The following is a 144,179-nucleotide window of genomic DNA, read 5'->3' on the forward strand; positions in this document are numbered from 1 at the left end:
AATTATGAATGGCTTAATCCCTGTTTAGGGTACGTAGGCAGTTTAACGATCTTGAATTATACTTTGTACCTATCCTGAAGGCGGAGGTCTGTTGGATATACGGATGCTTGGTGATGCCACGTGTCGATTCTAGGCGGGATCGGGGAGTGACATATATAGTTGGAATTTTTCATTTTGTCAAGATTGGTAGATGACTACTATTGCATAATTGTAATATGATTGAAAAATGGGACACTTTATTGGTTTGGTTTGGAGTGAGGTGAGAGAGGGGTCCTTAAAGTTTTAGTCAAGTGCCATATCAATTACGGTGTTGAAGCAATTTCAATGGTGTGGGTCCCAAATCAAGCATATATGATATATCAAGGAGGGAGAAAGGAGTGCATATTTGCTCACCACTCTCAAGGCGTAGTAATTCTTACCACTCAACTTATTATCATTAAATGAGTTTAAATTTTGAAATTTATGTCTATCTATTGTACAGATTTTCAAATTTAAATTCATGCAATAATGATAGAGAGAGTAGTGAACATCACCATCACTTAGAGCAAGTACTGCGGGGCCTTTAGCCTGATGGACCGTGGACAGAACATGACCAAATCGCTAGGGTGATCAAGTACATCCCATGTGGGCTTTAGCGCCGGAGGGGGCCCGAGCGACAGACCCGGCACGAATCGCTGGCTCAAGAGCCCGAGGTGGAGATGATGCAAGGTTGACGTTAGGGTGACGTCAGCCACGATTTAAAACATGGGTCATCAGACCCCTCGAGGGAGAACACCGAAATATTTGGCAGGGATTCATCCCGATTCCGATCTCGACTTAAAACTCCATTAAAAATTGTAATTTAAGCACAAAAATGATGCTAAAATGAAAAGGAACAAGATTCTACCACTATGAGTAACAACCGTGGTCAAGATTGGCTGGGTTTGGTCACGGAGCTCGCCTGATTTTCTCGCCAGATTCTGGAAAAACAAAACAAAAAGCATGCACAGCGAAAAGAACAAAATTTAACCATTAAGTCTTCACTCGAAATCACAACACCAACAAGAAAATCCCAAATTTTCAAGGACAAGGAAATCTCATCTGAAACTACAAGCTAGAGCTTGAAGCTCTTGGGTCTAGGATCACTGCACTTCCCAGTGCACGATGGTGCATGCAAGGACCCAGTTATGTTCCTAAAGTTGCTAGGAGTCCAAATATACAAGTTCCAAGTTCACAATGTGAAGAAATGGTAGGGAATTATTGTGATGCTTTCGGTGCTTTATTCGAAATTACAAAAAAAATTATTTTGTATTATTTTATTATCTATTGCCAGGGCTATTCAGTTTTAGGAATGGAGATACAAAATGAAGTTAATGTTCATTAAGTGGTGAACAAAATATTCCCTGTATCCAAGTGGGAGCATGCATCTTTACTCCAAGTAGAAAGGTGAAGATTCAACTTACATGAGTTTGATATACAATATGGCAGGTTTACATTAGTATAAAACATCGTTTATATCAACAATAAAAAATGTTTTGGTCAGAGAATCACAATTTTTTTTTTTGTCTCGGAAAGCATGTCATTACTGTAAGTACAGGTTACTTACCATCAGTAATCTTGCGGCCTTTGAACAATTAAGACCCATCCCTAATTTTATTTAATTTAATTCTCCACATGAAATGACCAAATTATCCTTTATAGGGGGAAGTGTTGACCTGAACAATTACTGCAGAACTTGAATATACAAATGGATGACGAATTTGATACAAAATTATTTTACATGTCTTGGTCCATTATTTTAATATGACACAAAACTGAAGGTAATGACATTTTAAGATTCATATAGCTGACCTCACTTTGCTGGTGAAGCTTGTTGCACATTTTATCAACTGCATGTATATACCAAAATCACCAATGCATTCCCTATGCAATTGTACCTGGATTATTACAAGTTTCACTTTTAGGGCACATTTTATGTAAGATTGGCTTGACTTGGACTATTTATTGGGACAGATTTGGATTGGAATTTGACTTGGGTCGAGTAATGGCCTAAAATAAGCCTACACAGTGAAGGTATAGTCTCAATTTATTAAGTTGTTAATTAAACCCATGTTTTGGGCTTAAGTAGAAATTTTATAGGAAATTGTTTAGAATGATGAGAATCAATGCTCAACTGCGAGCTGATCAAAATTAAATATCGATTAAATATTGACAATATAACAATTACAACACTATAAAAACTTATAATTTTGGTAATTAGTCTTAAAAATGATTATTTTGGCTAATTTTCTAACTTTTAAGTCACTTTAACTTTGTGCTCAATAATGAGAGCTTGAAATCCAAAGTCGAGTCTGCTGCCTTTGGGATTTGAGCAATGACAGTTCAATCGTACTTGCGTCATTCGTTAATGAGTATATGAACTTTATTTGTTTCTTCTGACCAGAAGAAGTGCACATTTCAAACTGCTCGAAACTCTCACCAAATTGAATATCTCGAGCTGAAGAAAACTAGCACAAACATTGGCAGATTATGAATGGAAAGGATGTGCGGGTTTGGATTGATAGATGGATTCCTCCCGTTCCGTTGGGTTGACCATCGCCGATGGGGGAGGTACGAGTTAGCCGAAATACAAGGGTCAATTCTTTATTAAGTTCAAAGACAGATGGATGGAACATCGAATTTTTACAACCGGTTGTGTTGGCTGAGGATTATGATGCCATGTTAGAAACTCCGATCGGCGATCCGGAGCTCAGTGACAGATTGGTGTGGCCTTTTGAAAAGAGGGGAATTTTTTCTGTCAAGTCAGGATACCATTGGGCGGCCTCGAGGAGACCATCTCGTAGAAGCCCAGGTCCATCATCCTCTACATCTATTCCCAACTCTCTCTGGAAGGCTATATGGACTATACATACAACACCAAAGGTTCGATGCTTCATGTGGAAAACCCTTCACTTTGCCATTGCAACCATGGCGAACTTATTCAAGAGGAGATCGGCACAATCCCCTGTTTGCCCATTGTGTTATTTACATGAGGAATCGGTGGAGCACTTATTCCTTCTATGCCCATGGGTTGAATTAGTTTGGTTTGGGGGTGCTCTTAATTTAAAAATTAACCGTGCTCTGATCACCAACTGGGCAGAATGGCTAATTGACATTGCGAGGATAAATGGGGGTTCTAAGTCGGAGGTTACAACGAGGCTTTCCTATATTGGCTTCACATGTTGGCAAATCTGGAAGACCTGTTGCAATGCATTGTTTAATCATGTTCTGGTTAACCCAAGACAGGTACTCATCTCAATCACCAATATGGTTGGCACTTTCAATGAAGCTCCTTGCCCGGTGCGCTGCACCTCTCGGCTCAGTTCCCCTGGTGCTGTTGAGGTCCATTGATCTTCGCCTTGTCTTGAGTTTATCAAAATCAACGTTGATGCCAGTTGGAGGCCAAGTTTGCAGGCTGGCTTTGCAGGTGTGGTTGTGCAGGATATGGAAGGAAACTTTATGGTAGCTTGTCGATACTCCATCAAAGCTTCTAATGTAGCGGTGGCGAAAGCAAATGCGCTTCTCCATGGATGCGAATTGGGTATCTCTCGGGGATGGAACTTGGTAATCATCGAATTTGATTCGATGGAATCCATTGCCAGCCTCAGGAATACTTTAACTCTTGGCAGTTGGGAAGCCTTCCCCATTCTTATGAAATGTAAAAGATTGGGGGATATTTTCCAAACTTGTCGCTAGTCTTGGGTTCCAAGATCGGCTAATCGTGCGGCGGACTTCATTGTGTCGAGACAGTGTAGGGAGATGTGTGATGTTATGTGGGTCGATCGACCTCCATTTTCCTTTGTTCATGTTCTTTGTAACGATGGTCTCCCATGCCCTCCCTTAACACCCCGGTAGTGTGAGTGGTGACGTTTTTAGCATTGAATGCGGCGTCATTGCTCCTTGGACCACTCACACTGCTTTCTGCTTTTGCTGGTTCTCAGCTATTTGCCTTGTTGTAGGCTCTCTGTATTTCTCTTTGGCTTCTTTGCTGTGGTTCTATGGATTCCAGTTTCCAAAAAAAAAAAAAAAAAAAACATCGTCCAAAAAATGCTCCACCGCCATCCTTATCATGGAGGAGGAAAATAAAAGAGAGACTAGACCTAGTGACTTCTTCTGCAAATACTGGTTCATTGGTAAACAGGTACGTATATACTCGCCTCCTTAATTTGTTATCTGCAACTTCGCATTTCATCTTTTATTATCTTCTTGCAGCCTACAGGAAAATAGGGCTTTTGTGGCAACATACATTCGTCACATAATTATAAAAATTCAGCACATTTGACGATATGTGACGAAATCCCAATGTCACAATTATTGTCACCTACCCAACGTCACTGATAATTTACATGACAAATATTAGATTCGCCACATATTTTCCTATTATGTGATGTTATTTTCGTTACATATTAGATTTATAAGTGACGAAATAAGTATTACAAAATAAAAAAGTCAGTGACCTATGCTTTTCGTCACATATCAAACTTATAACTGATGATTTTATCGCCACCCAATATGATCCCAGAATGATATAATTTACACTAAGTGATGTTGAAATCGTCACATATTCTATTGATACGTGGCGCAGCTTATGTCTCGCATATGTTGAAATCAAATACCTATTTAAGAATAATACGTGACAAATTAATTACTTGTTCCTACTTCGTAATCTAGAATTGTAATTCATAACATAAGGTAATACTCCACACTTTCATTAATCAACAATTAAAACACATACTTAAATCGAATACATTAACCAAGCGTACACCCCCAAAATAACATAAACATCCCAAAATCAATCTAATTCATGGCGACCTATCTCAATAATAGCAAATTGTCATGAAGGGCACCAACGTCTATGCATAAACATATGCATAAACAGCTTGAGGTATTAACAAGAAAAAAAAAAAAAAAAAAAAAAAAAAAAGCTAAGACACATTGAGATGCTAACCAAAGAGGTCTACCATGTGCATGCTTCAAGCTCAGCCATGATTCCAAACTCATCATCCAATGACACTTGCATGAAATCTGATGGAGTTGCTTCTTGGAAGCTCCTCCTTAACTTCCTCTTTCTTTTTCTTCATGTTATCCTTAATAAAATAGAAACATATCAGTTTTATATGTTCAAACAGATCAGCTACAATATGATTAAGGAAACACAACTTAACCATTTGTATGTGATCCTTAACGGATGTAAAAAGCAAACCACCAGGTATGTATAACCTGTCTTCACATCTTATTTTGTAGTTTGTGTTTGAACGTGGGTTAAATTGAACTAGGCACTAAAAGTTTTTCTCAAAAAAGTAACAAGAAGCGTCAATAGCATAAGCATTTACTGGTGGGACAAACAAAATGAAGAGAAACATAAACTAATTAAGAACACAATTGTAATTTGTTTCGTAAAGGCCGACTCCAAACCTTTCAGCTTCTAGCTAGTTATATCAAGTTTTTTTTTCTTCCAAAAGTTCTAGCTAGTCATTTCAAGGGAGTTGCAAGTTAATATCCAACTACAAAAATGATAAGCCGGTGAAGTGAATAACTTAAATATTGTCTCGAGCAACATCATTGATCCACTGGCCGTTCTTGTCTTTGTGGAGAGCCTCCAATTGTCAATCACAGGTAATGGAGCTCCTACTCAATAATGCAGAAACATACATTAGAATACATAAACTGCATAATGAGTATTATAAGAAATTTAATTTCATTACCTCAGGAGTCTTCCTAGCATGTTGGATGAATAGCCTTGCCCTTCCCTTGTGGTGATACTTTTGTTTCTTCCAATTATCAACATTTTGCTTTGAAAGCTCCTACATTAACTGTGGTACATGACATACAAAAGAAGATTTAGTTAACTAAAAATGTGTACAATTTGGAAAGTTCCAAAATCCCATACTAGTAATATATAAACACTATATAAAATGCTTTCAGCTCTAGTACTGTTGTAGCCATTCTCAAATTTTACCAATTGGAAAAGCATAATTAAAAGCGATGAGAAGCATAACGAATGCAAACAATATATGCATATGGTTATGCCTAATGTTAACAAAATACTTGTAAAGCACCTTTATATTACTGTACGGTAACATTATATAGATTATTAGAGCTTTATCACAAAATTCTCTCTTAATAAAAATTTGTTGTTCAACTATATAAGAGAATGTTGGTATCTAACTTGGACTTATACTAGGAATTATTATATAGAATACATACCAAAAAGAGTGTAGTAGTGTAAACATCATCGCATAACTAGTCCCAATGACTCTTTGGTCTCCCATTCCACATTAGATCATTTGGAAGTTTAGCTCGTCCTCTTGCATGCGTTTCACATGACCAGTAGTGCCGATGTAACCGGTGCCTAAACTGAAAGTACAACTTCACCATCTTCTTTTCAATGTATTCAATAATCTTTCGGATGGGATAGGTCCACCACAAATAATACCTATTATTGAACTTAAATATATGCAAGTGAGTGTTTAAAATTACTATAAATAAATTGAATTAAATTCAGACTCACAAGCAACTTGAAAGGTAAATCTGCATCAGAGCTTGAGCACCTTCAATCCTGAAAATCATGAAAGTATAAGAATTTCATATATGTATATACAAAAGTAAATCTGCATCAAAGCATAATTAGATGGGAGCATAATATAGAAATTTTAAAAGCTGACTTGTCAAATTATAGACGTAAAATCAATTTACTAGTTTCAGCTTCCTATCCCCCCAACAAAAGATTTTCCATGTATCAAACCACAGCTTCCTTATTCCCTAATTATTAACCTACTTATTAAAGTACTGGCATAACACATTTCTGCAACAACATTCATCATAACAAGAGCACCACCAAACTGGGAAGCCAAAAATGTTTACTTGTTATAATTCCAAGCCAAAAATATTTTAGTGTTCAACGAAAACCATTATGTGACGATTTCTTAAAAAAGCCTCACTTATTTTACCTAAATGTGATGGGTAAACTTTTATTCGAGTGATACTGAGGGGATGGAATCCGAACACAAGACTCGAATACAAGGGTAAGGGCTCTTAACCAATATATGAACCCCTTGCGTCGTTGGTTAACTTTATAATCAACGCATTTGAATTTATGTGGTTAATTTGAACTTTGGCCAATACATAAATTGCATTTGTTTCCACCATCACTCTCCTTTTGAACTTTTGGTTTATGATGAAAACAAGTGATTTTGTTTCGTTTTACGATGAGTTCAGTGTGTTTGTATAGTCTCAACCATCAGGAGGGGAGTGGAAGAAAGGAGCATTCATCAACCTCCATATAACAGAGAAAATCCGTAGATCCCATTAGTAACTTCGATGAGAAAGCAATTGGATAGCCTGTCTCCCTTATCTTCGTATTGTTGTATGACTTATTATATTAACACCCCACAGATTATTGAATAAACCTCATATACTTAAAACACCCCACATTTACTTTTTCAATTAAAAGTTATATTAATTCACCCCACATTTTCAATATACACCTTACATTTTCTACATGCACCCTATATTTTCTATACATCTCACATTTCTCAAATCTTATAAAGCTTTTAATTTGGACAAAAAATACCGACTGGAATTTTGACAAAAGATGCCACTTGGGATTTAAAGTATATGTGGGTTGTTTTCAATTTCACCATTAAAACCCATGTCGTATTTTTTTAATATTTGGTGGTAATTTTAGGTGTTTAATTCTTCATGTAATTGCTGTGATCCCTAAAAGATGAATATGAACATAGAAGCTTGAATAACGTAGCAAAAGTAAGATTAAATAATCATCGATGTTGTCAAAATCACTAAAACAATAAAAAAAAAATATGAAGTCTTACTTCATGTGAAGCTTCCCAAACATCGATTTCATGTTTCATTCGTCAAAAATAATTTTTCTCAATCAACATGTTTGTAGTTTCATTGGTTAGGGTTTTGTTCAACAATGGATGGTCGGAGGGGTTTTGATAGTTGAAGAAAATAAATAATACGTTAAAAGTGATTGAGGTGTATTTATAATTTTTTTTTAACCTAATAAGGTCAAAATTGCCATTGCATATTAGGGTAACTAAGTCATTTAATATTAAATTTTAATGTGGGGTGCATTCAACATTTTGTGGGGTGTTAATATAAAAAGTTTTGTTGTATTTATAGAGTTCTCGAGTGACTGGGGCATGTAACTGAAAGGGCTTACACACCATAGGCAGTCTCCATAGGCCCATTTCACCACGGCAAGTGTTAGGACCCGTCCTTAATTTATAGTATTTTGATACTAAAAGTGTGAAATAACCAAAATGCCCTTAGAAGCGAGAATGTTGACTTTTGTTGACCTTTGTGTTGTGAGACGTATGAACCATTATTTTAGTGTCCTTATAGTACTCGACGTCACAAACGCATGGGTGCAAACAGAATTGAATTTGGAGTTACGATGGAGATTTTACGAAGCTACTAAGTTGAAGGGCAATTAAGTAAATTCACTATTCTAGATATTTTTGTGTATAGATTTCGAAGCCCTTTGTTCACCTTGTGAATAATTTAGTTTCTTTCTTTGAGGTTTATGTGTAACAAAATTTTTACTTTTTGTATATTGTGGAGGTTGAATTTTGTATGTTGTGAAAGTTGAATCTGTGCAAATCCATTTGTTCTTAATTTTTTGTGCATTTGGAGAATTTTGTTTCCTATTTTTTGTGTTTTTAGGTGGTGGTGCATAAGTTAATCTCTTTTGTTCTAAGTTGTAAATGATTTTCATTTCATGTTATATTGAGTAATGTTATTGCAGCTTTGAAAAGAGATAAGGGTTTTTGTTTAGTCTGACATAGGGGAAGATAAAGAGAGAAGTGGATTATGTGCATGAATATGGGGAATGTATTTATTTGTTTCTGAGTATTTGAATTTGAAATTTTATTTTTGTGGTTCACATGTATTCATGTTGGATTGGTTTTTTGTGGTTTACCTCCACACCCAAAAGTAAGTTAGCAACTATTCGATGCTCCCGGCCCCCCTACGAATTGAAATATGGTTTAAGATAATTAACCTTCTCGTCATTATATAAGAGTGCCTGACACTATATGATAATATCATACATATATTTCCTTTTACCATAATATAACTGGCAAGCCTCAAATTCTGCCGACATAGGAAGTCTTGCATTTCTGGTAAGCTTTTCTTGCACATATTGGTTTATTATTAAGAGAAATGTTGATCAGGGAGTAGCCAACTCTCTACATGAAAAGTCCTTTAACTTTCCGAAGATGTGCTATTATTTAGAGAAAGTTGATCTACTTTTCATTACACTTAAATTTGAATAGAAGCTCAATACTTTACATATCTGTTATGAAGTGATTTCTACGTAAGCTTTTTCTTTCCTTACACACTCGTGTAATGTGTTTATTATTTGTAGTCTTTGAATGAATCAAAGGAGAAGAAACAAAACTAAACAGAGGTATGTATTTTTTGTTTATGGAAGATTTTAGTTTTATGTTTGAACGGTATACACATGCCTCTATTCTACAATTATTGGCCTTATGCCCCAAATTATATTGGCCATTAAATGAAAGTTCGTCTATCTTCACGTGCCTAATGACATAACCTTGTTGATGTCACTCTGCTATTGTTGTTGTCATCAGTCAAAGTTAAGAAGGATTCATGTTTGAGAAAAGAACAAAATGGTTTCTTGTATGAAATTATGAATATCACATTTCATTAATTTGTGCACAACTTGAGCTAGTGATTTATGCAAACTATTTGACTATTATAGCATGATTAAACTATTCTTCTACATCTTCCGATAATTTATGTTATTTGGTCTTTTCAATTTATTTGATCATCTTCAATGACGCAACTTTCATTTGAATATCTTTGAGTTGAATAGTTTGGTTGTGTATATATGTTTCAGTTTTATAAGTGTCCACTATATATTAAGTACAACCTGCACTAATATTGTCTTCAATTAACCACTTAGGCCTAATATATAGATGGTATCCAGCCCAATGAACCTCAACTACGAAGTTTTATCATCAAAAGACTTTGTGTAATTAGGAATTAACTACTTATATTTAATTTTTAAATTATTAGTGTACATCCCCAATGTGAAATGCCTCTCCACATCTGCTTATCTTGTATGGAGCCAACTTTGCACACCACAGTCTATACGGCTCCACTTGAGCAGTCGGTAATGAATTAAAGGGTTAAGTCACAATTCCAAGGGGACGGCGCGTCAGCTTGGTTTGTTAAATCAGTTAGTTTTGTTTTTCAGACACTTGCCTGTAGAGACATAAAATAAAAAAAATTTGTCTATAGAGACATGTTTCCGAATAATTGTATAGATGGACAATCCATGATTTGTTAGTTTTTTTTATTGTCGAATATTTGTTAGTTTTATTGGGTTGTCTTATTATTATTATTTTTTTTTGTTATTGCCAAAATATCAAAATACCCCAAAAAAAAAAAAAATCCCTCTTTCAGTTGCGTAATGGGAAATGACAACTCTATAAAAATACTACAAGAATACAAGTTTATGACTTATTATTTGCAGATACTATTATTTTGCTCTATATTTTTCTCTCATCCCACGTTGATTAAAACAAAATATAAGAGGGTAGATAGAAGAAATTAATTCAATTTGACTAAACACACTCTTCATAAATATATAAAACAAAATTTAATTTTTTCGGGTGTGTATATATATATTTGCAATTCTTGGATTAATAATTTTCTCTATCATCTAGAATTCATGTTTTCTCAATGCTTGGATTAATTTTCTCTACCATCGAAGAATTTTTTTATTGATGTGTCACTGATCATCATTTCGTTGTTAGCAATTACGATTTGGAGTAACAAACACATCAGCATTAAATGGAAAGAAGCAACGAAGCTCCACAAAACCCTGGCATTCAGTGAGTGAAGAGTTGGGTGATTTGACTCCCTTGTCCGCTTCGTGTTGCATCTACAAAGTTCCTGAACGACTACGGTGTGTAAATGAAAAGGCCTACACACCTCAAGTAGTCTCTATAGGTCCGATTCACCATGGCAAGAAAGGCTTAGAAGACATGGAAGAACACAAGAAGAGGTACCTGCAGTATTTTTTAAATCGGACTAAGGTCAGCTTGGAAGTTTATGTAACGAAAATACAGGTCAAGGAACCGGAACTGCGCAGTTGCTATGCGCACAACATTGGGTTGTGCAGTGATGAATTTGTAAGAATCATTCTTGTGGATGCCGCGTTCATCATTGAGCTCTTATTGAGGTACGAGGGGGATAACGAGCCCGATAGCGATGACCGCATCTTTGGCAAACCACGGTTGATAAATATTATAAGACCTGACATGCTTTTGCTTGAAAATCAACTGCCATTTTTCATTCTTGAGGATCTCTTTGCCACTGCGGAGGTGCCCGCTACGATGCCTTCAGTATTTGACCTCTCTTACAAGTTCTGCATGGCATCAAAAAGAGACGATTCGGGATCTTTTTCTAGTTTTAAAGTAGAGCATTTTGTTGATTTGATTAGAACTTTACATCTACCAACGGAGGAAGAGAACTCAAAAAATCAAAGGGCACTCAAAACTCTACCTGTACCCAGCATGACGAAACTACACCAGGCTGGAGTCAAGTTTAAGGCAAGATCAAGCAATAATCTATTTGATATATGTTTCAAAGGCAGAAGTTTGGAAATTCCAAATCTAATAATACAGGATAACACGGAGCTTGTACTCATGGAAATTCCAAATCTAATAATTTCAAAGGCAGAGTGTGTACTCCGAAACCTTGTTGCCTTTGAGCAATGCCATTGCGATTGCAACTACTTCAGTGATTATATCATCCTCATGGATTATTTGGTGAACACCCCAAATGACGTGGACTCTTAACATAGAGTATGGCTCTAAGTTCTTAAGAAGCACATCCTAAAAAAATATTGAAAACAAGTCTGGACTCCATTGGAGCCGACCTCTGAGTTTCAATTGCCGATTTATGGATCTTCATGTGTGAACCACTAAATAGGGTTCCATGTGCGGGAGCATGTTCGCTATCCCACATCAGTGGGGGAAAGAAAAATAATAAGTTTAATTATGATTACCCCACTCTAACTAATACGGAGGCCTTATGTGATAAAACCTCACACCTGACCGATTGGACATGTGGTAATTATCAAGTTGGGAACATTATCAGTGTCGTTACAGTGAGGTCCCGGACTTGTTGATCTAAAATTTCAATAGTCTCGTTTGTTTAGTGAGGGGGCGCATTTACATGCTTTCTTTCCATACTCCTAACATTTACCTGTCCGAATATGAATCTGCGTTATGGTTTGTTTGCCTAATGAAATCTACATGCTTAAATCTATGTGTCATATGCCATATGAACTTATATCCATTTGTCTGAATTCGAAATTTGCATGCCTACCTGTCCGCTTGTCGGAGCCTACCTAATATTCGTAGTTTTATACCTTTTTTTGTTAGTTAGTTTGGTACCTTGATTTTCAATTGACTTCAAGCAAAAAGAAAAAGAAAAAAAAAGAAGATTTCTATGTACACTTTTTCATTCCTTGCATACTCATATTTATTATTTATAGTCTTTGGACGAATAAAAGGAGAAGAAACATCATTAAATAGGAGTGTGCATAAGCCAAAAAGAGGTGTTCGAAATTCATTTCTTAGAAAAGAAAAAAAAAAGTATTTGCGTATTGGAGTTATGCGCAAAAATTGTTTTCCACGTTCAGATACTGCATTCAACTCATGCATTACTTTTCTGCACCAAATGGTTTATAGCCATGGAAAAATATATAAGGGTAGATAGAACAAATTAATTCAATCCGACTAATATCTGGTTTGGTACTGAGATAATTTTGAAAAAACCTGGTATAAAAAAAAGCTGGGAGCTGTTTTTGTGTTTGGTAAACATTCAGCTTCAGTTTTTTTTCATAGTTTTGGGTGAAAAAAAGCCAAAAACAAGAAGCTACAAAACCCAGCTTTGAAAAACTGGTTTTTTTTTTCACATCTGTTTTACATAAAGTTTACCAAACACTATAATACTGTTTTTTTTTTTTTTTTCAAAAGCACTTTTCCAAAAAAGTTTACCAAACACTATGCTGCTTTATTTCACAGCTGCTTATTCTCACAGCACAGCAGAAACAGCTTTTTTTTCAAAGCACAGCAATACCAAACCACCCCTCATAAATATATAAAACAAAATCTACTTGTTAATATTTTTGTTCTTATCTACAAAACCTAAATTTTCTTCCTTGTTTTTGTCTTTGGAAACACTTCTTATTTTAACCTTGGGTAGAATTTTGTTCTGTCCTGCATGTTTTGACTGGAAGCTTGAGATCTAAGAAGGAACACACTTTCTAGAAAAACATTGTTGAACAACGAATTAAATTTGAATTTCATTGTATGTAAAAAACTTATTTACATATCCCTATTGCGTACTAAATGTGGAGACAAATGAAGTCTAAAAGAAAAGGTTTCGACGCACGGTGAAGCATTCTTTCTTCCTCTTAAAACATTTCAAACTTTCGTACCAGAGCCTTGACCCACAGCTTGAATATGAATCAACTTGATACTGGTGCAATATGCCTCTTTTCTACAATTATGGGCCTCATGGCCCCCAATTATTTATGTCTGTGAAATGAAAGGTCGTCTATTTCCACATGTAGAGATCATTATTGCCAGATGACGTAATATTGGTGATGTCACTCTGTTATTGATCGTTGTCAGCAGCTAAGGGTTAAGGAGGATTCATGCAAACTGGTTGATTGTCATAGTTTGATTAAAATAATCTAACAGTACTACGTTAAAAATTATTGGAAAATTTGCTATAATAAAATTAATTTCTATAGTTTTAATTCATTCAATTCGACGATTAAAAATTGATAAGAGTGTGTAACAGATAAAAAATTGTGTGTAAATAACACCACTCTTTCATTATTTGGTTGTTGAAATAGAAATAAGGATATGAACGATTGAATGATAGAGGCAGATGATTGAAATGCCTAAAGTACCCTAGTTGAATTATATAGCCCATCTCGCAGCAATTATTATTGCGCTATTGAGAGAATATTCCAAAACATTTCTCTCATTAACATCATAAGTTACGAAGGCTAGCACAATATCAAGACTTTTCCAAAATTGCGTTGTCAGACTGTCACTTCATTAATTGGAGAACTAGTCTCAACCACATGTTTAGACCATCTTCAATGGTTGGACTAAAAGTCAAATTTTTTAGCCCGAAAAATTTAGCTTTTAGTCCAAAAACAGTTTTTCTATTCCAACCATTCTACCCTAAAATTTAGCCTGGGATTATTAAAGAATGAATTTAGGCTATTTTTTTTGTTAAATTAATTTTTTTTAAATAAATATGTAGACTATCGTAAATTATTTTTATGAACATTTTAATCTAAAAAAATTTAAATTCCGATAAATATTGGATAGAGTCCACCCCGATTTTTGGGCTAAATTTCAAGGGGAATTTGGCATTGGTTTAGCATTTAACATTTAGCTCAAAATTTCCCCTTGGATTAGAGTGCGTTTGGAGGGAAATTTTGGGGGGTAATTTGGCTTTTAGCCCACCATTGGAGTTGGTCTTACAGGTAAGGAAAGATAAGGGTAGGTAGCTAACATAACTCACGTCATTAATTTAATTGGTGATTTAAACACGTTCAACAGAAACATATTGAAGAAGAAATGGTTATATATAGCCAGCCTATCATTGTGCTATTGTTAAACGAAAATTTATATATCATCTACCAGAGGAGCTATGTATTGAGTTTTCTTAGTCATCTACAAGAGGCAAATTCAACGTACAAACTTGCTTGTTTTCTTGTATACAAAGCAGGTGAGAATTCACTTCATTTTTTTTTTTTCATTTTCAATGTAAAGTACTGTTATTGACACTTCGAAACATTATCACGCACTCATTCTGAAAATAATAAATTTCACTTCTAGATGTGTTAGATGACTTATTTTTAGTACCAATAGAAACTCACTTCTCAATTTATAATCTTTCATCTGGCTTGTTTCTTCTCCCTGCTATGTTTGCACATATCGATTTTTTTGAAGCTTTTAGTTTCATATTTACCTGTTAAGGGAATGCTGCAGCTTTCTTGTTAATATCTTTTAATTGAATAGTTTGGTTGTGTACATATGTTTCAATTTTGTTTTAGCTGTGGATATATGTTTCACTTTTATAAGTATCCATTATTAAGTACAATTATACACTGATGTTATATTTAATTAACCACTTAGGCCTAATATATGAATAGTATTCGAGCTTAATGAATTTTAACTGTTGGGTTTTATTACAAAATATTCCTAATATTTAAGACCAAACTTCTTATATTTAGATCTTCTTGTCGATGTACTTCCCCGACGTGGAATTCCTCTTCACATCCTCTTGGCTTGTTTCGATCCAAATTTACACCACCACATGGCTCCACTTGAGCAGTCGAAGATGAATTAAAAGGTTATATCACAATCCCAAGGGACGTCACGTTGTTAAATCAATTAATTTTATTTTTTTACTTTTTTTTTTTTGTGTTTTTGTGTTTTTGGGGGTGGGGGGGATGGGTTTACAAAAATCTACTTATATGTAAAACCTACATTTTGTTTTTTGTGTTAAATCAATTAATTTTATATTTTTACTTTCTTTTTTTTTGGGGGGGGGAGGGGGTGGCGGGGGAACAAAAATCTACTTATGTGTAAAACCTACATTTTGTTTTTTGTTTTTGCCTTTTCAATTTATGTATTTTTTGTTTCTTGAAGATTTAGCTTTTTATGTTTTAATGGTAGTTGGAAATTGAAATTATATTGTCCGTTAAATGAAAGTTCGTCTATCTTCACGCCTTGTTGATGTCACTCTGCTATTGTTGTTGTCATCAGCCAAAGTTAAGAAGGATTCATGTTTGAGATAAGAACGAATTGGTTTCTTGTATGAATATCACATTTCATCAATTTGTGCACAACTTGAGCTAGTGATTTATGCAAACTAGTTAACTATTATAGCATGATTAAATTATTCTTCTACATCCTTCGTTAATGTATGTTACTTGATCATTTCAATTTATTTGATCATCTTCAATGATGCAGCTTTCATTTTAATATCTTTGAGTTGAATAGTTTAGCTGTGTATATATGTTTTAGTTTTATAAGTAACCACTATTAAGTACAACCTGCACTAATATTGTCTTCAATTAACCATTTAAGTCTAATATATAGATGGTATCTGACTCAAAGAACCTCAAATACGGAATTTTATCATCAAAAGACTCTGTATATTTAGGAGTGAACTACTTATATTTAATTTTTAAATTATTAGTGTACTTCCCCAATGTGAAATGCCTCTCCACATCCTCTGATCTTGTATGGAGCCAACTTTACATACCAACATCTATTTGGCTCCACTTGAGCAGCCGGTGATGAATTAAAGGGTTATGTCACAATCCCACGGGAATGTCACGTCAGCTTGGTTTGTTAAATCAATCGGTTTTGTTTTTTAAACACTTGCCTGGATAGACATAAAATATATATTTTTTTGCGTATAGAGACATGCTTATTGTATAGATAGACAATTCAATGATTTGTTAATTTTAGTTTATTTTTACTGTCGAATATTTGTTCGTTTTATTGGGTAGTCTTTTTTTCTTTGTTGCCTAAATATCAAAATACCAAAAATAAAAAAGAAACTCTTTCAGGTGCAGGTGAGACATGACAACTCTATGAAAATACTACAAGAATACAAGTTTATGACTTATTATTTGCAGATACTACTATTTTGCTCTATATTTTTCTCTCATCTCACATTGATTAAAACCAAATATAACAGGATAGATAGAAGAAATTAATCCAATTTGACTAAACGCGCTCCTTACAAATATATAAAACAAAATTTAATTTTTTGGGGGGTATATATTTGCAATTCTTGGATTAATAATTTTCTCTATTATTTAGATTGGTTTTGATTGTGGTCATGTTTTCTCAATGCTTGAATTAATTTTCTCTGTTAGTGAATAATTTGTTTATTGATGTGTCAGTGATCATTATCTCATTGTCAGCAATTACGATTTGGAACAACAAACACATCAACATTAAATGGAAGGAAGCAACGAAGCTCCACATGACATCGAAAACCCTTACATTGGGATTCTATCTTCAATGAGTAGTGAGTTGGATGGCTTGCTTCCCTTGTCCAATTCGTGTTGTATCTACAGAGTTCCTGAAGAACTACGGCGTGTAAATGAAAAGGCCTACACACCTCAAGTAGTCTCTATAGGTCCGCTTCACCATGGCAGCAAAGGCTTAGAAGACATGGAAGAACACAAGAAGAGGTACCTGCAGTATTTTTTAAATCGGACTAAGGTCAGCTTGGAAGTTTATGTAAAGAAAATAAAGGACAGGGAAGCAGAACTGTGCAGTTGCTATGCGCAGACCATTGAGTTGAGCAGTGATGAATTTGTAAGAATCATTCTTGTGGATGCCGCGTTCATCATTGAGCTCTTATTGAGGTATTGTTCCCCTATCCAGCTGGAGAGCAATGACCGCATCTTTAACAAACCATGGTTGATAAAGTTTATAATACCTGACATGCTTTTGCTCGAAAATCAGCTGCCATTTTTCATTCTTGAGGATCTCTTTGCCACTGGGGAGGTGCTGGCGACGATGCCTTCAGTATTTGTCCTCTCTTCCATTTTCTGCATGGTATCAACGAGTTTATATGTAAAAAGAGACGATTCGGGATCTTTTTCTAGTTTTAAAGTAGAGCATTTTGTTGATTTGATTAGAACTTTACATCTACCAACGGAGGAAGAGAACTCAAAAAATCAAAGGCCATTCGAAACCCTACCTGTACCCAGCATGACGAAACTACACCAGGCTGGAGTCAAGTTTAAGGCAAGATCAAGCAATAATCTATTTGATATATGTTTCAAGGGCAGAAGTTTGGAAATTCCAAATCTAATAATACAGGATGACACGGTTATTGCCTTTGAGCAATGCCATTGCGATTGCAACTACTTCAGTGATTATATCGTGCTCATGGATAATTTTGTGAACACCCCAAATGACGTGGAATTGCTTGTCAAGAATGGAATAGTTGAAAATATGCTTGGTGACAACAATGAGGTGTCTACTCTGATTAACAGCCTTCGCAAAGGTGTTGGGGTGTACAGACAAAGATTCTATTATGCCACTCTTACAAAGGGCCTCAACTGCTACTGCGAAAAGAACCCATTGACACTCTGGAAAAAATGGAAGGCGAATTGGAGGAGCACATGGAAGGCAAAACTGAAACAAATTTGTTTCGACACACCTTGGAGAACTATTTCTGTAATTGCTGCTACTCTGATCATCATACTCACTGTCATACAAACGGTGTGTTGTTTTTCCCAATGCGCTCGTTAAGCATCAACGCTAAGTTAGGCACTCCTTAATTAGTTTCCCATTTAATTTCTCCCTCTTCTTTCCCATTTATTTTCTAGTGTGCATTATATGTACTTGTTAATTTGCAGTTGCTTGTCTATGCGTGAAATTTAAATAATATGTCTTCTTTGTACTTAAAATAAAATAAATAATATGTTGAGAAAAAGTCTCATTGTAGCTTTTCACCATGGGAAAGAAGGCCATAGTGAGATTCATGAGTTTCATTTGACTGCTCACCAATTTTTAATGTGGCATAGTTTCAAATTCCGGCATCCCGAGTGTTGAGCCAGAAAGCAACAAATCTTTAAGGAACACTCAAAAGCTAGACACTTATTTGCTTCATGTTGAAAAACCCAACCTAAATTATATATTAATACAAAAAGTAGTAAAGGTCACAAAATTTTGTTCTTTCCTTTAATATCCCCATTCTTTCCTTTATCTCATTCTCCCTTGAAATATCTCCCAACCTTTATTTTGGTTCTCAAAAGTTTGTACTTTTTTCCCCTTTATATAGACTTTTTATTTTTTATTCTTTTGTCAACCCCCTTTATATAAACTTAACTAGCAATTTAGCCCGTGCGATGTTTTAAAACTGATTAAATGTCTGAAATATAGTAAATATATCAAAACCTATTACATATGTTCAATAAGGGGGAAAAAAAAAGAAAAAAAAAAGATGTTTGTAGAATATATTACATAGTAAAAGTAGGGAATTAAGTTGTTCATATAGATAATAATACACATAAAAAGTATCTTGGTTACTTTTGACGTTGTTCTCTGTTGCCACTAAGTACTTCACTCTTGTTTCTTCTTAGTTTTCCTGTAGACGGGGTGTACATTTTTTTAATATTACACCTTTCAAGACCATATTATAAACCAAACAATGAATCAAGCAAAAATCACAACTTGGTGCCATCAACAAACAAACAAAAGGAAACCCAATTAAACCTATATTGCAATCCAACTAAGCTCCCACATCCTAGGTCAGGATTGTCAAATAATTTATTCAAATCGTCCTTTTCATCACCAACATTACTTGTTTGAAATTTCATTTATTGCATTTACATGTAAGACTATATGCAATCCAAATAAGATTATGATTTAGAAAATATCTGGATTCTTAAAAAGTTAAAGCAAAATATTTGAATTTAATACCAACTAATCAACTATATGACAACAAATCAAAACAATTAACAATTTTAATCAACTCAAATTTTGAATTCCATAAAAAAGATAATCAAAAGTAAATTCAGCAAAAGAAGCTTACTAAAATTGTAAGGGAAACAGTTAGAGCAGTAAGCATAACACACCGGTTTGAGTTCTACCTGTATCTTTTGAACCTCGACTGCTCTACCTGCAACAAACCAATTACCCAATAAAAATCACCAAAAAAAAAAAAAAGAACCCAAATTCCACAATAAGCAAACAGAGTCAGAAAAACAGTGGATTCATTGAAGCCGTGGACTACGAAGTGAGTAGTAAGAATAACTTGTGTCCTAGGAAGCTGCAAACTTAAGCACCAGACCAACTAAATGAAAAGACCACAGACACCTCCAACATTTCTACTATTTTGCTGCTTGAAAAGGGAAGGGAAGGATGGTATGCACCAAGTTATATAGATTATGATTAGGGTTGAAGGTGACTGTTTGGCTGTACAAATGTTTCTCCCCCTCCAGATATATAATTCTGGCAAATGTTCAACAAAAATATATGAATGTATGATGTAGCCATAACCCAAACATATCTAATATTATCATGTGATGAAGGAAAAGAAAAAAAATGCATATTTCATAAGAATTCGGTGGCTTCCATTCTACATTACTGGATAATGGTGAAGAATTTCAAAGGTTTGTAACATTCCATAGCCGTGAGGGATTTGTATATGGACAGAAGATGAAAAATAAAAAGAAAAATCTTTTATTTTTTTATATATGCTTGTGAATTGAATTGTACAGCAAGTTAATAAGATGTAAAGTTAGTGGTTCTTGATATCATAAATTCACCATATATGCACGGTTGTATTACATACATAGTCAATTTTCTATCAGTGTCATGGTACAATATTGTACAACTAATTAATACAATTTTTTGCCTCTTAGTTGATCAATATTTGAATTTTTAGGTATTGAATTATGTTTGAAAGATATGAAAGAGACAAACTAAAACATGAGCTCACCCATGTTCCCGCCCGGAGGTTAATTATGCAGGATGGGTGTAACAAATCCCATTTAATTTCATTTCAACTAAAAACAAGGAATTAAAGCACCCATATAAAAAAGTAAACAAACAAATTAAAGTAAAAGATAATGATGGACCCTTTTTCTATTAATTTAGCATAAAATTCTACTTCATATTCAAAATATTACTACCAAACAGTATGCCAAGCTAAGAGAATATTAATTGTTGGATTAATATGATTACTCGTACCGGCCTTCCTTCACGCTTGTGTCCACAACCGGCACACTGCTTGGATCCTCACATCTAATGCTCTTCGAGCTTTTGCATCAATGAGATCGAACTTTTGATGGACCCAAAATTACTCTTACTCATTGCTCCTTTCAAATGAGATGCTATCTTCTTCTTTTTCTCGAACTCATCAACATATACCGTCTTCAGAGAAATTTTCATCATCCTTGTCAAAACGCCTACTGCTCATATCCCAGCCGCTTTCTCTCTATACAAAATCATATACAACTTTGATTGAGATCTGCTAATGAATTATATGCCAAAAAGGGTGCTCTTAATAAAGAGTAATGAAAAACATATATATGTTGGATTGATTCTGGGAATTTGGTCGAAGATCAAAATACGAACTAAATATCAAGCAAGAAGAACAACTTTATCAACTGCTTTAATATGAGCCTTTTAGCACTTTCTGCTTTCAGCATGATCTGGAAGTTGCAATGCTATCTATGAAGCGTTTGATACTCGTATTCCAGGGTCCAAAATGAATTAACTATTAAAATACAGATCTTTTGGGGATAGTTTTCCGCCATGCTTCCATAGAAATGAAAACTCAGAGCTTATATTTGAAGCTAGTTAAAGTTAAAGAGATTATCATAATTCATTCAAATCTTTTAGTCCACGATCAAAAGAGCAAACCCTTCATAGATTTTTAGGCAACAATCAATAATAAATAAAATTAAGAGGAAACCAAATAAAAAAAAATGGAGATTTTTAAGAACCAAAAACTCTGCAATCAAACAAAATATAATCTACACAAAGTGTAGAGAGAGAGAAAGAGGAGAGTGAGGGGGCTTACCATCCTTTAAGGCAACCATAACCTTCAGATAAAATCACACCAAAAAAAGCCACAAATTTAACGAAAATTTATGCACAACCCATAAATTTAAAGGAAAAAAATCCACGAAAAATTAACTAAAACCCAATTATATTAACAAAAAATTTGAAGCAGATCTTTGAGTGCAATAGATGCAGAAGGTACCTGAGGTTCTGAGGAATAGTTTGAGACCAACCTCGACGCCGATCTTCGCCGGAATCGTCACAAAAACGTCGGAAAACTCTGAGAAGTTTTCGAAAATCCTCGTCGAAACCCTAACGAATCGAGGCATGCGACTGGTGTTTCTTGTTCCTAAGATGAAAGGGAGACGATTGGTGAAACGGTGAGGTCCGATTCGCTGGCAGTCGAAAGAAGAAAAAGGAAGGGAGAAGGGAGAAGGGAGAAGGGAGAACGAAGAAAAAAGGATTAAAACAAAAAATAAAAAAATAAAAAAAATCAGTATATATACTTTGTAAAAATGATGGCATACCTGTAATAACACAAACTTAACATGGGAAAAAGAAAATGATGGCATCACAGAGTTACACCAGGCAGTGGTCAAGTTTAAAGTGAGATCGGCCAAAAACTAGCTTGTCATCATCATACGGATCATTTCGTGAACACTGAAAAGGATGAACAGTTTCTTGTTGAGCATGGAATAAGGAATTGCTGCAAAATACGTCTATTTTGCTACTCTTTGTGAAGACATCGGAATAGAAGAAAGTTGCATGAACTTGTTGAATACAACAACAAGAACAAATCCATTTTCGAGTGTATTCCTTAAATTACTTATCACGAAAATAACATTATTCTAGTTCTGTAGTCGATTACAAATCAAGGCAAGTATTTAGGTTATATAAACTTGCGAATGGAATAAACGAATAAAGCTGCATGAACTTGTTGAATACAACAAGAAGAATAAATCCATTTTTGAGTGTACTCTTTAAATTACTTATCCCAAAAAGGACATTATTATAGTTCTGCAATCAACTACATAGTATTTAGGTCATGTAAACTTGAGAAGCTTACTAACCCATAGCTAGTTGGTACTCACATCCGTTACTTTCCATTGCCAATATTTAGTGTAAAGAATTTGATGAAAACTAACATTACTTTTTAAGATTCTGAAATTAAGTACTACAAAAAGAAAAACCTTTATTTACATCAACACCTTCTGAAATTCAACATTCCTCTCACCTTATCCCATGAAATACAGGAATTCAATGAATCAATAACAATACAAATAGTTTCTATAATTTCTCATTAGTAAATCCAATAAGGTCGGCCTCATTCACATGGTCGTTACATAGACCTTATTAACAATTGATTAGAATCCAAACTATTTCACAAAAAAGACACAAACACTATAATTCAGACGATCTAATTCAACCACAAATTCAGATGCCATAATTATTCAAATTTCAGTTTTGAATCACATACATATACACTTGAAATGTTTTACATTTTGTTTCTATTAGTCTATCTTGTGATTTTATATTATCATTACATCAATAATCTATTTGTAGATGCAACCTTGTTGATCTGTTTCCAACAACCTCCTTCAACGATCCAACTAATGGAGACTGGATTCAATAGACAAACTGATGTTGAGCATCTCGTCGCTTCCATAATTTATTCACTCTGTATATACTTATGGAATCCCTCGTGTGCATTGTGAAATCATTGAAAATATGCACTTACGGGTTTATTCTACTATGGTCAAACTGTGAATGTGAAGGTAAAAGAGATTTACATTGGTGAAAGAAGAAACACTGCAAGAGCTTATAAGAAGTTGAGCTAGTTTTCATATTGTCAATTGATTTTATCGTGGAACCTCAACTTTTTTTCTTTATGGTATTAGAGCAGGTTGGTCCACATTTGTGTCCCAACGGCCACATGTCACCAAATTCGTGTTGTCCACGTGTTTGGCTTAAAAAATCGTCACATGTGAGCAGACATGTGAGAATGTGAATGTAAAAGAGTCTTACATTGATGAAGGGAGAAAGAAGTTGAGATACTTCCCATATTGTCATTGTTTTGTGGTGGAACTTCAACTTTCTTTACAAACAACCTTATTGGAAGGCAAATCTTTCTTCTTCTTTGTTCGTTTTTATGTTTGGAAAAATAGATGCATCCACTTTTCTGCTTCAATGATACTCATTCAAATTTAAATTCTTTAAAAATGGTTTAAGAATATGCGGAGATTGCTTGCTCATATTGCAGAGCACCTCCGCACCCAAAGGTAAGTAACTATTCGATGCCATTATGTACTTTCTTGCCATTATATAAGAGTGACTGTGTCACCATATGATAATATCTAAAATATGGTTTAAGTATATAATTATTAACCTTCTCGCCATTACATATAAGAGTGCCCGTGTCATGATATGATAATACCATATAATATTTATTTTTACAATAATTTATAACCTGCAAGCCTCAAATTCTGCCGACAGAGGAAGTCTTCAAATTCTGATAAGCTTTTCTTGCACATATGGGTTTATTACGAAGAGAAATGTTACAGAGACTCTCTTAAAAACGAAAGAAATTTTTTTCTATACCCGTAACACAAGTAGTACATCACGTGTAATTATATAAGTGGTGGGAAATTTTATTTTTATGTTATTAATTTTTTAACACAAGAATCTAACCATTTGCATAAAGACACGTGACATACCACTCCGTATACCAGACACATTGAAAAATCTTTTCAAAAGTGGACTCTCCATGAACTCTCTGTCACCTTAATTTTGGTACAATATTTTATAACGATGACACAAAAATTACGCCAAAAATACGAAGTGACAGAGAATCCACTAAAAATTCCATTTTGATAGAATCTCTTTATCATTTTTCTATTATTAAAGTAGATTTTGTAGGATTTTAGACGATGTTATAAGGTACAATTATTTGTTTAGACTATTAAATTCAAAACAAGGAAAGGAATACAATAATTGGATTTCAAATTATTAGTCATTTCAACTACATCTGGTTATCTCAATTCTCAAATACACGTGTCATAATTTGACAAGAAAATATACATGCACTATAACATTTTCTATTTATTGTACAGAATTTGGTTTGGTTGCCAAAGCCACATATTTTCTTTTAGAGCAACTCCACCCCTATCCACTTTGCGCCAGCACCCAACCCATTTATCCACTTAATTGAACAGTAATAGACCCAATGAACAGTAATAGGCCAAAGCATCTCCACCCCAAAAAAATTGTGCTGGCACCTAGTCTAAAAATGCGCTGGCACAAACGATCTCCACCCCTACAAAATGCGCTAGCACCCAGTCCATTTAAAATATTAAATAATTTTTTTATAAAATAATAAAAAAAAAAAAGTTTTAATTTCGGATAGGATTTTTAACCAATCTCGTCACGCCACGTGTCATTATCCGAACGTACTATTTTTTTGAATAGATTTCTGCTAAGATTTTCAACCAATCCCGACAACCCACGTGTCACTTCCTGTTTACAATAATTTAGGCAAGATTTCGATAAGATTTTTAACCAATCTCGTCACGCCACGTGTCATTATCCAAACGTACTATTTTTTGAATAGATTTCCGCTAAGATTTTCAACCAATCACGTAGTGCCACATGGCATTGTCCAGAACCTCATCTTCTTTTTTTTTTGTCCATATAAACCCTACATCCCTACATCCATCCTCACACTAAACTCAATCCTTTTTTTTAGCTCAGAATTATTCTTTATCGTTTTCAAATCTTGAGTTCTTACAATGTCTTCTTCAAGGAGAGCGTATAAACAGTTGCAAGAGCAGCAGAAAAGGTTGTTGGCACAACAGGAAGAATTGGTCAATCTTGACCAAGGTGGAGGTGGAGATGAGGCTTTCGCAATGGAGGAGGATGAGGATGATCACCATAGAAGGCGGAGGGCCTCACATCTTTTCCATGTACATCTTTTCCATGTACATCGTTGAACGATTTCGTAATTTTACTCCACATTTCTCGCTTATCCATCTCATTACCCGTAATCGGGTCATGAGTAGTGCGAACCCAACATTCACACAACGTAACATCTTCACTGAGCTTCCACGAAGTCATTTTTTTCTCTCAAAGTGTACAAAATATTCAAATGTAGAAAGTGTAGAAAGTGTAGAAAATATTGAAATGTGGTGTAAGGTGGAAGATGAGAGTTAGGTATTTATAGAAAAAAAAAATTAATTTTTTAAAATTTTTCTGTATTTTTTAAAAAATTTTTGACATTTTTTAATTAATTTTAATGTTGTAATTAATCTGGACCGTTGGATTTGAAAAATAATCAAATCCAACAGCCAACACGCTGCCACGTGGCCAACGGTCAAATTTCTGACCGTTGGGCCTTTTTTTTATTTTTAAAATTTTTGGTCAAATAAACGTGGACCATTGATCTGTGATCGGACGGTCCAATTTAAAATTTAAAATTAAATTTTTTTTACCGTTGGAAATCCAACGGCACTGAGGAGGGCCACGTAGCCCTTTGACAGACTTAGCCACTTGCCCTGCACCGCGGGCCCCACTGCCTGCAGAAGCTGTCGGCTACTTGCCATCTCCCCCGCGTGTTGTGCATGCGCCAACAAACGGACCGCCCTCTGGGTCTGTCCATTTTGGGCTGACCTGCTGCCTGGCGTGGGCTGAGTGCCAGGCTGTTTCACGGGCTAGAGGGTGTGGACTGGGTGCTGGGCTGCTAATTTGACAGGGTGCTGGGCAATTTATTGTGGGGTGGATCTGCTCTTAAGTTTCTCCCTCCATATTTTCTTTTAAGTTTCTTCAAGGGATCCATGAATAGTAGGAATTTTTCTTAATCAAAATAAACTTTAATCATCCATGATTAATGATTGTAATTAAATAGCAGATAATGCTTGTGTTCCTCCGGAGAACCTATTTGTCTTCCACTTATAATTAATGTATCTTCAACTTATGAACGTCACAATTAAAACCGTTCACTATCTTTGTCATTATTTAAAAACCATACCTGCAACAAAAAAAAAAAAAACATTCAATTTAGATATCGTTTTTCTGTCTATACGTGTCAAATCAATTAACGATTTTGAACATTGAATTATATCAACCATATATCTTTGTCATTATTTTTATAGATATCGTCTTTCAATTTTATAAGTGTCTACTATTGAGTACAACCTGCATTAATATTATCTTCAATTAACCACTTAAGCCTAATATATAGATAGTATCCAGCTTTATGAACCTCAACTACAAAGTTTTTTATCAGAAGACTCGTGTAATTAAGAGTGAACTACTTACATAAATTATTAGCGTACTTCTGCAATGTGCAATGGCTGTCCACATCGTCTTATCTTGTATAGAGCCAACTTTACAAGTCCAAATCTTTTGCACTCAAGAATCCATGTGACCTCTCTGTGCCTTTTCTAATTTAGTTACACCTGGTTTTAACTTATCTTCAAGTAACACCGTTAAAAAATATAAACTAAATAATAAATAAAAAAACCTAGCATTGCCTTAATCCCCATCCACCCCGACCCTACCTCGCCGGCGGACTTCCTCTCCTCCTCTCCTATCAGTGCCGGCGAGCACATCCAAAACCTTTGAAGTGAATCTTGGAACAGCAAGATGGGTATTCTCAATCATACCTTATCCCACCTTCGCTTACCACCACCTTTGCCCCACTCCGACATGCGACTCCAGGGCCGTGAACAGCCAACCCCTCCCAGACTGGAACTCACCAAATCCTGATTCCCTTATCTTCATCTCTCTCATTTGATTTGGAATTTTGAGTTTGTTTCGCGGTTTATTGACTTTAATTTCTGTGTTTATATTGGGATTTTGAAATTCTGAAGCTTTTGATTTCTGGAATTCATCCCGTCTTTGGAATTAGATGGAAGGAGAGAGGGGAACACGGGAAGGGGGAGGTGTCATGTGCAAAATGTGAACGCATAAGCTCAAAAGGGTGCACCGGTTCGTTGTCTTCTCTTTTTTTTTTTTTTTTTTTTTTTTTTTTTTTTTTTTTTTTTAATTTAAGTATTAATGTAAAAGGGCAGCTGTCAACAAAAAAAAATGGCACAGAGAGGCCGAGGGGTTTTGGGGGCAGAAAATTTGGCGAAGAGATCCTCCCCATCAAAGCCCAATTGAATCAAGTGATCCGGACATTTGAAATTTGATCAAACGGTTAAAAATAGATTTTTTTAAAAAAGTTATAATAATTTTAACCGTTTGATCAAATTTTAAATATTTAAATCACTTGATCCCTAAGTTTTGGTGGAAGAAATCCGGAAATTATCTCTTTCCGAAAATTTGGACTCCAACTTTACACACTAACATCTATTTGCCACGGAAAAAGATCATTTTCGGATCCTTTCAACTTAATCATTCTTATCAAACAATCTGGACATTAAAATTTGATCTAACAACTAAAATTATTAAAACTTTTAAAGTGAACCCTTATTTGTATCCGTTAGATCAAATTTCAAGGGTTCAAATTATTTGATGAGTAAGATTATGTGAAAGGGATTCAGAAATGATCCCTTTCCATTTTGGCTCCACTTGAGCAGTGGGTGATGAATTCAAGGTTTATGTCACAATCCCAAGGGGACGTCACGTCAGCTTGGTTTATTAAATCAATTAGTTTTGCTTTTGTAGACACGTAGGGACATAAAATAAAATAAAAAATTGCCTGTACGTTTCCGAATAATTGTATGGAAAATTCAATGATTTGTTAGTGTTTTCATTGTCGAATATTTGTTAGTTTTGGGTTGTCTTTTGTTTTTTTTTTTTGGCCAAAATATCAAAATACCAAAAAAAAAAAAAAAAAAAAAAAAAAAAATCTCTTTCAATTGCGTAGTGGGACATGATAGCTCTAGGAAAATACTACAAGAATACAAGTTTATTACTTTTATTTGCGGATACTAGTATTTTTCTTTATATTTTCTCTCATTCCAAGTGGATTAAAACAAAATATAAAAGGGTAGATAGAAGAAATTAATTCAATCTGACTAAACGCTCTCCTAATAAATATATAAAAAAAAATTTAATTTTTTTATATTTGCAATTCCTTGATTAATAATTTCCTCTATTATCTAGATTAATTTTTGTTGTTGTCATGTTTCTCAATGCTTGGATTAATTTTCTCTATTATTGAAGAATTTGTTTATTGATGTGTCAATAATCATCATCTCGTTGTCAGCAATTACGATTTGGAACAACAAACACATCGGCATTAAATGGAAGGAAACAACCAAGCTCATGACATCGAAAACCCTTACATTCCGTTTGCAACTTCAATGAGTCAGGAGTTAGATGGCTTGCCTACCTTGTCCAATTCGTGTTGTATCTACAGAGTTCCTGAAAAACTACGGTGTGTAAATGAAAAGGCCTACACACCTCAAGTAGTCTCTATAGGTCCGCTTCACCATGGCAAGGAAGGCTTAAAAGATATGGAAGAACAGAAGAAGAGGTATCTGCGGTATTTTTTACGTCGGACTAAGGTCAGCTTGGAAGATTATGTTAAGAAAATAAAGGACAAGGAAGCGGAATTGCGCAGTTGCTATGCGCACAACATTGAGTTGTGCAGTGACAAATTTGTTGAAATCATTCTTGTGGATGCCGCGTTCATCATTGAGCTCTTATTGAGGGAGGACGGGAAGCATATCAAGCCCGATAGCAATGACCGCATCTTTCACAAACCATGGTTGTTAAATTATGTAGTACCTGACATGCTTTTGCTCGAAAATCAGCTGCCGTTTTTCATTCTTGAGGATCTCTTTGCCACTCCGGAGGTGCCGGTGCCGATGCCGATGCCTTCAGTATTTAACCTCTCTTACGAGTTCTGCAAGAAATCATTGCTTTTACAAGTGAAAAGAGAAGATGTGGGATATTCTTCTAGTTTTATTAAAGTTAAGCATTTCGTTGATTTGATTAGAACTTTAAATCTACCGACGGAGGAAGAGAACTCAAAAAATCGAGGGTCAGTCAAAACTCTAGCTGTACCCAGCATGACAAAACTACACCAAGCTGGAGTCAAGTTTAAGGTGAGATCAAACAAGAAACTATTTGGTATATGTTTCACTGACAAAGGCGGAAAATTGGAAATTCCAAATCTAATGATAGGGGATAACACAGAGCTTATACTCCGAAACCTTATTGCCTTTGAGCAATGCCATTGCACTCCGAATACCCGCTACTTTAATGATTATATCACCCTCATGGATAATTTTGTGAACACCCAAAATGATGTGGAATTGCTTGTCAAGAATGGAATTGTTGAAAATATGCTTGGTGACAACAATGAGGTGTCTACTCTGTTTAACAGCCTTGGCAAAGGTGTTGCGGTGGACAGACAAGGATTCTATTTTGCTCATCTTACAGAGGACCTCAACGACTACTACAAAAAGCCGTGGAACAAATGGAAGGCAGATCTGAAACAAAAATATTTCAACACACCTTGGAAAATTATTTCCGTCATTGCTGCTACTTTGATCATCATACTCACTTCCATACAAACGGCATGTTCCTTTTCCCAATGCGCTCAACTCTAAGTTTCCCATTTAATTTCTCCCTCTTCTTTCCCATTTAATTCCTAGTGTGCACTATATGTACTTGTTAATTTTGCAATTGCTTGTCTGTGTGTGAAATTTAAATAATATGTCTCCATTGTACTTAAAATAAAATAAAATAAATAAATAATATGTTGAGGAAAAGTCTCATTGTAGCTTTTCACCATGGGAAAGGTCACAAGTGAGATTCATGAGTTTCATTTGACTGCTCATCAATTTTTGTAGTGCTCACCAATTTCAAATTCAGGCATCCCAAGTGTTGTTGAGCCAGAAAGCACCAAATCTTAAAGGAACACTCAGAAGCTAGACACTCTTTTGCTTCATGTTGGAAAACCCAACCTAAATCATGTACTAACACAAAAAGTAGGAAAGGTCACAAAATTTTGTTCCTTCCTTTATCGCATTCTCCCTTCAAATATCTCCCAACCTTAATTTTGGTTCTCAAAAGTCTGTACATTTTTCCCCTTCATATAGACTTAACTAGCAATTTAGCCGGCGGTTTTAAAACTGATTAAATGTGTGAAATATGGTAAATATATCAAAATCTATTACATATGTTCAATAAGGAATAAAAAAAAAGATGTTTGCAGAGTATATTACATAGAAAAGGTATCTTGGTTACTTTTGACGTTGTTCTCTATTGCCACTAAGTACTTCACTCTTCTTTCTTCTTCGTTTTTCTGTAGATGGGGTGTACATTTTTTAATATTACACCTTTCAAGTTGATATTGTAAACCAAACAATGAATCAAGCAAAAACCACAACTTGGTGCCATCAACTAACAAACAAAAGGAAACCCAATCAAACCCATATTGCAATCCAACTAAGCTCCACATCTTAGGTCAGGATTGTCAAATAATTTATAAATCGTCAATTTCATCACCAACATGACTTGATTGAAATTTCATTTATTACATGTAAGACCATACGCAATCCAAATCAGATTGTGATTTGGAAAGTATCTGTATTCTTAAAAAGTTAAAGCAAAATATTTGCATTTAATTACCAACTAATCAACTATATGACAACAAATCAAAACAAATTACCAATTTTAATCAACTCAAATTTTGAATTCCATAAAAAAGATGATCAAAAGTAAATTCAGCAAAAGAGGCTTATTAAAATTGTAAATGAAACAGATAGAGCAGTAAGCATAACACACCGGTCTGAGTTCTACCAGTATCTTTTGAACCTCGACCGCTCTAACCTGCAACAAAACCAATTAACCAATAAAAATCACCGAAAAAAAAAGAACCCAAATTCCACAACAAGCAAGAACAGTGAGAAAAGGAGTGGATTCATAGAAGCCGTGGATTACGAAGTGAGTGGTAAGGATAACTTCAGTCCTAGGAAGCTAAAAACATGGAATTAAAGCACCAAAATAAAAAAGTAAACAAACAAATTAAAGTAAAAGATAAAGATGGACCCTTTTTATATTAGCATAAAATTTTACTTCGTATTCAAAATATTACTACCAAACAGTATGCCAAGCTAAGAATATTAATTGTTGGATTAATATGATTACTCGTACCGGCTTTCCTTCGAGCTTGTGTCCACAACCAGGACACTGCTTGGATCCTCACATCTAATGCTCTTCAAGCCTTGCATCAATGAGATCGAACTTTTGATGGACCCAAAATTACTCTTACTCGTTGCTTTTTTTCAAATGAGATGCTATCTTCTTCTTTTTCTCGAAGTCATCAACATATACCGTCTTCTGTGAAATTTTCATCATCCTTGTAAAAACGCCTACTGCTCATATACCGTCTCCCAGATGCAAGATTCGAATAACTCACCGAAAAAATATACAGTCTGAGAGCGAGCGAGACCGAGAGAGAAGATAGCGAGAGAGAGCCACGGACAGGAAAACCACAAAACCGAAAACAATGAAAGAGCAATTCGAGACAAAATAGTGAAAAGCAATAGAAGCATGCAGAGGATGCAAAATATACAGAACAAAGCAAAAAAAAAAAGGAATTGAAGCCAGTAAAAAAATCACAAAACTCAACAAAAAGGTTACAGACCCAGCTACTTAAAACTCGATTCTAATAAAATCGAAAACCCAGTAATTCCGGCGATCGCCGTACCCCGCGTCAGCAAACCAAATTATTTTTTATAGCAACCAGTGACAACGACGGCACATAGATGGAATTTTTACAGTTCGACTGATCGGCGCGAGCTGACAGAGATGAGATCAGAAAGGGAGAAAGATTAGGGTTTGAGAGATAAAGAAAGCTAATCCCAAAATGGGTGAGAACGGCAACAACAATAAAGAAAGGAGGAAAGAGCACCGAAGCATCCAAAGAAATCGAAACAGGAGAGAAACAATGCGTGGCCTTCGAGGGCAGGGCCGTCCTTTTCCTGTGGAAAAGATGGCAAAATTTTGGCTTAACAAATAAATTGAGGGGCACTTTTGTCCGCACATTGCCCATAAACAGTGCACTTGAGTTTGGGTTTTAGTATATGTATAATGTGACGAATAGCATAGCACGTGGAATTTTCTTTTGTTACGTGATGAATCTTAAAGTTTCATCACATATTAACATTTTATTCGGCGGTAAAACTTCCCATCCAATAGTTTATGGCAAACTCAAAAGTTTATGTGAAGCAAAATATTTTGGTTTTCAACAAAAACCATGTGACGATTTCTTAAAAAAACCTCACTTATTTTACTCAAATGTGATGATTTTTACGCGCCACAACAAATTCCGTCACCTAATTTATGTTTTCTTGTATTTTCTAGTATATATGTGATGGGTAAACTTTTATTCAAGTGATACTGAGGGGATGTAATCCGAACACAAGACTCGAATACAGGGGTAACCAAGATATGAACCCCTTGGTGGTTGGTTAACTTTATAAACAACGCATTTGAATTTATGTGGTTAATTTGAACTTTGGCCAATGCATAAATTGCATTTGTTTCCACCATAACTTTCCTTTTGAACTTTTGGTTTATGATGAAAACAAGTGAGTTTGTTAGGCTCGTGTCACAGGCCAACAGCAGCCCGACATCCCCGCGTGGGTGGGCCAGCGAAGTTAAGGCTGTGGGTGCGTCTGGGCTGGGCGAGTCCAGTCCACTCCTCTTGTTCTACTCTCACACGTGGGCTCCACACTAAATCTTGGGGGGAATTGAGGTTTTTTTTTTTAGTTCTAACACTTAATTCTATTTTAGCACAAGGGTTGGAATGAAATGGGGGGAATAGAAGGGAAAATTTGAGACTTACTCCAAGTGTTGGTGCTGGTCTTAAAGTTTAAAATGACCCCACTTTGTTGGCATTTATTACCCCATCATCTTCGTTTCTGTTCACTTTTTGTCTTTTGTATTATTTCTTTTTCTTATATACAAGATAGATAAGCATTTTTAGTTTTGTTTTTATAGTAAACTTGATATAAGTTCAATTTTGTGAGCCATAATTAGAAATATTCTGCTTTAAGTTTTTGTTGCAATAGGTCCGATGTATTACATGTTAGTTTATTTTTATTTTCATACCAAATACACCCTAATATTTATAAATTCTAGTAAATATGTAAATACACATAATACCTTAATTATAGGATTAATTGTTTTATAAAATTTACTGTCATTGATTATTAATTTGTAGCTGAACTTTTCTCCTTCTTTTTTGTTAAACTCTTTTTAGCGTTTTTCTTATCAATATCATTGTTTTCTTATGAAAATCATATTGATTCTATGAAATTCGTTGATGTTTATTTACCTATATCACATATATTTTTAATGTATCTCTCTATTATTTTTTATAGGAAGTTTTAACGAAAAACTCACGGTACTGTTCACTTTAACGAAAAATTGCATTTTTACACTAAAAAGTCAATCATGGTACTATTCACTTTACCCTTTATTTTGTCCTTATCATTAAAACTCAAAGTTTTCAAGTTATTTTCATTAGTTTTTTTTTTTTTTTTTTTTATATTCTACCTATATCACAAATTAATTGTATTAATTTACCTATATCATAAGTTTATCTGCCTATTCCATAGGTTTTTGTTCATAAGTTACCTATAATATAGATTGATTTAATATTTTTCTTAATCTATCTCTATCACATATTAAATGTATTATCTACCTGAATCACAAGTGCCTATATCACAATATTTCTTTGTTGTTGATAAAAATGTATTATATCTGTTTGCTTATGAGTTTAAATATTTTTTTTTTAATTTAAACTTAACTCTTTCCAATTGCATAGTTGTCACAACCCAACTCGGGGCGGATCACTTCCCGGGTCCGCTTCACCACCGTAACACGATATTGTCCGCTTTGGGATTACCATTCCCTCACGATTTTGTTTTTGGGAACTCACGAGCAACTTCCCAGTGGACCCATCATGGGATTGCTCTAGCCTCCTTCTCGCTTAACTTCGGAGTTCCGATGGAACCTGAAGCCAGTGAGCTCCCAAAATGCCTCGTGCTAGGTAGGGATGAAAATATACATTTAAGGATCACTTCCCTGAGCGATGTTGGATGTTACAATAGTGACGTCACAACTCTATAAAAATACTACACGGCTACAAGTTTGACTTATTATTTGTAGACATATTTGTGTCTTACAATTTTTAAATCCCGCAGCATCGACAACAATATCTAGTTTTGCCTATAGAGACATGATTTCGAATAATTGTATAGATGATGGACGACAAATGATTTGTTAGGTTTTTTTATATTTTTTTATTGTCGAATATTTGTTAGTTTTTTTGGGTTGTCTTTTTTTTTTTTTTTTAATGCCAAAATATCAAAATACCGAGAAAAAAAAAAAAAAAAAAAAAACTCTGTCCAGTTGCATAATGGGACATGACAACTTTATAAAAATACTACAAGAATACAAGTTTATGACTTATTATTTGCAGATACTACTATTGTGCTCTATATTTTTCTCTTATCCCACATTGATTAAAACAAAATATAAGAGGGTAGATAGAAGAAATTAATTCAATATGACTAAACACACTCTTGATAAATATATAAAACAAAATTTAATTTTTTTCGAGTTGTGTGTGTGTGTGTGTATATATATATTTGCAATTCTTGGAATAATTTTCTTTATTATTTAGATTAGTTTTTATTGTTGTCATGTTTAATTAATTTTCTCTATTACCGAAGAATTTGTTTATTGATGTGTCAGCGATCATCATCTCATTGTCAGCAATTACGATTTGGAACAACAAATTAACCCATTAGCATTAAATGGAAGGAAGCAAAGAAGCTCCACATGACGTCGAAAACCCTCATATTCAGTTAGTAACTTCAATGCGTGAGGAGTTGAATGGTTTGACTCCCTTGTCTGATTCGTGTTGTATCTACAAAGTTCCTGAAGTACTACGGTGTGTAAATGAAAAGGCCTACACACCTAGAGCAGTCTCTATAGGTCCGATTCACCATGGCAAGGAAGGCTTAGAAGACATGGAAGAACACAGGATGAGGTACCTGCAGTATTTTTTAGATCGGACTGGGGTCGGCTTGGAAGATTATGTAAAGAAACTAAAGGGCAAGGAAGCGGAACTGCGCAGTTGCCATGCGCACCCCATTGAGTTGTGCAGTGACAAATTTGTAAGAATCATTCTTGTGGATGCCGCGTTCGTCATTGAGCTCTTATTGAGGTTCCTGAACCATATCGTGCCGGATAGCAATGACCGCATCTTTAACAAACCATGGTTGATACATTATGTAGTACCTGACATGCTTTTGCTCGAAAATCAGCTGCCGTTTTTCATTCTTGAGGATCTCTTTGCCACTCCGGAGGTGCCAGCGACGATGCCTTCAGTATTTGACCTCTCCTACAAGTTCTGCAAGAATACAACGAATTTATACGTGCATAGAGACGATTCGGAATCTTCTTCTAGATTTGAAGTAGAGCATTTTGTTGATTTGATTAGAACTTTAAATTTACCAACGGAGGAAGAGAATTCAAAAAATTGAGGGTCAGTCGAAACTCTAGCTGTACCTAGCATGACGAAACTACACCAGGCTGGCGTGAAGTTTAAGAAGAGATCAAGCAAGAATCTATTTGATATGTGTTTTCAAGATGGGATTTTGGAAATTCCAATTCTAAATATATCCGATACCACGGAGTTTGTACTCCGAAACCTTATTGCCTTTGAGCAATGCAATGGCGATTGCAACTACTTCGGTGATTATATCGTGCTCATGGATAATTTTGTGAACACCCCAAATGATGTGGAATTGCTTGTCAAGAATGGAATTGTTGAAAATATGCTTGGTGACAACAATGAGGTGTCTACTCGGATTAACAGCCTTGGCAAAGGTGCTGTGGTGGACACAGGCGAATTCTCTTATGCTACTCTTACAAAGGACCTCAACAAGTACTACAAAAAGCCGTGGAACAAATGGAAGGCGGATCTGAAACAAAAATATTTCAACACACCTTGGACAATTATTTCAGTCATTGCTGCTACTTTTCTCATCATACTCACTCTCATACAAACGGTGTGGTCTATTGCTCGCTAAGCATCAACACTAAGTTAGGCACTCCATAGTTTTCCATTTAATTTCTCCCTGTTATTTCCCATTTAATTTCTAGTGTGCTCTATATATGTGTACTTGTTAATTTGCGATAGCTCGTCTCTGAAACGGAAGAGACCCCGATGATTGAGATCCCGGACGTCCTGCAAGTAACCGAGAAGCCCCGGTAATCCTCTCTATTTAGGATGCATATTGAATTAGGGATTTTCGATTTAGAGTTTTGATTGTTTCTGGATTTGGATTTCTGGATTAATTTTCTGTGGATTTGCATGTTCGATTTCTGCTATTGGATTTGGATTTGGGTTTGATATGTTTTCAACTGGAAGCATCAAATCTAAAGGACGATAGCATCTACTAGAAAATGTGCCCACACGTTGTTGTGGGACTTGAATGCATCACATTGAACTCCATAAATAAGATACATTTTACCTGAATAATTCAATAGAATCATGAATGAAGTGAGGGATAGATGAACAAATGGGTTGGTAAGATATGTAGCTTTGTTTTTATATACATTCAATTGAGCTAGTTTTGAAAGACATTGTACGATGAACAGGATGAAACATAACGTTTTGGTTTCCTAATAAACAAAGGTAACATGTAGTTAACACAAATCTTGCCCCTGTAGTCAAGGTGGGAAAATATATATCTTGTAGGTTAGGCACATGTTTGAACAGTTGACAAAAAACATAAAAACTGTTTTGTTCTTAGTTTAGCATCCCAGTTTTCAACAACAAATGTGCAAAGCAAAAAACATGCAGGACGTTTGTTTTCGTAAGAAACATATGTAACATGCAGCTGATACATATATTGGTCTTGCAGTTAAGACAGCAAAATATATGGCTTGCAGGTGAGTTATCTGTTTCAGTAGTGAACAAAAAAAGAAAAAAAGTGTTTTGTTCTTGTCCAAACAGCCAAGTCTTGAAGCAAAAATGTTCAAGGGTAAAAACATGTAGAACGCCCTGCAATAATCGGAGATTGCAGCATTCACGTTTTGTGAGAGAGGACATCTTCCGCACTATAGCAAAGAATATAAATAATAGTTTAATAATTGCTAGTATGATGTTTGTTATGTAGGTGTATGTGTGAAAAACAAATAGTAATTTACCTTTCTTTGGTTTTTTTGATTTGAGATTTTGTTCTGAGTGTGGCTATCGGCACTTTGTCTGCTAGTTCAATTTTGGGGACAACCTGATTGTGAAATTCTCCAGCAATTTTGGTAGAATTGGTTGTCTTTGTTTGGTCGTTGCGAGGTTTTTGACTGTGAATCAAGGCATAAATTTAAAAGGTTAGAGAGAAATGTAAGAGTGACGAAAGAGTGGTGTGAAGGTTTTTAATGAGTAGCAATACATTTTTGTATACCCAAGAAACGCATAGTTTGTAAGATTTACAGATGAGATCATTAAGAGGAAAACTTTACCTGGCAAATTTGTTTGCTTGATCAGGAAACAACGCTCTCTTTGAAGTATTTGTGGGTGTAGCTGATTAGGGTTGATATAGTCGCTGGGAAGGTGTCAATAGGCTGGGGGTTGCTTCAGTCATAATTTGTTTTCCTGTGGTGGTAGCAGGTGTATGTGGTGTGACTAAGGCAATTGTTGGGCTTGAGAGAGGTTGGTTTAGTAGTCCATGAACGATGAAGTCAGTCTTCCGAAAATCAATGTTTTGATTTCCAAAAGAGAGCTAGATATGTTTTGTCTCACCGATCAAATTATTCAAAGCTGGCGGAACTACGAAAGGATCGTGAAAGAAAGAACTATCGGACCTCTGGAGAATTAGAGGTTACAAAGATAATGAAGAATGAGAATCAAAGCTTAGAACAAACGTATAATATAAGCCGAAATAACCAAACAGTCATGTTAAAAATTATAAAATCGCACTGTTTGAAATGGAAAGCATGGGGAAACAATGTATTGAAGTTTAGGACATACCAAAGGCTTGATTGAAACGTAATGGCTCAGAACCCCTTGATTAAAGGCAGCAGCAAGAGCAGATTATGATTCTACGATGTGAGCGCGATCTAAACTGCAAAAAAGCAGTGAGACTGAGATTAAGAATTTGAAGTGCAAACAAACAGTTAGAATAAAAGTAACTTAAATTGTGATTGTATAACGGACTCAATCTGTGAAAGTTCACCAAATAAAGGGCAAGTCTCAGAACATTAAACATAAAAACTGAAACACCCCCATCTCTCTGCAAATCTTACAAACAAAATCCCAAACGTAATCCTTGAAATCCAAACAGACCTAATTCAAAAACCGTTTCTCTCGGACACCCCATACCATAGAAAATGCACCCTACACTCCAAACATAATGCTCAGTGGCCAAATAACAATCAGTGCAGGTTGATCAAGATGTCATTAATTAGTTTTTGTGAACAGATGGTTAAACCATTTTGCCAAATTTTTTTTTTGCAGAAAGTGGACCATGTTTAACTTTAAAAGACGATCTCTATTTTACCTAGACAGATTGCATCACCAATGACTTGCCACATATTCACAAAAATGATCAGCGCCGATTGACAGATGGACAGACCTGAATGGTACCAACCGAAGCACAACAATCCTCCAAAGGAAAACAAACAACGAAATGACTTCAAGAAAAATCTGTATCATTTATTCAGTGAAGCACCCAGAGTTGGAAAAGAGTAAAATTTAAATTGAAAAACAATAATCTAATAGAGACAAATTTATAACAGAAAACCATTAGAATCTTTGCAGAAACCAACAAAAATGGCTGCAAGTTAAAATTCTTAAAATTTGATATTTGGCTTTAAATTTCCCTAATGTTTATAATAATTAGTGAAAACAAAATTGGACACATCAGTTAAGAATACACCAAAGTTAATACACCGTTGTAACACGTTGCAATCATTAGTGCATGTATATAGAGACACACATCTGAGATGGGAAAAAAGTCCAAAAAAAAAAACAATTGAAAACACAGCAAAATTAATATATAAAAGCAAGTGAGTGTTGCTCCACCTATCTGAAATGAAATGAAAGGCTTTACTGAAATGAAAGCCTACCAGGTGGAAATAGAAATAAACTATATAGTTGGGTCTTGTACATGGTTAGATCTTTGGTCTCCGGGAATTATGCTAAAAGGCAGACTAATCAAATGATTACGCTTAGAACTATAATGTTTGAATTTTTAAAAACTGTTAACTGATTGAAAAACCACACCATTTAAAGAACCGGTGGAGATCAGAATAAGTATGAAATACTACAGAGATAAATGAACAGCCATTAATATAATTTTTTTTCTCAGCATGGCAGCAACAATAAGAAAAAGAAAAGGAGAAAATCTATGGGATAAATTTAAAGTCTATTTGAAAGGTTCAATATATTTGTTTGTCAAACTCAGTGATCAAACTTCATACTCATGCTTTCCAAAAAGAAAAGAAAACGAAAAACTCAAATCATTGACAATTCCAAGCAATATAGCAGCTACTATTAAGATCCAAAACGAATTGTGGAAAGTATGGGGACCAAACACTATTAGAAGTTGGAAAGATATGATGATGCAGCAGTTTGACAACACAGTTTGGGAACTTTGGGTAGGAAATATGCTCGCAAGGAAAACCGACAATGGGTGAGTTGACTCTCAAAGCTGGTTATGTTTAAATTACTAAATTACCATAATCGTTGTTGGTTCGTTTTCACCGATGGTCTACTTTGTATTCAAGTTCTTGTAAAGAAAATTGGTCTTTTAACATGCTCTTTTCTAAATTTTAAAAAGGATCGTAATTTATTAATAAATTCAATTCCCAAATTGAAATTGCAAAGAAAGTAGATCCGTTAGATGCTCATGTCTTTCTTGGTACAGATACTTATATTGTGCTTAATTAGCATCACACATCATGATATTAAAGTTCTAATCATGTTAAACCTATGCCATGTAGCATATGCATTCAACTCAATACCCTTAAATTACAGACAAAATTAATTGATATTATCAAGAAGTTGAGACTTTACCAAAGCAGCAAGGTAGCAGTTGCAAAATTCACAGTCAAAAGCTTTCACTTTGTTTCGATTTGCAAAATACCAAAAAGACATTTACGATTGAGGAAAGAAAACACATTTGATTAAAGAATGCACTTCAGCCATTATCAAATTGTCAACCAAGTGAAATGTATAAAGCTATACAAATTTACACAACCAAACTCTATACTTTTTATCAGCGAAAAAACAGCAATTTACCTAACATATTCAAATTGATTCGACAGTTTTTAAAGATTCAAAAACTGAACCAACAGACATTGTTTTTGAATATCAAACTCATTGTGTCATCTGAATTCACTTGTATACATAAGCTACCAACGCAATCACTCTGCTACCACATTTGGTAAGCTATTAATAGCGGAGGAAAAAAAAAATTTACAGAACAAACTCGCAATCAAAATGAGTTACGATCTGAAATAAGAGCGTAGCGATCAAACTATTCGATAAGAAACGATGAATCAAAGCAATTTTCTATCAAACAACTAAGGACCTAAATTGTAACGTCTATAGGGTAACCTGCACTTAAAAGAATTAACCATGCCAAAAGCACGGTATAAATGAACTAAATTACGAACTCGACAAATAAAAAGCGTAAACGTTAAACAATTTAAAAGAAAAGAAAACAGTCTTTACTTCGGCTCTTGTTTCCTTCCCCTTTTCTTTTCCTAGATACTTCCTAGTGGGAAATATAAACCTTTAATTAAGTGAACACGTCAGCCAAAAAATTGACAGGATTAGAGCGAAAGAAAGCAACTAAGAGGTCTAACTTATGTGGTTGAGCACTCTGGGCTAACAAATACCCATCTAACCCAAACCACTATGGGTTTTAAATTATTCTATCCAGGTACAGTGATGGGGTTTCACTGGCAGTTGACGACCAGTCATTTATACTTGATGATGTTCTCAACGACCATTCGGATAAAGCTGTTAAAATGTGTTCTGGAATCGCACACCCTGTGAAGGGATCAACACCAGACCACGTCCCTAGAAATTGGCCCCAAAAAACCATACTCATACCTCCCTTACCCGTTCCCTTTCTTCCAAGTTAGGTTGCCTTGCTGGATTATGGCCAAGTGATAGATCTACCGGATGAGTTGAGAGTTGGTTATGCTAACCTTGTTCTTGCCAGTGCTGACGGTGACCCTATTAGAGTATCAGAGAGCCACATGTAATGACTTCACTGATACTGCCTTAGTTTAAACTAAGCTATAAAGGCAAGAGAAACTAAAGTTGAGACATGACCTGCAAACTGTGTGCAAGTGCATGTGAGTGCAAGGCTCATGGAGACAAAATCACAATAGAGAAAATAGGTGAATTAGATCATCAAATGCTATATCAATAAGTGAGATTGAATAGAATGGGATGTTATTGTTGTGCTCAACTTGGATACCGGTATATACATGCTTTGACGGTTGGTACGTACATATTTCCAAAGATATAATATACATACACATACATACATATATATATATATGTATGTATATATACATATATATATATACATGTGTATATATACGTACGTAGATATACATTATGTGTATATATATACACATATACATGTATATATGTGTGTATATATACATATGTACATATATATACATATATATATATGTATACATACATACATACATATATGTATACATACATACATACATATATGTATATATGTATATATACATACATATATATGTATATATAAGCATTCGTTAAACTTCAGACGTATGCAAAAGTTTTGATAATGTTAAACCAATGAGACCTTAAATAGATATTCCATACATAGAAAAATTACCATATTTGCTTACAACATTAATATCCATAAGCCAAATTATTCATATGTGAACATAGGCATCTGTAAAGTCTGAAAAACATTGGCTTGTTCATGACTTATAATCAAATATTGCATGAAAGTAATAAGAAATGTAAATCTATACTAACAACATGCCTGAGTCCTCTTCTACACGAACCTCAATTAAATGACAGAAGTAATAATTAGCAAATAGTAATTGTATAGCTTCAGTCTTATCACAATGCAATCATGCTGAACTCTAATTGAAGGTCTAATAGCCATGCATCTTTGCAAATATACAATTATAAACCATCAGAAAAGAACATGACAGATTCAAACCATTATGCCATTATGCAAAAACAGCAACCAATGCAAACCATTAAGCACAGATTCCAACCTGAGCTTCAAACAAAATTATATAGTGTTAATCTACATTTGATTAGCTTTACAAATTTGTGAGATTTCTACTTGGTAGTTCCATGAAGACTTTCTGGTTTTAATTTTTTCAAAACTGAAGTGTGACTTGGGTAAGAATTCATTTGACTTGGGTCATAACATAACATAAAATAAACCAAAGTTTCTTGTAACATGACTGTTAAAAACTTGAAACATAGTACAGATAGGTAAGGTCTGAAGGCTCATTGGACCTACTTGGGCTTACAAATCTTCTCAAAGTTTTCGCTTCCCTAGAAGTTGGGTGGCTGAACCTAAATTTCAACCACATATGCAATTCGAACAACATGCCTAATATTGAAGAACATTTCCAATCCTTAAGCACATTTACAAAACAGATTTAGAACACTATAAAATCCTCTTAGAAGCAGAATATAAACAAAAAAAATCCAATAGAAAGACAAAGCAGCATACCAGAAGCAACCAAGAAATGGGAAAATGGCGATCTTATTCTTACCCATGAAAGTACTCCCACTACTTTTCTTACTTTTCAATTCAGTTTTGTTCACAACTCTAAGTTCATTTGCTACAGTATCCCTACTCCCCCAGTCATAAAAATAACCATACAAACAATATTAAGCAGCACTATTTAAGAATCTAAAAACAGGCCAAACTAACTACACAGAGAGGACAGAGACTGAAACATGGAGACATGCAACACAAAACCTGTAATTAGATCCCAATCACAAAATGTGAAAACAAAGTTCCTAATCTAACTATCCCTATACTAATAGCCCATCCAAGCAAATACAATTCTAATGGGGTTTAGAACAAATAAACCAATCATCCAATTCGAATGGCGTTTGGAACAAATACACCAACCATTCAATTCGAACAGGCTTTGGTACAAATTCATGCTCAGTTATCTCAAGGTTTATATAAATAGAAAGATACAGATACGTGCACAAAATAGAAAGAAGGCCAGTTCCATTCTAAGCTCAAATAACCAAAGGGATGCTTAGTTATCTCAGCCTTCACATTAATGAACAGATACAGATACGCACCCTAAATAGAAAGAAACTCGGTTCCAATATAAGCTCAAATGACAAAAATTGAATTATATATTTAAAATCTAAGCATCAAGGCTTCACAAAAATAAATTAAAAAAGGTAGATACCTAAATAGGCTTTGAACAAAAATGATGGCGTATAATTATATACCTCAAAACAGCATGGAACCAATTGCTTCCTCGAATGATCCAAATTTATAAAATCTGCAAACAATGTAGATCCGGTAGCAACTTAGAGACTTTCAAATTTAAAGAGCAAATCTAAAGAAATTTTAGCTAAATGACCAAAGACAGACCCAAAAAAAAAAAAAAAAATTTACAAATATGATGAATCCAGCACAAACTAATTTGATTCAACAAAGAATATGAAATCTTAAGGCCTATATGAAATGCTGAGTAAACTGCAAGGGGCCTCAGCCAAGGGCAAAATTGAACAGTAATGGCATACAACTCGGAATGACTTCAATACATTCGGATATAAAGGCAAATTAAATTTGTTTGAGCTTGTCATAAAGAACTAAGTGAATAGAACATCAAAATGAGATTTTGTTCACTGATCCAATTTGGTGCCTAAGGAAGAATTTAAGCATTCAGTTGATTAAATGTGTTAAATGCTATTTGTTCGTGGTGGAAATTCCATATAACAATGCAAAAACCACATTCTGCAATTTAAGCTAAGGAAAGTACAACCCTCAATTAAACCCCAACTACAAACCTGAATTAAACCTTCAATAAACTCCAAATTAAACTCTTAATAAAACCCAAGTTAAGTCAACAATCAGGAAAGATAAAAATTCACCCATTCAAAGTATTTTATAATTGAGAAAGCTATATTTCTAAGAAAGATTAAAACCGTTTACAAAACACACCTGAAAAATCTCACATTTGAAAGATTGGAAGTTTTTGCATGCTAACCCGTCTTAACCACTAACATTACCTCTTGTAATTACTCAAGCTATTATTCATCTATTTCATTGCTAACCCAAGCCCTAAAGGTGAAACCACCTGAAGTCAATACTTCAAGAGCTAAAAAGCAAGCATCAGTCTTCCTAAATTTTGATGCTTAAGATATATATTTGGTTATGGACTGATCCTTTTATGAGCATGTTTAATTACTAACTTCTATGGTAATAAATTTGGCTTTAAGTTTACTCGTGTCACAACCCTGGTAACTACTGCATTCTATTTTGTCGACCCTTTTCAACTTGATATACACCCTCTCATTTCCCCACTCTCCCTTGTTTATGATTTTCAATCTTGAGCTATGCACCCATCATACCTTGGATGTCTTTCGTTAAGATATTTAAATTTTAATCTTTATGGTACTTTAGGTATGCACTGGTGCAAAAAGTGAACACCAATAAAATGAAGTAACTTTAAACATAGGCAACTTATGAGTTCTTATCAGATAAAATAATCGAAACAGAGAAACATGCAACTATATTACTCAGCAAAGAAATATTGCTCAACCTGTGGACCTATCCCCATATCTGATGCTGGAACATCGGTGTGGATTTTGATAAGATCGTGTATCTTTTGTGTGAAAACTCTGGTGAGTTGCTCTAGTTTGGAAAGACTCAACTCCCCTGGATTATATCTTATACCCCATTTGGCACCCCCATATGGGATGTTGGCTACTGCCGTCTTCCATGTCATCAGCTGTGCCAAAGCATTCACCTTATCTGGATCAACCTACATTTTCCATAAAAGGATCCATAATAATTAAAGACAATTTCATGGCAGCGAGTCTTGGTATATGACAACCATTCACAAAGTATGCATATGCCTCTGGGTGATATCTGATTCCTCCCTTCATGGGGCCTCTAGCATTGTCATGTTGAACCCTGAAGCCAACAAATGAAGCCAAAATGCCATCGTTTTTTGGTATAGTACACTCAACCTGCACCAAAGTATATAGTTCAAAGGCAACGAAAGGAGAAAACTCAATAACCACATTAGTTTTAGGGTCGCAATCTACCTATAATTAAGAGTAAGGGATATACATAAGGGAGATTATATGCAAAATTACCTTGATTTCCCTAAATGGTATAAGTAAACTTTTCTCTAGCTTGGAGTCTAATCCCAAAAGCCGAGCAGCAAACTTAAAGTTTTTGTTCGTTGCCACTAATGCATTCATCTTTGCTCATTCTTCAAGTGTCTGCCTCAGAAGCTAAAACCAGCTACTTATCACCTCCAATCTCGGATTCTGCAAAAGAACAAACCACATGCATGAGGATTTATACAGTTCTTCGCTTTACCTAAGGTTACTGGACCAGAAATAAAAAAAGGAAATCAGAGTGCTTTACTTTGTGAGGTTTGATTTGTAAAGGACTGGAGCTGGGTTTGGTTTTGGCTTGAGGCAGTGGGAGAGGAGTCGAAGGGGCAATAATCTGAAATTACAGTTCTAGAAATCAAAATATATTACAGAAGATAACAAATAATTTGTGAAGCAGAGCAGAAGTGGGATTTACCTCAATGTTATGTAGAGGGTTTGGAGGATGTCTTCCTCGCAGTGGTCCGTGCGACCAATTTGATAAGAAGTACTTTGAATCTCATCAAACCCAGACAGACTTATATCAAACGTGTGCAGCAAAGCGAGAATAGTTTGAATTGATAAAAGATCTGTCTGTGTGAAAAAAATGAAATAACACATGGGAAGCATTAGCTTGAAAACGAATAAAAGGGACACATATGTATATGCTTGTTCCTCAACTTCATCTGATAGGCAAAGTTCATTAGGCAAACCTTCTAAAGCCTGACCGAGTCTTTCATGAACCACATGAAATCTAACGCTTTCAAGTGCCTAAATTACCACAACAACAAATAAATTAATAATTCACGGTTCCGAATTTGAACATCTATTAATTTTCAAAGGGAAAAAGCCTAACCAGATAAATTTTGCTCCCTGGACAAAACACCCACAACCCCACGTTTAAAAGGATAAAAAACCCTCCACAAATCAGATACCAGAAATAAGATCCCTTAAAATACGAAAAAATTTGGGATCGAAACACAACAATATCGAAGAAAAACAAACAATTCGAGAAAAACAGTGAGAATAAGGCACGAATCAGAGAAAGAAGTGGGATTTAATTACCTCTTGAAGGGATCGAAGGGATCACGAAGCAGAGATGGAAGAGATCGATGCGGACGCATGATCGAAGTCGCCAACCCGTTGCAGAGCAGCTGAGAATGTTTTAGGTTTCTAGCGTTTTCGGAAGACCCAAAGAATACACACACATATGCTTTCCGCTCTGTATCTCTCTCGTTGTCCATCTTTCTCTAAAATGGGAGAAAATCCCATAGATCCTGTCAGAGCACCTACCCAAATATCTCTCTCACTCAGTCCAAACCCTAAACTCCCATCTCTCTCCAATCTGTCAGGCCCCGTGCCTCCCTCCTTTGTAGTCGCTCTGTCCCCCTCTCTCCGCTCGCCACAGGCACACCCAGCTGTCTCCGAGTCAAAAATGGGAGCGATCGTCTCTCTCCAATTTGTCAGCCGTGATGTCCCCCTCCTATCTCTCACCGAGTCAAAAGCTGAAATATAGCGAACGACTGAAAATTGGTCCTTAAGCCTGAGCGGCAATTTTGTAAATTAAGAGAAAGCTGCTTAAAGCATCTGAGTGGCAATCTTGTAAATAAACTGAAATGTGGTCCAAAACACTGTTCATTTATACCGTGCGATTTCGCCTCCTTCTTTAGACTAAAGTAATTACCTAGCTACGTCCAGGGAGAGAAATATTACGATGGAGGAGCGTAAGAAGTCATACATTCCAGAACTTAGATGCAGACTTTTAGGCTGAAGAAAAACAGAAAAGTGATTTCTAGCTTGCATACGTATAAGAAGCTCCCTACTGCATTCAACTCATGCATTACTTTTCTGCACCAAATAGAAATAGATTTATAGCCATGGAAAATTGTAAGGGCTTTAATTCAGTCTGACTAAAAGCGCTCCTCGTGTCACTTTTAACTTGGAAAATGCTGGGTGGCTGCCTTCAAATCTTCAATAATAGAGCTCGCTAACAAGTTCTTACAGGAGACGGTGCGTTTACAGCGGATAGAAGACAATTCCCTTTCGTTTTTCAACCAAACAATGAGGTCGTTGAATATATCAAGAACCTCTTCCCATTTCTGCAAACCGGAAGAGTCAATAACTTTTGCAGGCGCAAGGCGTGTCCATGAAGAGGAGTCGTGCTCATATGCAACAGATGTGGATGTGTCAGCCAAGAATTTTAGACAGCTACAAACTATCTGCTGTCCCATCTTCATCCGTTTCCAAACAATCCAGCTCGGATTTCAATCCATTGAGTACCTCCTCAAGCGTGCTAGTTCATATGCGGTGTTGTGCGACCTGTGGAGATATTTTGACACGCAGACAGCCTTTGTTTGGCAGAGATGTTGAGAATGCCACCTACTGTGGAGAGTGATTCCACAACGAAGGGCTCCCTTTCACTAGGTGTACAGAAACACACAAACAGGTTATGGTCTTATAGATTCTATGCCTCCCGAAATGCCGCCACATTATTCTTCAGCGCTTTCTGTACCAATGGAGCTCCAATAAATACCGTGGCAGGTGACTTGAAAGTAAGCATTCTTTGTTCAACACGGTCGTCAATGATTATCGAACCATCACTGATATTAACAAGCCTTCCATCAATCAAATCGACATTTTTCAACAAGTGGGTTAATTTCGTCAACTTGGGGAATGCCTTCTGATACCACTCTGGTGGCAACGGCTCTTCACCAAACTCCTCCGATAAATGATACAGCATCGCATTCAAATGCAAAGCTCCGTTTTGCTTAGCCATTAGATGCTTTGTGCCCTAGATAACCTTCTCTAAATGTCTACAGACCATTGTTCGCTAGGAAAAAAAAACCCTCCAAATTACCCTTCAATTCGGCACACCAAAAATAAAATTGCAACAGTAAGAGGACCACGATTTGATTGAGACAATACATCAAACAGACGGCGTGCAAGTTTATTATCTTCACATAAGACTTGAACAATTAACCATTCGAGGTTGCTTAACCGGGAATAACAAAGGTAAAGAGAACGAGATTGGAACCTTTCCGGTAATCTTTGATGTTGGATACAGAAATCTTGAGAGAAACCATGCCGCTCGTGGACTTTATGGACGGGCTTGGGCAGGAAATCTTGTTGGATCCACCGCCATTGAGAAATGGCTTTTATTGGACATGAATTGTAGGCAATGCCAAACCAACCCAATGCTAAATATAAATGTGAATTTTTTTCGAGACGAAAATAAAAGTTACAAAGAGAAGGCGCAAGGGCAAGAAGATCTCGCCTGGGATGGAAGATGTGGCGGAAGCAGGTGTTCTGGAAATCACAAGCATGCTTCTGAATATTAAACACCAACGTTACTTGCATTTCAAAATATGTTTATAATGCACTCTTTTTTTCTTATTTTTCACATCATAGATTAGTTAATGATGATTTTTTTTTAGAGTATTAATAACTATTTCTTTTCGTACCAAATAAAGTGAAGGGTAAACAAAATTGAATATTCTTTAATATAACTCCATTTTTTGCATGCCTCATTAAAAATAGTCTACTTTCTTCGCCAAAAAAAAAAAAGTCCACTTTATTAAAACATGTACGATGATTGTAATTCAACTTTCTTTTATTTTCTTGGTAACTTTTTATCAAATTAATTTTTTGATTAAATTAATAAAATAAGTAATGTTATTCCTTGATTGTAGGAATACTCATATTTATTGTTTCTAATCTTTGGACCGATTCAAAATACAGAAACAGAATTAAAACAGGGATGCATATTTTGTTTCTTGAAGATTTTAGTTTTTTATGTTTGAATGGTAGTTTGCATGCCTCTGTTCCACAATTAATGGCCACATGGGTCATGGCCCTCAATTATATACGTCCATTAAATAAAGAAGTAGGATTATCTCTTCTTTTTTTTTTTCTCTTTCCTTTCTTTCTCTTCTATCTCCTTCTATTTGAATAATCACAGTTATGTCACGTCAATATTTTATATTAATTTTTTATAACAACAAAAAGACAAAATAAGAGAATCTGAGAGAAAAAGATGAAAAGATGAGGGAAGATAATCATAATCCTTAAATGAAAGTTCCTCCATCTTCACGTGAGGTGACCATTATTGCCAGATGACGTAATCTTGATGATGTCACTTTGTTATTGATTGTTTAAAGCCCAAAACAAATATCTTCCAACACACATAGTTTTCCAACCACTCGAAATGCTTCACGGATTGGTTACTTGTATGAATATCACATTCGATCAATTTGTACACAACTTGAGAACAAGTTGACTGTTTGTAGTTTGATTGAATTAATCTAACGCTAGCAGTACTATGTTAAATTATAGAAAATATCAATATGCAAATTTGTAAAAATATCAATATAACGATATCGGTTGTTTTTTTATGAAAATTTGCTAAAATTTGCTACTTAGTACTACGGTCTAATATAGTATTCATCTTCACTTGTAAGTGAGAGGTTTTAGGTTCGATTTTCGCCAAATGCGAATTTGAACTATATTATTGCTAGCTCATTGTGAGGCTTAGCTCACTCTCCCACTTCCTTAGGGTAGATAATATCATTTGTTAAAAAAAAAAAATTAAAATTTTAGGAAATGTCATATGGTAGTTTGTCAATAATTAACCGATATGTCGAAAATATTGACAAAAACTGTCAATTTTATCCGAAATTTAAGAGTTTCTCTAATATCTTTTGAAGTTTAGACTTCACTCCCCTCCATATCTTTTTTTTTATTTTTCTGATATTTTCACAGAAATATTAATTGTATCGGAGAAATTTCAAACACTGTGAATAGTAGAGGTGGAGGATAGGAAATGCCTAAAGTATCCTTCCTTATATGGTTGTCTTTGCAAGCCAAATTGAGGTTGCTCGTTCATTCCACCACAAACATTGTCCAGGGCAAATCCTGTTGGCTAGATTTGTTCTCATCGCTATCATCCGGAGAGACAACTAAGCCCATCTCGCGATAATTATTATTGTTCTATAAGTGAAGGAATTTTTTCTTCTTCTATAAGTTATGAGGAAGCTAAATTAATGGATCACAATAAGTGAGATAAATCTGACTACCACAATATCGAGATTTTTTCAAATTTACGTTCTGTCGGACTGTCACCACATTAATTGGACAAGTAGTCTCAACCACTTTTGTTTATAGTTAAGGAAAGACAAGGATTGGTAGCTATATGATGAATCACGACATTAATTTAATATGGTCCATTATACACGTTCTGCAAAAACATGTTGAAGAATAAATGCTTATTTATAGGCAGCCTATCATCGTGCTATTGTCATAAGAAAATTTATTTTTAATCTACCAGATGAGCAAGTAATATGTATTGAGTTTTCTTATTCATCTACAAGAGGCAAATCAACCTGCAGACTTGCACGTTTTCCTGTATACAAAACAGGTGCGAATTCAGTTCATTTTTTTTTTCATTTTAGATGAAAAGTATTGTTATTGATACTTCAACAAATTATCATCCACACATTCTCAAAATAATAATTTCCCTTCAAAACAAGTTAGACGACATATTTTTAGAACCATAACAACTCACTTTTCAATTTATAATCTTTCATCTAGCTTTTTTCTTCTCCATTGCTATGTTTGCACATATCCATCGGTTTGAAACATTTAGTGTCATATTTACTCCTTAAGGGAATGCAGCTTTCTTCTTAACATCTTTGAGTTGAATAGTTTTGTTGTGTATATATGTTTAAGTTTCATAAGTATCCACTATCAAGTACAACTATGCACTGATATTGTCTTCAATTAACCATTTGGCCTAATATATGGATAGTTTTTTTTTTTTTTTTTGCTGAATTTTCATTTTTTTTTCTTTTTTCTCTTTAGACTATCTCCAACCCTTGGAGTAAAACCTACAATTTTTATCAAATAAAATTTAGGTTTTAACCCAGAAACAGTTTTTTCTGCTCCAACCCTTCTGGCCTAAAATTTTAGCCCCAAATTATTAAAGAATGAATTTAGGTTTTTTTTTTTTTTTTAAATTAACTTTAAAAAAAAATTATGTAGACTATTCTAAATTAATTGTATGAACATTTTAACCTAAAAATACTGTGGAAGAGTGTGATTGAGACAACATAGTGACATATTAGATATACTGACCTGCGACTGATTGGTGATGCAAGAAAAAGTATTGGAGGATTGTAAAGAATGTGGAATATGTTGAAATAAAATAATTGCAAAAGAAGTTAATAGATTGCATCACTAAATCAAATTGGAAGCATATTAATGTCATTACATATTTGGTTTCAAATTTTGAGATCATTGTTTACATATGTTGGGGTAAAGGATAGAATTCAATTAAACAGGTTGAATGAAATGGTGTAAAAAGATGGATCGGACATAGTTAGTTTGGTGTCTCTATGTAATATAGAGATATAGTTTGTTGAGTTATTTCAACCTCCATTATTTGGAGAAATAATTATCATTTCCATCTTTTCTCTTCAGAGGAATTGGTTGGTACCAATTTATATACAGAGGCTTTCTTATTTTGACATGTTGTAGACACATGGCTAATTGGCTGGTTGTTCAATGAGGGGTTTGAGTTGGACATGCAAAAGTATAAATCTAGATGTTCCAATAGAAGATATTCTTACACATGTCCAACTTTAACTCATCAACGGGCAAGTAAGGAATTAGGCATGTATTCAGAGCAGGTAAAAAGAAGATAGTTTGTATATATATTGGTAGCAGCCAAATCCCCTAAAGAGAAGAGTTAGTAAACATTGAATTTAAACGCAAGACACCAAGAAAAGAGAGTTAAGAAAACATACCATTAAATCGTTCCATTGTGGTTGAGGATTTAGATATCGTTAGGGGGAAGATCTTAACACCACATTGCATATCTAAAAAGCAATTATAAAAACTTCATTTATTAGAACATGTTTAATCTCTTTGAAAATGCCTAAATTTTAATTTTCTGCCAGCAATTTTGAAATGGATAAATGTCAAAAAAAATTGCAAAATATCAAAAAAGAGGATAGGTAGAGGAAAGAAGACATTGTTTATAGTGTATAAAGCAAAAAGAATGCAGTGCAAATTGTAATCCATAGCAGAAAAAGTATATATAAAACGGGTTGTATAAGTATTTATAAATAAAGTATAAATATTTGGCAACAGTGTAATGCTTAAATTTAACAAAAGAAAGAATACATATCTTTCAAGCAAAGAAATATAGAAGATACATTTTTTTTTTATATTTTGACATAACCTTCTTGATGTCGCTCTGCTATTCTTGTTGTCATCAGCCAAAGTTAAGAAAGATTCATGTTTGAGATAAGAACGAATTGGTTTCTTGTATGAATATCACATTTCATCAATTTGTGCACAACTTGAGCTAGTGATTTATGCAAACTGGTTAACTATTATAGCATGATTAAATTATTCTTCTACATCCTCCGTTAATATATGTTATTTGATATTTTCAATTTATTTGATCATCTTCAATGATGCATCTTTCATTTTAATATCTTTGAGTTGAATAGTTTAACTGTGTATATATGTTTCAGTTTTATAAGTGTTCACTATTAAGTACAACCTGTATTAATATTGTCTTCAATTAACCACTTAAGTCTAATATATAGATGGTATTTGGCTCAATGAACCTCAACTATGTAGAATTTTATCATCAAAAGACTCATGTAGTTAGGAATGAACTACTTATATTGAATTTATTAGTGTACTTCCCCAATGTGAAATGCCTCTCCACATCCTCTGATTTTGTATGGAGCGAACTTTACATACCAACATCTATTTGGCTCCACTTGAGCACTCGGTGATGAATTAAAGGGTTAGGTCACAATCCCACGGGAATGTCACGTCAGCTTAGTTTGTTAAATCAATTAGTTTTGTTTTTTAGACACTTGCCTGGAGAGACATAAAATAATTTTTTTTGGCCATGGAGATATGTTTTCGAGTAAGCATAGATGGACAATTCAATGATTTGCTAGTTTTAGTTTTTTTTTTTTTTTTTTTTACTGTCGAATATTTGTTAGTTTTATTGGGTTTTCTTTTTTCTGTGTTGCCAAAATATCAAAATACCCAAATAAAAAAAATAAAAATAATAAAAAACTCTTTTAGTTGCAGGTGAGACATGACAACTCTACGAAAATACTACAAGAATACAAGTTTATGATTTATTATTTACAGATACTATTATTTTGCTCTATATTTTTCTCTTATCCCACATTGATTAAAATCTAATATAAGAGGGTAGATAGAACAAATTAATCTAATTTGACTAAACGTGCTCCTCACAAATATATAAAACAAAATTTATTTTTTTCGGATGTATGTATTTGCAATTCTTGGATTAATAATTTTCTCTTGGTTTTAGTTGTTGTTATGTTTTCTCAATGCTTGGATTAATTTTCTCTGTTAGCGAAAAATTTGTTTATTAATGTGTCAATGATCATCATTTGGTTGTCAGCAATTACGATTTGAAACAACAAACATATCAGCATTAAATGGAGGGAAACATCGAAGCTCTACATGACATCGAAAACCCTCACATTCTGTTAGCAACTTCAATGAGTCAGGAGTTAAAAGGCTTGCCTTCCCTGTCCAATTCGTGTTGTATCTACAGAGTTCCTGAACAACTACGGTGTGCTAATAAAAAGGCCTACACACCTCAAGTAGTCTCTATAGGCCCGCTTCACCATGGCAAGAAAGACTTAAAAGACATGGAAGAACACAAGAAGAGGTATCTGCGGTATTTTTTACATCGGACTAAGGTCAGCTTGGAAGTTTATGTTCAGAAAATAAAGGGCAAGGAAGCGAAATTGCGCAGTTGCTATGCGCACAACATTGAGTTGTGCAGTGACAAATTTGTTAGAATCATTCTTGTGGATGCCGCGTTCATCATTGAGCTCTTATTGAGGTATTGTCGGTATATCCTGCCGGATAGCAATGACCGCATCTTTAAGAAACCATGGTTGATAAATTATGTAGTACCTGACATGCTTTTGCTCGAAAATCAGCTGCCGTTTTTCATTCTTAAGGATCTCCTTGCCACTCCGGAGGTGCCGGTGCCGATGCCTTCAGTATTTGACCTCTCTTACGAGTTCTGCAAGAAATCATTGCTTTTATATGTGAAAAGAGAAGATGTGGGATATTCTTCTAGTTTTATTAAAGTTAAACATTTTGTTGATTTGATTAGAACTTTAAATCTACCAACGGAGGAAGAGAACTCAAAAAATCGAGGGTCAGTCAAAACTGTATCTATACCCAGCATGACGAAACTACACCAGGCTGGAGTCAAGTTTAAGGCGAGATCAAACAAGAAACTATTTGGTATATGTTTCACTGATAAAGGCGGAATTTTGGAAATTCCAAATATCATTATAGAGGATAACACAGAGCTTATACTCCGAAACCTTATTGCCTTTGAGCAATGCCATTGCACTCCGAATACCTACTTCATTGATTATATCTCCCTCATGGATGATCTTGTGAACACCCAAAATGATGTGGAATTGCTTGTCAAGAATGGAATTGTTGAAAATCTGCTTGGTGACAACAAGGAGGTGTCTGCTCTGATTAACAGGCTTGGCAAAGGTGTTGTGTTGGACACAAAAAGATTCTATTATGCTACTCTTACAGAGGGCCTCAACAACTACTACAAAAAGTCGTGGAACGAATGGAAGGCAGATCTGAAACAAAAATATTTCAAGTCACCTTGGACAATTATTTCTGTAATTGCTGCTAGTTTGATCATCATACTCACTTTGATACAAACTTTGATACAAATAGTGTGTTCTTTTGTCCAATGCACTCAACGCTAAGTTTCTCATTTAATTTCTAGTGTGCACTATGCGTACTTGTTAATTTGCAGTTGTTTGTCTATGCATGAAATTTAAATAATATGTCTCCTTTGTACTTAAAATAAAATTAAATAAATAATATGTTGAGGAAAAGTCTCATTGTAGCTTTTCATCATGGGAAAAGTCATAGTGAGATTCATGAATTTCATTTGACTGCACATCAATTTTTAATGTAGCGCTCGCCAATTTCAAATTCAGGCATCCCAAGTGTTGAGCCAGAAAGCACCAAATCTTAAAGGAACACTAAGCTAGACACTCCTTTGCTTCATGTTGAAAAACCCAACCTAAATTATATATTAAAATTGTAAGTGAAACAGTTAGAGTAGTAAGCATAACACATCGGTCTGAGTTCTACCAGTATCTTTTGAACCTCGACCGCTCTAACCTACAACAAAACAATTAACCAATACAAATCAACAAAACAATTTTTCAACAATTGGGTTAATTTCGTCAACTTGGGGAATGCCTTCTGATACCACTCTGGTGGCAAAGGCTCTTCACCAAACTCCTCCGGGAAATGATACAGCATCGCATTCAAATGCAAAGAACCGTTTCGCTTAGCCATTAGATGCTTTGCGCCCTAGATAACCTTCTCTATATGTCTACAGGCCACTGTTCGCTAGGAAAAAAAAAACCCTCCAAATTACCCTTCAATTCGGCACTCCGAAATTAAAATTGCAACAGTAAGAGGACCATGACTTGATTATCCCTAACTTATATATTTAAGCCAAAATTATATATTGACACAACAAGTAGAAAAGGTCACAAAATTTTGTTCTTTCCTTTAATTTCCCCATTCTTTCCCTTATCTCATTATCCCTTCAAATATCTCCCAACCTTAATTAATTTTGGTTCTCAAAAGTCTGTACTTTTCCCCCCTTTATATAGAGACTTAATTTAGTGACACTGTTATGTTTAAGCCAAAATCAAAATGACACATGTTTTGAGAAATAAAATTTGTACTTTAAATAATATATCAATTTTGTTCCTAAAATAAACAAATAAAATAATATGTCGAGAAAAAGCCTCATTGCATGCATGTACGTAACTAGTTAAAAAAAAAAAAAGTAATGTTACACTTATTACATTTTCATATGACATTTGTATTATATATACATTAAAGATGCAAGCATTACCTGCGTTGAAGTAGGAAAGGGAAAACATGTATATGAATATGAAGCAAGAAAAATCACTCTCCCACCATACGCACCAACACAAAACCCATTTCGCAAATATATAAAACGGTCATATGGATTAAATATACATACGTAAATACTAAATATATACTTCTTACGTAAATTTTGTAGGTTCAAATATTTATCTGAGACGATCGTTGGACAAATTTTTCCACGCTTGCATGATGCATACGTACATATGGAAAAAAATCTCGAAAATCTCAACCCCGAACCGGAAAAAACTTAAACGGAAAATCCAAAAAAATTTAGTAGAACATCCCGAACCAATCCCAAAGTATTCGGTACGGAATTCGGTCTAACTTAACTAAGAAAACCATATAAATAAAGAGAGTTTTAACGAAAAATCCACGATAGCGTTCATTTTAACGAAAAATCACATTTTTACATTAAAAAGTCAAACCTAATACTATTCACTTTACCATTTATTTTGTCTTTATTATTAAAACTCAAAGTTTTCAAGCTATTTTTATTAGTTTTTTTATAAATAAAATATCTATAATTATTATCAGGATTAAGTTAGACCGTTGGATTGTTGAAATTTGATCTTGGCCGTCCGTTGTTATAGGGATTCTGTGAGTCTCCTCACACTCCCTCATTCGCATCCCACTCCTAACGGGCAGCCACCATCTCTCTCTCTCTCAAAGCAACTGCAGCAAGCGTGCAACTCTCTCGAACCGACGAACGAAGCCTCCCTCCACCACACAAATCCGGACAGTCACCACCACACACAGCCATGAGCCACCACGATCCAGCGATTCTCCGATTCTCTCTCTCTACTATTTATACAACAACGGCGAGCTCAGAAGTCCCCGTTTCGCATTCCGATTCTTCATCCGTCACCGCCGCCGTGCTTGATGCGGTCGCCACTTCTTCTTTTCTCTGAAACAGAAGAGACCCCGATGATTGAGATCCCGGACGTCCTGCAGGTAACCGAGAAGCCCCGGTAATCCTCTCTGTTTAGGGATTAATTTTCTATTTAGGATGCATGTTGAATTAGGGATTTACGATTTAGAGTTTTGATTGTTTCTGGATTAATTTTCTGTGGATTTGCATGTTCGAATTTTTCTATTGGATTTGGATTTGGGTTTGGTATGTTTTCTACTGGAAGCATCAAATCTAAAGGACGATAGCATCTAATACCACGCTGGAACTGTGTATTAGAGGGGGCAAAAGAAAATTTGGAAGAAATTTATCTTGTATGTACATCTTCTTGTAGTCCTAAGGTTAAACACCTGTGTGATCGTATAAGAAGTTTTCTGCCATTTAACAAGTCACAAAGTGGACGTACTCTAAATACACCATGCGCTAAGAGAGGTATTCTGGAAATTACACGAATCTTTTGCATGTACCGCACGTTCTCTTACGAAGAATTTCCTCTTTTTCCTGAAAATGATTAGCATTATTTTATACTCTTGTACATCTGACCACATGGATTTTTTTAGTACAACCATAGTGTAAGTGGGTTGGACAGTTAATTGTTAGGGAGGAGGGGAGTCGGTGAATACCTAACCCGCATGATTGTTGAAATATGCTTGGTGACAACATTGAGGTGTTTGCTCTGATTAACAACCTTGGCAAAAGCCCAAGAGCCCTGGGGTCCAAACCATATCCCCCTCCTCTGAAGTCACAAACCTTCCCATGCACAAGCAGAAACCATTCTCACTAGCACAGCTATAAACCGCATCGCGTACATCCACTTCAATATCTCTAATCCACTTCTATCGTCAGCACATCCTCTTGAGACAGCCTCTCTTTTGCTACGGAAACGAGTAATTCCCTTTCGTTTTTCAACCAATCAATGAGGTCGTTGAATATATCAAGAACCTCTTCCCATTTCTGCAAACCGGAAGAGTCAATAACTTTTGCAGGCGCAAGGCGTGTCCATGAAGAGGAGTCGTGCTCATATGCAACAGATGTGGATGTGTCAGCCAAGAACTTTAGACAGCTACAAACTATCTGCTGTCCCATCTTCGTCCGTTTCCAAACAATCCAGCTCGGATTTCAATCCATTGAGTACCTCCTCAAGCGTGCTAGTTCATATGCGGTGTTGTGCGACCTGTGGAGATATTTTGACACGCAGACAGCCTTTGTTTGGCAGAGATGTTGAGAATGCCACCTACTGTGGAGAGTGATTCCACAACGAAGGGCTCCCTTTCACTAGGTGTACAGAAACACACAAACGGGTTATGGTCTTATAGATTCTATGCCTCCCGAAATGCCGCCACATTATTCTTCAGCGCTTTCTGTACCAATGGAGCTCCAATAAATACCGTGGCAGGTGACTTGAAAGTAAGCATTCTTTGTTCAACACGGTCGTCAATGATTATCGAACCATCACTGATATTAACAAGCCTTCCATCAATCAAATCGACATTTTTCAACAATTGGGTTAATTTCATCAACTTGGGGAATGCCTTCTGATACCACTCTGGTGGCAACGGCTCTTCACCAAACTCCTCCGAGAAATGATACAGCAGCGCATTCAAATACTAAGCTCCGTTTCGCTTAGCCATTAGATGCCTTGCGCCCTAGATAACCTTGTCTATATGTCTACAGGCCATTGTTCGCTAGGAAAAATATTAAAAAAAAAAAAACCCTCCAAATTACCCTTCAATTCGGCCCTCCGAAAATAAAATTGCAACAGTAAGAAGACCATGACTTGATTGAGACAATACATCAAACAGACGGCGTGCAAGTTTATTATCTTCACATAAGAATTGAACAATCAACCATTCGAGGTTGCTTAATCGGGAATAACAAAGGTAAAGAGAATGGGATTGGAACCTTTCCGGTAATCTTTGTTGTTGGGAACAGAAATCTTGAGAGAAACCATGCCGCTCGTGGACTTTATGGACGGGCTTGGGCAGGAAATCTTGTTGGATCCACCAACATTGAGAAATGGCTTTTATTGGACATGATGAATTGTGGGCAATGACAAACCAACCCAATGCTAAATATAAATGTGAATTTTTTTCGAGACGAAAATAAAAGTTACAAAGAGAAGGCGCAAGGGCAAGAAGATGTGGCAGAAGCAGGTGTTCTGGAAATCACAAGCATGCTTCTGAATATTAAACATCAACGTTACTTGCATTCCAAAATATGTTATAATGCACCCTCTTTTTTTTCTTAGCTTTCACAACGTAGATTAGTTAATGATGATTTTTTTTTTTTTAAATGTTAATAATAGTTTCTTTCGCATCACATAAAGAAGGATAAACATAGTTGAATATTCTTTAATACAAGTCCATTTTTTGTATGCCTTATTAGAAATAGTCCACTTTATTAGAACACGTACGATGATTGTAATTAAACTTTATTTTATTGTTACCTTTTTATCAAATTAATTTTTGATTAAATTAATAAAATAAGTAATGTTATTCCTTGATTGCAGGAATACTCATGTTTATTGTTTCTAATCTTTGGACCGACTCAAAATAGAAGAAACAGAATTAAAGAGGGATGCTTATTTTGTTTCTGGAAGATTTTATTTTTTTTATGTTTGAATGGTAGTTTGCATGCCTCTGTTCTACAATTCATGGCCCCATAGGTCATGGCCCTCAATTATACACGTGCATTAAATGAAAGTTCCTCCATCTCCACGTGAAGAGGCCATCATTGCCAAATGACGTAATCTTGATGATGTCACTCTGTTATTGGTTGTTAAAACCCTAAACAAAGATCTTCCAACGTGCATAGTTTTCCAACCGCTCGAAAAACTTCACGGATTGGTTACTTGTATGAATACCACGTTCCATCAATTTGTACACAATTTGAGAACTGCTTGACTGTTTGTAGTTGGATTGGATTAATCGAACGCCAGCATTACTACGTTAAATTATAGAAAATATCAATATACAATTTTGTGAAAATATCAATATAATTATATCGATTGATTTTGATGAAAATTTGCTAAAACTTGCTGCTTAGTAATACGATCCAGTAGTATTTATATTTACTTATAAGTAATAGATCTTAGGTTCGATTATTTCCAAATTCAAATTTGAACTATATTATTGCTAGCTCATTATGAGGCTTACCTCACTTCCCCACTTCATTAGTGTAGATAATATCGTTTGTTTAAAAAAAAAAATTTTAAATATTAGGAAATGTCATATGGCAGTCTGTCAATATTTACCGATATGTCGAAAATATCAATGAAAACTATCGATTTTATCCAAAATTTAAGAATTTCTCTAATATCTTTTGAAGTTTACACTTCACTCTCTTCCATATCTTTCATTGATTTTTCTGATATTTTCACGGAATATTAACTGTATCGGAGAAATTCCAAACAATAATAAAGGTGGAGGATAGGAAACGCCTAAAGTACCCTTCCTTATGTGGTTGTCTTTAGGGCTGGGTTCGGTTTTTTCTCAAAACTGAAACCGAACCGAAATTTCGGTTCGGTTCGGTTCAAATTTTTTTCGGTTTTTTTCGGTTCGGTTTTTCTCGGTTCGGTTTCGGTTTTTTTTTGGTTTTTTTTTTTTTTTTTTTTCTCTCCCTCCAAAATTATTAAAAAAAAAAAAAGGAAATATGAAAGTTCACATTCATATTAATAGGCCAGGCGGAATGAAAAATAAGGAGGAGGAGGGTTAGGGTTACACTTAAGGGTTTTGTTAAAAAGATTAAAAAATTAAAAAAAATCTCACAAATCCTGGAGGCATGAGGGTTCGAACCCATGCCTCCATGCTTGTAAAGTTTCACTGAAACCAACTTGGCAACAGGTTCTGTTTTGTTATGATTGTATGACTAAACTATTTATAAATATTCAAAAAAATAATATATATATATATATCGGTTCGGTTCGGTTCGGTTCGGTTTCCGAGCCTCAAAAACCGAAACCGAACCGGTCAGATTCAGTTCGGTTTGGTTTGACAATTTCGGTTCGGTTTTTTTCGGTCTCGGTCCGGTTCGGTTTTCGGTTTTTTTCGGTTTTCGGTTTTTTGAACCCACCCTCAGTTGTCTTTGCAAGCCAAACTGAGGTTGCTCGTTCATTCTACCACAAACATTGTCCAGGGCAAATCATGTTGGCTGGATTTGCTCTCGTGTCTCTAATCCCGAGAGACCCCATCTCGCGGCAATTAATGGATCACAATAAGTGAGATTAATCTGGCTACCACAGTATCGAGATTTTTCCAAATTTAGGTTCTGTCACTATAACCACATTAATTGGACGATTAGTCTCAATCACTTTTGTTTTTATTTAAGGAAAGACAAAGGCTGGGTGGCTATCTGATGAATCACGACATTAATTTAATATGGCCCATTAAACACGTTATGCAAAATGAGGTAGATTTTCTGCCTTTTTATTTTTTGTGCTTTTTTATTTATATAATTACGATTAAATCATGCTATTATATTATTATTTTTTTTATCAACAATTTATATTACTTGTATTTCAAAATATGTTATAATTCACCCTCTTTTTTTTCTTATTTTTCACACCATAGATTAGTTAATGATGATTTTTTTTAGAATATTAATAACAATTTCTTTCACATCATATAAAGAAGGGTAAACAAAGTTGAATATTCTTTAATATAAGTCCATTTTTTGTATGCCTTATTAGAAATAGTCCACTTTATTAAAACATGTACCATGATTGTAATTCAACTTTATTTTATTGTTACCTTTTTATCAAATTAATTTTTTGATTAAATTAATAAAATAAGTAATGTTATTCCTTGATGGTAGGAATACTCATGTTTATTGTTTCTAATCTTTGGACCGATTCAAAATAGAAGAAACAGAATTAAAGAGGGATGCTTATTTTGTTTTGGAAGATTTTAGGGTCTGTTTGGTAATGTACTTTAATCCAACTTTTTAAACTTAAAAACAATTTTCAAGTTTTAGGCCTTAAAAACTTGTTTGGTATGACTATTTTTAAAAACTAAACTCAAGATTAAATAAAAAATATAGTCTATTATCTAAAAACATAAAAAGTGAGTTTTTAGAATTTTTAAACTTAAACTCACTCATTTATTTTTTCTTCCTCCTCCTCTCACTCCAAATCTATCTCTCCCTCCTTTTTTTTTTCTTTTACCTTTTTGGTCTCCTCTTCAATCCGTTCTCTTTATTCTTTAGGTTTTTTTTTTTCTCACTCGTCTTCCACTCTATCTCGTCCGATCATCTCCCTTCTTTCTTTTGCCTTCAATCATCTCTTATTTTATTTCCTCATCTCTCCTCTTTCTTCCTCTTTTGCAACCTGCTCTTTTTAGATCTCTTTGTTATAGTTTAAGGCGCAAGGTTTAAAAATTTTAAATTGCAAACCAATCAAGTTTTTAAATCTTAAAAAAAAATTTATTTTCAAGAAATATTCTTAAAAAATATTTTAAAAATTGATAAAAAAAAATTTAAATAGTATACCAAACATACTCTTAATTTTTTATGTATGAAAGGTAGTTTGCATGCCTCTGTTCTATAATTAATGGCCTCATTGGTCATGAGGTACGTCCATTAAATGAAAGTTCCTCCATCACCACGTGAAGGGACCATTATTGCCAGATGATGTCACTCTGTTATTCGTTCTTAAAACCCTAAACAAAGATCTTCCAACACGCATGGTTTTCCAACCATTCGAAAAACTTCACGGATTGGTTACTTGTATGAATACCACGTTCCATCAATTTGTACACAACTCGAGAACTGGTTGACTGTTTGTAGTTTGATTGAATTAACCGAACGCTAGCATTACTACGTTAAATTATAGAAAAATATCAATATACAAATTTATGAAAATATTGATATAACTATATTATTTGATTTTGATGAAAACTTGCTAAAATTTTCTAGTTAGTATACGGTCTAATAGTATTCATCTTCACTTATAAGTAAAAAATCTTAGGTTCGATTCTTACCAAATACAAATTTGAACTATATTATTGCTAGTTTATTGTGAGGCTTAGCTCACTCTCCCACTCCTTTAGTATAGATAATATCCAAAATTTAAGAGTTTCTTTGATGTATTTTAAAGTTTCTCTGATTTTTCCGATATTTTAATGAAAATATTAACTGTATTGAAGAAATTCTACACATTGGGAATAATAAAGGTAGAGGGTAGGAAACGCCTAAAGTACCCTTCCTTGTATAGTTGTCTTTGCAAGCCAAACTGACGTTGCTCGGTCATTCTGCCACAAACTTTGTCCAGGGCAAATCATGTTGGCTGGATTTGCTCTCATGTCTCTCATCCCGAGACAAATAATGGATCACAATAAGTGAGATAGATCCGGCTACCACAACATTGAGATTTTTCCAAATTTACGTTCTGTCACTGTCACCACATTAATTGGTCTCAATCACTTTTGTTTTTGGTTGAGGAAAGACAAATGATAGGTAGCTATATGATGAATCACGACATTAATTTAATATGGCCCATTAAACACGTTCTGCAAAAACATATAGAAGAAGAAATGCTTATATATAGTCAGCCTATCATCGTGCTATTGTTATAAGAAAATTTATTTTTAATCTACCAAATGAACAAGTAATATGTATTGAGTTTTCTTATTCATCTACAAGAGACAAATCAACCTGCAACTTGCTTCTTTTCCTGTATACAAAACAGGTGCGAATTCGCTTTATTTTTTTTTCTTTTCATTTTAGATGAGAAGTATTGTTACTGATACTTCAACAAATTATCATGCACACATTCTCAAAATAATAATTTCCCTTCAAAAAGAATTAGACGACATATTTATAGTACCAATAACAACTCACTTTTCAATTTATAATCTTTCGTCTAGCTTTTTTCTTCTCCAATGCTATGTTTGCGCGTATCCATCGGTTTGAAACATTTAGTGTCATATTTACTCCTTAAGGGAATGTTGCAGCTTTCTTCTTAATATCTTTGAGTTGAATAGTTTGGCTGTGTATATATGTTTAAGTTTCATCCATATTCACTATTGACTACAACTATGCATTTATACTGTCTTCAATTAATCATTAATCTTCGAATTTCAAAGAACAGATTATTCTTACATGAAAATCATATTGATTCTATGAAATTTGTTGATATTTTTAATATATCCCTTTATAATTTTTTATATTCTACCTATATCACAAATGATTGTATTAATTTACCCATATCATAAGTTTATCTGCCTATTCCATTGTTCATATGTTACCTATAATATAGATTGATTTAATATTTTTCTTAATCTAACTCTATCACATATTAAATGTGATTAAACTCTTTCATGTAAGAAATATGAATTTCATAGAATCAATATCAACAAAGAAATATTGTGATATAGGTACCTGTGATTAAACTCTATCACATTGTTCATACTCTTTCCAATTGCATAGTGACGTCACAACTCTATAAAAATACTACACGACTTCAAGTTTGACTTATTATTCGTAGACATATTTGCGTCTTTAGCGGCGTTGATGTTCAATTGTGTAAAAAAGGACATTGATTACTCTCCGTACGAAGAAGGCGAGCGGAGGTGAGCAATTGAATGCACAACTCAGATTTTGGATTTATTATAATTGAGTTTTAATTAAGTTTCGTAGATTTTTTTTTCCTTTAAATTTTTAGGTTGTGCTCAAATTTTCGTTAAATTTGTGTGTATTTTTGGTGTCCTTTTATCTGAAAGTTTTGGTTGCCTGAGGATGGTATGTCTCTTCACTCCCCCCTTTCTCTCTCTTTAAACTCTTTTTATAGATTATATTTTGTTTGATTGCAGAGTTTTTGGTTCTTAAAATCTCCAATTTTTTAATTTGGTTTCCTCTTGATTATTGTTGCCTAAAACTCTATGAAGGGTTACTGTTCATCACCCATGTCCGGACGGATTTCCCTCGGTTTTTCTTATGCTGAGACTGTTATTTCGGCTTTTCTTCTTTTTTCGCTTTACTTTTGCTTCACCTTCGTTTTTTAATTATTATTTTATTTTTCTCTGTGTGAGACTAAAAGCAGAGCTTTTTGTGAAGTTAGTGTTGAAAGTCCAAATCAAAATAAAGTGACTGAAATTGGTGGAATATAAATACTTTTCTTCTAGATGTCAATATTTTTCAAAAGTGAGAGAAAGCAGAGTGTGACAGCCTTTCCTTTTTCAAAAGTTGAAGACTTTTGTTCACTTTTTCTTTCTTTCTTTTTACATATATTTGTCTTCATGCACGCCCGTGAGCACGTGCAGAATATATTTAGAAAAAATAATAAAAAGAATTTGAAAATTTTGAATTTTAACAGTAAGGATAAAATGAAAGGTAAAGTAAATAATATCAAGATTGATTTTTTAGTGTTAAAATGTAATTTTTCGTTAAAGTAAACAGTGCCATAAGCTTTTTGTTAAAGTTTCCAAGATATTTTTTAAATTACAGCATGCTACACGTGACGTACATGTTTTAAATGTATTTATATACGTAAATAGACAAAAGAAAAGTCGAATATTTGATGTAAATGAAAAATTTTAGATCATGTTAGAAGAAATCACAAAATAAACCAATTAAAACAGATGTATTCAAATAATAAAATCGATCTTTATAGAATTTACATTAACAATAAAGAAAATAGTATTTAATAAAAAATTGATTGAATCATATTATTGCTAGTCCATTGTGAGACTATGCCTACTTCATTCCCCTCAATGTAGATAATACCTTTTGTTAGAAAAAAAAAAAAAACAATCATCTAACAATTAATTTAATCACATTATTATTCGCGTGTAAAGTTTTTTTTATAACCGATATTACACGTCTTTTAAGATATTTTGAACGTATTTAAAAATAAAAAAAATTAAATCATATTATTACTAACTTATTATAAGTTACTAATTTTAAAATAAAAAATAAAAAAAAAACTACACCAAAAAGTTAATTATAAAATTACCCTTGTATTATTTTATGCATTCATTTTGCTGCTTTTGATTTTTTTTGGGTTGAAGGACATTTTGACCATCCATGACCTCAAAGTGGGGCTCTGGCTTTATATATAAGAAGATTAGTCTTTGTTTTGCATTGTTTGTTAAAACCACTTAAGTGGTTCTTTTGTTTTTGCAAGTATAGCAAGCCTTCCCGTAAGGCTCTTTTAATGCATTCCAGCAATAAGAAATTGAGTAACCCCTGAATTTTGGGCACTTCTGTAAAAGCAGGCCAATTTCAAAACTGCAAGTACACACGCGGATGCGCCTAGCAAAATGGAAGTGAAGTACTAACATTTTACAGGGCAGAACCTTCAAATGGTATTTTCTTAACTTCTCTGTTCACAAATTACAGATTGCATAACAGACCTCTTTCTAATATTGGAAACACTATTTGATATTTGAATTGATACTTGAGTTGAATGAACATCAGATTGGTCAATCAATTTAGATATTAGATTTCATTTTTGTATTATGTTTCTCAAAATCATATTTTAATCGTTGCTATTGGTATTAAATGTGATAATGATGCTTTATAATCAATGCAATGTATTATCTAATATCATGTTGATTTTGTCATCTGAGTTTCTTAGAAAGCTCGCAGCGCGGTTACTTTTCCGACTAGGGTTTTGACTTTTTATTTGTATTTTTTTGGAAATTGCAGAAACCTGGCATTGAGATTTGGTTCATTCAGCAGTAGGACCTCAGGATTGAAGACTGAGTTATTGTAAGTTTGCTTTCTTTTTCTTTTGTTTTGGCAAGCGAAATCTCAATTATGCTCCACTATTGTTTTATAGTGTTTTTGTTGATGTTGGTACACTCATATTACTGTAAAATGAGCTCTTTATCTTGGTTTGTTTGGCATATGAATAATTTTATCTACTCTAATTGATATGCCCAAGTTACAAATGAGGACTATTAGGTAAAAAAACATTAGTTGTATAATTCCAGGAAAGGTGTAAATGAGAACTATCAGGAAAAAGAATAATAGTTCTATAATTTTAGGGCTATGAAGAAGGTCAGAAAAACAATTTTAATCATTCAATTGTATTCAAAATTTCATTTCTATTGGAGCTGAAAACTGACGTCGCTGGAAGAACGTAATCTTGCTATGCCTTCAGTTTGGATGAGAAAAGCAGTAAGCTTTTTCAATTTTTTTCCCTTTCATGTAAATGATACTAGATTAATTCTTTTAAGCATTTCTACCGGTATTTTCCTTACCTACTCATTCTTCATAGAGATCCTTTCTAACTATGAGTGTTTAGAATCGTACCTTCTATGACTTTTTGCACAGAACAAGCTTCACTTTCAACCTGGTTAGGCTTCAATCTACCAATTAACTTAATGTCATGTCTTCTAATTTGTACTAGTTGAGGCTTTCAAAATTAATGTTTGATTTTTACCGTTTCTTATATTGTTTTAGGCACCATGTGAAGTGTTAAGTGCTATACATTTTAGGTAGAATGAAGAAGTGAATTAGGTCCTCTTGAGAATACAGTAGATAAATCCATGGGTGTCAACTTGGTTTTTAGATTGTTTGTTCACTAATAACATAGATCTCAATATTCACACCTCCAAAATATTTAACATCATCTACCAACTAAATATTAAATTGCACTGATCTAAATAAGAGCCTATTAAATTAATGGATCACAATAAGTGAGATAAATCTGGCTACCACAATATCGAGATTTTTCCAAATTTACGTTTTGTCAAACTGTCACCAAATATCGAGATTTTTAGTTAAGGAAAGACAAAGGATAGGTAGCTATATGATGAATCACAACATTAATTTAATATGGCCCATTAACCACGTTCTTCCAAAACATATTGAAGAAGAAATGCTTATATGATTAAAAAAAAGAAGAAGAAATGCTTATATATAGGTAGCTTATCATCGTGCTATTGTTATAAGAAAATTTATTTTTTATCTACCAGATGAGCAAGTAATATGTATTGAGTTTTCTTATTCATCTACAAGAGGCAACTCAACCTGCAAACTTGCTTCTTTTCCTGTATACAAAACAGGTGCGAATTCGCTTCTTTTTTTTTTTCTTTTCATTTTAGATGAGAAGTATTGTTACTGATACTTCAATAAATTATCATGCACACATTCTCAAAATAATAATTTCTCTTCAAAATGAGTTAGACGACATATTTTTAGTACCAATAACAACTTACTTTTCAATTTATAATCTTTCGTCTGGCTTTTTTCTTCTCCATTGCTATGTTTGCACATATCCACCGGTTTGAAACATTTAGCGTCATATTTACTCCTTAAGGGAATGCTGCAACTTTCTTCTTAATATCTTTGAGTTGAATAGTTTGGATGTGTATAAATGTTTAAGTTTCATAAACATTCACTATTAAGTACAACTATGCACTGATATTGTCTTCAATTAATCATTAGGCCTAATATATGGATAGTATCTTCTTTGTTTTGGCTGAATTTTCCTTTTTTTTTAATTTTATATTTTTTTTCTTCTCTTTAGACCATGATCCAATCCTTGGACAACAAAAAAAAATTTAGGTTTTAGGCTTTTAGCCCATAAATAGTTTTTTCTGCTCCAACCCTTATGCCTAAAATTTTAGCCCTAGATTATTAAATAATGAATTTAGGTTTTTTTTTTTAAATTAACTTTAAAAAAAAATTTATGTAGACTATGAAACACTTTTTTTTTTTTTTAAATTTAACCTAAAAATATTTATATTCCGATAAATATTGAAATATCACTAAATCGATACATGAAACTCATGAAACACTATGGAAGAATATGAAACACATGATAAAGATTTGTGTGGATGTTTTTGGAAATGGGAAGAAATGATTTTAGAATATGGTAGAAAGAAAAATTGGAAGAATTGTAGGAGAAAAGTGAGTTTTGTGTGGATGTTTGAACAAATACATAGGTATTTATAGAGTTTTTGGGTGAATTTTGAGTTAATTGTTTTTTTAATTATTTTAGCCGTTGGATTTAAAATTGGACCGTTAGATTTGATTATATTCGATCTCAGCCTTTGGATTCAATAAATATATAAATATAAAACTATAAATTAAATAAATTAAAGTGGACTGTTGGATCTCCAAGACCCATTTGATTTTGCCCGTTGAATCACCAAATGGAGCCGTTGGGCTCGTGTCACAGGCCGAATGCAACCCGACATCCCCGCATGGGTGGGCCAACGAAGTTGAGGCGGGTTGGGTTAGCGCGCGCGTGCTGGGTTGTGGGCGTGTTTGGGCTGGGCGAGTCCATTCCACTCTTCTTGTTCCAGTCTCACACGTGGGCTCCACACTAAATTTTGGGGGGAATTGAGTTTTATTTTTTTAGTTCTAACGCTTAATACTATTTTAGCACAAGGGTTGGAATGAAATGGGGGGAATAGAAGGGAAAATTTGAGACTCCCAAGTGTTGGAGTTGGTCTTAAAGTTTACAATGTCCCCACACTTTGTTGTCTTTTATTACCCCGCCATCTTCATTTCTGTTCACTTTTTGTCTTTTGTATTATTATTTTTTTCCATATACAAGATAAATAAGCATTTTTAGTTTTGTTTTTATAGTAAACTTGATATAAGTTCAATTTTGTGAGCCATAATTAGAAATAGTCCGCTTTAAGTTTTTGTTGCGATAGGTCCGATGGATTACATGTTAGTTTATTTTTATTTTCATACCAAATATACCCTAAAATTTATAAATTGTAGTAAATATGTAAATACACACAATACCTTAGTTATAGGATTAATTATTTTATAAAATTTACTGTCATTGATTATTAATTTGTAGCTGAACTTTTCTCCTTTTTTGTTAAACTCTTTTTAGTGTTTTTCTTATCAATATCATTGTTTTCTTATGAAAATCATATTGATTCTATGAAATTCGTTGACGTTTATTTACCTATATTACATATTTTTTTTAATGTATCTCTCTATTATTTTTTATATTCTACCTATATCATAAGTTTATCTGCCTATTCCATAGATTTTTTGTTCATAAGTTACCTATAATATAGATTTATTTAATATTTTTCTTAATCTAAGTGAAACAGTTAGAGCAGTAAGCATAACACACCGGTCTGAGTTCTACCAGTATCTTTTGAACGTCGACCACTCTAACCTGCAAGAAAACCAATTAACCAATAAAAATCACCAAAAAAAAAAAAGAATCCAAATTCCACAATAAGCAAAAAGAGTGAGAAAAATAGTGGCACATTGAAGCCGTGGATTACGAAGTGAGTGGTAAGGATAACTTATGTCATAGGAAGCTGCAAACTTAAGCAGACTAACTAAATGAAAAGACCAGAGACCTCCAACATTTCCACTATTTTGCTAATTGAAAAGGGTAGCGAAGGATGGTATGCACCAAGTTATATGGATTAAAATTAGGGTTGAAGGTGACTGTTTGGCTGTACAAATGTTTCTCCCCCTCCAGATATATAATTCTGGCAAATGTTCAACAAAAATATATGAATGTATGATGTACACATAACCCAAACATATCTAGTATCATCATGTGATGAAAGAAAAGAAAAAAAATGTATATTATTATTTCATAAGAATTCGGTGTCTTCTGTTCTGCATTACTGGATAATTGTGAAGAATTTCAAAGGTTTGTAACATTCCATAGTCGTGAGGGATTCGTATATGGACAGAAGATGAAAAAAAAAAATCAAAATCTTTTATTTTTATATATGCTTGTGAATTGAATTGTACAGCAAAGTTAATAAGATGTAAAGTGAGTGGTTCTTGACATCATAAATGCACCATATATGCAAGGTTGTATTACTGCATATACAGTCAATTTTCTGTCACTGTCATGGTACAATATTGTACAACTAATTAATACAATTTTTTGCCTCTTAGTTGATCAATTTTTGAACTTTTAGGTATTGAATTATGTTTGAAAGATATGAAAGAGACAAACTAAAACATGAGCTCACCCATGTTCCTCCCGGAGGTTAATTATGCAGGATGGTTGTAACAAATCCCATTTAATTACATTTCAACTAAAAACATGGAATTAAAGCACCAAAATAAAAAAACAAAGAAACAAATTAAAGTAAAAGATAAAGATGGACCCTTTTTGAATTAGCATAAAAAATTTAGCATAAACTTTTACTTCATATTCAAATATTACTAACAAACAGTATGCCAAGCTAAGAATAATTAATTGTTGGATTAATATGATTACTCATACCGGCTTTCCTTCGAACTTGTGTCCACAACCGGGACACTGCTTGGATCCTCACATCTAATGCTCTTCAAGCTTTTGCATCAATGAGATCGAACTTTTGATGGACCCAAAATTACTCTTACTCATTGCTCTTTTCAAATGAGATGCTATCTTCTTCTTTTTCTCGAACTCATCAACATATACCGTCTTCTGCGAAATTTTCATCATCCTTGTAAAAACGCCTACTGCTCATATCCCAGCCGCTTTCTCTCTATACAAAATCATATACAACTTTGATTGAGATCTGCTGATGAATTATATGCCCAAAAGGATACTCTTAATAAAGAGTAATGAAAAACATATATATGTTGGATTGACTCTGGGAATTTGGTCGAAGATCAAAATACGAACTAAATATCAAGCAAGAAGAACAACTTTATCAACTGCTTTAAATGAGCCAAAAACACTTTCTGCTTTCAGCATGATCTGGAAGTTGCAATGCTATCTATGAAGCGTTTGATACTCGTATTCCAGGGTCCAAAATGAATTAACTATTAAAATACAGATCTTTTGGGGATAGTTTTCCGCCATGCTTCCATAGAAATGAAAACTCATAGCTTATATTTGAAGCTAGTTAAAGTTAAAGAGATTATCATAATTCATTCAAATCTTTTAGTCCACGATCAAAAGAGCAAACCCTTCATAGATTTTTAGGCAACAATCAATAATAAATAAAATTAAGACGAAACCAAATATAAAAAAAAATTGGAGATTTTTAAGAGCCAAAAACTCTGCAATCAAACAAAATATAATCTACACAAAGTGTAGAGAGACAGAAAGAGGAGAGTGAGGGGGATTACCATCCTTCAAGGCAACCATAACTTTCAGATAAAATCACACCAAAAAAAGCCTCAAATTTAACGAAAATTTGTGCACAACCCAGAAATTTAAAGGAAAAAAATCCACGAAAACGCCGGAATCGTCACAAAAACGTCGTGAAACTCTGAGGAGTTTTCGAAAATCCTCGTCGAAACCCTAACGAATCGAGGCATGCGACTGGTGTTTCTTGTTCCTAAGATGAAAGGGAGACGATTGGTGAAACGGTGAGGTCCGATTCGCTGGCAGTCGAAAGAAGAAAAGGAAGGAAGAAGGGAGAACGAAGAAAAGGATTAAAAAAAATTAAAAAAAATCAGTATATATACTATGTAAAAATGATGGCATACCTGTAATAACACAAACTTAACATGGGTAAAAAGAAAATGATGGCATCACAGAGTTACACCAGGCAGTAGTCAAGTTTCAAGTGGGATCGGCCAAAAACTAGCTTGTCATCATCATATGGATCATTTCGTGAACACTGAAAAGGATGAACACTTGCTTGTTGAGCATGGAATAAGGAATTGCTGCAAAATATGCTACTCTTTGTGAAGACATCGGAATAGAAGAATAAAGTTGCATTAACTTGTTGAATACAACAACAAGAACAAATCCATTTTCGAGTGTATTCCTTAAATTACTTATCACGAAAATGACACTATTCTAGTTTTGTAGTCGATTACAAATCAAAATGAGTATTTAGGTCATATAAACTTGCGAGTGGAATAAACGAATAAAGCTGCAGGAACTTGTTGAATACAACAAGAAGAATAAATCCATTTTCAAGTGTACTCTTTAAATTACTTATTGACATTATTATAGTTCTGCAATCAACTACATAGTATTTAGGTCATGTAAACTTGAGAAGCTTACTAACCCATAGCTAGTTGGTACTCACATCCTTGACTTTCCATTGCCAATATTTAGTGTAAAGAATTTGATGAAAACTAACATTACTTTTTAAGATTCTCAAATTAAGTACTACAAAAAGAAAAGCCTTTATTTACATCAACATCTTCTGAAATTCAACATTCATCTCACTTTATCCCATGAAATACAGGAATTTAATGAATCAATAACAATACAAATAGTTTCTATAATTTCTCATTAGTAAATCCAATAAGGTCGGCCTCATTCACATGGTCGTTACATAGACCTTATTAACAATTGATCAGAATCCAAACTATTTCACAAAGAAGACACAAACACTATAATTCAGACGATCTAATTCAACCACAAATTCAGATGCCATAATTATTCAAATTTCAGTTTTGAATCACATACATATATACTTGATATGTTTTACGTTTTGTTTCTATTAGTCTATCTTGTGATTTTATATTATCATTACATCAATAATCTATTTGTAGATGCAACCTTGTTGATCTGTTTCCAACAACCTCCTTCAACGATCCAACTAATGGAGACTGGATTCAATAGACAAACTGATGATGAGCATCTCGTCGCTTCCATAATTTATTCACTCTATATACTTATGGAATCCCTCGTGTGCATTGTGAAATCATTGAAAATATGCACTTACGGGTTTATTCTACTATGGTTAAACTGTGAATATGAAGGTAAAAGAGATTTACATTGGTGAAAGAAGAAACACTGCAAGGGCTTATAAGAAGTTGAGCTACTCTCTATATTGTCAATTGATTTTATCGTGGAACCTCAACTTTCTTTATGGTATTAGAGCAAGTTGACCCACATTTGTGTCCCAACGGCCACATGTCACCAAATTCGTGTTGTCCACGTGTTTGGCTTGAGAAATCGTCACATGTGAGCAGACATGTGAGAATGTGAATGTAAAAGAGCCTTACATTGATGAAGGGAGAAAGAAGTTGAAATACTCCCCATATTGTCATTAGTTTTGTGATGGAACCTCAACTTTCTTTACAAACAACCTTATTGGAAGGCAAATCTTTCTTCTTCTATGTTCGTTTTTATGTTTGGAAAAATAGATGCATCCACTTTTCTGCTTCAATGATACTCATTCAAATTTAAATGCTTTAAAAATGGTTTAAGAATATGCGGAGATTGCTTGCTCATATTGCAGAGCACCTCCGCACACAAAGGTAAGTAACTATTCGATGCCATTATGTACTTTCTTGCCATTATATTAGAGTGACACCATTAACCTTCTCGCCATTACATATAAGGGTACCCGTGTCATCATATGATAATACCATATAATATTTATTTTTACAATAATTTATAACCCGCAAGCCTCAAACTCTGCCGACAGAGGAAGTCTTCAAATTCTGGTAAGCTTTTCTTGCACATATGGGTTTATTATGAAGAGAAATGTTAAGGAGATTCTATTAAAAATGAAAGAAATTTTTTTCTATACCCGTAACACAATTAGTACATCACGTGTAATTATATAAGTGGTGGGAAATTTATTTTTATGTTATTGATTTTTTAACACAATAATCTAACCACTTGCATAGAGACACGTGATATACCACTCTGTATACCAGACACATTGAAAAATCTTTTCAAAAGTGGAACTTTCCATGGACTCTCTGTCATCTTATGTTTTTTGTACAATGTTTTATAACGATGATACAAGAATTGTGCCAAAAATATGAAGTGACAGAGAATCCACTAAAAATTCCATTTTGATGGAATCTCTTATCAATTTTCTATTATTAAAGTAGATTTTGTAGGACTTTAGACGATGTTATAAGGTACAATTATTTGTTTAGACTATTAAATTCAAAACAAGGAAAGGAATACAATAATTGGATTTCAAATTATTAGTCATTTCAACTACATCTAGTTATCTCAATTCTCAAATACACGTGTCATAATTTGACAAAAAAATACACATGCACTGTAACATTTTCTATTTATTGTACAGAATTTGGCTTGGTTGCCAAAGCCACATATTTTCTTTTAAGTTTCTCCCTCCATATTTTCTTTTAAGTTTCTTCAAGGGATCCATGAATAGTAGGAATTTTTCTTAATCAAAATAAACTTTAATCATCCATGATTAATGATTGTAATTAAATAGCAGATAATGCTTGTGTTCCTCCGGAGAACCTATTTGTCTTCCACTTATAATTAATGTAACTTCAACTTATGAACTTCACAATTAAAACCGTTCACTATCTTTGTCATTATTTAAAAACCATACCTGCAACAAAAAAAAAAAACATTCAATTTAGATATCGTTTTTCTGTCTATACGTGTCAAATCAATTAACGATTTTGAACATTGAATTATATCAACCATATATCTTTGTCATTATTTTTATAGATATCGTTTTTCAATTTTATAAGTGTCTACTATTGAGTACAACCTGCATTAATATTATCTTCAATTAACCACTTAAGCCTAATATATAGATAGTATCCAGCTTTATGAACCTCAACTACAAAGTTTTTTATCAGAAGACTCGTGTAATTAAGAGTGAACTACTTATATAAATTATTAGCGTACTTCTGCAATGTGCAATGGCTGTCCACATCGTCTTATCTTGTATAGAGCCAACTTTACAAGTCCAAATCTTTTGCACTCAAGAATCCATGTGACCTCTCTGTGCCTTTTCTAATTTAGTTACACCTGGTTTTAACTTATCTTCAAGTAACACCGTTAAAAAATATAAACTAAATAATAAATAAAAAAAACCTAGCATTGCCTTAATCCCCACCCACCCCGACCCTACCTCGCCGGCGGACTTCCTCTCCTCCTCTCCTATCAGTGCCGGCGAGCACATCCAATCAAATTGAAAGTATTTCCAGTTTGTGGATTTTTTTAACCTTCAATATTGTTTAAGTTAGTTACTTCCCATGATAGTACTGAGATTGATTTTCATAAATTCCTCCTCATCTATTAAAATCAGAAATGCCGGGGAATAAAGTGGAAGATAGCAGCAATCAAGCTCCAGAGGACATAGAAAACGCCAACGAAGTGGCTTCGAAGAAAGGGAAAGATAGCAACAATCAAGCTCCAGATGACAAAAAAAGCGACGACATAGTGGCTTCGATGAGAAAGAAATTGGATGGCTTGTCACCCCTATCCCCTCACTGTTGTATCTACAGAGTTCCTGAGCGACTACGGTGGGTGAAGAGGCCGCTCTACACACCCCATGTAGTCTCGATAGGCCCACTCCACCATTACAGAGATAACAGAGATAACAAAGATCGCAAAGTCTTGTTATACATGGAAGAACACAAACAGAGGTACCTACAGCATTTTCTAGATCGTACTGAGAAAGAATTGGAGTTTTATGTGAAGAAAATAATGGGCCATGAAAAACAACTGCGTGGTTGTTATGAAGGAGAAGCCGCTGAGTTTAGCAGTGAAAAATTTGTAAGTATCATTTTGGTTGATGCCGCCTTCATCATTGAGCTCCTATTGAGGAACTTTAAGCGTTTGGAGGATGATAATGACTGGATATTCAAAAAACCATGGATGTTGCAAAATATAGCGCCTGACATGATTTTACTTGAAAATCAGCTGCCATTTTTCATTCTTGAAGATCTTTTCGCAGATGTCACTTCTAACCGGGATAATGCTGAGGACCTGCCTTCACTAGTAGAGCTTTCTTACAAGTTCTTCCAGAAGACGGTGCGTTTACAGGAGAATGACACTTTGTTGGCGAATAAAATATCTTCTTGTTCGGAAGTAAAACACTTTGTTGATTTGATAAGAACTTTACATCTACCAAGAGGGCCCACATCTTGTTGTAGTCCTAAGGTTAAACACTTCTGCGATCTTATAAGAAGATTTCTACCAACTAGGAAGTCACGAACGGAGAGGCCTCTAAATATTCGTGAGAGGCCTCTAAATACACCATGCGCTAAGACACTACACCAGGCTGGAGTCAAGTTTCAGGTCAGTTCAAGCAAAAATTTGTTTGATATAAAATTCAATATTAATAAGGGTATTCTGGAAATTCCACAACTAAAAATACACGATTACACGGAGCTTACACTCAGAAATCTCCTTGCATTTGAGCAATGCCATTGCATGGAGAATCACATTAGTGATTATCTTCGCATCATGGATGGTTTTGTAAACACCCCAATGGATGTAGATCTCCTTGTTGACTCTGGAATTTTTGTGAATACACTCGGCGACAACAATAAGGTTTCTGATCTGATTAACAAACTTTGCATTGGGGTTTCTTGGAACAACGAAAACTACTATTTTGCTGCTCGTTCTGAGGACCTAAATAACTACTGCCGACAGCTATGGAACAAATCGAAAGCAAGCTTGAAACAAAAGTATGCAATGATTTCTGTCTATGCTGGTTTTCTCATCTTATTCACAATCATACAAACAGTGTGCTCTCTTATCTCTGTCATTAACTAAGTATCAATCCTTAATTCGCCAATTTCTCCCTATCCTTTACGTAGTATTTGCTTGTTGTATTTGTTTGTCTGGTTTGTCCGTAGTGAGATTCATCTGTGTTGTAGGCATTTGTAAACCCTGTTTTGCTAATAAGAGCTGTACGGTTTGTGCTTATTTCTGCTTAATTTCTCATCTATAAAGTATTACGTCAAAAGAGTTGATAGAATTTCACATGCAGGTAGCTTGCAAAAGACAACTATATATAGACAAACTTTCACATCAGTATGTATAATACGAAAGCTTTCTTATGTACCGTACTCATACATCTGACCACATGAAACTTTTTTGGTACAACAATAGTATTAGTCAAGTAGTTGTTAGGGCAAAGGAGAGTCGGTGAAGAAGGACCAATATATGTCCAATCTGCAAGGAGAGTCGGTGAAGAAGGACCAATATATGTCCAATCTTGCAGATTGGACAGATTTTATGGATGATGATATATAAGGATATGGTCAAAAAGTCAAGTCATAAAAACTGACTACCATGAAAGAAGGACCAATATATGTTCGAGAGAGTGAGGGGAGGGCGTTCAAATCTTCCAGTGATCAAAGTAACAAACCAGTCATAACCAAATGCTTTAACCGAAACACGAAATAACCACCAAACATAAGAATTCGAGAAACCAAAAATAAATGCAAACAATTACAATAAAATTAATATTTAGCATAATCAAATTAACAAACAATGCATACAAATTTATTTTCCTAGCTTCTTGCACATCCTCTGTCTGTGGGAAACATATAAATTTTTTTTTTTTACAAAATCCATTAATCATTTCATGAACTTAACAACATCCATAATTACAGTGGTACTCTGTGGTGCAATTATAAATTGCAGTGTGTATAGTATTATAACTTTTAACCATGTAGATGATGTATAAGTGAATAATTAAAACGAAGAGTAAACATAAGCATACAACAGATTAAAGATGCCGTGCAGAAAACTTACTTGTTGAACCACTCAACCCTATATTTCATCTCCTTCTCTGCCATACCAAAAATCTACACAGTTGTTTAAAACCAAATTCAGGTCTTTCCAAAACTCGCGGAGATTGTTTGAAAAACACGAATTTATAGCAATAATTCAAAACCAATGAAAACAAAATCCATACTCAAGAGTAAAAATTAATCATCTTGTTCATTCCTAACTCACAGGAAATACCTAGGTTTCACTTTTACTAATGTCGAAACACCGCCATCATTGATCAATTAGAAAAATAAGACCCAATTTGACTACACCCAAACTCACAGAACACCCAAATTCCCAACACCCATTGAACAATCTAACCATAAATTTCCAAAATCATGAGCATTGTTAGGGGCAGCTGCCATTAGAATCTTAAAATTCCGAAAGGTAAAATCTTAAAACCTAATGCTGAGGCCCATTACGAAACATAGAGGAATTATAACCGTAACAAATATAATCAAATACGCACCAAATCCCTAGCACGAAGCAATTAAGATGAAAAGCTCTTAAATCAACCACCAAAGTCAAATTAACAATTGTTCCCATAAAAGAAGTGAAATTGGATAAAAAGATACCTGATTTCGTTCAGAAAAGCGAACTGCGAAGCTCGAGTCGCCGAAGCAGCAGGCGCACGCGGACGATTGTGCAAAAAGTGAAATTACCTCCAAGCTCAGGTCCTGATTGGCAAATTATTTGGTTCAGAGTTTGGTTTTTCGGCCGTCAAACGAAAAACAAAACCAAAACAGATCCGGCCAAAATCGGAGAAGAACAGAGGGAAACGAACGCAAAGACCGCGAAGACCTGAATCTTACAACAATTAATTGAAAAAATTTCTTCCCAACCAATCAGGAAATCTTGTTGGATCCACCACCATTGAGAAATGGCTTTTATTGGACATGAATTGTCGGCAATGACAAACCAACCCAATGCTAAATAGAAATGTGAATTTTTTTCGAGACGAAATTAAAAGTTACAAAGAGAAGGCGCAAGGGCATGAAGATCTCGCCTGGGACGGGAGATGCGGCAGAAGCAGGTGTTCTGGAAATCACAAGCATGCTTCTGAATATTAAACATCAACATTACTTGCATTCCAAAATATGTTATAATGCACCCTCTTTTTTTCTCATCTTTCACAACGTAGATTAGTTAATGATGATTTTTTTTTTTAAATGTTAATAATAGTTTCTTTCGCATCACATAAAGAAGAAGGATAAACAAAATTGAATATTCTTTAATACAAGTCCATTTTTTGTATGCCTTATTAGAAATAGTCTACTTTATTAGAACACGTACGATTGTAATTAAATTTTATTTTATTGTTACCTTTTTATCAAATTAATTTTTGATTAAATTAAAAAAATAAGTAATGTTATTCCTTGATTGCAGGAATACTCATGTTTATTGTTTCTAATCTTTGGACCGACTCAAAATAGAAGAAACAGAATTAAAGAGGGATGCTTATTTTGTTTCTTGAAGATTTTATTTTTTTATGTTTGAATGGTAGTTTGCATGCCTCTGTTCTACAATTCATGGCCCCATAGGTCATGGCCCACAATTATACACGTCCATTAAATGAAAGTTCCTCCATCTCCACGTGAAGAGGTCATTATTGCCAAATGACGTAATCTTGATGATGTCACTCTGTTATTGGTTGTTAAAACCCTAAACAAAGATCTTCCAACGTGCATAGTTTTCCAACCACTCGAAAAACTTTACGGATTGGTTACTTGGACGATTAGTCTCAATCCCTTTTGTTTTTATTTAAGGAAAGACAAAGGATGGGTGGCGATCTGATGAATCACGACATTAATTTAATATGGCCCATTAAACACGTTCTGCAAAATGAGGTAGATTCTCTGCTTTTTTATTTTTTGTGGTTTTTTATTTATATAATTACGATTAAGTCATGTTATTATATTATTTTTTATCAACAATTTATATTACTTGTATTCCAAAATATGTTAATATTCACCCTCTTTTTTTCTTATTTTTCACATCGTAGATTAGTTAATGATGATTTTTTTTAGAATATTAATAACAATTTCTTTCACATCATATAAAGAAGGGTAAACAAAGTTGAATATTCTTTAATATAAGTCCATTTTTTGTATGCCTTATTAGAAATAGTCCACTTTATTAAAACATGTACCATGATTGTAATTCAACTTTATTTTATTGTTACCTTTTTATCAAATTAATTTTTTGATTAAATTAATAAAATAAGTAATGTTATTCCTTGATGGTGGGAATACTCATGTTTATTGTTTCTAATCTTTGGACCGATTCAAAATAGAAGAAACAGAATTAAAGAGGGATGCTTATTTTGTTTATGGAAGATTTTAGGGTCTGTTTGGTAATGTACTTTAATCCAACTTTTTAAACTTAAAAACAATTTTTAAGTTTTAGGCCTTAAAAACTTATTTGGTATGACTATTTTTAAAAACTAAACTCAAGATTAAATAAAAAATATAGTCTATTATCTAAAAACATAAAAAGTGAGTTTTTAAACTTAAAATCACTCATTTATTTTTTCTTCCTCCTCCTCTCACTCCAAATCTATCTCTCTTTTCTTCTTTCTCTCTCCTTTTTTTTTTCTTTTACCGTTTTGGTCTCTTCTCCAATCCGTTCTCTTTATTCTTTAGGTTTTTTTTTCTCACTCATCTTCCACTCTACCTCGTCCGATCATCTCCCTTCTTTCTTTTGCCTTCAATCATCTCTTATTTTATTTCCTCATCTCTCCTCTTTCTTCCTCTTTTGCAACCTGCTCTTTTTAGATTTCTTTGTTCTAGTTTAAGGCTCAAGGTTTAAAAATTTTAAACGGCAAACCAATCAAGTTTTTAAATCTTAAAAAAATTATTTTCAAGAAATATTCTTAAAAAATATTTTAAAAATTGATAAAAAAAATTAAAATAGTATACCAAACATACTCTTAATTTTTTATGTATGAAAGGTAGTTTGCATGCCTCTGTTCTATAATTAATGGCCTCATAGGTCCATTAAATGAAAGTTCCTCCATCTCCACGTGAAGGGACCATTATTGCCAGATGATGTCACTCTGTTATTCGTTCTTAAAACCCTAAACAAAGATCTTCAAACACGCATGGTTTTCCAACCATTCGAAAAAATTCACGGATTGGTTACTTGTATGAATACCACGTTCCATCAATTTGTACATAACTCGAGAACTGGTTGACTGTTTGTAGTTTGATTGAATTAACCGAACGCTAGCATTACTACGTTAAATTATAGAAAAATATAAAATATACAAATTTATGAAAATATTGATATAACTATATTATTTGATTTTGATGAAAACTTGCTAAAATTTTCTAGTTAGTATACGGTTCAGTAGTATTCATCTTCACTTATAAGTAAAAAAATTTTAGGTTCGATTCTTACTAAATACAAATTTGAACTATATTATTGCTAGTTTATTGTGAGGCTTAGCTCACTCCCCACTCCTTTAGTGTAGATAATATTCAAAATTTAAGAGTTTTTTTATGTCTTTTGAAGTTTCTCTGATTTTTCCAATATTTTCATGAAAACATTAACTGTATCGAATAAATTCTAAACATTGGGAATAATAGAGGTGGAGGGTAGGAAACGCCTAAAGTACCCTTCCTTGTATAGTTGTCTTTGCAAGCCAAACTGACGTTGCTCGGTCATTCTACCACAAACTTTGTCCAGGGCAAATCATGTTGGCTGGATTTGCTCTCATGTCTCTCATCCCGAGACAAATAATGGATCACAAGAAGTGAGATAGATCCGGCTACGACAATATTGAGATTTTTCCAAATTTACGTTCTGTCACTGTCATCACATTAATTGGTCTCAATCACTTTTGTTTTTGGTTGAGGAAAGACAAATGATAGGTAGCTATATGATGAATCACGACATTAATTTAATATGGCCCATTAAACACGTTCTGCAAAAACATATAGAAGAAGAAATGCTTATATATAGTCAGCCTATCATCGTGCTATTGTTATAAGAAAATTTATTTTTAATCTACCAAATGAACAAGTAATATGTATTGAGTTTTCTTATTCATCTACAAGAGACAAATCAACCTGCAACTTGCTTCTTTTCCAGTATACAAAACAGGTGCAAATTCGCTTCATTTTTTTTTCTTTTCATTTTAGATGAGAAGTATTGTTACTGATACTTCAACAAATTATCATGCACACATTCTCAAAATAATAATTTCCCTTCAAAAAGAGTTAAACGACATATTTTTAATACCAATAACAACTCACTTTTCAATTTATAATCTTTCGTCTAGCTTTTTTCTTCTCCAATGCTATGTTTGCGCGTATCCATCGGTTTGAAACATTTGGTGTCATATTTACTCCTTAAGGGAATGTTGCAGCTTTCTTCTTAATATCTTTGAGTTGAATAGTTTGGATGTGTATATATGTTTAAGTTTCATACATATTCACTATTGATTACAACTATGCATTTATACTGTCTTCAATTAATCATTAATCTTTGAGTTGAATAGTTTGGCTGTGTATATATATTTTTTTCTTGTGCTGATGAGACCGTTATTTCGGCTTTTCTTCTTTTCCGCTTTACTTTTGCTTCACCTTCGTTTTTTAATTATTATTTTATTTTTCTCTGTGTGAGACTAAAAGCAGAGCTTTTTGTGAAGTTAGTGTTGAAAGTCCAAATCAAAATAAAGTGACTGAAATTGGTGGAATATAAATACTTTTCTGCTAGATGTCAATATTTTTCAAAAGTGAGAGAAAGCAGAGTGTGACAGCCTTTCCTTTTGCAAAAGTTGAAGACTTTTGTTCACTTTTTCTTTCTTTCTTTTTACATGTATTTGTCTTCATGCACGCCCGTGAGCACGTGCAGAAGATATTTAGAAAAAATAATAAAAAGAATTTGAAAACTTTGAGTTTTAACGGTAAGGATAAAATGAAAGGTAAAGTGAATAATATCAATATTGATTTTTTAGTGTTAAAATGTGGTTTTTCGTTAAAGTAAACAGTGTCATAAGCTTTTTGTTAAAGTTTCCAAGATATTTTTTAAATTACAGCATGCTACACGTGACGTACATGTTTTAAATGTATTTATATACGTAAATAGACAAAAGAAAAGTCGAATATTTGATGTAAATGAAAAATTTTAGATCATGTTAGAAGAAATCACAAAATAAACCAATTAAAGCAGATGTATTCAAATAATAAAATCGATCTTTATAGAATTTACATTAACAATAAAGAAAATAGTATTTAATAAAAAATTGATTGAATCACATTATTACTAGTCCATTGTGAGACTAAGCCTACTTCATTCCCCTCAATGTAGATAATATATTTTGTTAAAAAAAAAAAAACAATCATCTAACAATTAATTTAATCACATTATTATTCGCGTGTAAAGTTTTTTTTTATAACCGATATTACACGTCTTTTAAGATATTTTGAACGTATTTAAAAATAAAAAAATTGAATCACATTATTACTATCTTATTATAAGTTACTAATTTTAAAATAAAAAATAAAAAAACTACACCAAAAAGTTAATTATAAAATTACCCTTGTATTATTTTATGCATTCATTTTGCTGCTTTTGATTTTTTTTTGGTTGAAGGACATTTTGACCATCCATGACCTCAAAGTGGGGCTCTGGCTTTATATATAAGAAGATTGGTCTTTGTTTTGCATCGTTTGTTAAAACCGCTTAAGTGGTTCTTTTGTTTTTGCAAGTATAGCAAGCCTTCCCGTAAGGCTCTTTTAATCCATTCCAGCAATAAGAAATTGAGTAACCCCTGAATTTTGGGCACTTCTGTAAAAGCAGGCCAATTTCAAAACTGCAAGTGCACACGCGGATGCACCTAGCAAAATGGAAGTGAAGTACTAACATTTTACAGGGCAGAACCTTCAAACGGTATTTTCTTAACTTCTCTGTTCACAAATTACAGATTGCATAACAGACCTCTTTCTAATATTGGAAACACTATTTGATATTTGAATTGATACTTGAGTTGAATGAACATCAGATAGGTCAATCAATTTAGATATTAGATTTCATTTTTGTATTATGTTTCTCAAAATCATATTTTAATCGTTGTTATTGGTATTAAATGTGATAATCAAGCTTTATAATCAATGCAATGTATTATCTAATATCATGTTGATTTTGTCATCTGAGTTTCTTAAAAAAGCTCGCAGCGCGGTTACTTTTCCGACTAGGGTTTTGACTTTTTATTTGTATTTTTTAGGAAATTGCAGAAACCTGGCATTGAGATTTGGTTCTTTCAGCAGTAGGACCTCAGGATCGAAGACTGAGTTATTGTAAGTTTGCTTTCTTTTTCTTTTGTTTTGGCAAGCGAAATCTCGATTATGCTCCACTATTGTTTTATAGTGTTTTTGTTGATGTTGGTACACTCATATTACTGTAAAATGAGCTCTTTATCTTGGTTTGTTTGGCATATGGATAATTTTATCTACTCTAATTGATATGCCCAAGTTACAAATGAGGACTATTAGGTAAAAAAACATTAGTTGTATAATTCCAGGAAAGGTGTAAATGAGAACTATCAGGAAAAAGAATAATAGTTGTATAATTTTAGGGCTATGAAGAAGGTCAGAAAAACAATTTTAATCATTCAATTGTATTCAAAATTTCATTTCTATTGGAGCTGAAAACTGAAGTCGCTGGAAGAACGTAATCTTGCTATGCCTTCAGTTTGGATGAAAAAGGCAGTAAGCTTTTTCAATTTTTTTCCCTTTCATGTAAATGATACTAGATTAATTCTTTTAAGCATTTCTACCAGTATTTTCCTACCTACTCATTCTTCATAGAGATCCTTTCTAACTATGAGTGTTTAGAGTCGTACCTTCTATGACTTTTTGCACAGAACAAGCTTCACTTTCAACCTGGTTAGGCTTCAATCTACCAATTAACTTAATGTCATGTCTTCTAATTTGTACTAGTTGAGGCTTTCAAAATTAATGTTTGATTTTTACCGTTTCTTATATTGTTTTAGGCACCATGTGAAGTGTTAAGTGCTATACATTTTAGGTAGAATGAAGAAGTGAATTAGGTCCTCTTGAGAATACAGTAGATAAATCCATGGGTGTCAACTTGGTTTTTAGATTGTTTGTTCACTAATAACATAGATCTCAATATTCACACCTCCAAAATATTTAACATCATCTACCAACTAAATATTAAATTGCACTGATCTAAATAAGAGCCTATTAAATTAATGGATCACAATAAGTGAGATAAATCTGGCTACCACAATATCGAGATTTTTCCAAATTTACGTTTTGTCAAACTGTCACCAAATATCGAGATTTTTAGTTAAGGAAAGACAAAGGATAGGTAGCTATATGATGAATCACAACATTAATTTAATATGGCCCATTAACCACGTTCTTCCAAAACATATTGAAGAAGAAATGCTTATATGATTAAAAAAAAGAAGAAGAAATGCTTATATATAGGTAGCTTATCATCGTGCTATTGTTATAAGAAAATTTATTTTTTATCTACCAGATGAGCAAGTAATATGTATTGAGTTTTCTTATTCATCTACAAGAGGCAACTCAACCTGCAAACTTGCTTCTTTTCCTGTATACAAAACAGGTGCGAATTCGCTTCTTTTTTTTTTTCTTTTCATTTTAGATGAGAAGTATTGTTACTGATACTTCAATAAATTATCATGCACACATTCTCAAAATAATAATTTCTCTTCAAAATGAGTTAGACGACATATTTTTAGTACCAATAACAACTTACTTTTCAATTTATAATCTTTCGTCTGGCTTTTTTCTTCTCCATTGCTATGTTTGCACATATCCACCGGTTTGAAACATTTAGCGTCATATTTACTCCTTAAGGGAATGCTGCAACTTTCTTCTTAATATCTTTGAGTTGAATAGTTTGGATGTGTATAAATGTTTAAGTTTCATAAACATTCACTATTAAGTACAACTATGCACTGATATTGTCTTCAATTAATCATTAGGCCTAATATATGGATAGTATCTTCTTTGTTTTGGCTGAATTTTCCTTTTTTTTTAATTTTATATTTTTTTTCTTCTCTTTAGACCATCTCCAATCCTTGGACAACAAAAAAAAAATTTAGGTTTTAGGCTTTTAGCCCATAAATAGTTTTTTCTGCTCCAACCCTTATGCCTAAAATTTTAGCCCTAGATTATTAAATAATGAATTTAGGTTTTTTTTTTTAAATTAACTTTAAAAAAAAATTTATGTAGACTATGAAACACTATTTTTTAAAAAAAATTTAACCTAAAAATATTTATATTCCGATAAATATTGAAATATCACTAAATCGACACATGAAACTCATGAAACACTATGGAAGAATATGAAACACATGATAAAGATTTGTGTGGATGTTTTGGAAATGGGAAGAAATGATTTTAGAATATGGTAGAAAGAAAAATTGGAAGAATTGTAGGAGAAAAATGAGTTTTGTGTGGATGTTTGAACAAATACATAGGTATTTATAGAGTTTTTGGGTGAATTTTGAGTTAATTGTTTTTTAAATTATTTTAGCCGTTGGATTTAAAATTGGACCATTAGATCTTTTTTTACCGTTAGATTTGATTATATTCGATCTCAGCCTTTGGATTCAATAAATATATAAATATAAAACTATAAATTAAATAAATTAAAGTGTACTGTTGGATCTGCAAGACCCATTTGATTTTGCCCGTTGAATCACCAAGGAGCCGTTGGGCTCGTGTCACAGGCCGAATGCAACCCGACATCCCCGCGTGGGTGGGCCAACGAAGTTGAGGCGGGTTGGGTTAGCGCACGCGTGCTGGGTTGTGGGCTCGTCTGGGCTGGGCGAGTCCATTCCACTCTTCTTGTTCCAATCTCACACGTGGGCTCCACACTAAATTTTGGGGGGAATTGAGTTTTATTTTTTTAGTTCTAACACTTAATACTATTTTAGCACAAGGGTTGGAATGAAATAGGGGTAATAGAAGGGAAAATTTGAGACTCCAAGTGTTGGAGTTGGTCTTAAAGTTTACAATGTCCCCACACTTTGTTGGCTTTTATTACGCCGCCATCTTCATTTCTGTTCACTTTTTGTCTTTTGTATTATTATTTTTTTCCATATACAAGATAAATAAGCATTTATAGTTTTGTTTTTATAGTAAACTTGATATAAGTTCAATTTTGTGAGCCATAATTAGAAATAGTCCGCTTTAAGTTTTTGTTGCGATAGGTCCGATGGATTACATGTTAGTTTATTTTTATTTTCATACCAAATATACCCTAAAATTTATAAATTGTAGTAAATATGTAAATACACACAATACCTTAGTTATAGGATTAATTGTTTTATAAAATTTACTGTCATTGATTATTAATTTGTAGCTGAACTTTTCTCCCTTCTTTGTTGTTAAACTCTTTTTAGTGTTTTTCTTATCAATATCATTGTTTGCTTATGAAAATCATATTGATTCTATGAAATTCGTTGATGTTTATTTACCTATATTACATATTTTTTTTAATGTATCTCTCTATTATTTTTTATATTCTACCTATATCATAAGTTTATCTGCCTATTCCATAGATTTTTTGTTCATGAGTTACCTATAATATAGATTTATTTAATATTTTTCTTAATCTACCTCTATCACATATTAAATGTATTATCTACTTGAATCACAAGTACCTATATCACAATATTTCTTTGTTGTTGATAAAAATGTATTATATCTGTTTGCTTGGGAGTTTAAATATATATTTTTTAATTTAAACTTAACTCTTTCCAATTGCATAGTGACGTCACAACTTTATAAAAATACTACACGACTACAAGTTTGACTTATTATTGTAGATACTAATATTTTGTTCTATATTTTTTTTTCTCATCCCTACGTTAATTAAAAGAAACAGAGGGTAAATAGAAAAAATTAATTCAATTTGACCAAACGCACTCCTCATCATAAATATATAAAACAGAATTGACCGAATGCGCTCATCGTCATAAATACATAAAACAAAATTTACTTTTTCGGGTGTATTTATTTGCAATGCTTGGATTAATTTTCATTATTATCTAGATTAGTTTTGATTATTTTCATGTTTTCTCAATAGTTAGTTGAAGCATGTTAAAAATATCATAGCGAAGAATTTGCTTATTATTGTGACAGTGATCCTTATCTCATCGTCAGCAATTGCGATTTGGAACAACAAACACATTAGCATTAAATGGAAGGAAGGAGCAAAGCTTCATATGACATCGAAAGCCTGTGCACTCCGTTACTAACTTCAATGGGTCAGAGTCAGGAGAATGATTTGCCTCCCTCGCCCGATCCGTGTTGTATCTACAGAGTTCCTGAACCAGTACGGTGTGTAAATGAAAAGGCCTACACACCTCAACTAGTCTCTATAGGCCCGCTTCACCATGGCAAGGAAGGCTTAGAAGAAATGGAAGGACACAAGAGGAGGTACCTGCAGTATTTTTTAGAGCGGACTGGGGTCAACGAGAAAGATTATGTAACGAAAATAAAGGGCAAGGAAGCGGAATTGCGCAGTTGCTATGCGCACACCATTGAGTTTAGCAGTGAAAAATTTGTAGAAATCATTCTTGTGGATGCCGCGTTCATCATTGAGCTCTTATTGAGGAGGGACGGGGAGCATATCAAGCCCGATAGCAATGATCGCATCTTTTACAAACCAGGGTTCATAAATTTTATAGTACCTGACATGGTTTTGCTCGAAAATCAGCTGCCATTTTTCATTCTTGAGGATCTCTTTTCCTTGACAAAAAAAGAAGAGGATCTCTTTCCCACTGCCGATCAGGTGCCGGCTACGAAGCTTTCAGTACTTGACCTCTCTTACGAGTTCTGCAAGAAATCAACGGGGTTTTATATGGAAAAAGACAATTGGAAATGTCCTAGTTCTGTAGTACATCATTTTGTTGATTTGGTTAGAACTTTACATCTACCAACGGCGAAAGGGAACTCAGAAAAGGGAGAGCAACTCGGATTTCGAGGTATACCGCCCTCGACGAAACTACACAGGGCTGGAGTCAAGTTTCGTCCGGTGAGATCAAGCGAGAATTTATTTGATATACGTTTCAATGATCAAGACGGAATTTTGAAAATTCCACATCTAATAATCGATGATGACACAGAGCTTGTACTCCGAAACCTTATTGCCTTTGAGCAATCCCATTGCACTCCGAATTCCTACTTCTTCAGTGATTATATCATCCTCATTGATCATTTGGTGAACACCCCAATTGATGTGGAATTGCTTGTCAAGGAGGAAATTGTTGAAAATCTGCTTGGTGACAACAATGAGGTATCCACTCTGATTAACAGGCTTTGCAAAGGTGTTGTGTTTGACAGAGATGAATTCAGTTATGCTAAGCTTACAAAGGACCTCGATAACTACTGCAAAAATCCGTGGAACATATGGATGGCAGATCTGAAACAAACATATTTCGACACACCTTGGAAAATTATTTCCTTCATTGTTGCTACTTGTGTCATCTTACTCACTATCACACAAATGGCGTGGACTTTTACTCGCTAAGTATCAACATTAAGTTAGGCACTCCGTTTTCCATTTCATTTTTCTTCCTGTTCTTTTCCCAGTTAATTTCTACTCATTGTAGCTTTTCACCATGGAGTACCACAAACTCAAGACTGTTACTAGTTGTATCATTATTTCTATCATTTCTTTAAGGGCTGATTTGGTATTACTGTGCTTTGAAAAAAAATTAGGGATCCCTTCCCTTAAAGGCTCCTCCTAATACATGGATAATGTTGTTTGGTGAACAACTCTCCTCCTCAGCTTCTTCATAACTCAAAACTTTCACACTCATTGAATCAAGTAAGCCTTGTTAATACCTTTTTGGAGTTTGATCTACCAGTTCTTTAATAATGCAAACAAAACTACATAATTTTACAGACACAATCATATAACAAAAGTCTAGTGGTACATTACTCTGAAGTGGCTAGAGCTGAATGCAATACATCTTCCAGATGGTTCTCCGCAGCAGCATATTGCCTTTTCTTGTCCTCAATTGCTAAAACATCCAAAGCTTTATCCTGCACGAATACATATCTCATAGACCCCCCAATCTTTCTAGGACCTAAATAAAATTTGACCAATTAACCAAAGTAGAAAACTACCGGATGCTCATGAGACTTTGTCTTCTCTAATTCCTTTCTGTGTTCGGCCAATTCAACCAGCACCCTGTGGCTAATTTCTGGGGTGTAGTGTATGCAACCAAGTTCTGTACTTCACATTCAAAACCCCCTCCCCCCAACAAACCCAGAACAGTAATGAAAACAAAATTTAATCCTTAAATTCAATTAGACAAAATCATGAAATTTTTTCTAAAGCCTAATTTTATTAAATCACAAATTCGAAACAGATTTTAACATGCAATACAACTATAAGATAAGAATCCTTTTAGACTAACCTCGATGGTGGGGGTCGCAGGAATCGTCGGATTATCGTCGGAAAACTCGAATCCAATGTTGATGTGAAATTCAATATGAAAGGGTAAAGAAGAGGAATTTCAACTAGAAAGATCTGGAGCACAGTGGCTGCTTGGTGAGGAGAAGTCGCTCCAGAAGGTTTTCGAATGAAGTTCGATGATGGGGAACCCTGAGTATCACTGGTTTCAGATGATCAGTGAAGGGGAGGAAATTGAGAGCGATGGAGGGCTAGTTTGAAAGGGACAGAAATCCCCAACACTCAAAAGCTAAAAAAACCCAGAAATCCCTAAAAAACCCAGAAATTCAAAACCACAAAAATCCAATCTAAAAGATCCAATTAGCAAGATCGTTTAACATGAATCACGGCCATCCAAACACAAACTGTAGTTCATAACTTTTGTACAGAGTAAAACTCTTACCTGCAGATTTACCGCGTCCTTGCGACTGCCAATACTGATCACTAGGGATGAGCAAAATACACATGGATTTGGGTAACCGCTGTTATCCTTCCATTTAAAGTTCACAGTTACGGTCATGGGTAGCCGTTTAGATGAACAAACGGTTATGGGTAGTGAAATTTACAAACAGTTAAGGGTATAACCGTTTATCCGGGAAATTTAAATTGACGGTTATGGGTATTACCCGCGATTATAATGGATATTCATCGGTTATGGGTATTAGCCGCAGTTATAACAGATATCCATTTACCCATTTAATTTAATATATGTAAAATTTAATAAAAAAAAATTAAAACCCTAAATTTTCAATCTCTCTGCTAGACTCAAAGTCTCAAACACCCTGTCCCCCGGTCATCTCTCCCTCATCGTTGCCCTCTCTCATTTTCGCTAATCTTTCAGTTACCTGCTATAGTTCCTCAATTTCTGTCACAAAAGCTTAGCCAATCTTTCTTTTTTAGGATTGTCTTCCTGATGTGCTTCGAGTGAACTTGATTCGGCTTCTGTTCTTATTTTTTGGTCGCATATCAACACCATTGGCCGCATATCACAGTTGAAGGAAGCTAGAACCACAGTTGTTACATCCAGACCAGCTGAGGATGCATGAGACGACAAGTGTGATTCGTCATTCGTAGACATGCTGCTAAGTCGCAAACTTGCCTCTACTCAATTCTGAGACCTCCGTAAGCCCATTGAAAACGTTAGATTGGAATCTACTCAGTTATTACGTCTTCGTTGCCCCATACATATTAACGTGTTTTGTATCCGTTACTTTTCTATGTATCCCATACATATTACATGTTTATTATGTCTAATCGTCTAAAATAGGGAAATGCATGCGAAAGTGAACCTATAACAGTGTTTAATTGCCAGAAAATGAAAATTATGACAAAATTATCATTTGTAATTTTCAAGTTGTTAAAAAAAACATGTAGAGGGTGAAAAAAGGATAAATGGTTAAAAAAAAGATAAACGGGTTAATGGTTATGGTTAAATGGGTAAACGGTTATGGTTAAATACGTACACTATTATGGTATGGTTAACCATTTATAAATAATTATGGGTATGAGTATAATTGTTTATGCAATTACCCAACGGGTAAACAGTTATCCGAATATGAACATAAACGGTTATAGGTAAATAACAATTCTGAACATTGAATTAAATTAACCATATATTCTTATAGTGGAAGAAGAATAAGGGTAGGTAGCTCGAAGAAATTGATTGATCAACTTGTCTACCTTTTGTAATGAAGAAATTATTGAGGTTTTAGTTTTACCCTAATAAAAGCAATTGGTAAATCAGAGAGTAGCCAAGTCTCTATAAGCACACATGAGAAGTCCTTTAATTTTCTAAAGATGTGCTAGTATTTGGAAAAAGTTGATATGCTTTTCATTGCACTTAAGTTTGAATAGAAGCTCAATACTTTTCATATATGCTATGAAGTGATTTGTGCGTACATCTTTTCTTTCCTTACACACTCGTGTTTATTATTTCTAGTCTATGAACAATCAAAGGATAAAAAACAGAATAAAACAGGGATATGCATTTTTTGTTTCTTGAAGATTTTAGTTTTTATGTTTGAATGGTTGTATGCATGCCTCTGTTCTACAATTATTGGCCTCATGCCCCCAATTATATAGTCTGTTAAATGAAAGTCCGTCTATCTTCATGTGCCAAATGACGTAACCTTGTTGATGTCACTCTACTATTGATTGTTGTCATCAGCCAAAGTTGAGAAGGATTCATGTTTGAGATAAGAACGGATTGGTTTCTTATATGAATGTCACATTTCATCAATTTGTGCACAACTTGAGCTAGTGATTTATGCAAACTGGTTGACTATTATAGTTTGATTTAATTATTTTTCTACATCCTCCATTAATTTATGTTATTTGACCTTTTCAATTTATTTGATCATCTTCAATAATGCAATTTTCTTTTTAATATCTTTGAGTTGAATAGTTTGGTTGTGTATATGTGTTTCAGTTTATTAAGTATCCAATATTTAGTACAACCTGCACTACTATATTATTTTCGATTAACCACTTAGGCCTAATATATAGATGACATCTGGCTCAATAAACCTCAACTACGAAATTTTATCATAAAAAAATTCCGTACAATTAGAAATGAACTACTTGTATTTAATTTTTAAATTACTAGTGTACTTCCCCAATGTGAAATGCCTCTCCACATCCTGTTGTCTTGTATGGAGCCAAACCAACATCTATATGGCTTCACTTGAGCAAAAGGTGATGAATTAAGGATTTGGATCCTCCCTGATCCCCTCCCTAGGGATCCCAAAAATCAAGGCACAAGGACCGTTTATTAAAGATCGTGCGATCATAATTAAATGTTTTTTACGCAAAACGAGAATGTTTTACTTTTAAAAATATAAAAAATATTTAATTATGCCCGCACGATCTTTGATGAACGGTCCTTGTGCCTTGATCACCGGGATCCCCAATAAGGGGATCCGAAGAGGATCCAAATCCATGAATTAAAGGGTTATGTCACAATCCCAAGGGGATGTCATGTCAACTTGGTTTGCTATGCCAAATAGGTTCGTTTTTTAGACACTTACCTTTAGAGACATAAAATAAAAAAATTTTGCCTATAGAGACATGTTTTCAAAAAATTGTACAGATGGATAATTCAATGATTTGTTAGGTTTTTTTATTGTCCAATATTTGTTTGTTTTATCGGGTTGTCTTATATATTTTTTGTTGTTGCCAAAATATCAAACAACCAAAAAAAAAACTCTTTCAATTGCATAGTGGGATATGACAACTCTATAAAAAAAATACTAAAGAATACAAGTTTATGACTTTTTATTAGCAGATACTACTATTTTGCTTTATATTTTTCTCTCATCTCATTTTGACTAAACGCGCTCCTTATAAATATATAAAACAAAATTTATTTTTTTGGGTGTATATATTTGCAACATTAATAATTTTCTCTATTTTCTAGATTAGTTTTGATTGTTGTCATGTTTTCTCAATGTATGGATTAATTTTCTCTATTAGCAAAGAATTTGTTTATTGATGTGTCACTGATCATCATCTTGTTGTCAGTAGTTACAATTTGAAACAACAAACACATCAACATTAAATGGAAGGATGCAACGAAGCTCCACATGACATCGAAAACCCTTACATTCCGTTAGGCCATCTCCAACCGAAGGCTGGCCAGAGGGCTCGTTTTAGCCCTCTGGCCCTCCAAGATTCTCCAAGATATTAATATTTTAATGAACAATACATGGTCATATTTGCTTCTGTCTCCAATCGAGGGCCAAAGGGCCAAATGGCTCATTTTAGCCCTGTCACAAAAAACCGTTTCCAACCGAGGGCCAAATGGCTATAGGGCCAAACATAATTTATTATTTAAAAACTACAACTTAAATGTTGTTTAAGTTTCATGTTGTTAAATGTTTTTTTTTATGTTGGTTAATGTTATTAATATTGTTTAATGTTGTTTCATGTTACTTAATTTAATTTAATGTTGTATAATGGCTTAGGAGGTTATAGAAAAAAATAGAATTAAAAAAAATATGAAACAAATTTTGTGAAATAGAAGTTATAGGAAAAAAAAATAGAATTTAAAATAAAATGAAACAAATTTTGTGAAATAGAAGTTATAGGAAAAAATGAAATTTAAAAAAAAATATGAAACAAATTTGTAAAATAAAAGTTATAGGAAAAAACTAGAATTAAAAAAAAAATATGAAAAATAGAAGTTATAGGAAAATTTTTGTAAATAAAAAAAAATAATAAAACTGTTAAAAAAAAATTCAAAGAATTCCTGTCGGTTATAACCGACAGGAATTCCAACATAAGCAAAAAAAAAAAAATGGCTAGCCCTCTAGCCCTCTCCGATTCCGTGGGGTCCTCTCAGATTCCAGAGCCCTCTAGCCTAGCCTTCGGTTGGAAACAGTTTTCGACTATTTTCGGCGCTCTGACCCTCTGAACCTTTCGGTTGGAGATGGCCTTAGTAACTTCAATGCGTCAGGAGTTGCATGGTTTGCCTCCCTTGTTCCCTTCGTGTTGTACCTACAGAGTTCCTGAACGACTACAGCGTGTAAATAAAAAGGCCTACACACATCAAGTAGTCTCTATAGGTCTGCTTCACCATGGCAAGGAAGTCTTAAAAGACATGGAAGAACACAAGAAGAGGTATCTGCGGTATTTTTTACGTCGGACTAAGGTCAGCTTGGAAGAGTATGTAAAGAAAATAAGGGGCAAGGAAGCGGAATTGCGCAGTTGCTATGCGAACACCATTGAGTTGTGCAGTGATGTATTTGTGGGAATCATTCTTGTGGATGCCGCGTTCATCATTGAGCTCTTATTGAGGTATGGGGAGAATATCGTGCCCGATAGCAATGACCGCATCTTTCACAAACCATGGTTGATAAATATTATAAGACCTGACATGCTTATGCTTGAAAATCAGCTGCCATTTTTCATTCTTGAGGATCTCTTTGCCACTGCGGAGGTGCCCGCTACTATGCCTTCAGTATTTGACCTCTCTTACAAGTTCTGTAAGAAATCAACGTGTTTATATGTGAAAAGAGACGATTTGGGATCTTCTTCTAGTTTTAAAGTAGAGCATTTTGTAGATTTGGTTAGAACTTTAAATCTACCAACGGAGGAAGAGAACTCAAAAAATCGAGGGTCAGTCCAAACTCTAGCTGTACCCAGCATGATGAAACTACACCAGGCTGGAGTCAAGTTTAAGGCGAGATCAAGTAAGAATCTATTTGATATATGTTTCACTAATACGGAATTTTGGAAATTCCAAATCTAAATATATCCGATAGCACGGAGCTTGTACTCCGAAACCTTATTGCCTTTGAGCAATGTCATTGCAGCAATACCGTCTTCACTGATTATATCGTCCTCATGGATTATTTTGTGAACACCCCAATTGATGTGGAATTGCTTGTCAAGAATGGAATTGTTGAAAATATGCTTGGTGACAACAATGAGGTGTCTACTCTGTTTAACAGCCTTGGCAAAGGTGTTTTGGTGGACACAGGCGAATTGTCTTATGCTACTCTTACGAAGGACCTCAACAAGTACTACAAAAAGCCGTGGAACAAATGGAAGGCAAATCTGAAACAAAAATATTTCAACACACCTTGGACAATTATTTCTGTCATTGCTGCTACTTTTCTCATCATACTCACTCTCATACAAACTGTGTGGTCTATTGCTCGCTAAGCATCAACACTAAATTACGCACTCGTAGTTTTCCATTTAATTTCTAGTGTGCGCTATATATATGTATTTGTTAATTTGCAATAGTTTGTCTATGCGTGAAATTAAATAATATGTCTCCTTTGTATCTAAAATAAATAAATAAATAATATGTTTAGAAAAAGTCTCATTATAGCCTTCCACCATGGGAAAGAAGGTCATAGTGAGATTCATAAGTTTCATTTGACTGGTCTTTTCATTGAGTTCAATTTTATTGTGGAGCTCGCCAATTTCAAATCCAGGCATCCCCGCTGCTGATCCATAAGTTAATTCACATAAATTACTCAAAAGCTAGACACTCCTTTGCTTCATGTTGAAAAACCTAACTAAATTATATATTGACACAAAAAGTAGAAAAGGTCACAAAATTTTGTTCTTTCCTTAATTTCCCGATTCTTTCCTCTATCTCATTCTCCCGTCAAATACATCTCAACCTTGATTTTGGTTCTCAAAAGTTTGTACTTTCACCCCCCCCCCCCTTTATATGGAGACTTAATTTAGCGAAATTGTTATGTTTAAGCCAAAATCAAAATGACACATGTTGTGAGAAATAAAAGTTGTACTTTAAGTAATATCTCAACTTTGTTCCTAAAATAAAACAAATAAATAATATGCCGAGAAAATACCTCATTGCATGCACGTACGTAACTAGTTAAAAAAGAGTAATGCTACATTTATTACATTTTCATACTACATTTGTATCATCTCTTCAATAAAGATGCGAGCAATACCTGCGTTGAAGTAGGAAAGGTAAAACCTGTACATGAAGCAGGCCAAATCACACTCTCCCGCCAAACCCACCAACACAAAACCCATTTCGCAAATATATACAACAGTCATATCATATGATGAATCCAAGAATCGTTGAAGGGACATGCGAAATATAAAAGGGTAAAAGGTTATAAAAAATATAGACAACTAAATTCTTTTAGATATATATATATATATATATATATATTAGACAATATTAATGTCGCTCATAATTTATCTATATAAACAAATTACAATTGTTGTCGGCGATATTTTATGTTATGAAAACGTCGCAAAATAGGCTCATTATCAAGAAAAGCAAAAATATATCTCTCAATGTAAACAACCATGATATCCATCAACCATTAATCTCCCATTTTGTTATATAGCGGTGTTTTCACAATAGTTATAATAAAAAACGCTTTATCCACCGAAGTGGTTGCAACCGGTAACACTAAAGGCTTGTAAAAAGTTTATACCTTAACTTACAACTTTCATACCTCTTGGTATTCATCAATTTCTTTAAAAATCACTAATTTCATCTTCGTAATTGATTTTGAGGGGAAATGATAAAACCAAACTTGTCATGAAATGTAGTTTAGTTACTACTAGTTTAAGGCCTAAAACGAACCAGTTGAGACATTTATGTTACATTGGTTCAATATATAGTTCTAAAGAAAAATTAATCGAATTAGACTACCCTATGCGAAACAATTTGCTGTGTTTCTTCATCCACCAAAATACCCTAGAAAATGTTATTTATGTTTCACTGGACTCCAGATAGATGAGCGTAAAGGGATACACATGGCTGCAATCTAGTTGCACCACATTACAAAGAGGGGTAATTTGGACGAGTGGTCCCCCATATGTCAGTGACTAAAGTCTTATTTTTTGTTTTCAATAAAAGCAAATGACGCCGTTTCACTTAAGGGGTTTTTCATTTTCCCAGGGTTCAAAACGACTGTGTTTTGGCTTAAGTTTTACAAAAAATGAACCACCAAGCGCAGTAGTAGCATAATCTGGGCTTCATTTCTGGTGAGCGGAGGGGCGGCAGCCTCTTCTTGCGTTTATGTAGCTGTATCTGTTTGGGTTCAAAATAATATTATTGGGCCGAGCGTAGGTTTATGGTCGGCCCAAAGTTTTTCCAAATGTACTAAGCCGCTCAGTTAAGGCGTCCGATTCCTATTACAAGAAGGAGTGATTTGGATAAGAGCGGATGAGATAATTAAGTCCTAATGTAATGAGGATTCTTGGCCGGATGAGGGCGTTTAAGCCTGGAAATGAATGCGGCCTGAAAAGGGGGTTAAGTTCAAAGTCCTAATAGGAGTAGGATTGGTCGAGATAAGGTTGGATCAGAATAAGAAGTCCTAATCCGAGTATGGTTTTAACTCGATTGTAAGGAGGATTTGTTGCTATAAATAGATAGCGGAGTGCACCATTTGAGAGCCCCTCAAATTCAACACACAAATTGCCCTGCGCAAACCTCTCAAACATCTTGAGATTTTTTTGTATTTTTTTTTTCCGCCAATACACCTTCAGTTTGGATAAACAGCATTGTGAATGCAACCGGTGAACATCTTCAATTTGGATAAACAGCACTGTTGCCGTAGAATCAGCTAACCGAGAAGCACTTTCAGTTTGGATAAAGCGTTGAGGCCGACTGGTTACCTATCTAAGTCTCGGTCGAGAAAGGTTTTCGAATCCTTATGGCAGATGTCATCTTATTAGCCTTCTCGGCGAAGTAATATGTTACAAGTTACTACATTCGGCACATTGAACACCGAGTGGTTTTATGATTGGATACTCACAAGTGAGTTTCAGAGTTCGGCATTCTGACGGCCGAACCACATTTATCATCAAGACATACATCTCTTTTGAGTACCTGTGTCCGTATAATTTGGAGCCGGTTCGACGTGCTTATAATCTTACAAATATAATCATTGTGACCGAACCCGGCGCCGACGATTTGTGAACTTCGCATAACTAGCAGCCTTATCTTCAGGCTCGAGAACTCGAAGGTCGAGATGTGTTCCTTCTTCGGTTGCAGTTGCAAGATTAAGAAGTCAGTAGCGCGTTCAACGCAACATCAACAAATTTTACTCCTCGGCCAACGAGTTGGCACACCCCGCATCAACCGAAGGATGTAGTTAGCTCATTAGTTACTCGGTCTGCGCACTACGTAGGCTTGGTAGTTTTTAGGGTCAATAGTATCATATGACTCATACGGATTAAATATACATATGTAAATATATATATATATATATATATATATATATATATTTCGTTGTTCATATATTTATATGACATGACTGTTGGACAAATTTTTCTACGCTTGCATGGGAGGAGAATTCTCTCCCTTCTTAATCTCTTTTCCCTTCCCTCCCCTCATACTTGAACGGTTACTGTTAAAATACGTCAATATCTTATAATAATTTTGTTATAGAGACAATAAGACAAACGATGAGAATAGGAAGAAAAAGAATCATAATTCGCTTGCATGATGCATACGTACATATGGACAAAAATTCTCGAAGATTCCAACCCTGAACCATTCAGTATGGGATTCGGTCTGCCTTATTAACTGCGGAAACCATATAAATAAAATATACATAATTATTATTAGGATTGATTTAGTCCGTTGGATAACAATTTGATCTCGGCCGTCCGTTGTTATAGGGATTCTGTGAGTCTCCTCACACTCCCTCATTCGAAGCATCCCACTCCCAACAGCTACCCACCCTCTCTGTCTCTCTCTCAAAGCAACTGCTGCAAGCCTGCAACTCTCTCGAACCGACCAACGAAGCCTCCCTCCACCACAAAAATCCGGACAGTCACCACCACACACAGCCAGCCATGAGCCACCATGATCCAGCGATTCTCCGTTTCTCTCTCTCTACTATTTCTACAGCAACGACGAGCTCAGAAGTCCCCGTTTCGCATTCCGATTCTTCATCCGTCATCGCCGCCGTGCTTGATGCTGTGGCCACTTCTTCTTTTCTCTGAAATGGAAGAGACCCCGATGATTGAGATCCCGGACGTCCTGCATGTAACCGAGAAGCCCCGGTAATCGATCGTCTCTATTTAGGGATTAATTTTCTATTTAGGATGCCTGTTGAATTAGGGATTGACGACTTAGAGTTTTGATTGTTTCTGGATTTGGATTTGGATTTGGATTTCTGGATTAATTTTCTGTGGATTTTCATGTTCGATTTGTGCTATTGGATTTGGAATTGGGTTTGATATGTTTTCTACTGGAAGCATCAAATCTAAAGGACGATAGGATCTAATACCTAGCTACATCCAGGGAGAGAAATATTATGATGGAGGAGCGTAAGAAGTCATACATTCCAGAACTTAGATGCAGACTTTTAGGCTGAAGAAAAACAGAAAAGTGATTTCTAGTTTGCATACGTATAAGAAGCTCCCTACTGCATTCAACTCATGCATTACTTTTCTGCACCAAATAGAAGTAGGTTTATAGATTTGGAGAAAACTATTTCTTCTAGTTCGCAAGTAGAACATTACATCAACCAAGACTTACCATCTTTGAAGACAACATTGAGGTGTTTACTCTGATTAACAACCTTGGCAAAGCCCAAGAGCCCTGGGGTCCAAACCATATCCTCCTCCTCTCAAGTCACAAACCTTCCCATGCACTGACCGCCTTTGTTGGGCATAGATGTTGAGAAAGCCACCTACCGTGGAGAGTGATTTCACAATGATGGGCTCCCTTTCACTAGGTGTACAGAAACACACAAGCGGGTTATTGTCTTATAGATTCTATGCCTCCCGAAATGCCGCCACATTATTCTTCAGCGCTTTCTGTACCAATGGAGCTCCAATAAATACCGTGGCAGGTGACTTGAAAGTAAGCATTCTTTGTTCAACACGGTCGTCAATGATTATCGAACCATCACTGATATTAACAAGCCTTCCATCAATCAAATCGACATTTTTCAACAATTGGGTTAATTTCGTCAACTTGGGGAATGCCTTCTGATACCACTCTGGCGGCAAAGGCTCTTCACCAAACTCCTCCGATAAATGATACAGCATCGCATTCAAATGCAAAGCTCCGTTTCGCTTAGCCATTAGATGCTTTGCGCCCTAGATAACCTTCTCTTTATGTCTACAGGCCATTGTTCGATAGGAAAAATAAAAAACCCTCCAAATTACCCTTCAATTTCGCACTCCGAAAATAAAATTGCTACAGTAAGAGGACCATGACTTGATTGAGACAATACATCAAACAGACGGCGTGCAAGTTTATTATCTTCACGTAAGACTTGAACAATCAACCATTCGAGGTTGCTTAATCGGGAATAACAAAGGCAAAGAGAATGAAATTGGAACCTTTCCGGTAATCTTTGTTGTTGGGTACAGAAATCTTGAGAGAAACCATGCCGCTCGTGGACTTTATGGACGGGCTTGGGCAGGAAATCTTGTTGGATCCACCAACATTGAGAAATGGCTTTTATTGGACATGATGAATTGTGGGCAATGACAAACCAACCCAATGCTAAATATAAATGTGAATTTTTTTCGAGACGAAAATAAAAGTTACAAAGAGAAGGCGCAAGGGCAAGAAGATGTGGCAGAAGCAGGTGTTCTGGAAATCACAAGCATGCTTCTGAATATTAAACATCAACGTTACTTGCATTCCAAAATATGTTATAATGCACCCACTTTTTTTCTTATTTTTCACATCGTAGATTAGTTAATGATGATTTTTTTTAGAATGTTAATAACAGTTTCTTTCACATCACATAAAAAAGAGTAAACAAAGTTGAATATTCTTTAATATAAGTCCATTTTTTGTATGCCTTATTAGAAATGGTCCACTTTATTAAAACATTTACGATGATTGTAATTCAACTTTATTTTATTGTTACCTTTTTATCAAATTAATTTTTTTGATTAAATTAATAAAATAAGTAATGTTATTCCTTGTATTGTATGAAGATTTTAGTTTTTTATGTTTGAATGGTAGCATGCATGCCTTTGTTCTATAATTAATGGCCTCATAGGTCATGGCCCTCATTATATACGTCCATTAAACGAAAGTTCCTCCATCTCCACGTGAAGGGACCATTATTGCCAGATGACGTAATCTTGATGATGTCACTCTGTTATTGGTTGTTAAAACCCTAAACAAAGACCTTGCAACGCGCAGAGTTTTCCAACCACTCTGATGATGTCACTCTGTTATTGGTTGACTGTTTGTAGTTTGATTGGATTAATCTAACGCTAGCATTACTACGTTAAATTATAGAAAATATTAATATACAAATTTGTGAAAATATCGATATAACTTTCTCGGTTGATTTTGATGAAAATTTGCTAAAACTTGCTGCTTAGTACTACGGTCCAGTAGTATTCATCTTCACTTATAAGTAAGAGATTTTAATTTCGATTTTCGCCAAATACAAATTTGAACTATATTATTGCTAGCTTATTGTGAGGCTTAGCTCACTCTCCCACTCCCTTAGTGTAGATAATATCGTTTGTTTAAAAAAAAAAATTGAAACTTTAGGAAATGTCATATGGCAGTCTATCAATATTTATTGATATGTCGAAAATATCAACGAAAAGTGTCAATTTTATCCATATCTTTCACTGATTTTTCAGATATTTTCACGGAAATATTAACTGTATCGGAGAAATTCCAAACTGAGGTTGCTCGTTCATTCTACCACAATAGTTGTCTTTGCAAGCCAACTGAGGTTGCTTGTTCATTCTACCACAAACATTGTCCAGGGCAAGTCATGTTGGCTGGATTTGCTCTCGTGTCTCTCATCCCGAGAGACCACTAAGCCCATCTCGCGGCATTTATTCTTGTGCTCTAAGTGAATGAATTTTTTCTTCTTCTGTAAGTTATGAGGAAGCTAAATTAATGGATCACAATAAGTGAGATAAATCTGGCTACCACAATATCGAGATTTTTCCAAATTTACGTTTTATCAAACTGCCACCACATTAATTGGACAATTAGTCTCAACCACTTTTGTTTTTAGTTAAGGAAAGACAAAGGATGGGTAGCTGTATGATGAATCACAACATTAATTTAATATGGTCCATTAAACACTTTCTGCAAAAACATATTGAAGAAGAAATGCTTATATGATTAAAAAAAAGAAGAAGAAATGCTTATATATAGGTAGCTTATCATCGTGCTATTGTTATAAGAAAATTTATTTTTTATCTACCAGATGAGCAAGTAATATGTATTGAGTTTTCTTATTCATCTACACAAGAGGCAACTCAACCTGCAAACTTGCTTCTTTTCCTGTATACAAAACAGGTGCGAATTCGCTTCATATTTTTTTCTTTGCATTTTAGATGAGAAGTATTGTTATTGATACTTCAACAAATTATCATGCACACATTCTCAAAATAATAATTTCCCTTCAAAACAAGTTAGACGACATATTTTTAATACCAATAACAACTCACTTTTCAATTTATAATCTTTCGTCTGGCTTTTTTCTTCTCCATTGCTATGTTTGCACATATCCATCGGTTTGAAACATTTAGTGTCATATTTACTCCTTAAGGGAATGTTGTAGCTTTCTTCTTAATATCTTTGAATTGAATAGTTTGGCTATGTATATATGTTTAAGTTTCATAAATATTCACTATTAAGTACAACTATGCACTGATATTGTCTTCAATTAATCATTAGGCCTAATATATGGATAGTATCTTCTTTTTTTTAGCTGAATTTTCCTTCTTTTTTTTATATATATATACATTTTTTCTTCTCTTTAGACCATCTCCAATGCTTGGATAGCAAAAAAAAAAAAATTTAGGTTTTAGCCTAGAAATAGTTTTTTTTGCTCCAACCCTTATGCCTAAAATTTTAGCCCCAGATTATTAAATAATGAATTTAGGTTTTTTTTAAAATTAAATTTAAAAAAAATTATGTAGACTATGAAACACTATTTTTTTTTTTAAAAAAAATTTAACCTAAAAATATTTATATTCCGATAAATATTGAAAAATCACTAAATTGACACATGACATGAAACACTATGGAAGAATATGAAACACATAATAGAGATTTGTGTGGTTGTTTTGGAAATGGGAAGAAATGATTTTGGAAGATGGTAGAAAGAAAAATTGGAAGAATTGTACGAGAAAAGTGAGTTTTGTGTGGATGTTTGAACAAATACATAGGTATTTATAGAGTTTTTGGGTGGATTTTGAGTTAAATATTTTTTAATTATTTTAGCCGTTGGATTTAAAATTGGACCGTTAGATTTGATTATATTCGATCTCAGCCTTTGGATTCAATAAATATATAAATATAAAACTAGAAATTAAATAAATTAAAGTGGATCGTTGGATCTCCAAGATCCATTTGAATTCTACCCGTCGAATCACCAAAAGGAGCCGTTGGGCTCGTGTCACAGGTTGACAGCAGCCCGACATCCCCACGTGGGTGGGCTAGCAAAGTTGAGGCGGGTTGAGTTAGTGCGCGCGTTCTAGGCTGTGGACGCGTCTGGGCTCGGCTGGGCGAGTCCGGTCCACTCCTTTTATTCTACTCTCACACGTGGGCTCCACACTAAATCTTAGGGGGAATTGAGTTTATTTTTTTATTTTTTTATTTTTTTTATTTTTTTTTATTTTTTATCTAACACTTAATCCTATTTTGGCACAAAGGTTGGAATGAAATGGGAGGAATAGAAGGGAAAATTTGAGACTTACTCCAAGTGTTGGAGTTGGTCTTAAAGTTTAAAATGACCCCACTTTGTTGGCATTTATTACCCCCACCCCCACCGTCTTCATTTCTGTTCACTTTTTATCTTTTGTATTTTTTTTTTCTCGTATACAAGATATATAAGCATTTTTAGTTTTGTTTTTATAGTAAACTTGATATAAGTTCAATTTTGTGAGCCATAATTGTAACATCCCACATCGTCCAGGGGAGTGTAACTTGTAAGTCTTATATATATATTCCCATCCCTACCTAGCATAAGGCCTTTTGGGAACTCACTGGATTCGGGTTCTATCGGAACTCCGAAGTTAAGCGAGTAGCACGCGAAAGCAATCTCATGATGGGTGACCCACTAGGAAGTTCTCGTGTGAGTTCCCAGAAACAAAACCGTGAGGGCGTGGTCGGGGCCCAAAGCGGACAATATCATGCTATGGTGGTGGAGCAGACCCGGGATGTGGTGGACCCCGGGCTAGAATGTGACAATAATTAGAAATAATCCGCTTTAAGTTTTTGTTCCGATGGATTACATGTTAGTTTATTTTTATTTTCATACCAAATATACACTAAAATTTATAAATTGTAGTAAATATGTAAATACACATAATACCTTAATTATAGGATTAATTGTTTTATAAAATTTACAGTCATCGATTATTAATTTGTAGCTGAACTTTTCTCCTTCTTTTTTGTTCTAAAACTTTTTTTAGTGTTTTTCTTATCAATATCATTGTTTTCTGATGTTTATTTAACTATATCACATATGTTTTTAATGTATCTCTCTATTATTTTTTATATTCTACCTATATCACAAATTAATTGTATTAATTACCTATATCATAAGTTTATCCGCCTATTCCATAGGTTTTTGTTCATAAGTTACCTATAATATTGATTGATTTAATATTTTTCTTAATCTACCTCTATCACATATTAAATGTATTATCTACCTGAATCACAAGTACTATATCACAATATTTCTTTGTTGTTGATAAAAATGTATTATATTTGTTTGCTTGTGAGTTTAAATATTTTTTTTTAAATTTAAACTTAACTCTTTCCAATTGCATAGTGACATCACAACTCTATAAAAATACTACAAGACGGCAAGTTTGACTTATTACTTGTAGATACTAATATTTTGTTCTATATTTTTTAAGGGTAGATAGAAAAAATTAATTCAATTTGACCAAACACACTCCTCATCATAAATATATAAAACAGAATTGACCAAATGCGCTCATCATCATAAATATATAAAACAAAATTTACTTTTTTCGGGTGTATTTATTTGCAATGCTTGGATTAATTTTTATTATTATCTAGATTAGTTTTGATTATTGTCATGTTTTCTCAATAGTTAGTTGAAGCATGTTAAAAATATCATAGCGAAGAATTTGCTTATTATTGTGACAGTGATCATCGTCTCGTCGTCAACAATTACGATTTGGAACAACAAACACATCAGCATTAAATGGAAGGAAGCAGCGAAGATCCATATGACATCGAAAACCTTTTCACTCCGTTACTAATTTCAATGGGTCAGACTCAGGAGAATGATTTGCCTCCCTCGCCCGATCCGTGTTGTATCTACAGAGTTCCTGAACCACTACGGTGTGTAAATGAAAAGGCCTACACACCTCAACTAGTCTCTATAGGCCCGCTTCACCATGGCAAGGAAGGCTTAGAAGAAATGGAAGGACACAAGAGGAGGTACCTGCAGTATTTTTTAGAGCGGACTGGGGTCAGCGAGAAAGATTATGTAACGAAAATAAAGGGCAAGGAAGAGGAATTGCGCAGTTGCTATGCGCACACCATTGAGTTTAGCAGTGAAAAATTTGTAGAAATCATTCTTGTGGATGCCGCGTTCATCATTGAGCTTTTATTGAGGGGGGACGGGGAGCATATCAAGCCCGATAGCAATGACCGCATCTTTTACAAACCAGGGTTCATAAATTTTATGGTACCTGACATGCTTTTGCTCGAAAATCAGCTGCCATTTTTCATTCTTGAGGATCTCTTTTCCTGGACCCAGAAAAGTGAAGAGGATCTCCTTCCCATTGAGGATCAGGTGCCGGCTACGAAGCTTTCAGTACTTGGCCTCTCTTACAAGTTCTGCAAGAAATCAACGGGTTTTTATATGGAAAAAGACAATTGGGAATGTCCTAGTTCTAAAGTACATCATTTTGTTGATTTGGTTAGAACTTTACATCTACCAACAGCGAAAGGGAACTCAAAAAATGGAGAGCAACTCGAACTTCTAGGTATACCGACCTTGACGAAACTACACAGGGCTGGAGTCAAGTTTCGTCCGGTGAGACCAAGCGAGAATCTATTTGATATACATTTCACTGATCAAGACGGAATTTTGAAAATTCCAAATCTAATAATCGATGATGACACAGAGCTTGTACTCCGAAACCTTATTGCCTTTGAGCAATGCCATTGCATTCCGAATTCCTACTTCTTCAGTGATTATATCATCCTCATTGATCATTTGGTGAACACCCGAAATGATGTGGAATTGCTTGTCAAGGAGGAAATTGTCGAAAATCTGCTTGGTGACAACAAGGAGGTATCTACTCTGATTAACAGGCTTTGCAAAGGTGTTGCGTTTGACAGAGATGAATTCAGTTATGCTAAGCTTACAAAGGACCTCGACAACTACTGCAAAAATCCGTGGAACAAATGGATGGCAGATCTGAAACAAACATATTTCGACACACCTTGGAAAATTATTTCCTTCATTGTTGCTACTTGTGTCATCGTTCTCACTATCACACAAATGGCGTGGACTTTTACTCACTAAGTATCAACACTAAGTTAGGCACTCCATTTTCCATTTCATTTTTCTTCCTGTTCTTTTCCCAGTTAATTTCTATTGTGCACTATAATGTAAATTTGCAATGGCTTGTCTATGCGTGAAGTTAAATAATATGTCTCCTTTGTACATAAAATAAATAAATAATATGTTGAGAAAAAGTCTCATTGTAGCTTTTCATCATGGAGTACCACAAACTCAAGACCGTTCCTAGTTGTATCATTATTTCTATCATCACTTTAAAGGCTGGTTTGGTATTGTTGTGCTTTGAAAAAAAAATTGGGGATCCCTTTCCTTAAAGGCTTCCTCCTAATACATGGATAATGTTGTTTGGTAAACAACTCTCCTCCCCTGCTTCTTCAAAACTCAAAACTTTCACACTCATTAAATCAAGTAAGCCTTGTTAATACCTTTTTGGAGTTTGATCTACCAGTTCTTTAATAATGCAAACAAAACTACATAGTTTTACAGACACAATCATATAACAAAAGTCTAGTGGTACATTACTCTGAAGTGGCTAGAGCTGAATGCAATACATCTTCTAGATAGTTCTCCGCAGCAGCATATTGCCTTTTCTTGTCCTCAATTGCTAAAGCATCCAAAGCTTTATCTTGCACGAATACATGTCTCATAGACCTCCCAATCTTTATAGGACCTAAATAAAATTTGACCAATTAACCAAAGTAGAAAACTACCGGATGCTCATGAATAGACTTTGTTCGGCCAATTCAACCAGCACCCCGTGGCTAATTTCTGGGGTGTAGTCTATGTAACCAAGTTATGTACATCACATTCAAAACCCCCCTCCCCCCAACAAACCTAGAACATTAATGAAAAAAAAATTAATCCTTAAATTCAATTAGACAAAATCATGAAATTTTTTCTAAAGCCTAATTTTATTAAATCAAAAATTCGAAACAGATTTTAACATTCAATACAGCTATAAGATAAGAATCATTTTAGACTAACCTCGATGGTGGGCGTCGCAGGAATCGTCAGATTATCGTCGAAAAACTTGAATCCAATGTTGATGTGAAATTCAACATGGAAGGGTGAAGAAGAGGAATTTCAACTGGAAAGATCTGGAGCACAGTGGCTAATTTCTGGGGTGTAGTCTAAGTAACCAAGTTCTGTACATCACATTCAAACCACCCCCCCCCCCCCCCCCCCCCCCCCCCCACAACAAACCCAGAACATTAATGAAAAATTTAATCCTTAAATTGAATTAGACAAAATCATGAAATTTTTTCTAAAGCCTAATTGTTGGAGCGAGATTTCTCACAAGAAGAAATGCCTCCACAGATTCGTTGACCGCAATCCTCACGTTTGCCGAATCCTTCGCTAGAGATGCCCCGAATAATCTTCTTTTGTAGCTTGCCCGGGTGATACCTGCAATAGATAATCCGACGCTCAAGTCAGTCGATTGATTATCTATTCTCTGGATTTTCTCGGGTTCTGATTACGTACCTTGTTCTTTGGCTCCTCTCCCTGTTTATAGGATTGCATGCTTGAGGATCAAGCACCACAACCAATCCTCCTTACCCACTTCTTTAGTGGTCATCTGTCATATGATTGCATGCTTTGAGAACAAGTGCCACGACCTGTCGCCTTCTCCCACTTCTCCTCCATAGTGGGGTAATTATCTAAGCACGTTCCCTTGCGTCTGTATATTTCTTGTGGGCTTTTTACCTTGCACAACAATTTCCCCTTGGATGATTGGTAATGGCCCATGAGTCGAAACCAATGCCCCATTTTTCCCCTTTTCACGCATGTGAAATAGGGAAAAACTGAGTTTTTCGATCTCATGGGGCCTTGAAACTACACTCTTTAAGCCAAGCTAAACTTGAAGCACTTTTTACTAAGGCCAAATTTGTGGAATTTGCTTTTTCTAAGAATAAATTTACTGAAGGTAAATTTATCGAAGCCTTCATTTCTTTACGAATGAGGGTTGACATCTTCCCACTATGATTTTCGAACGAGGATTTACGTAACTAACACATTACGAAAGTGGACTGATATCTTACGAACTGATGAAATTTAACTGAGTAGGTTGTCTGACAGGCTATACATATATGTACTTAAGCCTTCGTTTCGTTACGAATAAGATCTTCCCACTATGATTTTCGAACGAGGATTTACGAGCGAGGACTGACACGTTGACATGATTTACGAACGAGAACTTACGAACGAGGACTGACACGTTACAAAAGTGGACTGACATGTTGACATGATTTACAAACGAGAACTTACGAACGAGGATTGACACCTTATGAAAGTGGACTGACATCTTACGAACTGACGAAATTTAACTAAGTAGGTTGTCTGACATGCTATACATATATGTACCTAAGCCTTCGTTTCGTTACAAATAAGATCTTCCTATTATGATTTTCGAACGAGGATTTATGAGCGAGAACTGACACATTAACATGATTTACGAACGAGAACTTACGAACGAGGACTGACACGTTACGAAAGTGGACTGACATCTTACTAAATTTAACTGAGTAGGTTGTCTAACAGGCTATACATATATGTACCTAAGCCATCGTTTCGTTACGAATAAGATCTTCCCATTATGATTTTTGAACGAGGATTTACGAGCGAGGACTGACACGTTGACATGATTTACGAACGAGAACTTACGAATGAAGACTGACACGTTACGAAAGTGGACTAACACCTATATCATATTTATTATATAGATCTCTATCCCATCTTGTATGCACACCTACATACACTTTTACCTGATTTACACACACACACAAACATATATACATATATATATATATATATATATTTACCATGTATGTTTCCTGCTCACACATATAATCCACAATGCTAGGCTGCACACCTAGTCAGCATATCTAATCTGCACACCTATATATACTTATATCAATATATACACATACACACACACACACACACCGACACACTTGCTTCTCTCACTCTCTCTCTCTTTATAAATATATTTATAAAAAAGAAAGTTTAGTCTATAACACTAGCAGCCGTGCATTAGAGAGACCATATTTGTCTTCATCGTTTTATTTATTTATTTATTTTTTACCTATTCGATCTCAGATTTTCGGTCTTGGATGGGTCTTTGCCCATTCGATCTTAGGTTTTCTTTTCCCACTCGATCTTAGACTTCCGATCTTGGTTGGGTCTCTGCCCATCCGATCTTGGGTTTTCTTTTCCCACTTGATCTTAGATTCTCGATCTTGATTGGGTCTGTGCTTATCCGATCTTGGGTTTTCTTTTCCCACTCGATCTTAGATTCTCGATCTTGATTGGGTCTGTGCCCATCCGATCTTGGGTTTTCTTTTCCCACTCGATCTTTGATTTTCGATCTTGATTGGGTCTCTGCCCATCCAATTTTGGGTTTTCTTTCCTCACTCGATCTTATGTTCTCGATCTTGATTCGATCCTCATCCCTTGGTTTAAGATTTGAATGAAATGCAACTTTATTTATCAAACAATAGGGAGATGTCAACAGACATCCAAGGATACACCTTTCGACATGCAGGGAAGACAAAAAGGGATTTACCCTTCAACATTGCTGGAAACAGAAATTTAAATATGAAAAACATAAACACGAAAAGCTAAATGTGGTACTTTCTCAAATGAATTGCGTTCTATGGGCGCGGCACATACTGACTTGTTTCAACGTGCCTGAGTTTATAAGTTCCATTTCCAAAGGCTTAGGTCACCTCATATGGTCATTCCCCTATGCGTCCAAGCTTCCCTGCATTCAAATTTTTTGTGTTTCCCATGACATTTCTCAACACCCATTCTCTTACCCTAAATCTTTTTAACTTGACTTGCTTGTTGAAGTAAGCAGCAACTTGGTTCTGATAGTTCGCAAGTCGTAGTGCGGCGATTTCTCTTTGTTCCTCGACTAAGTCGTGGGTTTTAAGGTAAGCACAGTAGTGCCCGCTGGAGATGCAGCAATAGTGGCAGTGGCTTGCTTTGATTGGATAAGTTCATTTTCCTCTAGTCTGATGATTCCATCAGCCCGAGCCATCACCTCCCACATGTCTAATGGTGGAATTTCGATTAATGACCTACGCATCTTTGTTCCAGGCAACACTCCTTCTCGGAATGCCAAAGACGCAGTGTGAGAATCACATTCTTCTAGGGTGGACATATCTTCCATAAACCTAGTCACATAGCTTTTGAGGCTTTTGCCAACATTTTGTTTGGTGTTGAACAAGATCATAACATCTTTTCTTAGCCTCCGATTGCAAACATATTGAGATATGAATGCCTCATGTAGCTCCGTAAAACTTTCGATAGACCTCGGTTTCAGTTGTCTGAACCAAGTTAAAGATGATCCGGAAAGACTTGTGGGGAACAACTTGCACAGAAGGGCCTCGTCGTCTCCTTCGAGCGCCATCTGCTGTTGGAAGTGGTAAATATGCTCAACGGGATCAATTGTGCCTTCAAACAACCCGAACTTTGGTTAGGTGAACTTGGCGGGTTTTTTAACTTTCAGGATGTCCTCCGTGAATGGTGATTTGCGGATCCCTCTGGCCGCTTCTAAAGCAAGTTCCGCCGGGGTCTATAGCTTGTATCCCTTCACAATCTTCTCAGTTTGTTCTCGCAAATCAACATCTTTTACTTTTTTCGATCCTTTTCCCTTGTGATCCTCTTCGCCATGATTTTTCATCACCTTAACACGGTTGCTGGATGACGCGCTACTAGAGCTACGCTCCTTATCTTCCTCTTCTGCACGCTGTCTCTTGGTGTCGGCCACATTTTCCACTGCGTTTCTTGCTTCAGCCTTCTTCAATGCCTCTTCGGCTGTCTTTTTTGTTTCTCGCAATTCCCTCGTTAGCCTTCTAAATTGTTCCAAGGCGAGACTGGGTTCAGTATTTTGGGAATGAGATCTCGCATGCACCGATCGAGTCCTTGCATCTCCAGAAGGATTCAGAACTTCTTGTGCAGATCCAGTCATGTTTGTAGCTTGATTTTGTTTCTTTTCCCACAGACGGCGCCAACTATTGGAGCGAGATTTCTCACAAGAAGAAATGCCTCCACAAATTCGTTGACCGCAATCCTCACGTTCGCCGAATATTCCTAACGGCGTTAACGGATTCCGTCAGAGTTAATGGAATATTCCTGACAGCGTTAACTGACGCCATCAGTGTGCCAGGCACGTGCATGCGCGTGGGCGGCGCGTGTGGCCGTGCCTTGGCCGGCGCGTGGGGGCGCGTGCGGCGTCGGAAAATTTTTCTAAAAATATGGGGATGTTCCTGAGGTTGAGTAGATCACGTTGGTGTATTCATACACCCCATTTGAGTATTGTATGAGAAGTTATTTCGTAAGGTTGGTTATGTGCTTTAAAATTAACGTTTTTATAGTTGTTTCGCATATAGGTGAGACCTATCCCGAGGACGAGCGCGGTCACTCGAGGCAAGGGGGTTACGACCCTTCTACATACCAGTGAGTGGGCTTTTGGTTTTCCGTATATACCCATATACTTTTGTTTTTCCCGGAAAGTGAATTGAAACGTTTATACGTTTATATGCCATGCATTATGTTTGCCATTTAATTATGCATTATTATGTCGCATATGTATATATGTTTGGTGCTGCGGACGCACAGATAAGTGCCAGGTGAGTTATGATTTATGTTTATGTTCAGTAGTGATTTTGAGATGCATAGAGAGCTCATAACCTGCACCCCCAGTGTTAATGCTCCCGCCCAGAGTTGGGCACAGTCCTTCACGTGATGTTCACCTCCCGCACCACACGCTTATCTTGGATCCAAGTTAGGTGCACAGTCTTGTCGTATAGACCACTTTAGGTGGTTCCGACTTGTAGGTGACCCGCGATTATTCGCCCAACCTTCACGTGATCGTAGCACTTGAGCGTACTTATTATACACCCAGTCCTGTCGTACAGACCACTTTAGGTGGTTCCGACTCATATGCAGATATAGTTAGTGAGATGGAGATTTGAGCTCTATATTCAGCCGTACAGGTCATGCTAGGTGACTCCGGCTGACAGATTTCATGGTATTGATTTGACATTACCTGAGCACTTGCATTCTATTTAGAGGCATTTGACATGGCATATTTCTAAGCATGACTTATATATATATATATATATTCTATTTTCTGGGAAGTATACAGGTTTTACGGCGAGGGGTTAAAACTTTGTTTTTGAAATGGTTTTTGAAAAGCTTTGTTTTTGCCCACTCACGCTTTTTGTTTTGCGCCCCTCTAGGTTCTAGTTGGCCAGCACTTGTGGTGGCTCCCCAGAGGATTTTCCCGGCATATCTGACAGATTATCACCAGTGTAGGACCACCTTTGGGTGTGTTTATTTAGTGTTGTTTCTCCCATACTGCACTAGGTCTTCCGTGCTCTGAACTTTGTTTTTCACACTTACGCTTGCACATGTATGTTCCTACTTTGTGTATAGCTGGTTTTTATTTATTCGTACTTTTATTATTATTTTATTAGCTTCCGCACTGTGCACATGGTTACTTCACTTCCACATGTCGGCCAGCATGCCCTGATCTTGGTCGGGGTGTGTCAGCTGTCACATCCCAGTCTCAGCTCCGCCGTATCACGATATTGTCCGCTTTGGGCCCCGACCACGCCCTCACGGTTTTGTTTATGAGAACTCATACGAGAACTTCCCAATAGGTCACCCATCCTGATAATGCTCTCCCCCGAACTCACTTAACTTCGGAGTTTCGATGGAATCCGAAGCCAATAAGTTCCCAAATGGCCTCGTGCTATATAGATGTGGGCATGTACATATAAGGTACATCACCCCTCTTCGTTGATCGATGTGAGATGTTACAGGTGCTAATATAAAAAGTATTATATTTGTTTGCTAATGAGTTTAAATATTTTTTTTAATTTAAACTTAACTCTATCCAATTGCACAGTGACATCACAACTCTATAAAAATACTACACGGCTACAAGTTTTTGACTTACTATTGGTAGATACTACTATTTTGTTCTATGTACGTCAATTACATGAAGTTGAATCAGTTATATTTGTTCATTGTTATTTCAGTTTGAATTGTGTTGCGGATGTTGAACGATGTGGATTAGTTTTGTTTTCTTGAAAGGTAATTGTATATTTGAATGATAATTTTCCAAAATTACTTGTCTAAAAAATTATCTAGGAATATAAACTCGAGCACGTTTTTATCAAAACAATTCTAAAACATGATGATAAATACGACTAAAGCTCCATGGAAGTAAAAGAGTAGTCACTTACAATCAATGTTTACGCTGGCTATTAGTCATATTCATGGCATCATGTTTTTTTTTTTTATTATTTATTTTTATTTTTTTTTAATTTAAAAATTATGTTCTTTTGTTATTATTAGGTTTATTTTCTATAAAATGAATGGAGATTTCATCCAAGGCATTGTAGACCTCAAAGAGGTTTCAAGTTTTTTTGTTATTAGGGCTTGAAGTCTGATAGTTTGTTTTCACGATTACAGCTAGCTAGGGTTTTTTCCTCTTTTAATTTTCCAGATTTTATGTTTTTTTTTTATCATTAATATTAGTTAAAATTTACATAAGTATCCATGTCATTTAACACGAATAAATAAGAGCCCTTGAATGTTATAAAATCTAAAGGGCACAAAGAAATGTAAAAATATTTGTCCATTGATCCTATATATACATGTTTTTCTAAATTCTTGTCCAAACATCTTGGAATGTCAATAATGATTGAAATATTTTTTGGTTATGGTGCCAGTGATCTATAATCCTCATCAATTCCTCCCCATCTATTAAAATCAGAAATGCTGGGGAATAAAGTGGAAGATAGCAGCAATCAAGCTCCATATGACATAGAAAACGCCTACACAGTGGCTTCGAAGAAAGTGGAAGATAGCAGCAATCAAGCTCCAGATGACAAAGAAAACGCCGACATAGCGACTTCGATGAAAAAGAACTTGGATGGCTCGTCACCCCTGTCCCCTCGCTGTTGTATCTACAAAGTTCCTGAGCGACTACGGTGGGTGAAGAGGCCAGCCTACACACCCCATGTAGTCTCAATAGGCCCACTCCACCATAACAAAGGTAACAAAGATAACAAAGATAACAACGGTAACAAAAATAACAAAGATGACAAAGACTTGTTATACATGGAGGAACACAAACAGAGGTACCTACAACATTTTCTACTTCGGACCCAGGTAAAATTGGAGGTTTATGTGAAGAAAATAAAGGACCAAGACAAAAGACTGCGTGGTTGTTATGAAGCAAGGGCCAAAGGGTTTAAACGTGAGTTTGTCAATATCATTTTAGTTGATGCCGCCTTCATCATTGAGCTCTTATGAAGGTACTCTTTCGAAGATTTGCGGGATGATAATGACTGGATATTCAAAAAACCATGGATGTTGCAAAATATAGCGCCTGACTTGATTGTACTTGAAAATCAGCTACCATTTTTCATTCTTGAAGATCTTTTCGCAGATGTCAAATCAAAATGGGAAAAAGATGAGCGGCTGCCTTCAATAATAAAGCTCTCTTACAAGTTCTTCCACGAGACGGTGCGTTTACAGGGGAATGAAGGCCATTTGAAGGATAGTTCAGAAGTAAAACACTTTGTTGATTTGATAAGAACTTTACATCTACCATCTTTGGAGAGCTCACAAACTGGGGATGCACTCAAAAGTACTCTAAATATACCAGGCTGGAGTACATCTTGTAGTCCTAAGGTTAAACGCTTCTGTGATCGTATAAGAAGATCTCTACCATTTAAGAAGTCACAAACGGAAAGGCCACTCGAAAGTACTCCAAATCCAGCATGCACTAAGAAACTACACCAGGCTGGAAGAACTCTAAATACACCATGCGCTAAGAAACTACACCAGGCTGGAGTAAGTTTCAGGTCAGTTCAAGCAAAAATTTGTTTGATATACAATTCAATAATAAAGGTATTCTGGAAATTCCACAAGTAGAAATACACGATTACACGGAGCTTACACTCAGAAATCTCCTTGCATTTGAACAATGCCATTTCAAGGAGAATCACATACGTGATTATCTTCGCATCATGGATGGTTTTGTAATCACCCCAATGGATGTAGGTCTCCTTGTTGAGTATGGAATTGTTGTGAATACGCTCGGCTACAACAATAAGGTTTCTGATCTGATTAACAAACTTTGCATTGGGGTTACTTGGAACAACGAAAACTACTACTTTGCTGCTCTTTCTGAGGACCTGAACAACTACTGCCGAAAGCCATGGAACAAATCGAAGGCAAGCTTGAAACAAAAGTATTTCAACACACCTTGGGCAATGATTTCTGTCTTTGCAGCTGGTTTTCTCATCGTACTCACTATCATACAAACAGTGTGTTCTATTATCTCTGTCATTAATTAAGTATCAATCCTTAATTCGCAATTTTCTCCTATCCTTTACGTAGTATTTACTTGTTTTATTTGTTTGTCTGGTTTGTCCGTAGTGAGATTCATCTTTGTGTTGTAGACATTTGTAAACCCTGTTGCTAATAAGAGCTGTACGGTTTGTGCTTATTTCTGCTTAATTTCTCATCTATAAAGTATTATGTCAAAAGAGTTGTTAGAATTTCAATTGCAGGTGGCTAGGCCCATTGCAAAAGACACAACTATATTTAGACAAACGTTCACATCAGTATGTATAATACCGAAAGCTTTCTTATGTACCGTACGTTCTCTTTCGAAGTTTTTCCTCTGTTTCCTGAAAATAATTAGCTTTATTTTCTACTCACATACATCTGACCACATGAAACATTTTTAGTACAACAATAGCGTTAGTGAGTTAGACAATTAGTTGTTAGGAGCAAAGGGGAGTCGGTGAAGATCTAACCCGCATAATTGTTGAAAATATGCTTGGTGACAAAAATGAGGTGTCTACTCTGATTAACAACCTTGGCAAAGGTGTTGTGTTGGACAAAGAAAGATTTTATTTTGCTACTCTTCCAAAGGAGCTAAACAACTACTAACAAAAGCCGTGGAACAAATGGAAGGCAAATCTGAAGCAAAAATATTTCCACACACCTTGGACAACTATTTCGGTCATTACCAATATTTTTATCATCGTACTCATACAAACGGTGTGTTCAATTATTTCCAATGTGCTCGCAAAGCATCAACACTAAGTTAGGTACTCCTTAGTTTCCCATTTAATTCCTCCCTCTTCTTCCCATTTAATTTCTATTATGCACTATATGTACTTGTTAATTTGCAGTAGCTTGTCTATGCGCGAGATTAATGACCATATTGGTGTGCACTATCTCAATTAGAGAAGTGCATGGTAAAATGTGGTCTCTTAATTCCTCAATGCAAATCTCTAACCATGTGAGCAAAGTTAGATTTGTTGAATATGGAGATACAGGTACAAATAATGAAATGCAATCTATGTGGTATAGGAAAAACACATCGTACAAGCGCCTAAACTAAAACACAGTATCTAAATACACTGGACTAGGCATTATTTTATCACTCATGCATGGAATATGTCTTACACGTCTCTCATGTTCAACAAATTTTATCTTGGGCCTGAAAGGCACACCGCAGAATTGTTGTCTGATTTAAAGACGTCTGTATAAAGTTGAGATCCCCTTGCGGCGGAGGTTGGAGGCTGAGGAACAGGAAAGAGGCCTTCAAGCATCTGGACAACCTTAGTCATCGATGGCCTCAAAGACATATCTTCCTGTATGCACCATAGTGCAACCATAATGGCTGTCTCAACCCTCTCGTCACCTTTATCTATCCCTAACTTTGTATCGACGATATCCTTCAGTTTTCCTTCTCCCAACATCTTGAAGGCATAGGATGGAAAATTTGACTTTTCAGAAGTTTCTGTCCGGTCGTAGTTCTTTCTCCCACCAATGATCTCTAGCAACAGCATTCCATAGCTATACACATCGATCTTCTCTGATATGGGGGAGTTGTTGATCCACTCGGGTGCAAGGTAACCCCGGGTTCCTCTTAGTGTTGTGAAAACATGGCTCTGCCCCCTAGTCATTAGCTTTGCCAAACCAAAGTCAGCGACTTTGGCAAGGTAATTATCGTCTAGGAGAACATTCTCAGGTTTTATGTCACAGTGAACGATCTTTGAATCGCAATCTTCGTGGAGATAAGCTAGTCCTTTAGCTGTACACAAAGCTATATTGAACCTTGTCTCCCATTCCAACAGGGATTCTTCGTTGTGTTTTTTGAAAATCCATTTATCAAGAGAACCATTTGCCATGTAATTGTAAGCAAGAAGTCGATGGCTTCCTTCTGCGCAGAAGCCCCTGAGCTGAACCAAGTGCAGATGATGGATACTGCCAATGATGGTAACTTCGGCTTGAAACTCCTTCTGTCCCTGACCAATGCCTTCCAACTTCTTCACAGCAAGTCGAGTCCCATCTGGGAGAATCCCTTGGTAAACCGAGCCAAAACCTCCTTGCCCCAGCTTCACCGAGAAGTTATTAGTTGCAGTTTGAAGATCTTTGTAACTGAAACGGATGGGCTTCCCAGTCAAATTTTCAAAGAAATTTCCTTCTTCTGATGTCTCCGTAGGAGACTCTGGCGATTTTCTCTTCTTCCAGTAGTATCGGCATCCCATATAAAGTAAGCTACAAATAATTGCAAGTACTGTCGAGATGGCTATGATCACAACATAAGGGAAGCGCTTCTTGCTGCTTCTGCTCCCCCCAGTACCACTGCTTCCATCCCTCAAGACTTTAACATAAGAAACAAAGCCAGAGCCCTTGTCAGAATTTTGGAAGCTACCTAATTTGTCAAACAGAAAACAATTTCTTGTACTGTTTTGGAAGAACAGAGCAACACATGAACAGTTGCCAAGGCAAGACGTTTGGCAACCGTTCAAATCAGTTTTTGAAGAAGGTGGAACATATCCCAACGCAAAATAATAGAGCCCGTCCCCAGCATTTACAAGCTCTGTAGAACCCCTTGAAGGATCACATGAGGAGACAACCCCCGCCTTGCAATTACGACGCGAGCTGAGACCTGAAGGGCACTGGCAGTTCTTGTTACTAAAACACTCGAAGTATGAAGCGCAAGGTTCTGGTGTGCTGCACGAATCGCTTGGTATTTTTGTTCCTGAAGGATCAATTGACCCTCTAAGATTGTAGAAAGAGATAAATCCATCACTTCCTAAAACTGCAATCCATGTGGCATTTGAATCAATAGTGCTTGAGAAAATAAATTGCCATAGCAACGCTTTGGATCGATCAAAGAACTTCCATGAATTTTCACTGATAGTAGCTGAAGTGACTACACCACCGTCTTTGTTGATTGTTTTCCCGCTTTCCTTGGCCATAGACCAATATGGCTGTGGTGTTTGGTAACCTGCTGAAAGAACTAAGTCGCCAGACTTGATTTGAAGAATATAACTCAAGTTGTTGGAGCTAGGATTGCTTACCAGCTTCATTCCTTCTGAATATTCCTGGTTCCATAACAGGGTATCGGTTGGATGGCTAAAACTTTGCCAAACTACTCCACCGTCATCACCATGCAAAACCAAATTTCCAGAGTCCTGCAACTCTATTGCAGATACTCTTTTGCCACCAGTATCTGCAGACCAAACCACACCTCCGTCGCTTTGCAAGAACACACCACTTTTAGCATCAAACACAAATATATCAGAATTTAAAACCGGGGAACCCCTATTCCCGGTCCAGACTACCCTCGAACTGCCCATGTGAACAACAACAAGGAGAAATAATCGATCTTGTGGACTAGTTTCGAATCTTTTGAAGCCAAAACCGAATTCGGACTGGTTAGACAAGAGAAACAACCCGTCATTATCGATCCAATTTATCTGGGCCCCTTGAAACGGCGGATTAATTGTGCCAAAATTTCGAACAAGAGCCAGGCAAGTTTCGGAAGCGAGAAGAATAACAGACAAAAATATGAAGCCCGTGAAATGGTTCAAATGAATGAAGTTCCAATCTCCCATTGCTACTGCGAAATGTAGGTAGGATTTTAAAGTTCGGAGATTGAAGAGCCACACAACTAATCAAATCACAGAATCTAGAAGGTTCAGAAACCGAATCTATCACATTCCCACTTTAAACATAATCCCCATTTTTGTCCAAAAGGATTAAAGACATAAAAAAAAAAAAAAAAAATTATTACAACACCAAAGAAAACATATAAACTTTGCATGCAACACTGAACTGAGAGAGAGAGAGAGAGAGAGAGGAGGGAGGAAGGGGGGTGTTTTACCTGTGAAAAGCAGCAGACAACTATGAGCCGGAGGAAGGATCAAGAGGCTTGACAATGCAATGGAAGAAATAGACCAACATTTCAAGTCTACAGAAAGAAAAATGACACATTTTCAACTTTACAAGTCTAAACTGGACCATTGGAGTCATACTTTTCTGCTGATATTGACATTTCAGGTCTACAGAAAGAAAAATGATACATTTTCAACTTTACAAGTTTCTGCTGATATTTATATATGATTATATGTCAATTTTGAAGAAGAAAAAAAATACATTCCCGTGTGTATAATGGCGTTTAATCTTCCACTTTACTTTCTCTATATTATAGTGAGTTTATACGTTCAAATCTCACGAATAAGAGTTAAGTTTAGAATTAATTGAAAAAGCATCAATGATTACGTATGGACAAGGAATGTATGATGTCAACTGTGTGTCGAATTTATATAGTTGGAATTTTTCACTTTGTCAAGATTGGAAATTGACTCATCTCTTGATTGAAAAATGGGGCAATTTATTGGTTTGGTTTGGGCTCTGGTGAGAGAGGGGTCCTTAAAGTTTTTGTCAAGTGCCATATCATTTATGGTTGGCAGGATATGTTGAAGCAATTTCAATGGTGTGGGTCCCAAATCAAGGAGGGAGAGTGCATTTTTCTCACTATTATCAAATGGTGCTACTGTTCACCACTCAACTTATTAGTTTTGAATGAGTTTAAATTTTGAGATTTGTATTTGTTCACTACCCAGATTTCGAAATTCAAATTCATGTAACAATGATAAAGAAAGTAGTAAGTATCGCTATCACTTGAGGGAAAGATTTTTCAATGTGACCGGTACACGGGATGGTACATCACGTGTCACTATACAAATGATGAGATATGTGTGCTAAAAAGTTAATAACTTGAAAAATAAAGTTTCTCATCATTCCTATTAAAACACATGGTGTACCACTTGTGTTCCCGTCTCAACTAAAAATTTCTCCACTGAGGATGTTAATCAAAATATTCCCTGTATCCAAGTGGGAGCATGTATCCTTACTCCAAGTACAAGGGTCAAGATTCAACTTCCATAAGTTTTAAATACAAAATGGCAGGTTTCCATTAGCTTTACTGCAAGTGCACGTTACAATTAGTAATCTTGCTGCCTTTGAAAACTTTATGTCACGACTTGTCTTTAATTTTATTGTATTTTATTATCCACAAATGTAAAATGACATGTTACTCTTTAGAGGGGTAAATGTTGATCTGAACAATTATTGTTGAACTCGAAGATACAAATGAATGGCGTCTTTGATATAAAATTATTTTAACATGCCTTAGGTCGATTATTTCTGTTGCTGGTGCTGTTTCTCTCCTCATACTTACTCTTGTACAAACAGCGTGCTCTATTAAATATGTCCCTTAACTTTTAAGTATGAACGACGACTATTTCATTTAAACCGTGTGCTTCAAAATAAATTATTTTGCAAGCTTCTATATATTCAGTTGCATCATTCTGATGTTCATGGATTTCTGTATTTTGCTCATGTACGTGTAAGTCTAAAGACAAAGAAGAGTGGTTGTATAGTGGTATCAAATTATGACCACTCCTGATGTGTTCTCATATTCTTTCTTGTGGAATATAATCTTTGCTGGTAAAGCTTGTTGCACATTTTATCAACGGCATGCATATACAAAATCACCAATGCATGCCAACGAGGGTTGGCTCCGTTGGTAAGCTTCCTGTCTTGTGTGTCGCTCCATCAAGGTTTGAGTCTTGTTGTCAGTAGTCCTCGTTGTTGCGTGATGTGTAAATTTCTACGTAAATTCATATCAATGATAGCTGACAGTTAGGTGTCACACGTAAATCTTTTTGGCTCAAAGTTATGGGTATGCCCTACCGCTGATGGTGAGAATAACCAACCTCCCCCCCCAAACTATTTTTTTACCCCCAAAAAAAATCATTGCATTCCCTATACAATTGTACCTAGATTATCACGAGTTTTAGAGCACATTTTATACACAAGATTAGCTTGACATGGACTAATTATAGAGACCGACTTGGATTTGAATTTGACTTGGGTCGAGTAATGGCCTAAAATAAGTCAATAGCAATAAAGTATAATCTCAACTTATTGAGTAGTTAATTAACCCATGTTTGGTTTTAAGTAAAAACTTTATGGGAAATTGGTTAAAATGATGAGAATCAATGCTCAATTGCGAGCTAATAAAAAATAATTATCGATCAAATATTGATGATATAACATTCATAACATTACAAAAACTTATTCTTCAGCAATTGAAGTTTTAAAAAGGGACACTTTGGATACAGTCCCTAATCCTTAATATTCTTTGATTAAAACCTTAATAATATTCAAAGTTTGATCAAGGTTCCTTAACTTTGTACGCCTCATTATATTACTATTAATATTTATATTTTTATAGTTTTGACATTAATTGTTTGATATTTTATGAAATTTATAATCTTATAAATTTAAAATCCCTCATTATAATACTATTAGAAATGGTTACAATAAATAAAAAAATTCAAACATTTTGATTGAATAAATGGATAAAAACTATGTAAAAATAAGAAATAATAAATGGCAAAAGAATGTATCCATGGTGTTAAAAAAATTGGTACATTTCACATATAACAAAGTGGTACATTAATAAAGAAGAATGGGTACATTATAAATAAATTAGGGAACAAATAAAAGATTAAAAATTATGAGTACAAATGAATTTTTAAAAATATAGGCGCTAAAAGAAATTAATACATGGGTACAAAATAAATGTCACATCCCGGCCCAGGGCGGATCACTTCTGGGGCCCGCTCCACCACCGTAGCACGATATTGTCCGCTTTGGGCTTACCATTCCCTCACGGTTTTGTTTTTGGGAACTCACGAGCAACTTTCCAGTGGGTCACTAATCATGGGATTGCTCAAGCCCCCTTCTCGCTTAACTTCGGAGTTCCTACAAAACCCGAAGCCAGTGAGCTCCCAAAAGGCCTCGTGCTAGGTAGGGATGAGAATATACATATAAAGATCATCTCCTAGGCAATGTGGGATGTCACAATAAAACTAAAAAGAAAATACTACAAATTTTTAAAAAAAATGTTGCAAATTAAAAGTGGGTACAAACTAAAAATATAAATATATGATACAAAATTTAGGCATAAAACATAAATATACCATATGTAATTTTTCTATCATTGATTAAATATACAATGTCACGTGACGGTATACACATGGTTACAAACACAAATAAAACTTTAAAAAAAATATGGGCACAAAAAGAAACTAATATATGGGTACAAATTAAAAATGAAAAGAAAATTGGTACAAATTAAAAAATATTTGCAAATTAAAAATAGGTACAAACTAAAAATAAAAATATATGATAAAAAATTTAGCCATAAATATAAATATACTAATTGTAACATTTTTAACACTAAAGGAATATATTTAAAAATAAAAATATTTTATTATTCAAATAATTAATGACGCTATTAATACCCAAGGACTTTGATAAAAAATTCAAAATGAATAGGATTTTAATCAATGGAGTAACAAAAAGAATAATGTGAACCTAATTTTCTATTTTAAAAATGATCATTTCGGCTAATTTCCCTAACTTTAATTTACTTAACTTTGGGCTGAATAATGAGAGCTTGAAATCCAAAGTCGAGTCGGTTGCGTTTGGGATTTGAGCAATGACAGTTCAATCATACTTGCGTCATTCGTTAATGATTATATGAACTTTTTTTTTGTTTCTTCTGATCAGAAGTGCACATTTCAAACTGCTTGAAACTCTCACCAAATTGAATACGTAGAGCTGAAGAAAACCAGCACCACCAAGCCAAACATCATAAAATGCTCCACCGCCATCCTCATCATAGAGGAGGAAAACAAAAGAGAGACTAGACCTAGTGACTACTGCTGCAAATATTGATTCATCTGTAACAGGTACATATACTCCCCTCCATAATTTGCTATCTGCAACTTCGCATTTCAATTTTGTTATCTTCTTGCATATTTTTTCTAGTATATATGTGGTTGTTACACTTTTATTCGAGTGATACTGGGGGATGAAACTAGAACACAAGACTCGGGTACTGAGGTAAATGCTCTTAATCACCTGAGCTATGAGTCCCATGGTTAACTTTATGTGGTTAATTTGAACTTTGCCTAATACATAAATTGCATCTGTTTCCACCATCACTTTCCTTTTGAACTTTTTGGTTTATGATGAAAACAAGAGAGTTCTGTTGTGGTAGGATAGCACCAAACTTTTCGGAACCAACTCAAGCTAGCCCACAGGAAATTTATCAAATGAAAATGCAAGAACAAAATATTAAAGACACAAAGATTTTAACGAGGTTCCTCCACAGTCAGTGTAACTGGAGTACGTCCTCGGAGCAGTAGGAGCTCACCCAAGAATCCACTATCAACCAAATGGGAGTTTACAAAGTGTTGGCAATCTCACAACCCAAAAGCCCAATACACCCAATAACTCTCACACACCAAAGAAACAAATAGAGAAAGAAATATAATGAATAATTTCTTCTCTATACATATAGCTCAAAGCTATTACAACAACAACTACTTTGGTGGATGATTACTAACCAATTGAAGCAGCAACTTGTTCTTCTTTTTGGGCTCTCTGCAACTCTCCCCTTACTCTTTGCAAAAAGAACTTTTCTTTTCTCTCTTGTTTCTTGCCACAACCGAACTCTTTCTTCTCTCTGCTTTTTATCATCAACCGAAACAAGCTCTATCATATCTATTTCTTTTTTCAAAAGCAATGGTCTTTTCCCTTATTTTCTCCCCAAAACAAGGAAAGGTGTTTCCACCTTTGGATTGTTTAATCACCTAAAGTTTTCTTGGACATTTGTCCACTTGGCCACTTGGCCAATTATTCAACAATCTCCACCTTAGCCAAGTTCCGAAAAACGCCATGATAAGCCAAACAACACAATTAACACACAACATCACTCCCAATCACTAGCAAGAGAACAACTCATGCCGAGCCAAATGCTCCAAAACTCCTACTGCACAACGCCTTCTTTATATAGGCAAAATGTGAGCCAAGTTCAAGCAATGAACAAACTTGGCTACACCAACAACCTTAGTCAACATATCAGCGGGGTTGTCTTTAGTTGGAATCTTCTGGAGAATGATCTCCCCTTCACCAACTACTTCACGAACAAAGTGATAACGCACATCTATGTGCTTGGTCCTCGCATGATGAACCTGATACTTAGCCAAATAAATGGCACTCTGACTATCACAATGTACCTCCACCTGCTTCTGATCAACCCCCAAATCTCTAATCAGTCCATGTATCCAAATGGCCTCCTTTATAGCTTCAGCAACTGCCATATATTCAGCCTCTGTAGTAGACAAGGCAACAGACGACTGCAAAATGGACCTCCAACAAACTGGCCCTTTAGCCATAGTAAACACATAGCCTGTAGTAGACTTCCTTCCATCTAGATCACCTGCATAATCTGAATCAACATAACCAACTGCAAAATGACCAATACCAGAGTCATCTCTCTCAAAGCATAAACTAACGTCTCGAGTACCATAGAGATATCTCAATATCCATTTAGCTACTTGCCAATGCTCTTTACCTGGATTATGCATATATCGACTCACCATGCCAACTGCATGAGCAATATCCGGTCTAGAGCATACCATTGCATACATCAAACTACCAACCAAATTTGCATATGGTATATCTTTCATTTGCAGCTTCTCTTTATCAGTTTTAGGACACTGTAGAGAACTTAATTTAAAATGAGGAGCCAAAGGGGTACTAACCGGTTTGGTTGAATCATGAACTCCAAACTTCCGAATCAACTTCTCAAGGTATTGTCTTTGATTCAAGCATACCAAACCTTTCTCTCTGTCTCTAGTGATCTCCATGCCAAGGATCTTCTTTGCTTCACCAAGATCCTTCATCTCGAACTCATTCTTCATTTGCTTCTTCAATTTCTCAATCTCTTCGACATTCTTTGAGGCAATCAACATATCATCAACATATATCAATAAATAAATGAAAGACCCATCTTGCAACTTCTTGAAGTACACACAATGATCATATTGACTTCTAGAATAATTTTGGCCTCTCATAAATTTATCAAACCTCAAATACCATTGCCTTGGAGATTGCTTCAAGCCATAAAGTGATTTCTTCAATTTGCAAAACAAATTTTCTTTCCCTTTCACCATATACCCATCCGGTTGACACATATAGATCTCTTCATTCAAATCACCATGTAGGAAAGCCGTTTTCACATCGAGTTGCACAAGCTCAAGATCATATTGTGCAACAAGAGCTAACATAATACGAATTGAGGAGTGCTTCACAACTGGAGAAAATATTTCGTTGTAGTCAATGCCCTCCTTTTGTGCATACCCTTTAGCAACTAATCTTGCTTTGAATCTCACATTGCTTTTCTCATCAGCATCTTCCTTCTTGGCATACACCCATTTGCAACCAATAGCTTTCTTACCCTTAGGCAATTTAGCTAACTCCCAAGTCTTGTTCTTCAAGAGAGAATTCATCTCATCACCCATGACATTGCACCACTTCTCCTTTTCCTCACTCTCAATGGCTTCCTCAAAATTGGATGGAATCTCATCAGTGATAATAGGAAGAGCAAAAGCAACATAGTCACTATACCGAGCTGGCTTGGTAATATTTCTCTTTCCTCTGTTCTTGGCAATAGACTCTTGAGGTGAAACTTGCTCTTCAACTTGAATAGAATCTTCAAGTTCAACTTCTTCAACATCCTCATGGTCTTCCACTTCTTCACTTGTAGTGGCTTCGACATCAGCGGAAATAGGATTTGAAGTACTAGAGGCAACTTTCTCAAGCTCCACCTGTTGGACATCTTTCACATTCTTCTCATAGTCTCTAAACATATTTTCTTCATCAAATGTCACATCTCTGCTGATTACAAGTTTTTTCATCTCTGGGCACCACAACCTGTAACCTTTGACACCACTACTAAAACCAAGAAAGATAGCCTTTTTGGCTCTAGGATCAAGTTTATTTTCAGTTACATGAAAATAAGCAGGTGAACCAAAAATACGAATATAATCATAATCAGTAGAAGGTTTTCCAGTCCATACCTCCATTGGCGTCTTACCCTGAACAGCAGCTGAGGGTAATCGGTTGATGATGTGACATGCATAAGTAACTGCCTCTGCCCAAAACGACTTGCTCAAACCCGACTGAGACAACATGCATCTAACCTTCTCAAGCAAGGTTCGATTCAATCTTTCTGCAACTCCATTTTGTTGTGGAGTTCCCCGGACACTAAAATGTCTCACAATTCCTTCCTCTTTGCAAACTTTAAAGAAAGGGTCGGATGTGTATTCACCACCATTATCCGATCTCAAAATCTTAATCTTTCTCCCAGTCTGGTTCTCAACCATTTTCTTCCAACCCAAGAAAATACTCAACACCTCACTCTTGTGCTTCATAGTGTAGACCCAAGACCTTCTTGAATAATCATCAACAAAGGTCACGAACCAATGTCTACCACTCAAAGAGGGAGTCTTTGTAGGACCCCAAACATCCGAATGCACATAATCAAGAATGCCCTTCGTCTGATGTACGGTAGTACCAAACTTCACTCTAGTTTGCTTCCCCAAGACACAATGCTCGCAGAAATCAAGCTTACAAGTCGTGGCACCTTTTAGAAGACCTTGTTTCACAAGCCCTTGTAGAGCTTTCTCACCGGCATGGCCTAATCTCATATGCCACAATCTAGTAGTACCAGAATCGGATGTGCCCATATTTTCTGAGACTACAGATGCTTCACCTGTCACAGTGCTTCCTTGCAATAAATACAAATGGCCACATCGAGGAGCTTTCATCACAACAAGTGCACCATAAGTCACCTTCAATGTCTGCCCATCTGAATGAAACCTGAAGCCCTTGGCTTCCAAAGTTCCCAAAGAAATAAGATTTTTCTTCAAATTCGGTACATACCGAACACCTGTCAACTCTTTAACCATGCCATCATGCAACTTCAAACGAACTGTACCAATCCCTTTTGTTGTGCAAGGATTGTCATCTCCCATGAACACAACACCGCCATCAAACTCTTTCAAGCTTGAAAACCAATCCTTGTGAGGAGTCATATGATGAGTACAACCCGTATCCAACACCCACTTAGTAGCACAATCAAATGATGAGGAAGTGGTTAAAGCAAAATCAGAAAAATCTGTTTCAACCTCAGCAACATTAGCTTCAGAACTTTCTTTGCCTTTGGTCTTCAACCTAGGACAATCTTTCTTCCAATGACCCTTATTATGACAAAAGGCACATTCATCCCTTTCCAAAGTTTTTCTACCTTTAGAATTTCCTCTAGGTCGAGACTGTGATTTTTTCCTACTAGAAGATGATCTTCTCTCCGATGATCTACCTCTAACAAATAAAGCTTCCGAGGTACTATCATGATTTTTATCTCTATGCCTCATTTCATAATTCATCAAGGCATTTGACACATCTTCAAATTTCACAGTTTCTTTACCATGCATAATAGTGGTAACAAAATGCTCATAAGAGTCCGGCAAGGAATTCAACAATATTAAGGCCTTATCTTCATCCTTAATATCCTCATCTAAATTTAACAAGTCGGCAATCAACTTATTAAAAGCATCAAGGTGTCTAATCATTTTTGTACCTTCTTTGTATTGGAAGCAGTAGAGCTTTTTCTTCAAGTGTAGCCGGTTCTCTGCACTCTTCGTCATATACTTGTCTTCCAATTTTTGCCACAACACACTTGCCAATGTCTCCCGCATCACAAAATACTTCTGAGTTTTTGCAAGGCACAACCGAATTGAAGAGCAAGCCCACAAATTTAATTTCTCCCATTTCGGCTTCGACATAGCTTCCGGCTTCTCTCCCAAAGCGGCAAGTAGATCTTGTTGAGCCAACACATCTTTGACCTCACATTGCCACATCCCAAAGTTGTTTGTGCCATCAAACTTTTCAACTTCGAACTTTGCATTTTGCACCGTAGTTCTTGCAAATCCGGAGCTGCTTCCAAAAGGATTCTCATCTTGCCCGTCTGACATTTTTGGCAATTAGACAGTACCCAAGAGCAACCAGTGCTCTGATACCAATTGTTGTGGTAGGATAGCACCAAACTTTTCGGAACCAACTCAAGCTAGCCCACAGGAAATTTATCAAATGAAAATGCAAGAACAAAATATTAAAGACACAAAGATTTTAACGAGGTTCCTCCACAGTCAGTGTAACTGGAGTACGTCCTCGGAGCAGTATGAGCTCACCCAAGAATCCACTATCAACCAAATGGGAGTTTACAAAGTGTTGGCAATCTCACAACCCAAAAGCCCAATACACCCAATAACTCTCACACACCAAAGAAACAAATAGAGAAAGAAATATAATGAATAATTTCTTCTCTATACATATAGCTCAAAGCTATTACAACAACAACTACTTTGGTGGATGATTACTAACCAATTGAAGCAGCAACTTGTTCTTCTTTTTGGGCTCTCTGCAACTCTCCCCTTACTCTCTGCAAAAAGAACTTTTCTTTTCTCTCTTGTTTCTTGCCACAACCGAACTCTTTCTTCTCTCTGCTTTTTATCATCAACCGAAACAAGCTCTATCATATCTATTTCTTTTTTCAAAAGCAATGGTCTTTTCCCTTATTTTCTCCCCAAAACAAGGAAAGGTGTTTCCACCTTTGGATTGTTTAATCACCTAAAGTTTTCTTGGACATTTGTCCACTTGGCCACTTGGCCAATTATTCAACAAGTTCGTTTCGTGTTATGTTGAGTTCAATGTGTTTGTATAGTCTCAACCATCAGGAGGAGAATGGAAGAAAGGAGCATTCATCAACCTCCATTTGACATAGAAAATCCGTACATCCCATTAGTAACTTCGATGAGAAAGCAGTTGGATAGTCTGTCTCCCTTATCTTCGGATTGTTGTATCTATAGAGTTCCTGAGCGACCACGGCGTGTAACTGAGAAGGCTTACACACCACAGGTAGTTTCCATAGGTCCATTTCACCATGGCAAGGAAGGTTTAAAAGCCATGGAAGAGATCAAAAAGAGATACCTACAAGATTTTCTACGCCAAACCAATGTAAGCTTGGAGGATTGTACAAAGAAAATAAAGGACCAAGAAGCAAAACTTCGCAATTGTTATGCAGAAACTATCGAGTTCAGCAGTGATGAAGTCGTAGCAATCATTCTAGTGGATGCCGCTTTCATCATTGAGTTCTTGTTGAAGTACAATTTCCCTGAACTGGGAGATGAAAATGACCACATATTTAACAAGCCCTTGATGTTACAGGATGTGTGGCCAGACTTGCAATTGCTTGAAAATCAGCTGCCATTCTTCATACTCGAGGATCTTTATGATGCAGAAAAGATTACAGTCTCTTTTAACAGTAAGGACTGTGAGAGGCTTTCGATAATTAATCTCTCTTTTGAATTCTTCTCGTCTCTTATGCATATACAGTGAATAGAGGACAATCCAAAGAGAATATCTAAAGTAGCACATTTTGTCGATTTTATAATAAGTTTATGTCTACCGTTCGAATCACCAGAAATTGGAAGACTACTCAAAACTGTGACCGCGCCCAGCATGAGACAGCTACAACGGGCTGGAGTCAAGTTTAAGGTGGGATCAAGCAAAAACTTATTCGACATACGATTCAGTGATGGGATTTTGGAAATTCCCAAATTAACATTATGTGATGCAACATGGCTTACATTCAGAAATCTGATGGCCTTTGAACAATGCCAATGCATCGAGAATTACTTATATGATTATGTTTTCACCATATGATGTTTCGCAAACTCGCTGGAGGATGTGAAGTCGCTCGAACGGTATGGAATTTTGGAAAACAGACTGTGTAACAGCAGTGAAGGGTGCTCTCTGATTAACAACCTTGCGGATGGGGTTATCATGAACCCTAATTACTTCTGTTTTGCTACTCTTTGTGAAGACCTGAACAAGTACTGCACAAGGCCGTGGCACAAATGGAAGTCGAAATTGATAAAACATTTTTTCAACTCGCCGTGGGCAACTAAAGAAATTATTGCAGTTGTTATTTTGATAACGCTCACTGCCATACAAGCAGTGAGCTCTGTTGTCTCTGTTGCTAAGGGTTGATTAAATTCGGCTCTCTAAGTTCGAAAGTTTTTATCAGTTGAAGCAAAATAAAGGTTTGTTTTACTTGTTCATCGGGATGAAGTAGTAGAGACAGTTAATACAACTTATTTGATTTTGATACAAATTTGTAAGGGTTTGTTTACATCTTATGCAAATCAAACAGTTGAATAAAATGGACTTGTTAATTTAAATGAGTAAAGCCGCCCTTCAACTTGTTCATTTTTTGTTAGTTTTGCGTGCGAGCAAATGATTCTGCTATTAATAAGAGAAAGAGACAGAGGTTTCATTGGCTTTAATAAAATAAAAAAATAAAAAAAACAGAAGTCTTCCATTGACCCAAGAGAAAAGAGAATGTTTCCACTTCATATAGCAGAGGATCAAAATGATCTGCATTCATATTTTCTGACGATCAGCTCCAAAGGAAAACCACAAACTTGGTCTTTCTTACATAGCATTAGCAGGTGCGGCTTCACTTCCTCTGTATTTTTCATTTCAGTTCTTTATCTTTCCTCATGGTTTGTATCCTTCTGCGGTGCCGCCCGCACATCGATCTTTTCTTCTTGAAGCAAAGGTTTTCTTTTTTCTGTTTAATCTTTGATATTACAACTTTATTGATCAAGATCTAACGTATTACGTACATGCAGATCAGTCGGGCTAGGAAAGTTTAATTAGTCTCGGTCTGTTTTTATTGAAAATTTAGAGTCAATTTACGCCTTAAGGTTTCGGCATGCAATACAGTAGCACGACTTTGAGTTCGATTCCCTTTCCTACTTTTCCATGGCTCGTCAGGGTTCATATGAACTCCGAAGGCATATGGCGGGGTTTTTTTGTTTCTTACAGAAGTTTGCTCGAAGTATTTTAGTGTAATGTGTGCATAATGAAATATTTGAATCAATGCAGATAACAATCTTAGGCGGTAAAATGGAAGGAATCAATGAAGCTCCAAATGACATAGAGAACCCCTATGATCCATTACTCGAGGAGTTGTGTAACTTGTTACCCCTTTCCCCTTGCGGTGTGCATCTATAGAGTTCCTGCGCGACTGCGGCAGGGAAATGAGAAAGCATACACACCACAAGTAGTCTCCATAGGCCCACTTCACCATGGCAAGGAACACTTAAAAGCCATGCAAGAGCACAAAAAAAGGTACCTGCGACAATTGTCCAAGTCGAACTGGGGTAAGCTTCTTTGATTATATACAAATGATAAAGGAGCAAGAGGGAAGGTTGCGAGGTTTTTATGCAGAATCCATTGAGTTTAGCAGTGATCAATTTGTAAGAATTGTTTTAGTGGATGCTGCCTTCGTCATTGAGTTCTTACTGAGGAACTATTCTGTAAATTTTCGAGGTGAAGATGATTACATTTTTAACAAATCAGCTGCCATTCTTCATTCTTCAGGTTCTTTTCAACACATCTTTTTCTTCTGCAAATCAGCAGCCTTCGTTACTTAAAATTTCCTATTTTTTTATCAAGGGCGTAATCTATAGCAAGGAAAAAGAAGACAATTTTGACAAAATATGTTCTTCTGGAGTAGAAGTACAACATTTTGTTGATCTGATAAGAATTCTTTACCTACCGTTGAAATCAAAAGCTATAAAGAAATTTAAAACCACAGCCGCACCCCAACATCACAGAGCTACTGCAGGCTGGAGTCAAGTTTAAGGCAGGAACCGGCCACAGCTTATTTGACATAAAATTCTCCGGTGGGATCCTCGAAATTCCGAAGATAACAATAAATGATACCACAAATATGAGAGTCAGAAATCTCCTTGCTTTTGAACAGTGCCATACCAAAGAGGCAAATTACCTAACTAATTATGTTTTCCTCATGAAGCGTCTTGCGAAAACCCCGAAGGATGTGGAATTGCTTGTTGAGTATGGAATTATTGAAAATTGGCTAGGTGATACCAAGAAGATATCTACTTTGCTCCATGACCTTGGCACTAGGGTCATCGTTAGCAACCACTATTATGCCACTCTTTGTGAAGATCTGAACAACTACTGCAGAACTCCCAGGCACAAATGGATGGCAAATTTGAGACAAAATTATTTTAACTCGCCTTGGTCCATTATTTCTGCTGTTGCAGCTGTTATTCTCCTCATACTCACCTTCATACAAACTGTGTGCTCTATCAAATCTACTGCTTAAGCATCAATGACCGCAAGTGTCTCCTTCTCCGGAGGATCTGCAAGTCTCTCCTTCACCGTATCCTCCGTATCCTTAGAAGTGTAGCCTAGTCTTTGAGAGTACAGAGTTTGCATTAGCAATCTCAGGTTTCCTTGAAGTTAGTGTATTAGATGTTCCAACAAAATAAAGTATTGAAGAGTGTGATTTTATGTTGGTTGTTTTTTTCCCACTAGAAGTGAAGATTTCCATTAAAATGTTGCTTTAAGCATCACTTTCTTGATAGTTACCTTGATTATTGATTCATTTTGCTTTCATCATTGACCACCTTTTCGACACGCACAAGGTTATGGAATTGCTTGTTCAAAAATGTAATTGTTGAAACTCAATGCTTGACAGGAACGAGGTTAACAAACCTTATTAATCCGAAGAAGTAATTGTTCCAAAGAAATCTCTTTACTGATCTTTGTAAAGACATCAATGCATAACACAGAAGTGCAAGGCAATGTTGAAACAATACTCTTTCAATCTCCATGCTCTCTACTTCTTATTGTTGTGGTTGCTGCAGTCAACTTCCATTCAAACAGTGTCTAATCTCTTTCTTTCGGCATCACCTGTTATTATTACTGGATTGTAGTTTGTTCATGACCAAGGAAACTGATGAACATTAAATGATAACGATTAATCATTTCAGCTATTTACAGCACTTGACATTTGCAGATGACCAATTTCACATATTCAAGAAATCATCAGTCTGTTGTCGAGTGATGTTAAGAACTCCTAGAACTTACTGAGTTAAACTCATCGTAGTTGCTGCAACAACTTCTCCAATTCTTGCTAGTTCTCCACAACAACCCCCAATTCGATGAATTCTTCACTGATCAATGAATCACAAAATAGCCTCTGATATTTGAGCTCACATTATAAGAAACTCGTTGCTTAAACACGAATCCTGTGTACAGAAAATGAGTTTCCTCTATATGTAACCACTCTAAAATCAGCCCCCCACGCACCATATATGGCCTTGCAGTTGCAAAGCTCCTTTCATCCCTGCTGTTTCCCATACAAACTTGAAAAGCCCAAGTGAACAATCCTTCCCATGCAAAGCATAAATCATTCTCACTACCGCATCTATAAACCCCACCGCATACATCCACTTCAATATCTCTAACATGCCCATAAAGGTAAAAAAACAGAACTGTGAACAAGCACTGGGATGAATGACCCAATGTCTTCGTCAACTTCTTCTGCACTAGGCTTTCTTGATGCCGGACTTCCTTGTGTCCTATGCTTCTAGGAGTCAGCAGATCCTTTACTTGAGACAACCCCTCTTTCATGACCTCAAGCTTTGCTACAGAAACGGGTAACTCTCTTTCATTTTTCAACCAATCAATGAGGTTGCTTTGCTACGGAAACGAGTAACTCTTTGCTATGGAAATGAGTAACTCTCTTTCGTTTTTCAACCAATCAATGAGGTTTGCTTTGCTACGGAAACGAGTAACTCCCTTTCATTTTTCAACCAATCAACGAGGTTGTTGTAAAGAAGTTGAGGTTCCACCATAAAACCATTTGGCAATATGGGGAGAAGTCTAATCTCTTACAAGCTCATGCAAGCTCTCACCATAAAACCATTTGGCAATGGAGTAGTCTAATCTCTTACAAGCTCATGCAAGCTCTCACCATAAAACCATTTGGCAATATGGGGAGTTCTCCAACTTCTTAACAAGTCCATGCAAGCTTCCTTCTCCCATCAATGTGGGAGTCATTCTCAACACGCCACTTCAGATGTGGCGAAGTTTCAATCCTAATACGTGGACAACAACAAGGAAAGTGATTTCACAATCATGGGCTCCCTTTCACTAGGTGTACCGAAACACAAATGGGTTATAGATTCTACCTCCTGATAAAGCCGCAACATTATTCTTCAGCGCTTTCTGTACCAGTGAAGCTCCAGTAAAGTTCCTGGCAAGTGACTTGAAGGTAGGCATTCTGTTTTCAACACGGTCGTCAATGATAATCCATCAATCAAGTCGACATTTTTCAACAACTGGGTTAATTATTTCGTCAACTTCCGGAATTCCTTCTGATACCACTCTGGTGGCAGAGGCTCTTCACGAAACTCCTCCGAGTAATGATACAGCATCGCATTCAAATGCAAAGCTCCGTTTCCCTTAGCCATTAGCTGCTTTGCACCGTAGATAACCTTCTCTATTCAATTCGGCCCTCTGAAACTAAAATTGCAACAGTAAGATGACCATAACTTCATTGCGGCCATACATCAAACAGATGGCGAGGAGTTAATTTTTTTCACATAAGACTTGAACAACCAACCATTCAAGATTGCTTAATCAGAAGGTAAAGAGGATGCGATTGAAACCTTCTCCGTAACTTGTTGGGTACAGAAATCTTGAGTGGAGAAGGAAAATTAAAGCTATGGCTGGCGTATCTTAAATTTTGATTCAGAAACTGGACTTTATGAACGAGCTTGAGCTGGAAATCTTTTGTTGGATGAGAAATAGGCTGTTACTGGACGTGAATTGTAGCCCAACACTTATATATATATATATATATATATATATATATATTTACTAATTAATAAAACATTCATTGTCAACCAAAATTCTATGAAATTATTAGTTTAATCCTTTAATTATTAAAACATAATATGAATAAGAAGTATGAGGCAAAAATGTAATTTCACACAACTAAATTTTACTTTTTTTTTTTTTTTCAAAGTTTCTCTTACATGTAATCCTAACATATCTCTAATAACAAAATAAAATTAAAAAAAAATTCTCACTCTCATATTCTCTATCACTCTCTTCCTCTCTCCTTCTATTTCAAAAACAAAAATAAAAAATTTTCTTACACACTTTGTTTGTACCCATATGCTAGTATATATAGGGATACAATCAAAGGACAAATATTTTTACAAACATTTTTACACTTTTTTGTAACCTTTAGATTTTATAGCATCCAAAAATTCTTATATATTCACTAAATGCCATGAATGCTTATATAGATTTTAACTAATATTAAAGATAAAAATAAAACTTAAAAAAACATAAAATTTGGAAAAAAATAAAAATAAAATAAAAAAGGAAGAAATCCTAAAGGAGGTCTGTGCAACCCCCATCCCCGGTCTGCAACCTCATAGCTCCCTCAGGTCTGCAACTTCAATGCTTGAATCTCATTAGGTAAGCAAAACAAAAACCTAAATTCAATATTGTTGTTCGTATATGTATGATGATTAAATTTGGATTTGGAAAAAAAAAATTAGTTTTGTCTGTTCATGTATTTGAAGATTTTTCTACTCTTTTAGTTTTTCAAATCAAACAAACAACTATCTTAATACGTTGTCATATGTTTCGAATCTCGATTGAACTCAAAAGGTTGGCTTATGTAACGTTCCTGTAGGGTTTTTTATGTTGGTACCTATGAGAATGTATGCTTTTGGTTCTAGATTGTAACTTAGATATTGATTTTCTTGCCTCGCTTCATTTTCATGTTTCAACAATTTTTCTATTGAAACACATGGACAGCATATTGAGATAGTTGTTTGTTAGATTTGAAAAAAACTCGTCAAATACATGAATTGACAAAACTGAAAAAAAAAATTCAAAATCTAATGTAATCACTCTACTTATATGAACAATAATATAGAATAGGGTTTTGTTTTGCTTATCTAATGAATATTCGAGTATGGAAGTTGTAGAGTTGGGGGAGAGGGAGGTTGCAGACCACATTCCTCATTTTCACGATTACAGCTAAGATTTTTTTTTTTAATTTTTTAATTTTTTTAATTTTTAGCTTTAATATTAGTTAAATCCATGTAAGCATTCATAGCATGTAATTAATTAATAAGAACCCTTGGATGTTATAAAATCTAAAGGCTATAAAGAAGTGTAAAAATGTTGGTAAAAATCTAAAGGCTGTCAAACTTAGTATCGTTCCTTCAATTGATTGATACAAAATTCCGATATAAAAGAAGATCAAGTATCAATCTGCTTCAAGTATTCGTTCCTCGCTCTTTCATTAAATTGACAAAACTAAACCCTAAATCAACAACTGTGACATTCCACATCGTCCAGGGGAGTGATCCTTATATGTATATTCTCATCCCTACCTAACACGAGGCCTTTTGGGAGTTCACTGGCTTCGGGTTCCATGGGAACTCCGAAGTTAAGCGAGTAGCGCGCGATAGCACTCCTAGGATGGGTGACCCATCGGGAAGTTCTCGTGTGAGTTCCCAGAAACAAAACCGTGAGGGCGTGATCGGGGCCTAAAGCGAACAATATCATGCTATGGTGGTCGAGCGGGCCCGGGAAGTGGTCCTGCCCGGGCCGGGATGTGACAATTTGGTATCAGAGCCTAACCCTGGTAGTGGTGTGTCGACGAGGACGTCGGGCCCCTAAGAGGGGTGGATTGTGACATCCCACATCGCCCAGGGGAGTGATCCTTATATGTATATTCTCATCCCTACCTAGCATGAGGCTTTTTGGGAGCTCACTGGTTTCGGGTTCTATGGGAACTCCGAAGTTAAGCGAGTAGCGCGCGAGAGCACTCCCAAGATGGGTGACCCATCGGGAAGTTCTCTTGTGAGTTCCTAGAAACAAAATCGTGAGGCGTGGTCGGGGCTCAAAGCGGACAATATCGTGCTACGGTGGTGGAGCGGGCCCGGGAAGTGGTCCCCCCGGGCCGGGATGTGACAACAACTCTCACTACCTCCCTCAAAATTTTTTTATACAAATAAATATGAGTGTGGATTTGAAATGGAATCGAAGAGGTTTTTGGGGTTTTTACCCAAAGATGAGAACGAAGACTCAAAAGACTTGAAGGTATTTTGCACAAATCAATGGAGGCCTTTGTGCGCAACGTTTTCTTCCTCTTTTCTAGTTTTTATTCTTTATCAGTTTTTTTTTTCTAATTTTTTTTTCTTTTTTAATGTTAATTATAATCCACGTAAGCATCAAAGTCATTGAATGATTTATTGAAGACCCTTAGATGTTATGTAATCTAATAGCTTAAAAAGAATGTAAAAATGTTTGTCAAAATTTTTATCCCTTGATCCTGTCCCTATATATATATTATGTGTGTGTGTGAATTTATTTTAGGACCCAAAGTCAAGATCTCACCTCAGATGGAAGCGAACGACGAAACGATAGCTGATTGTCAGGAGCCAAAGTCAAGAAGACCCAAGCATCCGCAATAACATTTGCTTCATGAAAGATATGGCAGAAGGAGGTATTGTGGAAATCACGACCAAGCTTCTCAATTTCTTTTTTAAAGCATACAAAATATGTTATAATGCACTCCATGTTTTTTTTTTTTTTTTTCCGCATCGTAATTGAGACAATAATAAATTTATGAGAGTGCTAATAACAATTTTTTTCTTATATCAGATAAATAAAAGGCTAAACACAGTTGAATATTCTTAGATATAGGTTCATTTTTTGTGTGCCTTATTAGAAATAGTCCACTTTATTAAGACAGGTCCAATGATTGTAATTCAAAGGCATCTTACTGTTACTTTCGTACCAAATTAATCCGCAATTAAACTAATAATTAGTGTTATTCCTTGATTGTAGGATTATTATCTCTTATTGTGGAAATATTAAAACATTCCCTATAATTTTCTTTAAGTGAATGGGATCTTCTTCTTCGGGTCCTCCTTCTTCCTTTTCTTTATTCTATCTCCTCCATCTTATTTTTCTTTTATTAATTGGATATTCGTCAATTTTTCTTAATGAGAATTACTTCCCTTCCATTTAAGATCTTCTCTTTTTTTGTGTATTTTTTTCTCACGCATCATCTTCTTACTCATCCATCACCCCTTCGTTCTTTGTGTTAGTGTGATATTTGACTAAGCCATAGTCTCATACATGTATTTTAGAATTGGTTTTTCTTGTTTGCCCTATAATATAGGTATATTATAATGTGAATTTTTTTTTTTTTGAACTAATGAGATTTTTTCTTTGGAACTACTTTTTTTTTAATTAAATTTTTTAGATAATAGTTAGTTTGAATATTCAAAATTCAAAAGTCAGGGAATTTAAATATTATATATATTTTTTATCTAAAATGGCAAAATTGATACAACATATGGAATTGGATAGAGTGTTGTTATGTCCATCACTCTTATCTTTGCACCCGCTTTTAATAAAAAAATTTAATTACAAGTTTATCCATTTATAAAATGATCGATAAGGATCATAAAAGATATATACTAATAATAGGTTGGACACAAAAAGGTAATTAAGAGCCCTAGAGTTACATTGAGTCGTGAAAGGAATGGAGAATATGTAGTTATGTACACCGAATTCTCAAAAAAGACATAGTATAAGGATAGAAGGAATTATGGAAAGTGTGGATGTCATTTTCAATTTTTCAATTAAACGGTAAGAAGTTAGCAACTTATGATGATTGGATATTGATGGTAGCTATTGAAGTGTATAATCACACATCAACAACATATTTGGAGGGTCATTCATTTGCAGTAGATTATCGTCGGAAGAGACTTAGTTGTTAGGCAATAGCATTTCAAAATGTTTTGAGTAATAATAGTGGGTAATATGTGAGGACCAAATGCATATTAGTCACAAGATTATATTAGTTTATATCCACATGCTTAAAATATTTGACAGCTTAATAAAGCAAAACAAGAAAATAAGTTTTCTAATGGTTCATAGATTTTAAGTTGGTTTTGCTTTATTAAATCGTCAAATATTTTAAATATTCAAATCTAAACTAATATAATCTTGTGGCTAGCAGCTCTTGTCACATCCCGGCCCGAGCGGGACGACTTCCCGGGCCCGCTCCACCACCGTAGCACGATATTGTCCGCTTTGGGCTTACCATTCCCTCACGGTTTTGTTTTTGGGAACTCACGAGCAACTTCCCAGTGGGTCACCCATCATGGGATTGCTCTAGCCCCCTTCTCGCTTAACTTCGGAGTTCCTACGGAACCCGAAGCCAGTGAGCTCCCAAAAGGCCTCGTGCTAGGTAGGGATGAGAATATACATTTAAGGATCGCTCCCCTGGGCAATGTGGGATGTCACACATCCCGGCCCGGGCGGGACGACTTCCCGGGCTCGCTCCACCACCGTAGCACGATATTGTCCGCTTTGGGCTTACCATTCCCTCACGGTTTTGTTTTTGGGAACTCACGAGCAACTTCCCAGTGGGTCACCCATCATGGGATTGCTCTAGCCCCCTTCTCGCTTAACTTCGGAGTTCCTACGGAACCCGAAGCCAGTGAGCTCCCAAAAGGCCTCGTGCTAGGTAGGGATGAGAATATACATTTAAGGATCGCTCCCCTGGGCGATGTGGGATGTCACAATCCACCCCCCTTAGGGGCCCGACGTCCTCGTCGGCACATTTCCGGCCAGGGATTGGCTCTGATACCAATTTGTCACATCCCGGCCTGGGGCAGATCACTTCCCGGGCCCGTTCCACCACCGTAGCACGATATTGTCCGCTTTGGGCTTACCATTCCCTCACGGTTTTTGTTTTTGGGAACTCACGAGCAACTTCCCAGTGGGTCACCCATCATGGAATTGCTCTAGCCCCCTTCTCGCTTAACTTCGGAGTTCCTACGGAACCCGAAGCCAGTGAGCTCCCAAAAGGCCTCGTGCTAGGTAGGGATGAGAATATACATTTAAGGATCGCTCCCCTGGACGATGTGGGATGTCACAGCTCTCATTGAATACCTAGACTCAATCCTAAAAAAAAAAAATATATATATATATATATATTAAAATAATAATAAAATAAAAAAACCTGTGTTTTTTTCACCCCTATCAAAAGCCCCTTACAAAAAGTAAAACCCTTTAAAAAGCCAATTTTCATATCCATTGTAATGGATAAAAGGTGCCCTTGTTTTACTACCATTGACTATCACAGTCTAGATAGTTTTCAACTATTGTACTTAATTGGATTAAGTGTCTGGTCTTTGATTATTTTTGGGACCCAATTGGAATTTAAAATCATGTTAAAAGAGGTTCATGTTCTTCTTTCACAAGCATGAGTCTTTAAATTGTCTTGTCCATGTTGGAATGGGAAATAATCTATACTGTAGTGGTTAAAATTTGAGCTTTTAATTTTTTAATGTGTTTAAAGACTTGATTTTCTTCCCTTTCAATTAAGCTAAAATTTTAAGAAAGCTGGTAGTTTCAACCGCGCATGTTTATGAAAAGAAACATGTTGCAGCTGTTCATGGTTTAACTAAATCGTAGCTGGAAATTAAAGAGAGCTGGGTTTATGCATTTTGACTGAGATTCTTGATTGTTTGGTTTCGATTCTTTATAATGATAGGATGAGCGTTTAATGCTCTTTTTCTTTTTCTTTCAATAATTTACATGTAACATCCAAAGCAAAACATTTTTTTTTAGTACATCAATATTTTTACACTAGGGGAAGGGGAAGTTCGGCTAAGTCACACAATGGACAGCCTAATTTGATATTGAATTCTCCATCCACGAGATTCGAACCTAAAACCTCTCACTTCTAAGCGAAGAGGAATACTATCAGCCTATAATACTAAGTGGCAATCCAAACTTATTTTTGCTCTTTTTTTTTCTCAAGGTCCGCCCTGCCATAGCTAGGATATGGTAATTAAATTGGTAATGTTTTATTTGCAACTGACTTTTGAGTCTCATTTATCTGAAAACAACTAAGTACATGTCATGACATTTATTAGTAATTCACAATGGCAGAAAAATTTGTAAATTGTATCTCGAATTGAATGATTAAAAGTTCTAATGGATATGTTGTGTGTTTTTAAGCAACTTGCCAAGTTAATCATATGCATGCTTTTTTTAAGAAAACCTAGCTAGTTGGCAGGGCAAACCTTGAGAATTTGGGGCCTTAGGCAGCCTTTGAAGTGGGGTTCTAGAATTCTTTGATTTCCGACCGTTTGTACATTGATGTGTATAAAAAAAATTTAATAAA

At 35.3% G+C, this 144,179-nt stretch overlaps 9 protein-coding genes, 3 long non-coding RNA genes, 1 other non-coding gene and 8 pseudogenes across 38 annotated transcripts; 12 read left to right on the forward strand and 9 right to left on the reverse strand.

The window, feature by feature from the left end:
• Nucleotides 1-2,580: 2,580 nt before the first annotated feature.
• On the forward strand, nucleotides 2,581-12,293 carry LOC137734134 (uncharacterized). The gene is made up of 4 exons (XM_088685048.1): nucleotides 2,581-3,165; nucleotides 3,265-3,360; nucleotides 3,460-3,582; nucleotides 10,827-12,293. Exons 1-4 carry the CDS (start codon nucleotides 2,581-2,583, stop codon nucleotides 11,871-11,873), a joined length of 1,851 nt encoding a protein of 616 aa, XP_088541174.1. The 3' UTR covers nucleotides 11,874-12,293.
• LOC137713003 (UPF0481 protein At3g47200) lies at nucleotides 9,436-91,005 on the forward strand. 13 transcript variants are annotated; one of them, XM_088685919.1, is made up of 8 exons: nucleotides 64,532-64,622; nucleotides 65,311-65,505; nucleotides 67,150-67,239; nucleotides 67,583-67,645; nucleotides 68,857-68,946; nucleotides 85,101-85,190; nucleotides 85,525-85,597; nucleotides 89,447-91,005. In XM_088685919.1, the coding sequence occupies exon 8, from the start codon at nucleotides 89,505-89,507 to the stop codon at nucleotides 90,834-90,836; it is 1,332 nt and encodes a 443-aa protein (XP_088542045.1). In that variant the 5' UTR covers nucleotides 64,532-64,622; nucleotides 65,311-65,505; nucleotides 67,150-67,239; nucleotides 67,583-67,645; nucleotides 68,857-68,946; nucleotides 85,101-85,190; nucleotides 85,525-85,597; nucleotides 89,447-89,504; the 3' UTR covers nucleotides 90,837-91,005. The 13 variants fall into 13 exon arrangements, with proteins under 13 accessions (XP_088542047.1, XP_088542046.1, XP_088542045.1 ...); XM_088685921.1 differs by lacking the exons at nucleotides 64,532-64,622; nucleotides 65,311-65,505 and adding an exon at nucleotides 9,436-9,451; XM_088685920.1 differs by lacking the exon at nucleotides 65,311-65,505 and having other exon boundaries at nucleotides 64,489-64,622.
• On the forward strand, nucleotides 14,625-78,441 carry LOC137720153 (UPF0481 protein At3g47200-like). Its single transcript, XM_088685918.1, has 2 exons — nucleotides 14,625-14,835; nucleotides 76,816-78,441. Exons 1-2 carry the CDS (start codon nucleotides 14,685-14,687, stop codon nucleotides 78,288-78,290), a joined length of 1,626 nt encoding a protein of 541 aa, XP_088542044.1. The 5' UTR covers nucleotides 14,625-14,684; the 3' UTR covers nucleotides 78,291-78,441.
• LOC148690925 (UPF0481 protein At3g47200-like) lies at nucleotides 17,088-18,443 on the forward strand. Its single transcript, XM_088685932.1, has one exon. The coding sequence runs from the start codon at nucleotides 17,088-17,090 to the stop codon at nucleotides 18,393-18,395; it is 1,308 nt and encodes a 435-aa protein (XP_088542058.1). The 3' UTR covers nucleotides 18,396-18,443.
• On the reverse strand, nucleotides 19,015-22,110 carry LOC137735386 (uncharacterized). 5 transcript variants are annotated; one of them, XR_015956786.1, is made up of 4 exons: nucleotides 21,859-22,110; nucleotides 20,841-21,087; nucleotides 19,739-19,763; nucleotides 19,015-19,233 (listed from the first exon to the last, which is right to left on the reverse strand). It is a non-coding gene; the product is annotated as an uncharacterized LOC137735386 (long non-coding RNA). The 5 variants fall into 5 exon arrangements; XR_015956785.1 differs by having other exon boundaries at nucleotides 19,724-19,763; XR_015956782.1 differs by having other exon boundaries at nucleotides 19,739-19,767.
• LOC137729824 (UPF0481 protein At3g47200-like) lies at nucleotides 27,520-30,376 on the forward strand. The gene is made up of 2 exons (XM_068468869.2): nucleotides 27,520-27,638; nucleotides 28,864-30,376. The coding sequence occupies exon 2, from the start codon at nucleotides 28,901-28,903 to the stop codon at nucleotides 30,212-30,214; it is 1,314 nt and encodes a 437-aa protein (XP_068324970.2). The 5' UTR covers nucleotides 27,520-27,638; nucleotides 28,864-28,900; the 3' UTR covers nucleotides 30,215-30,376.
• LOC148690926 (uncharacterized) lies at nucleotides 30,749-32,559 on the reverse strand. The gene is made up of 3 exons (XR_015956787.1): nucleotides 31,764-32,559; nucleotides 31,395-31,439; nucleotides 30,749-30,912 (listed from the first exon to the last, which is right to left on the reverse strand). It is a non-coding gene; the product is annotated as an uncharacterized LOC148690926 (long non-coding RNA).
• On the forward strand, nucleotides 35,333-37,170 carry LOC137735376 (UPF0481 protein At3g47200-like; annotated as a pseudogene).
• Nucleotides 37,350-49,354, reverse strand: LOC137744150 (glutamate dehydrogenase 1). 7 transcript variants are annotated; one of them, XM_088685933.1, is made up of 13 exons: nucleotides 47,080-48,332; nucleotides 46,728-46,785; nucleotides 46,454-46,608; nucleotides 46,289-46,372; nucleotides 46,012-46,188; nucleotides 45,769-45,882; nucleotides 45,453-45,674; nucleotides 44,134-44,186; nucleotides 40,708-40,766; nucleotides 38,662-38,755; nucleotides 38,154-38,497; nucleotides 37,842-37,994; nucleotides 37,350-37,751 (listed from the first exon to the last, which is right to left on the reverse strand). In XM_088685933.1, exons 5-8 carry the CDS (start codon nucleotides 46,117-46,119, stop codon nucleotides 44,178-44,180), a joined length of 453 nt encoding a protein of 150 aa, XP_088542059.1. In that variant the 5' UTR covers nucleotides 46,120-46,188; nucleotides 46,289-46,372; nucleotides 46,454-46,608; nucleotides 46,728-46,785; nucleotides 47,080-48,332; the 3' UTR covers nucleotides 37,350-37,751; nucleotides 37,842-37,994; nucleotides 38,154-38,497; nucleotides 38,662-38,755; nucleotides 40,708-40,766; nucleotides 44,134-44,177. The 7 variants fall into 7 exon arrangements, with proteins under 7 accessions (XP_088542059.1, XP_088542064.1, XP_088542061.1 ...); XM_088685938.1 differs by lacking the exon at nucleotides 40,708-40,766 and having other exon boundaries at nucleotides 37,350-37,695; nucleotides 47,080-49,354; XM_088685935.1 differs by lacking the exon at nucleotides 40,708-40,766 and having other exon boundaries at nucleotides 47,080-49,354.
• On the reverse strand, nucleotides 52,373-52,475 carry LOC148690927 (small nucleolar RNA Z103). Its single transcript, XR_015957389.1, has one exon. It is a non-coding gene; the product is annotated as a small nucleolar RNA Z103 (small nucleolar RNA).
• On the forward strand, nucleotides 54,507-55,867 carry LOC137735393 (UPF0481 protein At3g47200-like). Its single transcript, XM_088685931.1, has one exon. It carries the CDS (start codon nucleotides 54,507-54,509, stop codon nucleotides 55,821-55,823), a length of 1,317 nt encoding a protein of 438 aa, XP_088542057.1. The 3' UTR covers nucleotides 55,824-55,867.
• Nucleotides 58,589-59,571, reverse strand: LOC148690928 (uncharacterized; annotated as a pseudogene).
• Nucleotides 91,006-91,127: 122 nt separating the features above from the next.
• On the reverse strand, nucleotides 91,128-92,282 carry LOC137713013 (uncharacterized). Its single transcript, XR_011065267.2, has 2 exons — nucleotides 91,439-92,282; nucleotides 91,128-91,354 (listed from the first exon to the last, which is right to left on the reverse strand). It is a non-coding gene; the product is annotated as an uncharacterized LOC137713013 (long non-coding RNA).
• Nucleotides 92,283-95,302: 3,020 nt separating this feature from the next.
• Nucleotides 95,303-97,444, forward strand: LOC137732517 (UPF0481 protein At3g47200-like; annotated as a pseudogene).
• Nucleotides 97,445-107,339: 9,895 nt separating this feature from the next.
• LOC137733965 (UPF0481 protein At3g47200-like) lies at nucleotides 107,340-108,895 on the forward strand. The gene has a single exon (XM_068473227.2). The coding sequence runs from the start codon at nucleotides 107,405-107,407 to the stop codon at nucleotides 108,737-108,739; it is 1,335 nt and encodes a 444-aa protein (XP_068329328.2). The 5' UTR covers nucleotides 107,340-107,404; the 3' UTR covers nucleotides 108,740-108,895.
• Nucleotides 108,896-112,649: 3,754 nt separating this feature from the next.
• LOC137733879 (uncharacterized) lies at nucleotides 112,650-113,147 on the reverse strand. Its single transcript, XM_068473123.2, has one exon. The coding sequence runs from the start codon at nucleotides 113,145-113,147 to the stop codon at nucleotides 112,650-112,652; it is 498 nt and encodes a 165-aa protein (XP_068329224.2).
• Nucleotides 113,148-116,527: 3,380 nt separating this feature from the next.
• Nucleotides 116,528-118,320, forward strand: LOC148690929 (UPF0481 protein At3g47200-like; annotated as a pseudogene).
• Nucleotides 118,321-119,043: 723 nt separating this feature from the next.
• Nucleotides 119,044-122,074, reverse strand: LOC137719953 (G-type lectin S-receptor-like serine/threonine-protein kinase SD2-5 pseudogene; annotated as a pseudogene). Of its 2 annotated transcripts, none has more exons than XR_015956254.1 (2): nucleotides 121,953-122,074; nucleotides 119,044-121,685 (listed from the first exon to the last, which is right to left on the reverse strand). The product of XR_015956254.1 is annotated as a G-type lectin S-receptor-like serine/threonine-protein kinase SD2-5 pseudogene, transcript variant X2 (transcript). The 2 variants fall into 2 exon arrangements; XR_015956253.1 differs by having other exon boundaries at nucleotides 119,044-121,688.
• Nucleotides 122,075-131,770: 9,696 nt separating this feature from the next.
• LOC148690930 (UPF0481 protein At3g47200-like) lies at nucleotides 131,771-133,105 on the forward strand (annotated as a pseudogene).
• Nucleotides 133,106-133,460: 355 nt separating this feature from the next.
• LOC148690931 (UPF0481 protein At3g47200-like) lies at nucleotides 133,461-135,950 on the forward strand (annotated as a pseudogene). Its single transcript, XR_015956307.1, has 2 exons — nucleotides 133,461-133,566; nucleotides 134,006-135,950. The product of XR_015956307.1 is annotated as a UPF0481 protein At3g47200-like (transcript).
• An 89-nt stretch (nucleotides 135,951-136,039) lies between these two features.
• On the reverse strand, nucleotides 136,040-137,409 carry LOC137733791 (uncharacterized; annotated as a pseudogene).
• Between the last annotated feature and the right edge of the window lie 6,770 nt (nucleotides 137,410-144,179).

The sequence above is a fragment of the Pyrus communis genome, chromosome 15 (assembly GCF_041283825.1).
Source record: "Pyrus communis isolate YQ-2024b chromosome 15, ASM4128382v1, whole genome shotgun sequence".
NCBI lineage: Eukaryota > Viridiplantae > Streptophyta > Magnoliopsida > Rosales > Rosaceae > Pyrus > Pyrus communis.

Bases quoted from the DNA above. Each gene is read 5' to 3' on its own strand.
- LOC137733879 (XM_068473123.2), bottom strand. From the start codon at position 113,147: ATGGCGCTCGAAGGAGACGACGAGGCCCTTCTGTGCAAGTTGTTCCCC.
- LOC137744150 (XM_088685938.1), bottom strand. From the start codon at position 46,119: ATGAATGCATTAGTGGCAACGAACAAAAACTTTAAGTTTGCTGCTCGG. The intron at 45,883-46,011 runs GTAATTTTGCAT...ACTTTGGTGCAG, and splicing joins TACCATTTAGGGAAATCAAG to GTTGAGTGTACTATACCAAA. The intron at 45,675-45,768 runs GCATATGCATAC...TGGAAAATGTAG, and splicing joins GAATCAGATATCACCCAGAG to GTTGATCCAGATAAGGTGAA.
- LOC137734134 (XM_088685048.1), top strand. From the start codon at position 2,581: ATGGGGGAGGTACGAGTTAGCCGAAATACAAGGGTCAATTCTTTATTA. The intron at 3,166-3,264 runs GTTACAACGAGG...AACCCAAGACAG, and splicing joins ATGGGGGTTCTAAGTCGGAG to GTACTCATCTCAATCACCAA. The intron at 3,583-10,826 runs GTAATCATCGAA...TTTCGTTGTTAG, and splicing joins TCTCTCGGGGATGGAACTTG to CAATTACGATTTGGAGTAAC.
- LOC137735393 (XM_088685931.1), top strand. From the start codon at position 54,507: ATGGAGGGAAACATCGAAGCTCTACATGACATCGAAAACCCTCACATT.
- LOC137733965 (XM_068473227.2), top strand. From the start codon at position 107,405: ATGGAAGGAAGCAGCGAAGATCCATATGACATCGAAAACCTTTTCACT.
- LOC148690925 (XM_088685932.1), top strand. From the start codon at position 17,088: ATGGAAGGAAGCAACGAAGCTCCACATGACATCGAAAACCCTTACATT.
- LOC137720153 (XM_088685918.1), top strand. From the start codon at position 14,685: ATGGTTATATATAGCCAGCCTATCATTGTGCTATTGTTAAACGAAAAT. The intron at 14,836-76,815 runs GTGAGAATTCAC...TATTAAAATCAG, and splicing joins TTTTCTTGTATACAAAGCAG to AAATGCCGGGGAATAAAGTG.
- LOC137713003 (XM_088685921.1), top strand. From the start codon at position 89,505: ATGGAAGGAAGGAGCAAAGCTTCATATGACATCGAAAGCCTGTGCACT.
- LOC137729824 (XM_068468869.2), top strand. From the start codon at position 28,901: ATGGAAGGAAACAACCAAGCTCATGACATCGAAAACCCTTACATTCCG.